At 34.9% G+C, this 141,691-nt stretch overlaps 15 protein-coding genes, 3 non-coding genes and 1 pseudogene across 21 annotated transcripts in view; 12 read left to right on the forward strand and 7 right to left on the reverse strand.

Annotated features, from left to right (window-relative positions):
* Positions 1-41, forward strand: part of LOC143621155 (cytochrome P450 76T24-like) — a 3,075-nt pseudogene extending 3,034 nt beyond the window's left edge. The window contains exon 3 of the transcript XR_013151464.1: positions 1-41. This exon is cut by the window's left edge and continues 656 nt beyond it. The product of XR_013151464.1 is annotated as a cytochrome P450 76T24-like (transcript).
* A 5,131-nt stretch (positions 42-5,172) lies between these two features.
* LOC143621154 (cytochrome P450 76T24-like) lies at positions 5,173-14,496 on the forward strand. Of its 2 annotated transcripts, XM_077092666.1 has the most exons (4): positions 5,177-5,737; positions 6,171-6,599; positions 6,678-7,299; positions 14,428-14,496. In XM_077092666.1, exons 1-3 carry the CDS (start codon positions 5,279-5,281, stop codon positions 7,284-7,286), a joined length of 1,497 nt encoding a protein of 498 aa, XP_076948781.1. In that variant the 5' UTR covers positions 5,177-5,278; the 3' UTR covers positions 7,287-7,299; positions 14,428-14,496. The 2 variants fall into 2 exon arrangements, with proteins under 2 accessions (XP_076948782.1, XP_076948781.1); XM_077092667.1 differs by lacking the exons at positions 6,678-7,299; positions 14,428-14,496 and adding an exon at positions 11,328-12,203 and having other exon boundaries at positions 5,173-5,737.
* Positions 14,497-15,321: 825 nt separating this feature from the next.
* Positions 15,322-18,485, forward strand: LOC143621156 (cytochrome P450 76T24-like). Its single transcript, XM_077092668.1, has 4 exons — positions 15,322-15,913; positions 16,951-17,033; positions 17,440-17,785; positions 17,863-18,485. Exons 1-4 carry the CDS (start codon positions 15,452-15,454, stop codon positions 18,469-18,471), a joined length of 1,500 nt encoding a protein of 499 aa, XP_076948783.1. The 5' UTR covers positions 15,322-15,451; the 3' UTR covers positions 18,472-18,485.
* Positions 18,486-21,030: 2,545 nt separating this feature from the next.
* On the forward strand, positions 21,031-38,417 carry LOC143621157 (BEACH domain-containing protein C2-like). The gene is made up of 31 exons (XM_077092669.1): positions 21,031-21,296; positions 22,972-24,980; positions 25,258-26,042; positions 26,251-26,916; positions 27,254-27,388; positions 27,480-27,584; positions 27,728-27,841; positions 28,499-28,575; positions 28,714-28,795; positions 28,891-29,202; positions 29,905-30,533; positions 30,714-30,798; positions 30,903-31,097; positions 31,612-32,151; positions 32,331-32,474; positions 32,564-33,037; positions 33,596-33,741; positions 33,867-33,936; positions 34,028-34,111; positions 34,215-34,271; positions 34,357-34,425; positions 34,504-34,590; positions 34,684-34,800; positions 34,949-35,098; positions 35,201-35,285; positions 35,395-35,515; positions 35,618-35,714; positions 35,798-35,911; positions 36,057-37,175; positions 37,749-37,871; positions 37,956-38,417. The coding sequence occupies exons 2-31, from the start codon at positions 23,000-23,002 to the stop codon at positions 38,028-38,030; spliced, it is 8,838 nt and encodes a 2,945-aa protein (XP_076948784.1). The 5' UTR covers positions 21,031-21,296; positions 22,972-22,999; the 3' UTR covers positions 38,031-38,417.
* Positions 38,418-40,717: 2,300 nt separating this feature from the next.
* On the forward strand, positions 40,718-48,232 carry LOC143621158 (vacuolar protein sorting-associated protein 53 A-like). Its single transcript, XM_077092670.1, has 23 exons — positions 40,718-40,831; positions 43,203-43,297; positions 43,499-43,555; positions 43,669-43,819; positions 43,937-44,007; positions 44,122-44,246; positions 44,374-44,534; positions 44,609-44,750; positions 44,852-44,915; positions 45,043-45,228; positions 45,304-45,333; positions 45,444-45,548; positions 45,625-45,684; positions 45,777-45,854; positions 45,942-46,049; positions 46,138-46,203; positions 46,275-46,486; positions 46,565-46,658; positions 47,164-47,241; positions 47,314-47,376; positions 47,457-47,525; positions 47,590-47,685; positions 47,780-48,232. Exons 1-23 carry the CDS (start codon positions 40,783-40,785, stop codon positions 48,077-48,079), a joined length of 2,460 nt encoding a protein of 819 aa, XP_076948785.1. The 5' UTR covers positions 40,718-40,782; the 3' UTR covers positions 48,080-48,232.
* Positions 48,233-49,912: 1,680 nt separating this feature from the next.
* On the forward strand, positions 49,913-53,367 carry LOC143621159 (uncharacterized). Its single transcript, XM_077092671.1, has 7 exons — positions 49,913-50,257; positions 51,200-51,663; positions 51,767-51,881; positions 51,962-52,597; positions 52,684-52,761; positions 52,875-52,946; positions 53,081-53,367. The coding sequence occupies exons 1-7, from the start codon at positions 49,913-49,915 to the stop codon at positions 53,306-53,308; spliced, it is 1,938 nt and encodes a 645-aa protein (XP_076948786.1). The 3' UTR covers positions 53,309-53,367.
* Positions 53,368-54,309: 942 nt separating this feature from the next.
* Positions 54,310-54,389, reverse strand: TRNAL-UAG (transfer RNA leucine (anticodon UAG)). Its single transcript has one exon. It is a non-coding gene; the product is annotated as a tRNA-Leu (tRNA).
* Positions 54,390-66,055: 11,666 nt separating this feature from the next.
* Positions 66,056-70,787, forward strand: LOC143621160 (pentatricopeptide repeat-containing protein At1g01970-like). The gene is made up of 3 exons (XM_077092672.1): positions 66,056-66,459; positions 68,902-69,746; positions 70,490-70,787. Exons 1-2 carry the CDS (start codon positions 66,058-66,060, stop codon positions 69,685-69,687), a joined length of 1,188 nt encoding a protein of 395 aa, XP_076948787.1. The 5' UTR covers positions 66,056-66,057; the 3' UTR covers positions 69,688-69,746; positions 70,490-70,787.
* A 265-nt stretch (positions 70,788-71,052) lies between these two features.
* Positions 71,053-74,346, reverse strand: LOC143621161 (LOB domain-containing protein 18-like). The gene is made up of 2 exons (XM_077092673.1): positions 73,800-74,346; positions 71,053-71,476 (listed from the first exon to the last, which is right to left on the reverse strand). The coding sequence occupies exons 1-2, from the start codon at positions 74,124-74,126 to the stop codon at positions 71,081-71,083; spliced, it is 723 nt and encodes a 240-aa protein (XP_076948788.1). The 5' UTR covers positions 74,127-74,346; the 3' UTR covers positions 71,053-71,080.
* A 4,533-nt stretch (positions 74,347-78,879) lies between these two features.
* Positions 78,880-78,959, reverse strand: TRNAL-UAG (transfer RNA leucine (anticodon UAG)). The gene has a single exon. It is a non-coding gene; the product is annotated as a tRNA-Leu (tRNA).
* Positions 78,960-91,867: 12,908 nt separating this feature from the next.
* Positions 91,868-96,921, reverse strand: LOC143621162 (uncharacterized). The gene is made up of 10 exons (XM_077092674.1): positions 96,624-96,921; positions 94,322-94,427; positions 94,093-94,153; positions 93,719-94,002; positions 93,481-93,620; positions 92,972-93,046; positions 92,766-92,856; positions 92,372-92,575; positions 92,236-92,280; positions 91,868-92,151 (listed from the first exon to the last, which is right to left on the reverse strand). Exons 1-10 carry the CDS (start codon positions 96,834-96,836, stop codon positions 92,075-92,077), a joined length of 1,296 nt encoding a protein of 431 aa, XP_076948789.1. The 5' UTR covers positions 96,837-96,921; the 3' UTR covers positions 91,868-92,074.
* Positions 96,922-99,705: 2,784 nt separating this feature from the next.
* LOC143621056 (vestitone reductase-like) lies at positions 99,706-102,977 on the reverse strand. 2 transcript variants are annotated; one of them, XM_077092590.1, is made up of 4 exons: positions 102,693-102,977; positions 101,236-101,700; positions 100,158-100,353; positions 99,706-100,072 (listed from the first exon to the last, which is right to left on the reverse strand). In XM_077092590.1, the coding sequence occupies exons 1-4, from the start codon at positions 102,805-102,807 to the stop codon at positions 99,925-99,927; spliced, it is 924 nt and encodes a 307-aa protein (XP_076948705.1). In that variant the 5' UTR covers positions 102,808-102,977; the 3' UTR covers positions 99,706-99,924. The 2 variants fall into 2 exon arrangements, with proteins under 2 accessions (XP_076948705.1, XP_076948704.1); XM_077092589.1 differs by having other exon boundaries at positions 99,709-100,072; positions 101,176-101,700; positions 102,693-102,975.
* A 929-nt stretch (positions 102,978-103,906) lies between these two features.
* Positions 103,907-106,172, reverse strand: LOC143621058 (vestitone reductase-like). Its single transcript, XM_077092591.1, has 4 exons — positions 106,033-106,172; positions 105,063-105,593; positions 104,298-104,493; positions 103,907-104,207 (listed from the first exon to the last, which is right to left on the reverse strand). The coding sequence occupies exons 1-4, from the start codon at positions 106,145-106,147 to the stop codon at positions 104,066-104,068; spliced, it is 984 nt and encodes a 327-aa protein (XP_076948706.1). The 5' UTR covers positions 106,148-106,172; the 3' UTR covers positions 103,907-104,065.
* Positions 106,173-110,351: 4,179 nt separating this feature from the next.
* LOC143621059 (putative protein S-acyltransferase 14) lies at positions 110,352-114,361 on the forward strand. Its single transcript, XM_077092592.1, has 7 exons — positions 110,352-110,611; positions 112,464-112,686; positions 112,762-112,853; positions 112,950-113,073; positions 113,167-113,252; positions 113,361-113,423; positions 113,987-114,361. Exons 1-7 carry the CDS (start codon positions 110,423-110,425, stop codon positions 114,110-114,112), a joined length of 903 nt encoding a protein of 300 aa, XP_076948707.1. The 5' UTR covers positions 110,352-110,422; the 3' UTR covers positions 114,113-114,361.
* Positions 114,362-115,018: 657 nt separating this feature from the next.
* TRNAL-UAG (transfer RNA leucine (anticodon UAG)) lies at positions 115,019-115,098 on the forward strand. Its single transcript has one exon. It is a non-coding gene; the product is annotated as a tRNA-Leu (tRNA).
* A 7,395-nt stretch (positions 115,099-122,493) lies between these two features.
* On the reverse strand, positions 122,494-125,227 carry LOC143621060 (uncharacterized). The gene is made up of 6 exons (XM_077092594.1): positions 124,936-125,227; positions 123,808-123,902; positions 123,633-123,713; positions 123,065-123,140; positions 122,897-122,989; positions 122,494-122,753 (listed from the first exon to the last, which is right to left on the reverse strand). The coding sequence occupies exons 1-6, from the start codon at positions 125,111-125,113 to the stop codon at positions 122,587-122,589; spliced, it is 690 nt and encodes a 229-aa protein (XP_076948709.1). The 5' UTR covers positions 125,114-125,227; the 3' UTR covers positions 122,494-122,586.
* Positions 125,228-129,980: 4,753 nt separating this feature from the next.
* Positions 129,981-132,836, forward strand: LOC143621061 (small ribosomal subunit protein uS15). Its single transcript, XM_077092595.1, has 5 exons — positions 129,981-130,053; positions 130,147-130,219; positions 131,185-131,323; positions 131,423-131,609; positions 132,691-132,836. Exons 1-5 carry the CDS (start codon positions 130,031-130,033, stop codon positions 132,722-132,724), a joined length of 456 nt encoding a protein of 151 aa, XP_076948710.1. The 5' UTR covers positions 129,981-130,030; the 3' UTR covers positions 132,725-132,836.
* A 1,105-nt stretch (positions 132,837-133,941) lies between these two features.
* On the forward strand, positions 133,942-137,058 carry LOC143621062 (uncharacterized). Its single transcript, XM_077092596.1, has 8 exons — positions 133,942-134,266; positions 135,709-135,813; positions 135,909-136,056; positions 136,158-136,247; positions 136,368-136,422; positions 136,504-136,626; positions 136,716-136,772; positions 136,839-137,058. The coding sequence occupies exons 1-8, from the start codon at positions 134,034-134,036 to the stop codon at positions 136,973-136,975; spliced, it is 948 nt and encodes a 315-aa protein (XP_076948711.1). The 5' UTR covers positions 133,942-134,033; the 3' UTR covers positions 136,976-137,058.
* A 3,269-nt stretch (positions 137,059-140,327) lies between these two features.
* LOC143621164 (uncharacterized) overlaps positions 140,328-141,691 on the forward strand; it is a 1,697-nt gene continuing 333 nt past the window's right edge. The window contains exons 1-6 of the mRNA XM_077092675.1: positions 140,328-140,412; positions 140,497-140,613; positions 140,722-140,927; positions 141,009-141,152; positions 141,233-141,453; positions 141,520-141,691. The exon at positions 141,520-141,691 is cut by the window's right edge and continues 87 nt beyond it. Of these exons, the coding sequence (XP_076948790.1) occupies positions 140,337-140,412; positions 140,497-140,613; positions 140,722-140,927; positions 141,009-141,152; positions 141,233-141,453; positions 141,520-141,691 (936 nt within the window). The 5' untranslated portion in view covers positions 140,328-140,336. The remainder of the gene's footprint in view (positions 140,413-140,496; positions 140,614-140,721; positions 140,928-141,008; positions 141,153-141,232; positions 141,454-141,519) is intronic.

Here is a 141,691-nt window from a genome sequence, read left to right on the forward strand (position 1 = left end):
TTACTACTATAAAGCTTACCTATTATAAGAACTTATGTAGTTGCATAATGTAACTTTATTAGCATTACCTACGATCCCTTATGCAGTAACTTATGTACTTGTTCCCCAAGTTTCACAATATGATTTAATGGCCTTGGCCTATAATGAATAATCCTCTATCTCGTGTTGCTTTAGCCAAATTTTGTCGTGTGATTGGATCGAATGAAGGAGTAAATGTTTTATACACTTAATATGTTGTTGGTCAAGTTTTGGTATACGGAAGTTACATTGCTAGAAATGACATTTGGGGTTGCGGTTACTATAGCATTTACCTCTAGCTTATTGTAAATTATGCTCATCAGAGATCTCAAACTCGACAATTGTTGTCTTTGGTAGTGAAGGACCGAAACTATTACAAGGACTATTTGAAATACACAAATCTCTAAAGATACCTTTATTGTTACAAATTTGCTAGAACTCGTTAATGGTAGATAGTTTGGTCATTGAATATAGTTTTGTGGTGTGATTTGCCATGAAAACTATATTGCAAGTTTGGTCATTGAAAATTTAACGTTTTTACAATTTTTTTCCCTTAAAATTTGTTTATTAATGTTATTTTATTAGCTTCATTATGTGAAAAATGAACTTTTATTTGATATATTTATTTTGATGTTATTATTTATGTTTGTATGCTATAGCTACAAATACAAAATATCTTTTGGGATACATATATCAACATTAAATTCACACATTTTAAACATGTCAAATACTTTACGACGATGATAATGATAATGATAATGATAAACGATGATAATGGTTATTTTTAGCAAACTAATGAATATACCTAATACTAGACAGGTAGTTAGAGATTAGACCGAGATTATCAGCGTCCATCCCACACCCGTTCCATTAAGGCTATGCGTAGTGGAGGGGCTACAAATTGGGCGAATTGTGACACGTGGGCCCAGTCAGCAAATGATAGAAATTTGTTTTTTCGGTGTAATGGTGTTGTAGGCTAATACACACACACACACACATATATATATATACTACACACAAACATATAATATATATATATATATATATATATATAAATAATATATATATAAACGAAAACATAAAAATCCTACGTGTCGCGATGTGGTTGTTCCCCTTTTTTTGGAGTCACCAGATTTGCTTGATTTTTAAATGGAGGCTTCTCATGCATTTGACCTGAATTCATGGGTATGGGTCTTACCAAACCCAGATATTCCTTAAACGGGTTATAACATCCCATTAAATTAAAAATTATTCTCACCAAATTATTGATGTAAAAATCCTATAAAATAGGATATACTAAAAATTAATATCTTATTTATTTTAAAACAGATATATATTTTATTTATATTAAAAAACCATTTTGATAGTAAAAAAAATAAACGGGTCTTGGGTCTCATCAAACCATAAGTGTATTATTAACTTTCATAATATTATTTATAATTAAACAACCAATTTTATAGTAAAAGAAATAAACGGGTCTTGGGTCTCATTAAAACCATATAGCTTTTAAACCGGGTTATAACATCTCATTTATTTGTCAAACAATTTATCATCAAACCGTAAGTATATTATTAACTTTCATACAATAAAAAAATATAAATGTAAAAAATAAATAAATATTAGAACAAATAATATAAAACAACCCCCGTAATACGGGGGATAAAAACTAGTATATATATATATACACACTAAACACTATAGGGGTGTGCATGGGTCGGTTTTGAGCGTTTTTTGGTAAAACCCATAACCATAACCAACATGTCGGTTAATAGAAAACCATAACCATAACCGATCCATTATGGCGGTTTCGATTAATCGGTTTTAAAGATTATAGCAAGTCGGTTATGGGTCGGTTAACCGTGACCAAAACAAATATAATTAGGCCTAAAACTTTTGTACCAAATATTACCAAAAAAAAAAGAAAGACATGACACGATCCGAAAAAATACATAATCCATAATATTAATACCAAATATTCAAACAAAACGCCATGACATAACCCAACAATAAAATTAAAGTTAGATCGATAACAAACAATGAACCAAAAGTCAAGATTATTTCCCGCTATGACACTAATGCCAATTTCCAAACCTCTTTGTCAATTCGTAGTATAAAAAACGGAGCGATTCGGTTATGGCGGGTTTGATTTTATCAATAACCAAAACCAACCCGCATTTGGCGGTTCTAAAAAATCATTAAATCGATCCACCGGTTATAGTGGTTATCCGTTAAAATCGGTTCGGTTATGTTGGTTATGGTTCGGTTAATGGTTAACAACGGTTAATTTGCTCACCCCTACTAAACACAAACACATTTCGCCCGACAAATAATTGCCGCCCCCCCCCCCCCCTATCGCTCCATATTTCGTCCGGGAGGCGGTGTTGTAGCCCCTATCACCCAAAAATCGTCCCAATCCATCGGCCACCACGGTTAGTCTTATAATCCTATGTTTGATGTTAATTATCTTCCTAATAATAAATTAATTTAAATAAACGAGGCAGTCCATTAAACAATCCTTCTAGTAATGTAGTACGTGTTTCATGCAACACCAATAAAATCTTCATTTAGTATTTTTTTTAACTGCCAACAAACAGATAGTTGCTTAGTTATTTCGTACGTGGTGATTCTATGGCAAAAGGCTACCGCCATCTGACCCAGCCTAGTCGTACGGAACCCTTAAACTCCTCTAAGTTATGTCGGAGAAAAGACCCAGTGGTGATAAAAACTAGACGTACAACCTCAGGAACGAACCGAATATCACAAAGATCCTGATCCTCTTCTATTGAGCCACTCATGCTCTTTCCAAATTATTGTATGTGGGAATCAAATATGAGTCTTCAATGAAAAACTCAAACATCCTCCCTACATCATTTAATATAATATACATATATACATACATATATAGAAGATATTATTATTATTATTATTATTATTATTATTATTATTATTATTATTATTATTATTCAGGGGCGAAGCTATGTGGGGACCGGGGGTGGCCCCGGCCACTGCCGTTTTCTCCGTTAGTAGGGTAAATTTCGCGATTTTTCTCGAAAATTTTTATAGGTGCGGTCACCCCGATGTATTTTTCCAAAATGCTACCGGTCACTACTGATTTTTTTTAAATATAATACCCCATCGTTTGCTTTTTTTTATAAAAACCTCGCAATATTTATAAAACAAAAGTTACGAAATAGTAGTCGAATAATAAAAGATTTGTTTTTATAAATATTTTAGGTCTTTGCAATTTTTCTTTTAGGTATTCACCATTAGGGATGAGATCGGCACCGTACAGGTGCTGGTAATGATACCAAAATATTCGGTTCGATACCGGTATTGAAGGTAAAATTTGAGATATACCGGTACCAAAACTCAAAACTTTGGTATCTATTCGGTACCAACGGTACCAAATCTGTACCGATTTCGGTACCGGTATCAATACCGAATTTGCTTATCTCTACTCATCCTTCCTCTTGCATCATCATGAATATTTTAGGTCTTTGTTAGTTAAAAAATTATTTTGTTTTTTTATTATAAGAACAATTGTTTGAATAAATGAAGAAAAATAAGATATATAGATGTCATATTGTTTGATCCGACCCGACCCGACCCGACCCAAATCACCGACATGAATCGAATCGCCGACCCGGAAATTTTTGAATTCGTAACTTCAGTCACCCTGTGATTAAGCCCAAGCTTCGCCACTATTATTATTATTATAGGAAAAATGAACAAAATGATACATTTGATCACACAAAATCTTTGACTAACCCTCCACTAAATAATACAAAAATGGTCCTTTTCTAAACGAAATGATCCACCATAATAGAACTGGCATCCGATGTATCTATGTGACACCCTTTCGTTTTTGAACCCACATCTTGACACATATACAATTAAATTGTAGAGCCCGACCGTTTTTAAAAAACCGAATATTTAGCTTTGGTGCCGACCGTTTATTAAACAGTCGGTCCGACGATTTAATAAACGGTCGGCCAACGGATCTATACCGTCGAGCCATCATATATACTCCATCAACCGACATATCTATTATGGCATCCTTCACATATATTCCGTCGGGGCCAAAACTAAACGGTCGACGCCAAAACTAAACGGTCGGATTTTAATAAACGGTCGGGGCCGGTAGTTTAAGTGTATATGTGTCAAGATGTGATGTGGTTGGTTCAAAAACGAAAGTGTGTTAGATAGATTTGCCGGATGTGATCAAATCTGTTATGGTAGATCATTCCGTTTAGAAAATGGTCATTTTAGGTATTATCCCGAGTCTCATTTAACGAGGGGAGGGAAGGAAGGAAGGGGAATTATGACAGGAAAGAAAGTTAGGGGAAGGAAAATGTGTGATTTTATTTCGTGTTCCTGAGTTTAATGAAAATGAAAGGAACAAAAAAGAAATTAAACATTTTAGGTGTTCCCGAGTTAAGAGGAAAAGAAAAAAAGATACAATTTTCCTATTATACCCTTTAAGAAAACTACTACATTGAGTTAGATATAAGGGTAATTTAGGATTTAATAGAAGTTATAATTAGACACAAATATTTTCTCTCATATATCTCCAATTTGGGAGGATGATAATAGCTGAAATTTTCTAGCATTTTCTCTCATTTCCCCTCCCATTTTCTTAAAAAATCTTTGGAATATGATTTTTTCATATTTTCCTCCCCCCCCCTCGTTAAACGAGACTCAAGAACACAGGGTTAGTCAAGGAATTTATGTGGTCAAATGGGTCATTTTCCCTTATGATTATTGTTACTAGCTTTTGAATCCGTGTATTACATAGAATTTTATCAAATGATAAAAATAAATAAAGTTTATTATTTGAAACAAATTAAAAAAATCAACGGAAAATAAATAAAATGAAATAAATAAGGTCCGTTTTTAAAATGACCCGTACAAACTTTTTGAATGGTGATTATAAAAGTGACATTTATACGCTTTTGAATAATGAAAAAAAATCTACCCAACTATGTTATAACCTAGTGATAAAATGATTTTAATCTATGACTCATGGATAATTAAGATTAATGAGACGATAGATTAGGAATTCGGAGTGAACGTAGTCCTGACACCTAAGCTTCAACATTTTCTTTTATTTATTAATTAGTATAGCATGATAGTAGGATAGGATAGGATAGGATTTGTTTTCTTTTAGATGTTTCGCGTGAGTCGGTGGTCACACATGCATCTACAATAAATTAAGTGTCATCACTCAAAACAATAATCAAAAAACACACTCCACATAGTTATGGACTACATTGATCTCACCATCTCTTTCTTATTTCCTATCCTTTTCATATTCACCTATGCCATCACCACCACCATCTCCCGCCACCGCAACTCGCGCCTTCCACCAGGACCGTACCCTTTACCGCTCATAGGAAACCTTCTACACCTTGGCAACAACCCCCACCACTCTCTTGCCACACTCTCTAAACGTTACGGTCCTTTAATGTCACTAAAGTTAGGAACTATAACAACTATAGTTGTTTCATCACCCGATATAGCCAAAGAATTCTTTCAAACACATGACAATTCGTTCTCTGGCCGAGTAACAATCGATGTCACAAGAGCGTTGGACCATAATAAGTACTCTATGGTGTTTTTGTCGGCTGGAGATCATTGGAGAAGACTAAGAAGAATAAGCAAAGAGTATATGTTCTCAATGCAACGTTTAGATGCTAGTGAAACCCTACGCCAAAAGAAGGTAACAAATATTATATTTGCATGTTTGTTTTATGTAAGACAAAGGTGGGTTGAAGTTGTTTATTTATGGTATAAATCTTGAACTTTAGGTTTTCTTTTTTGGATTTGATAATATTTTGATGATTTTTTTTTGTGAACTCTTGTGTTTGTATACTTTATAAATCATCAACTTCAGATATTTAATTAAAATAACTTAAAAAAGATTAACTCGTTATTTGTGTATTCAACTAAAAGGTCTTCTATGTATTATTTGATTATACTCTATGGTCTTTTTATTTTTTAGGATAGAGGAAATGTTTACTTTTAATTCATCCTAAAAATAGTTAGACTACAAGTAAGCTTTTTATGATTTTTTTTTGTGTTGCATTTTAGTTTGATGAAACATATATAGAGAAGTACGTAATCGTTTAACGTCTTATTGTACGTACATCTAGGTAAAAGAACTTATCGACCATGTTAACCAATGTTGTACAAGTGAAAAGGGCGTGAACATAGGTGGATTGGCGTTTACGACATCACTTAATATTCTCTCAAACTTCATGTTTTCAATTGATTTTGCACCATATGATTCCTTGTCATCACAAGAATTCAAAGATGATGTATGGGCATTATTGGAAGTTGCGGGGAAACCAAACATAGCAGACCTTTTTCCAATTCTTAAATCATTTGATCCCCAAGGACTGTTTCGACGCGCAAATGTTTATGTTAAAAGGATACTAACTATCATTGATAGGGTCATTGATCAACGGGTGCAAACACGGTCAACGTCATCAACAAAAGATGATGTGTTGGATGTGTTTCTCAACCTCAACCAAATGGATGAATCTTCATTCAGTAGAAACGATATGAGACATTTGTTTCTCGTAAGTAAATCTTTTTCTATATATGTCATGGCAGATTTATTTTAGCCCTCTCAGTTTATCGTTTATAATTTACTGTAGGATTTATTTATTGCGGGAACTGATACGACATCGAGCACATTGGAATGGGCCATGGTTGAGCTTATTCGCAACCCAGACAAACTGGAATTGGCTCGATCAGAGGTCACTAAACTTATGAAACACAATGAAAATATACTACAAGAGTCTGACCTATCTCAACTCCCTTACCTGCAAGCTGTTATAAAAGAGACTCTCCGGTTACATCCTTCGGTCCCTTTCCTCATTCCTCACCAATCCATACGTGATGTCGAAATTCAAGGCTTCATAGTACCTAAAAAGGCACAAATTTTTTGTAACGTATGGGCGATGGGGCGAGACCCAAAAGTATGGTCACACCCAGAAAAATTCGTGCCGGAGAGGTTTCTTGATGTCAATATTAACTATAAAGGCCAAGATTTCGAGTTCATTCCATTTGGTGCAGGGAGGAGGATATGTCCAGGATTGAATATGGCACATAGAATATTGCATATAACGTTAGGTTCTTTGATTCAGAAGTTCAACTGGAAGCTCGAAGGAAACATAAAAGCAAAAGATATGGACATGAGCGAGAAGTTTGGACTCACATTGCAAAAGAATGTACCACTTAAAGTCATCCTAATTAGACTTTAATGGGTTCAAATAGGTGAAATATGTGTATTTAGCTTATCCATTATAAAAACTTGTGTAGTTGCACTTCATAATGTTACTTTCGCACTTATTTCGGAAGTTCAACTATAGGATTTAATATTTTAGTGGCTGTTTCGTCCATTTGGCCATGTGCTTGGATCGAATGTAGGAGTAAAGGTATTTATTTATATTTTGATTAGTATATAATGAGAGTCAAATAACACACCCCACACAACTCCAATAAATTGAGGGTACTCAATAATCAAAAACCACACCCTACACACAAAAAACAAACATAGATGGATTACGATTATCTAACTCTCACTCTCATATTTTCTTTCCTATTATTAACATACGCCTATGCTATCGGCGGTCGTCGCAACTCACGCCTTCCGCCAGGGCCTTACCGCTTACCAATAATAGGAAACCTTCTACACCTTGGCAACAACCCACACCACTCCCTTGCAAAACTCTCTAAACGTTACGGTCCTTTAATGTCACTAAAGTTAGGAACTAGAACAACTATAGTTGTTTCATCACCGGATATAGCCAAATAATTCTTTCAAACACATGACCACTCGTTCTCTAGCCGATCAGTACCCGATGCCACAAGAATAGTGAACCATGATAAGTACTCCATAGTGTTTTTACCAGCCGGAGATCAATGGCGAAGACTAAGAAGATTAAGCAAAGAGTATATTTTTTCCAAGCAACGTCTAGATGCTAGTGAACCCCTACGCCAGAAGAAGGTAACAATGTGCATGTGTTTATATTTACATCTCTTTATGTTCATACATATGTTTGTATCTTCCTAATTTAAAAAAATAACAAAAGAAAAACACAAAAGGTATTCGATTTTCGTGTTGCGACAGAAAGTATGTCTAAAAGGATATCAAAACATGTTCGGTTTATTGTTTTCTTTATTATTTAGCTAAAAGGAATTGATAATTTTTCTTTTATTTTATTATTTTTTAAAGTTTAACTAATTAAAATAGTTGAAAAGGATGAAACGAAACAAAAAACAAAATTATAAATATAAATAATATATGACACAAAACCAAACCAATAATGCAATATTAATATAAACAAATAAATATTTTTACAGACGTACAAAATAAATAAATAAAGTCAAATGCAATATTAATATAAAAATTAAATATTTTATACAGACGTGCATAACAAATAAAGTAACTTATTAATTTGCTTCTTTTTTTTTTTTCATTTCGGTCGGTTTCGGTATTTGTTCGGTTTCAATAATTTCGGTTTCGATTTATTGGTTTCTATTCGGACTCGTGGGTTTTGTTTAAAATAAAGTTTGATGGAGCTTATTTTAGTCCATTTTAACCCATAACCGAACGTCACTAGCATTTCCTCAACCCGTCTTGACATTCTTGAAAAATTCTTTTGATCCATCCTAACTCATTCCAATTTTAAAAATTATCTATATTGACCCAAAATAATCCATTTGGGTTTGTTTTGCCATCCGTAGTTATTAGTAGTTGATAAGTAACTAAGTTCAAGTAAGAAAATAATAAAATATATATTTATTTTGTGGTTTAAGCAAAACTTACTCCTTCTTGTCATAGTAATCATTTATTATTATTAAAAAAAAGGCTTTCATAAAAAAAGGTTTCAAACAATTTGCAAGTTTGATTAGTGAGGGTCTCCAGCAAATGTTGCGATTCATACTGCTTCTTTAATGGTGCCTAATTTGTCTGTTAGCTATTCATTAGTTAATTCGGTAAGACTTATTCTCTATTTTATTAAATTGAGTTAGACTTTGTGCTGGATTAGATCATGTAGGTTGATGTTAAAATTCACCTAATGTGTTAAACCCCCAAAAAAATTTTAGTGGTAACTCAGCATTCCCTAGGGTATCAGCAAAGGCCCAAAGGCCCTTTAATTTGGATACCAATATGTTTCATTTGCGTGAGAGGGGGGGGGGGGGGTTGTGGTCGGTATATGTCAGTTCGGTTTGTTAGGGTATCAACACTCACTATAACAATGTAAAGAGAAAACCCAAAAAATAAAGTCATGATATGCCCAAAAGAATATCAACATGTGTTGTACATCCATCGAAAACCATATAAGTAAATATCGATTCCAGTATAATACCAATACCGGTACCGATATTCGTTCGGAATTGGTTCGAGTCATCAAGGTACCAGTATTGTGCCAACAGTTGCTCATTGCTCAATAATATTGATACTGATATCAATGTTGTCCAGTCGAATCGGTTCGGTTCGTCACAGTACAAGTACAACACTGGCACTCGTATGGCTATTCAATTCAAAAAAAAAGATTCCATTCTAAATACAACTTCGTTTTCAAATAAAATTTATGCTGGAATGTTGGGAAAAAATATTACTAGCATAGCCATCGTATTTAGTTTTCTTTAAGGTGAACAACACAAGTTATTTGAGAATAATCAAAAGAAAATGACGAGTAAATAGGTTAAATGTGCATGTTAGTTATAATATAAACTAGGGGTTTGTTTGGTACGGGATAATGGAATTAAGGGGAAATGAAATGAAGTATGGAATGGAATGGAGGAAAAAATGAAATGAATTATTACCATTTCATTGTCATGTTTGGTTACCATGTGGAATTGAAATGAATCATTTCCATGTGTTGTTTGGTATATGGAAACAATGAAAAATTGAAATATTTTGTTAAATGACAAAAATACTCCGTTTCAAAATACTTTTTCTACCAATTTTCACAACATTTTCCAATTGTAATTTATAATAAATTTGTATCATGAAAATAGATATATATTAACTAATAAAATTTTAAATTAATTCAAAGTTTTGAACTAAAATAAATTTAAAATTATTCAAACTTTTGATTTTAATCAATTCCTTGTTTAGATGATAGAAAATCACAACTATTGAAATGGATTGTGTAGTTTAATCGTATACTTTTTTGGTTTTACAAGAAAATTATAATGAACTGAAGATAATTGCTAAAATAGAGGAGTCAAAATGGAGAAATCAAAAATAGATTAACAAGGAATCAAAACGAAAGAAGGGGGTGTGGGAGGAATGAAATAGAAGGAATGACATTCTTTTTGTAATGAATGATTTCTTTCCATTCTTCAATCAAACATGCTAATTTCATTCCCTTTGAATGGACTATTCTATTCTTTATCCTATTACCATATACCAAACACTACCTAGAGGTTACCCACCCGTGCTTCGCCGTGAGCACCGACCGATGTTAAAGCGTACAACCAGTTAATAATACGTTAAAACTTAAAAGACAACCAAATAATAAAACATTAAATACTATATTAATCAAGGTTGAGAAATAAAATAAAAAATAGGGATACAAACTATCACTCACATCATGAATGACTTATTTCTGTCGATGAATAAATGTGGTGGACTGACGGTGAATAAAAGTGGTTACAAATGGCTAAATGAGATAACAACAAAATAGGATTAAATTTAATTATTTTAGTCTGTAAGAATTTAATGACTAATTTCGCGTCTCATTTTAATTTCAGGTAAAAGAACTTATAGATCATTAGTGTTGTGCAAGTGAAAAGGCCGTGAACATTGGAGGACTAGCATTCACAACATCTCTTAATATTCTCTCGAACTTCATGTTTTCAATAGATTGTGCACAATATGATTCCTTGTCATCACAAGAATTCAAAGATAATGTAGGGGCTTTAGTAGAAATTGTAGGAAAACCAAATGTAGCTGACTTCTTTCCAATTCTTAAATCATTTGATCCCCAAGGATTAGTTCGGCGTGGAAATGTTTATGGTAAAAAGATAATGACTATTTTAGATAGGATTATTGATCAACGGTTGCAAACAAGATCAACTTCATCGACAAACAGCGATGTCTTGGACTTGCTCCTCAACCAAATGGATGAATCTTCATTCAATCGAAACGATATAATACATTTGTTTTACGTAAGTCTTTTTTTTAAGTATGTCAACAGGTTTCCCCGTATAATAGCTAAATGAGACATCAAAAAATCGTGGTGGGTATATATTGGCCCTTGCATTTTATCATTTAAACTTCATTGTAGGCTTTATTTATTGCGGGAACTGACGCAACATCAAGCACATTGGAATGGGCCATGGCTGAGCTTATTCACAACCCTAATAAACTAGAAACAGCTCGAGCAGAGGTCATCAAACTTATGAAACACAAGAAAAGTATACTACAAGAATCTGACCTCACCCAAATCCCTTACTTGCAAGCTGTAATAAAAGAAACACTCCGTTTACATCCTCCGGTACCTTTTATGGTACCTCACCTAGCCATACGTGACGTAGAAATCCAAGGCTTCATGGTCCTTAAAAATGCACAAATCCTCTGTAATGTATGGGAGATGAGGCGAGACCCGCAAGTATGGTCACAACCAGAAACCTTCATGCTAGAGAGGTTTCTAGAAGTCAATATTGACTATAAAGGCAAAGATTTTGAGCTCATTCCATTTGGAGCTGGGAGGAGGATGTGTCCGGGATTGAATATGGCACATAGAATGTTACATATAACGTTAGGTTCTTTGATTCAGAAGTTTGACTGGAAGCTCGAAAAAAACATTAAAGCGGAAGATATGGATATGGCCGAAAAGTTTGGGCTCGCATTGCAAAAGAGTGTGCCACTCAAAGCCATTCCACTCCAACTTTAATAGTTAAAAATAGATGTACTTTCATTTTCATTACAACTATAAAGCTTACCTATTATAAAAACTTATGTAGTTGCATAATGTAACTTATGTATCCGTTTCCCTGTATTCACACTATGATTTATTAGCCTTGGCCTATGATCCCTTAAGTAGTAACTTATGTACTTGTTCCCCAAGTTTCACAATATGATTTAATGGTCTTGGCATATAATGAATAATCCTCTATATCGGGTTGCTTTAGCCATATTTTATCATGTGTTTGATCGAATGTAGGAGTAAATGTTTTATACACTTAATTGTGGACATTCATGTTAATAAATGATGTGTTAGACGTGCAATGCGAGTTTTCTCATTCCTCACCAATCCATTCGTGGTGTAGAAATCCAATGCTTCATAGTGCCTAAAAATGCACAAATCTTTTGTAATTTGTGGGAGATGGGGCAAGACCCAGAAGTATGGTCACACCTAGAAACATTCATGCCAGAGAGGTTTCTTGAAGTCAATGTTAACTATAAAGGCCAAGATTTCGAGTTCATTCCATTTGGTGCAGGGAGGAGGATATGTCCGGGATTGAATATGGCACATAAAATATTGCATATAGTGTTAGGTTCTTTGATTCAGAAGTTCAATTGGAAGCTCGAAAGAAACATAAAAGCAAAAGATATGGATATGAGCGAGAAGTTTGGGCTCACATTGCAAAAAAATGTACCACCTGAAGTCATCCCATGATGTGCTTAAAACAGTCAATTAATATTAACTAAATTAACAAGTAATAAAAACTAGACTTAAGACTCAACTACACAAAACACCGGCAAGTGAACCGTTCAATTGTACTAAAGCTAAGTAAGTCCAGAATATCGAACCTACGGGACTCTATAAATTACGTTAATTAACTAATTAGACTCGACTTATGATACGACTATTTATTATTAATGTTTAAAGGGGGATTTTAAACTAAAAATTAAACTAGGAAATTAAATAAACAAGTAAACGAGAAACAAGCAACTAAACACAAGATCGAAACCAATCAGAGAAGGAATCTACCTAGGTAAGAATCCCATGCATCAACAATCATCAAGCAATGGACGAATAACATGATTATGAAAACTGATTTCTAAACGTGTTCATCTAACAAACCCTAAGGACCTTTGACTGAATCAAATGAAATCCCAAAGAACAATTATTAGATTATTAAGCAATCAGTAATATTGATTTCCGCAAAGTCATCAACTAGGGTTAATTAATAGTATTTAAAGCAAGCAATCTTACGAAACACTAAACTCTAGATAACTTGATGAACTCATCATGTCATCATGAACAAAGATCAACAGACTAAGTAAGAATATTGTCACAATCTATCCTAGCATGCAATTGACCAAGACACGAACAACTCCTCACCTTACAGCTATTGGAATTTAGCATGACATTCAAAACCCTAACCAACTGTCAACTAGCTTCTATGATCTAATATGCCTATTCAACCACAATAATCAAAACACAAAGTAATGATTAAACATAAACCCTAAATCTAAAGAACACAATCAAGAGATATAAGATCTATGTGAAGCTAGAATTAACAATCAATCAAGATAATAAACATTCATATGCATCATGAAAGCAAAATCAAGTCTTTACTATTAATATAACGAAACCATAATCAAACAAATTTCCAAAGCAAGAATCATGCATCAAACATGTTCATCAAACCTAGGTAGACATGAAGTCTAGCCTAGAATCATTATTAAAAACAATCCTAAACAAGTCTTAAAAACAAAGAGGAAAGATATCAAGAATAATGAACAAGGAACGAAAGTTAGAGCGATAAAACCCTTTGCGATTGATCCTCGAACACCCGGATGAAAGCTCTCTCGATCCTCCTTAGTTCCTAGCTTCAAATCACCTTCAAAACCTTGAAAACACTCTTGAAATGGGCTGCCAAAAAACTTAGGATCGGCTAGGGAATGAAGATGTTTATATAAGCGAGAATGGGCTTGGGCTTGCAATTTTTGGCTGACCAGAAGGCCTAGGCGCCCGGCCTAGGCATCCTAGGCGCGGCGCGGCACCCTTTTTAGGGAATTTTCGTTTTTTGCTTTTATTTCTTGTTTATTCATGTTAGGTCCCTTTCTTGAACTCCAAGTAACGACGAGAAACTTCTAGAATTTCTTTTCCTTGACTCCAAAGCCACCATCTACATGAAAACAAATCGAAACTCTAAGTGAACTAATCATGTAGTCATTGACGAGTAAAACGAACAAAACGCGAACTTAACCTTCACATGAAATGATAGAAAGAATTAAAGCTTAACACTCAAGATACCAAAAGATATAAAACATAATAAATAGATAAAACTTGACTCAAAACCTTAAATAATAAAAGATTATAAAACTCGAACCTAAACGAACTTAAAACATTAAATAAACATAACTTTATAAGGGATTCGAGATGTATAAATAGACGTATATCATCCTACTTAGACTTTAATGGTTTCAAATAGGTGTACTTGTATTATTTGAATAAAAAACATATTAATATATTTGTATTTAGCTCGTCCTTTATATAAAAAACGTGCATAGTGCAACTTATGCACTTGTTTCCATAATTATGCACATCTATAATAGGATTTAATGGTTGCTTCGCCCAGGATCAGATGTAGGAGGTTGGCCTTTAAGTCCGAGACTCTACTAGGCGAAGCAGTAGATTGTTGCACCATAGATGGCAAAGTCCAGTAACCGAAAGCATCACTAGCTTACGCTGACCCAAGTAGCATGGGCCACATGGAATCCCGTGTGAATCAGCAAGGACCACCTTGCAAGGCTAATACTCCTGAGTGACCGATAACGAAGTAGTACCATGAGGGAAGGGTGAAAAGAACCCCCAATATAAAACCATCTATGAAGTCAGTTATGTTAACGGTTTTTTAGGATAAGACGCAGTATACGGGTTTCTTCCAAAAAAGAAAACAATTAAATGATATTTATAAATGTTATACCATGTAGCTAATAAGAGAAATATATATAAAACACAAATAATTTAAAGAGAAAGATTACGCCTTAGGCATCCATGATGAGGGCGTCAAGCATGCCCATTTTATACCAAAAATGTGTCAAGCATGCCCATTTTATACCAAAAATGTTCGCATCAGGTTTTATCCTAACATAAAGACGATATGCCATACGTTTATACTGATTTCAACGTTTCAGACTAACTCACTCAGGAACACTATGTTATCCTAAATGAGCTCACTACCTCCCATGCTAATCAAGTCAAATTTTAAATTTGAAACCAGAAAATTCTAACTTCTAAGCCTTAACCATCACGTACCCCACATAGTTAGACCAAAATCAAATTTACTAAAGAAAGATAATGTTTAATACAATATAGAAAATCTTGAATTCTTCCAAACTTAGATATTCCGAAAGTGGGTTGCATGCCACACAATATATATCCAATGATTTAAGTATCATCAATTATCATAAAAACACACCCAATGACCACACAAGACAACAATACAAGGATACATGGAGTACGCTTCTCTCACTCTCTCTTTCTTATTTGCTTTCCTTTTAACATGCATCACTGTCACTATCACTATCACCCTCTTCAGCCGTAGCCGCTCACGCCTTCCACCAGGACCATTCCCCTTTCCGGTTATCGGGAACCTTCTACAACTTGGCAACAAACCCCATCACTCTCTTGCAAAACTCTCTAGGCGTTACGGTCCTTTAATGTCACTAAAGTTAGGAACTATAACAACTATAGTTGTTTCATCACCGGATATAGCGAAAGAATTCTTTCAAACACATGACCACTCGTTCTCTGGCCGAGCAGTACCCGATGTGGCAAGAATGGTGGACCACAATAACCATTCCATAGTGTTTTTGCCGGCTGGAGATCATTGGCGAAGGCTAAGAAGAATAAGTAAAGAGTATATGTTTTCATTGCAACGTTTAGATGCTAGTGAAACCCTACGCCAAAAGAAGGTAGCAGATATTATATTTGTATGTTGGTTTTATGTAAGACATAGGTGGGTTAATTAAACTAGTTTATTTTGGTCTAAATCTTCTTTCATATGGTTTTCTTTTATAAGAAATTGCATAGTTTTATTTTGTAGGATTTAATTATTAATAATTTTTTAACTATATATTAAATGATCAATTTTACATATTTAATTACTTAAAAGATTAATTCTAACTTGTTATTTGTGTTTTTTTTTCTATAGTATTTCAATGTGTATTGTATTATTTGATCGATTATACTACTTTATATAATACTAGTTTTTATCCCCGCGTATTACGGGGGTTGTTTTATATTATTTGTTTTTAATATCTATATATTTTTTGAATTTTTATATTTTTTATCGTATGAAAGTTTATAATATATTTATGGTTTGATAATAAATTGTTTCATAAATAAATGAGATGTTATAACCCGGTTTAAAAGCTATATGGGTTTGATAAGACCCAAGACCCGTTTATTTTTTTTTACTATAAAATTAGTTTTGTAATTATAAATAGTATATATATCTTTTTTAAATAAATCATATATTAATTTTTAGTATATCCCTACTTTATAGGATTTTTAAATCAAATATTTGATGAGATTAGTTTTTAATTTAATGAGATTTTATAACCCGTTTAAGAAAATATATGGGTTTGATGAGACTCATACCCGTGAATTCGGGTCAAATGCATGAGAATCCTCCATTTAAAAATCAAGCAAATCTGGTGACTCCAAAAAAAGAGGAGCGACCACATCACGACACGTATGATTTTTATTGTTTCGTTTATATATATTATAGATTTTACGCATCAAGTTTGTTCTTTTTAGAGGGTCTTAGTGAGCGCAACCTTTGTATCTCATGAAATATAGGAAACACTTGTCCTTATTATACATTCCATGGACCAAACAAATAGCTATGTTACAAATGGGGTGTTTTGTATACGCTTGTTTGTTTGTATTTTAGTTGACGAAAATATAGAAAGACACATAATCTATTAATTTCCTATTGTGCTTCTAGGTAAAAGAACTTATCGATCATGTTAATCAGTGTTGTACAAGTGAAAGGGCCGTGAGCATAGGTGGAGTGGCATTTACTACATCTCTTAATATTCTCTCATCGTCGTCATCATCATCATCGTACTAAGTATATCCCACCAATAGCAATGCTATGGTAGGGTCTGAGGAGGGTAAGATGTAGACAGCCTTACCTCTATCCCATAGGGATAGAGAGGCTACTTCCGGTGAGACCCCCGGCTCGATAGTAGTTTTGAATCAAGCCTTGGACATAACACATAACACTCAATCATCGGGACACCGGCTGATTGGTGCATGTGCCCTTGTCTTTCGGCTATCAACGCCACCACATGATGCCTGATTAACCTTCCGCCACTTTTAACGTTATTTTCACGTGATTAGTAAAATAACGTCAAAATTAGTGCAATTTTACTTTTGCCCACCCAAGGGTTCACACATATATACATTATATGTGCGCACCGCAAGCAGGGCGTCTTAATATTCTCTCAAACTTCATATTTTCAATGGATTTTGCACAGTATGATTCCTTGACATCACAAGAATTCAAAGACAATGTATGGGCTATAATGGAACTTGTAGGGAAACCAAACATAGGAGACTTTTTTCCAATTCTCAAATCGCTTGATCCTCAAGGATTACTTCAACATGCAAATGTTTATGCTAAAAAGATCATTACTATCATTGATAGGGTTATTGATCAACGGGTGCAAGCACTGTCATCTTCATCAACAAACAATGATGTGTTAGACGTGCTGCTCAACCTCAACCAAATCGATGAATCTTCAATCAATCGAAATGACATGAGACATTTGTTTTTCGTAAGTAAATATTTTCTAAATATGTCATGACAGGTTTATATTGGCATTCTCAATTTATCATTAATAATTTATTTTAGGCGTTATTTATAGCGGGAACCGATACAACATCAAGCACATTAGAATGGGCCATGGCTGAGCTTATTCACAACCCAGACAAATTGGAAGTGGCTCGATTAGAGATCATAAAACTGGTGGAACACAAGGAAAATATACTACAAGAATCTCATCTACCTCAACTTCCTTATCTGCAAGCTGTTATAAAAGAAACTCTCTGGTTACATCCTCCGGCCCCCTTTCTCGTCCCTCACCAAGCCATACGTGACGTAGAAATTCAAGGCTTCTTGGTGCCTAAAAAGGCACAAATCCTTTGTAATGCATGGGCGATGGGGCGAGACCCAAAAGTGTGGTCACACCCAGAATCGTTCATGCCGGAGAGGTTTCTTGATGTCAATACTAACTATAAAGGCCAAGATTTTGAGTTCATTCCATTTGGTGCAGGGAGGAGGATATGTCCGGGATTGAATATGGCACATAGAATATTGCATATAATGTTAGGTTCTTTGATTCAGAAGTTCAATTGGAAACTCGAAGGAAACATAAAAGCAAAAGATATGGACATGAGCGAGAAGTTTGGACTCACATTGCAAAAGAATGTACCACTTAAAGTCATCCCAGTCCGACTTTAATGGATTCAAATAGGTGAAATAGGTGTACTTGTATTGTTTGAATAATAAAAGATATTAACATATTTGTATTTAGCTTATTCTTTATAAAAACTTGTGTACTTGCATAATGTTTTTACACACTTATTTCCTAAGTTCGACTATAGGATATAATGGTTGCTTCGCCCATTTTGCCCATGTGCTTGGATCGAATGTAGGATTAAAGGTTTTATACACTAACCCTAGATGTACTTTCATTATGGACAACAAGTCAACCACCATAAGGCGGATCACGGATGCATGCATATGGTACGCATGACGTCAAAGATGAACTCTTGACGAACTCTAACACCCACTGATACATAGCTGAAACGCAAAAGTTAAAGATAAGACTTTTGACGAAAATATGATAAATTTATAAATACGTAGATTTCCAAGCGATTCCATTTTTTATTGAAAATAAAAAATATAATATTTGTCTATATAGGTAAAATTAGATTTCAAAGCCTTTTGGTAATGGAGATGCTTGCACTAGTATTTTTTGTTAAACCTTATAGGTTAGAGGCTTTTGGTTCCCATGTTTAGTTACAATTGACATTCATTTCAAGTATACGTTTAAGTTGTCTAATCAACTGATTTGGTATTTAGACATATAGTCACAGTTTTTGTATCCGTGCATTTAAAGATTTAATTTAATAGTTGTTTGATTTGTGAAGAGAGATCCTTGTAAATGAGTCAAAGCCCATCATGTCAACCCAACATAAGTGGGCAAAACATTGTTGAGCCCAAGTAAATGATAAGATACATATACTTTTCTACATATAAGTAGAGCTTTAGAGGTGTTAAAAAAACCCGGTTTGGGACCGGTTTTATGCAAATCAAATCGAACTGGTTTAACATTAAAACTGGTTTCACCCAAATCGTTCCCAAACCGACGGTTCTGGGACCAGTTCCCCTTATGATCTACCAAACCGGTTTTAAACCGAATCGAAGCGAGCCGGACCAGGTCGACCTTTCTTGATCCTAAACCGGTTTCTAAACTGAACCGCTTTGGGTCAAACCAGTTTTAACCAAACCGGTTCGGTTTGGGAAAAACTGGTTTTGTACACCTCTACATGTAAGGAGGTTGTTTTTACTATCTATATATCTATCTATCTACATACACACATGCATGTGATTGTGTAATGTGATATTATACAATATATATAAACTATTCTTAAATGACAATCCAAATGACTTGAGCATTAAATTGCCCTAACGAGTTCCCAAACCCTCTAACGAGTATTTTATGTCTTTGCAATCCAATTTGTAACATGATAAGAAGAAAACGACACAATAAAACCATGATGGATTCAAACGGGAGGCACCTCTCCTTGCGTTGTTACCCGAGATCATAACCCTAACTCATTCGGTATGGTTTTAGGTCTCAACAATATGTAAGTAGAACTAATAATGTTTAAAGATAGATGAAATATCTAATTATTTAAAAGTCGTGTGTTCATTTTTTAATATAAAAATATGAAACTATTTACTTATTGAGTTAATTAGGATTTGGATCAAATATAAATGATTTTAACGTGCTAATTGTGATAATCAAATAGAGTAATTGTATATACAAGCAAAGTAGTTATGTAATTACATAATTACTCTGCTTGTATGTATAATTACTCTACTTGATTATCACAAATAGGACGTTAATTTAATTTGCACGTTAACTTTCCCCGAATTAATTACTTATGTTGTTTAAATAATAAATGCATTTATCTTGTGTTAAGAGAAAACAACTCTCCACATCACTTACATCACTAGCTCCCTTCGTATTTATGTCTTTCGCCCACTTTTTCCTTCCTATTATAGATTACGCGAGCCTCCAACGCACCATCCCCTTTTCATTGACAAATCACAAACATCACACTACACGACATATTGAGTTTAAGGCCTTTTCAATGTGATTTTAGGGTGAGGTTTGTGATTTTAGTTTTGTTATATATAATGATTTAAAGAATATGACACGGATATGGTGTGCATTTACAAGCGAGACGTGGGAGACTTCATAGTCGAAGATAGTGATTGTGGTTCGAGATGGTAGTCAAAGAACTAGTTGGATTTAGCAACCAAAGATAATCTTAGCTTTAGGTAACTTTCGAACTAACAACAATAACGCTTTTGTTATAAAAACTATTGTTATTGTTGCATCATAATTCATAAAAAAACCAAATACAAAGTTTATAGTTTGATCTAAATATTGTTGATATTTATCGATTATCATTTATATTGTCAATAACATTGTTTCCATGCCATGAATTATCTTTTTAATCAAATAATCTGAAATTTAAAATACTCGTTTATGTGTAAACACCGGGCTATTTTTATTTTACTTTTTGTGATTTATGGTTTTAATTGAGTGAAAAAAGGTGGTTTTTCTATGTGTATGAACTTATGATTAGTCTAAATTTTCGACCCCAGGTAAAAGTTCAAGTTCCGCCACTGCTGGTTCGGACCGGTGACGCCCCTTTTTAATAAAATACGGATTAAAGAAAAATAATAATAATAATAATAATAACGCGTGATTTGTTAATGAGAAATGATTATGATTATTATTACAGTATATCGTGACCCTAATTACACAGGCAACCGGGTTGACATTGAGTGAAATGATCTAAACTCAGTCACTCGGATCGTATCAACACATCGCCGGAATCATCATTTCTTCTTCCGGCAAATTAATATAATATCCAGACGACCGTAAAACCCTAAATAATCTACGACTTTTATAGATAGATCTGTAATACACTTGCTATTGCTCAACATTGATCTCGATCTGACTGCTATTCATTTCATCAACTCAGGTACTGGTTTAGCTTTCTACTCGTTTTTATTATTATGATTATTATTATTATTATTTAATGTTCATTTGTGACGGAAACTTACGCGCCTATTGCTACTTGATGATGTGAATGTGAATTGATGATGATTTGATTACGTCACTGTGTTAGTTCGTCTGGCTAGGGTTTTGAGATGAATGTGTGTGAATTAGTGTTAGTATCTGTTTGGATCTAGTGATCACTGCTTGTTTAAGTGAGTACTTAGCTTATGTTATGTTCATTTGTGATGGAAACTTATGCGCCTATTGCTAGTTGATGATGTGAATGTGAATTGATGATGATTTGATTACGTCATTGTGTTAGTTCGTCTGGTTAGGGTTTTGAGACGAATGCGTGTGAATTAGTGGCAGTAGATGTTTGGATCTAGTGATTAGTGCTTGTTTAAGTGAGTACTTAGCTTTTGTATCTCGAATGTGTGTGATCTCTGTAGGTGTATGCGTATGCGGTAATCGCAAGTTGCTGATGCGAATGTGAATTGATGTTTATTTGATGTTGTTATTGTGTTAGTTCCTCTGGTTAGGGTTTTGAGATGAATGTGTGTGAATTAGTGGCGGTATGTATCTGGATCTTGTGATTAGTGCTTGTATAAGCGTGCACTTAGGTTTTGTGTCTCAAATGTGTGTGAACTGTGACCTCTGTAGGTGAATGAATGTATATGTGCTAATCGCGAGTTGCTGAAGTGAATGTAATTTGAGATTAGAAGTAAATTTGATTTTCAAAAATGCGTGTGAATTAGTGTTAGTAGATGTTTGGATCTTGTAATTAGTGCTTTTTTAAGTGAGTACTTAGGTTTTGTATTTCATATGTGTGTGATCTCTCTAGGTGAATGCATATGCGCTAATCGTGAGTTGCTGATGTGAATGCAAATTGAAACTGATTAGTTCATCGGGTTAGGGTTCTGAGATTATAAGTTAATTTGATTTGAAAAATGTGTGTGAATTAGAGTTACCATGTTAGTATCTCGTTGGATCTTGTTTTAGATCGGAGGACTTTAAATTACTGCTTACTATTACTATTATTATTATTATTATTATTATTATTTGTTGTAATTATTATAGTTTTTATTTAAGTGAGTACCTAGCTTTTGCATCCATGCGCCAATAGCTACTTGCTGATGTGAAAGTAAATTGAACATGATATGTGATATCGTCATTGTTGTCTGTTCATCTGGTTAGGGTTCTGAGATTAGAAGTAAATTTGATTTTCAAAATGTGTGTGAATTTAGTGTTAGTATCTGTTTGGATCTTGTTTTAGATTGGAGGAGCACTTGAAATTACTGCTTACTCTTATTATTATTATTATTATTATTATTGTTAGTACCTAGCTTTTGTATCTCAAATGTGCTTGATCTCTGTAGGTGACTTTGATTTACTCTTGATGATGTGAATGTAAATTTAAAATGATTAGCTCATCTAAGTAACTTTGATTTGAAAAATGCTTGTGAATTAGTGTTGGTGTCTGTTTGGATCTTGTTTTAGATCTGAGGAGCACTTGTAAATTCTGCTTGTTATTATTTATTTATTTTTAATTTATATGTTTTTAGTTTATTTATTTATTTTATATAAGTGACTACCTAGCTTTTGTACCTCAAATGTGCCTGATCTCGGTAGGCCGTGACGCTGATTTACTTTTATTTCAGGTGATTGATAACTAATTGCAGTGATATAATGGAAGAAGAGGAAGATAAACAAGAACATGTAGACATTTTAGGCGGTGATTCTAATGTTAAAGTAGGCAGAGCCAGTGGCGTAGATTTAAAAGTTGAAACATCTGATTCAGGGCATATCACTAACACTGCAGATGATGTGAGAAAAGTTGATTCTGAGAGTGAATATGTGGATGATGGCATGTTTGAGCAGGTATCATTAGATATAGAAGAGATTGTTGGGGATATCGATAATCTGAAGATCTCATCTGATGGAAATGAGGAGAAATTAGGGTTTCCAGATAAAGGGAGTCCTGTGGGGTCTGGTTCTTCACCAGTGGTTGTTCAAGTACAACATGATAGTAACGTTTCGAGCCATGGATCAGGGGATCAATCACCTAATCTCTCTGAGCTATCATCTGCTAGAACTAGTAATGATTCTCCTTTGTATGCATATGGGAATGAAGTACACTCCCCGATTAGTTCACCTCTAAAGCCTAAGCCAAAACCCATGCCAAATGTTTCACCTGAGCTTTTGCATTTGGTGGATTCGGTTATCACGGGGAAGCCTGAAAGCATGGAAAAACTGAAGAATATTGTGAGTGGTGTAGAAAGCTTTGGTAATGGAGAAGAGGCAGAGCGCATTGCATTATTGGTGGTTGATTCACTTCTTGCTACAATGGGCGGTGTTGAATGTTTTGAAGAAGATGAGGATAATAATCCACCTAGTGTGATGTTGAACTCAAGGGCTGCTGTAGTATCAGGTGAGCTTATTCCATGGCTTCCTTGGTTGGGAGATGGTGCGGGTTACATGTCCCCTAGGACACGTATGGTACGTGGCTTACTTGCTATTTTGAGAGCTTGTACAAGAAACAGAGCTATGTGCTGTTCAGTCGGGTTGCTAGGGGTTCTTTTGCAGTCAGCTGAGAAGATTTTTCTCAGTGATGCCAATTCAACTCAGCAATGGGATGGAACTCCTTTATGTTATTGCATTGAATACCTAGCTGGACATTCGCTTAGTGTAACGGATTTGAATAAGTGGTTTTTCACGATTACAAGAACAATCAATACTTCATGGGCACCTCATTTAGTGCTTTCTTTAGAGAAGGCTATGGGCAGCAAAGAGTCAAGGGGTCCAATGTCTTCATTTGAGTTTGATGGTGAAAGCTCTGGTTTACTTGGTCCAGGAGAGAGCCGATGGCCCTTTTCTAACGGTTATGCATTTGCAACTTGGATTTATATTGAATCATTTGCAGACACTTTAAACACAGCTACTGCTGCTGCAGCTATTGCGGCTGCAGCCGCAGCAAAATCAGGAAAATCGTCAGCTGTGTCGGCTGCTGCCGCTGCTAGTGCACTCGCAGGTGAAGGCATGGCGCATATGCCTAGACTTTTTAGTTTCTTATCTGCTGATAATCAGGGCATGGAGGCATATTTTCATGCTCAGTTTTTGGTAGTTGAAAGTGGTAGTGGGAAGGGTAGGAAGGCTTCTTTGCATTTTACTCATGCATTTAAGCCACAATGTTGGTATTTTGTTGGTCTTGAGCATACTTCAAAGCAAGGGTTACTTGGTAAAGCAGAGAGTGAGCTGAGATTATACATTGATGGAAGCTTATATGAAAGTCGTCCTTTTGAATTCCCTCGAATATCCAAGCCACTTGCCTTTTGCTGCATTGGGACAAACCCACCACCAACAATGGCAGGTTTGCAGCGACGGCGCCGCCAGTGCCCTTTGTTTGCTGAGATGGGACCCGTATATATCTTTAAAGAACCAATAGGGCCTGAGAGGATGGCTAAACTGGCTTCTAGAGGAGGAGATGCTCTTCCTTCATTTGGTAATGCTGCGGGGTCACCGTGGTTAGCGACATTCGCTCATGTACAAAATTTTTCAGAAGAAAGTGCTCGTTTAGATGCAGAAATTGCAGGATCTCTTCACCTTCTATATCATCCTAGTCTACTAAGTGGTCGTTTATGCCCAGATGCTTCTCCTTCTGGTGCTACAGGTATAAAAGATCTTCTATCTCAAGTATTATTGATTGTGATGAATAATTTTTTGCTCTGGTAGCCAAAGGAAAATCTTGATAGCCAAAAGCTAACTCACTGGTACAGTATTTATCTTTGTGGAGTACTAGGTTTGAAATTTTGAATATTCAATATCCGTAAGTGGACGGAAGTAAGGCAGTATTAATGACTAAGTTTTACATCCTGAATTTTCATATACAAATTGTCTGTACAATTAAGATTTGAATTTGGTGCCTTAAACAATACAACACGTTTCAGGAATGCTCAGACGGCCTGCTGAGGTTCTTGGGCAAGTACATGTGGCAACAAGGATGAGGCCTGCAGAAGCTTTGTGGGCTTTGGCATATGGTGGCCCAATGTCTTTACTTCCATTTGTGGTAAGCAAGGTTGATAATGATAGCTTGGAGCCACAAAAAGGTGATCTTACTTTGTCACTAGCCACAACAGCCCTTGCTGCCCCAATATTTAGGATTATATCACTTGCAATTCAACATCCCGGTAACAATAACGAGCTATGTCGTACTCGTGGGCCTGAGGTTTTATCAATAATATTAACCTACCTTCTACAAACTCTATCTTCACTTGATGTTACCGAGCATGGAGTGGCTCATGAGGAAATTGTTGCAGCCATTGTTTCTTTATGCCAATCTCAGAAGAATAAGTATGCACTTAAAGTGCAACTATTTAGTACACTGCTTCTGGATTTGAAAATTTGGAGCTTATGCAGCTACGGCTTACAAAAGAAGCTTTTATCTTCTTTAGCAGATATGGTTTTCACAGAGTCATCTGTGATGCGTGATGCGAAAGCTATTCAGACTCTTCTTGATGGCTGCAGGAGATGTTATTGGACCATTCGTGAAAAAGATTCAATGAATACATTTTCTTTTAATGGGCCCACTCGCCCAATTGGAGAAGTGAATGCATTAGTTGATGAGCTTCTAGTGGTTATTGAACTTCTTGTGGTGGCAGCTCCTCCTTCAATGGCGGTGGATGATATTCGTTGCTTACTTGGCTTCTTGGTTGATTCTCCACAACCAAATCAGGTATCTATTGAGGCATCATTCTAGTGATTTCTCTTTTAATATTTATAATTATTATCATCCTTGTAACTTTTTAGTTGCGAGTTCCAATCTATTTAGTGACATCAACTGGCATAATCATCAAATAACAATGCCAAATTAATGTTTTTTTGTTTATTATTTTTCTGTTGCCATTTACATTATGATAATTTTGATATCGATATACTTTCAGGTCGCAAGGGCATTGCACCTGCTATATAGGTTGGTGGTACAACCAAATACTTCTAGAGCTCAAACATTTTCAGAGGCATTTATATCATGTGGCGGGATAGAAACACTTCTTGTTCTGTTGCAGCGGGAAGCAAAGGCTGGAGATTATGACATACCAGATCCTTCAGCCGAAAATGATGAAGCTGTAACATACTCAGGATCTAAACCCAACGGTGGTGATCATTTGGAAAATGATAATAGTGAAGATGCTGTATCATTGGATAAAAATGAATTGTCATCTAATGAACCTCAGATTCGTACCGGTGCCAATACCATTGTAAGCAGAACATCAGCTTCTGAGGGTCAATTAAAAAAGATTTTGGGTGGTATGAGTTTTTCTATCAGTGCTGAGAATGCAAGGAACAGTGTATATAATGTTGACAAAAGTGATGGCATCGTAGTTGCAATAATTGGATTATTTGGTGCCTTAGTCAACTCTGGTCACCTCAAGTCTGGATCTCATGCTTCTCAAGATTTGACACGTAATATGCATGGTCTGCTTGAGGGAGGGGATAGTATGTTTGAAGATAAAGTTTCACTTTTGAGGTATGCTTTGCAAAAGGCATTTCAGGCAGCACCAAACAGGCTTATGACTGGCAACACCTACATGGCTTTATTGGCTGCTGCGGTACACTCTTTATTATTATTATTATCATTATTATTTTAATTTTCATATATAATGAAGTTTACTGGTAGCATTATTCCTTTGTTAGAGGGTGTTTGGATGTGACATATGTATAAGCTGTTTACTGCAAACAGTTATTGATATTTGAAGTTGCAATAATCATTTTGAGTGTTTGTGTAAATTGGTAATGATTAGTGTTGATATAATCTTGTCATCGTTGGTGTCAATTATGTCATCATTGGATGTGCAAATAATTTTTTTGTAGATTCATTTTGAAAGGTGAGGTGGATTTATATGAATCTAAACTTGCTAATAAATAATATCATTTTTCTTGTATCAGTTAAATGCATCCCCAACAGACGAGGGGCTGAATTTCTTTGACTCAAAACATCGGTTCGAGCATTCACAGCTTCTGTTGGTTCTTTTGAGTTCACTTCCACATGCGCCAAAAAGCTTTCAGTGTCGAGCACTACAGGTATTAGTGTTTAAATATTATTCCTATCTCTTGTTCGCATTTGTGGATTTTGAATTCTATTGTAGATATTTACTTCTCCTTTTGATTTCAGGATCTTCTGATTTTGGCTTGCAGTCATGCTGAAAATAGAAGCAGGCTCACTAAGATGGAGGAATGGCCTGAATGGATCTTGGAAGTTCTTATATCCAACTACGAGGTGATCTTATTTTTTTATCACCATAATTCTATATTTTCCTTAAAACTGATACGAGTGTAGTAAAATTGGAACTTACTTCTGTCAAATATTAGACACATCCTTTAGTCCTTTCACATGCTTTAAATGCGTGCTTGTTCTTACAGACATGTGGGATCAGTGCTTCAATGTCTTCAAGCTTTAGAAACGTCGAAGACCTTGTACACAATTTTCTCATTATTATGCTAGAGCATTCGATGCGTCAGAAGGATGGATGGAAGGTTGGACCATTTTCTTTCAAGATAATTTTCTCTATTAGTTTTCCATGATTTATGTTTGTTCTGTTCTCTAAGTTTCTGAATTTGGTCAAACTGGACTTGATAAGTGTTCAGGGAATTTGGGATAAAGGCATATTTACCCTAGTTTCAAATATATAGAGTATCCAAAATAAGGCCATCAGTGAACACTTTAATCACCGTTCACTTCAATCGAATGATAAGCTTTAGCAACTGTTCATGGTCTGTAATACTGAAAAGTTTGGTTAGCTTATATTTGTTTTGGTATGAAAATGACCTGTAGGATCTCATATACTCCCTCTATCTTAAGAAAGGCAATGATCCCTTTTTTAGGAAGACCCCTTTCAAATTTTTTTAGGAAGACCCCTTTCAAATGACCTGTAGCTTATATTTGTTATGTTTATCAATTGCCAACTTCCCTTTTTTCATTTCTCTATTTTTTGTCACTGCATTTTTGTTAACTATGTAGCTCCACATGCCACTAAATACATTTATTTTGTTCAATCTCAGAGCTGTTTATTTACAATAAAAGGTTGTTTTTTTGTTTGCTTTTATTGTCAAAAATTTATTGGAGCAAATGTGGTTTAAACTTTCTAGCACTATCTGTTCATTTATGTTGTTGGTTATATTTCTCTTTGACAGGATATTGAAGCTACAATTCATTGTGCAGAATGGCTTTCAATGGTGGGCGGATCAAGCACCGGCGAGCAACGTAAAAGGTATACCATCACTAGAAATGCACGCATGATTAAGTAATCATACACACACATACACTATATATATATATACACACACACACATACACATTGTGTGTGTGTATAGTATAAATAGGAACTCTAATATCTATTTTTATATAGACGGGAGGAATCATTACCCATTTTTAAGAGAAGGCTTTTATGTGGGCTACTGGATTTTGCTGCTAGAGAGCTACAGGTTCAGGTAAAAACTAGATGTCTGATCTTGGATTTCTTGTCATAATATTTTAAACATTTGAGACATGTTCAAACCTACTTCTTTTCATTTTTTTGGTTCAGACTCAAGTTATTGCTGCAGCAGCTGCTGGTGTTGCGGCCTATGGGTTATCACCTGAAAGTTCTAAAGCAGAAGCAGAGAATGCTGCACTACTTTCTGTGGCTTTGGTGGAGAATGCAATCGTGGTGTTAATGCTTGTTGAAGATCATTTGCGCCTGCAAAGCAAAATCTTTAGTTTCTCTCTTGTTCAAGCTGGTTCTGATTCTTCACTTTCATCAGTGGTTCGTGTCGGTAACAGCAAAAATCTACCCAAAATCCCAGAACCACTAGAGGCAGAGTCTTCATCTACTGAATCAAGAAGTCTTCCCCTTGATGTATGTTTGCAATTCCATGATTATCACGTAATAGAAGTGGCCTAGAAATGGGCTAGTTCGGGTTTAATTTAATCTCCGATGAGTTAAATGGGTAAAGTTTAAAAATTGGCCACATTTGAAATGACGCAAACAGGCTGAAAGTTGCCCAAATTGTATACAACGGCCTAGATTCTAAATCAGTCTACTAAAAATGTGGATAACTGTATTAAGGGTCTATATCTGTTTAACTCGTCATACTTTCTCAGTTTTGACACTTCAGTCCCTAGACTTTTTTTCATGGTGGTAATGTTTTTTATTCAAACACATACTTTTAGGGACAAAAGTGAAAAAAGTTGACAAGTATGATAATAACACTGGTAAATACCCATTATATATTTTCAACTTTATCACTTAGGTCCCTAAGCTATCTGTATTTGAATAAGACAATAATATAGGGGTTAACCAGTTCCAAAGAAGTAAGGGTCTTGAGTGATAAAACTGATAAAGGACTACATGCTTGAAAGGGATAAATCCTTAGTTTTAATAACTGTATGTAATCATTTTTTGTTCATGTGTATAATAAAATAAAAATGGACAAAAGAGGTGTTGTCAAGTCAACCATTACTACATTATGCCTCTACTAAGTACCCTGCATGCTAGTGTGCCATTATCTATTAAAAATGATAACCGTTAGTTCTAAAGTCGTGTAAATATTCTCGCAAGGTGCTTGCTTCAATGGCTGACCCTAAGGGGCAGATTTCAGCAGCAGCGATGGAACGGCTTACGGCTGCAGCAGCAGCTGAGCCCTATGACTCGGTTTCTTGTGCTTTTGTATCATATGGAAGCTGCGCTATAGATTTAGCTGAAGGTTGGAAATACAGAAGTCGGTTATGGTATGGCGTTGGTCTTCCTTCAAGAACGTCCGACTTTGGTGGGGGTGGTAGCGGTTGGGCTGCCTGGAATTCTTCTTTGGAGAAGGATTCAAATGGTAACTGGATTGAACTCCCCTTAATAAATAAGTGTGTTGCCATGCTACAAGCTTTATTATTGGATGAGTCCGGACTTGGTGGTGGTCTTGGTATTGGTGGTGGTTCTGGTACAGGAATGGGTGGTATGGCGGCTCTTTACCAGTTGTTAGATAGTGATCAACCGTTTTTATGCATGCTTCGGATGATTCTTGTTTCTATGAGGGAAGAAGATGATGGTGGGAATAGTATGCTTATGAGGAATGCTAGTGGTGTTGATGAGGTGGCGTTTAAAGTATCATTTGGAAATGATGGAAGTGTTCTATCATCTTTAGAAAACAGTCCTCGGTCTTCAATGAGGCAGCCCCGTTCTGCATTATTGTGGAGGTATACCTATATTATCATAATTCATTTAGTTGATGTTCAAACTAATAGTAATTAAACATTTGATTGATTAAACATCACTGGTTCTTATCATTTATGCCACTAATATACAGTCATGCTTATGTTAGACACCATCTTGATTTTTATGTATTTGTGAGCTAATATTTCACTGGTTATGAACAGCGTGCTTTCGCCTCTCTTGAACATGCCAATTTCTGAGTCCAAGAGACAGAGAGTTTTGGTTGCATCAGCCGTTCTATATTCTGAGGTATTTTTAAACAAGCATGAAATATACAAATTCTTACTTTTTCGTAGGACAAAAGGTGCATTAGCTTCTCCTTGTTTTGTAATCTAATGAAAATGCATTTGCAGGTGTGGCATGCGGTTAGCCGTGACAGAACCCCTCTCAGGAAACAGTATCTAGAAGCTATTTTGCCACCGTTTATATCTGTTTTAAGGAGATGGCGGCCTTATTTAGCTGGAATTCATGAGCTTGTTGCCACAGATGGTTTGAATCCTCTAGCTGTAGATGACCCTGCCCTGGCTGGTGATGCACTACCTATAGAGGTTTGTTTTTTCTTTTTCTTATATGGATAACGTGGGGCGAGTTACAGCAAACAAAAATGCAGTTTCATTTCATTTATTGTAAACAAAATCTTGAAAAGTTTAGTGGTTTAGTTACTATTTTTAATAGAGGTGGCGATTTCAATCCGGATACTTATCGGTTAATTTGGGTTGCATTTTATTTTAAATGGTCAAGTGGGTTGAAAGGGTCGAGAGTCGCTCAAAGTCTATTTTCTAATGCATACAATGTGCGAAAGTTTTCTGTTAAAAAATAAAAACTATCATTCCAGTTATCGAATAATATTGTTATTATAAGTAATGTATTAGTTATTTATAAAAAATGGACGCGAGTTTTTTCTGATCAACTCAACCAACCCCGTTGCAGGAGAAATCAGGGTTTTCAGATAAAGGGAGTCCTGTGAAACTATGTTGCTACTTGTTGAACTTTTAATTTAGTTTTTAGTGTACTTGTCACCATATTGCCAAAACGTCTAACTCATTAAAGTTATACAATCAGGGTGCTCTTGCTATGATATCACCTGGTTGGGCTGCTGCTTTTGCATCTCCACCTGCTGCATTGGCATTAGCAATGATTGCTGCAGGTGCTGGTGGTGGGGAAGCCGCTGCTCCTGCAACAGCAGCGCATTTAAAACGCGATTCTTCCTCAATCGATAGAAAACCAAAGCTTCATTCTTTTGCTAGCTTTCGTGAACCAACAGATGCGGTTAACAAATCATCAACTGTAAAAGATAAAGCTTCTGCAAAAGCAGCTGCACTGGCTGCTGCTCGTGATCTTGAGCGTACAGCAAAAGTTGGTTCTGGAAGAGGTCTTAGTGCTGTGGCAATGGCTACAGCTGCACAGAGACGGAATAGAAGTGACATGAGTCGTGTGAAAAGATGGAATGTTTCTGAAGCAATGGGGATCGCTTGGACAGAATGTTTGCCCTCAACTGACAATAAACCGGTTTATAAGAAAGATTTTAATGCTACATCTTATAAATTTATTGCTGTTCTAGTTGGAAGTTTGGCTTTAGCTCGAAATATGCAGCGATCAGAGGTATCTTTGCTTCTGTTTCTCCTGTTTTTCCGTAGGCCACATAACTATGGAAAATACTTTGTCAGACGCTTAAACATATACTTATGGCTGATTATGTGATCAAGATTATTCAGCATCACATAGTTACTTCCAAAATGCACACCAGTTTGAATGGAACTAAATTCCAATCCTCTTTTCAGGTTGATAGGCGCGCACAGGTGGATTGCATTGCTCGACATCGTGCATGCACCGGCATACGTGCCTGGCGCAAACTCATCCGTTACTTGATAGAGACAAAATGTTTATTTGGACCAATCAGAGAAAATCTTTACAATCCTAAACGAGTATGCTTACATCCTTTAAACATGTCTATGATTTCTTTCTATTGTAACATTACATATCTAAAAGACTAAAACATATTTTTCATGCATAGATTTTCTGGAAGCTAGACCATATGGAAAGTTCTACAAGGATGAGGAGATGCTTAAGAAGGAACTTTGAAGGCTCAGATCATTTTGGCGCAGCTGCAAATTATGAATATCCTGTGGACCCCACACATGGCCATGAGAATGTGGCTACCCCTTCTAAGGCTTCTATTTTGCCTAAGGAAGCTATCTCAATGGAATTAGTAAATGAGGATGACGAACAAGATGATATTGTGAACATGGAGAGGAAGTCGGATGATATGGGGCAGATAGATGATGTTCAAACGAGGTTATCTGGGACTGCAGAGCAGTCGGTCCAATCGCCGGAATCTACCAAATCTAATGCTAGGAATTATGAAGATTTTGTAAGTTCATCAGCAGTGGGACCTGGTTTTATTCCCAGTGAAGATGATGAAAGAGTTATTCTTGAGCTTTCTGCATCAATGGTCCGACCATTAAAGGTTTGGCAAGGAACATTTCAGGTAAGCTTTGATTGTCATTTGCAATTTGCTGCAAGAAAATTTATGGTACTTGCTTTTTATCTTTGAAAAGTGCAACACCTACGGTCCTACCTTTTTTCTGGAAAGATACTGAGCCAAAATAACGTATTTTTTCGTATTTATTAACTCGTTGTTAAGAATAAGTTCTCTGATTCCTTATGTTTAGAAGGTATTCTATATATTTAACAGGTAGTCAAACTTTGGTCTAAGAAAATAAACAGGAGTATCCTAAAATGGGAAAAGAGAACAAGAATTCAGTATTGGCAGAAGTAATTCTTCTTTTACTTTTGAAAAAAAATATTCAAAACTTCTTATTGTTTTCAAATTACGTGTGAAATAAGCATAGTTTTATTCATAAAGTAGAACACGCCTTTGCTTTGTCCATTCAACGTTCATTTCATGGGTTCTTTTTATGATACAAAAGATGTATGTATGGGTCCCACTTGTTTTATACCCAGACTACAAAATGAAGATGTATGTATGTGTTATATTTCAAATTATCTGGACTGTTCTTAGCGAAAATGTGATGCTTGTTTCCAGATAACGACAAGAAAAATCAACTTTCTTCTTAGTAAATCTGAAGGCAATACACCGGAGGATGGAGTGGATCATAAAACAGAAAGCAAAGTTGAAGATAAGGACCGGAGTTGGTTAATATCTTCTCTTCATCAAGTATATAGCAGGAGGTCAGATGAATAATTTATTTCATCTTTTTATGATGATTTTGTTTATAATAGAGTGTTGGCCCGTGTGTCATTATTCTATGAAGGAAGATTGTTAAGCCTTGAAATATATCTGTTGGTTGTGACAGATATCTCTTAAGAAGAAGTGCCCTGGAATTGTTTATGGTTGATCGATCAAACTTCTTCTTTGACTTCGGGGTATTTACCATCTCAATATCATCTCCATATGTTACTTGGTCAACAGTCTTGCTGACTTTCAGCTTATAATATGTTTCTTTTCTTGCTGCAGACTACTGAGGGAAGGAAGAGTGTATACCGAGCCATTGTTCAAGCACGGCCTCCTCATTTGAACAATATATACTTGGCAACTCAGGTTATTTTTTTTATAGTAGCAAAATGAGTTTGATACCAGTGACTAGTTGTGGGACCTACTGTGTATGAAGACTTACATCACTGTTCTTTAATCTTTGTCATAGAGACCAGAACAACTGCTCAAAAGGACTCAACTTATGGAACGCTGGGCACGCTGGGAGGTACATAGAAGTTTTTAATTGTGATTTACAGAGAACAACTTTATAATCTATACACACACTCAACATTTTACTTGAAATTTCACAGATCAGCAACTTCGAATATCTAATGCAGCTGAACACACTGGCTGGGCGTAGTTATAATGACATCACCCAGGTGAATATAATCATAACAAACATTTTAAATTTCTAACTGAAATGCGTGAATAGATTAATAACTTCATTTTGCGTGCAGTACCCTGTTTTCCCATGGATTCTTGCAGACTACAAGTCAAAGGATTTGGATCTTTCGAATCCTTCTTCTTACCGTGATCTATCAAAGGTCACACACCATTCTTCTTCTTTTTTTTAAAAAAAAAAGACTTACACATAGCAGACTTAAACTAACATACTGACCCAAACATATATTATGCAGCCTGTTGGAGCACTAAATGCTGAACGATTGCAAAAGTTTCAGGAGAGATATCACAGCTTTAGTGATACCGTCATACCCAAATTTCATTATGGTTCGCATTACTCAAGTGCCGGGACGGTAAGTTTTCCAGTCACTTGTTTGTGGACTTCCAGTTCTATAAATGAGTCATAAAACTAATATCTTTTTAACAAGGGCAAACTGGTTATTTAACCTTTTGCATCTGCAATATGTTGGTGTATAACCAAAATTTGCTTCTCTATCACAGGTATTGTATTATCTCATGCGAGTGGAGCCATTTACTACTCTTTCCATTCAATTACAAGGTGGCAAGTTTGACCATGCAGACAGAATGTTTTCAGATATTCCTGCCACTTGGAATGGTGTTCTGGAGGACATGAGTGATGTGAAAGAACTGGTACAAGTTTCTAAAAAACTGCCATTTTTTTAGCAAATTCTAGAACAAAGAACTTAGATATGTTTGAGCTGTTTCAATGACCTTATTTGACCTTTGTTTTAGGTTCCTGAGCTGTTTTACCTTCCTGAGATATTATCAAACGAGAACTCGATTGATTTTGGTACCACACAACTCGGAGACAAGCTAGGTATGACCCATGCACTTTAATCACTTGATTGTAAGCAGGTTCTTATGTGTCCGTTTGAGGTGGCAGTTTCAATACTCTAGTTTCATTTATATTGATTTTATAATTTCAGATAGTGTTAAACTTCCACCTTGGGCTGAAAACCCGGTTGATTTTGTGCATAAACATCGAATGGCTCTTGAGAGTGAGTATGTCTCTGCACATTTGCATGAATGGGTAGATCTCATATTCGGGTGAGCTCTTATTCATTAAGTTGATTAATGCCAAATTTCTGTTTCTTTTGTTTTTCTTTTAAAATGTAGATATGTTTTTACTAAGATTTTTCTTTTATTAAGGTATAAGCAACGGGGAAAAGAAGCCATATCAGCAAACAATGTGTTTTTTTACATTACTTATGAAGGGACAGTAGATATAGACAAAATCGCGGACCCAGTATGTCTTCTCATTTGTCAATTAATTAAAACTTTCATATGCTTGTTTTATATCTAATGTTTGTTAATAAATATTGTCTATAGGTCCAACAACGTGCTATGCAAGATCAAATTGCTTACTTTGGACAAACCCCGTCACAACTTTTAACTACTCCTCACATAAAGAAGATGCTACTTTCAGATGTTCTTCATATGCAGGTATTTTAATTCATTCACCAGTATCTACTTTATGTATTCAAATTGTTTGATTTTGTATACATTCAATATTTACTATATTTAATCTTTCTCTAGATATAGATATATATAATATTATTCAGGTTCTAACATGTTCTTATCATCTCAGACCATCTTCCGGAACCCGAAAGAAGTGAAACCGTACAGTGTGTCATCACCAGAACGGTGCAATCTACCAGCATCTGCGATCAGGGCATCTTCCGATTCACTTGTGGTGGTTGATATGGAAGCACCAGCGGCACATATAGCACAACACAAATGGCAACCAAACACACCCGATGGTCAAGGAACACCCTTCCTATTTCAACATGCAAAAGCTGCTGCAACCACCACAGGTGGATCCTTCATGCGTTTGTTCAAAGGATCATCAGGCTCATCTGGCGCAGAAGATTGGCATTATCCCCAGGCTCTTGCTTATCCTGCACTCGGTATTAGGAGTTCTTCTATTGTCTCCATCACCTATGACAATGAAATTATTACCGGTGGACATGTGGACAATAGTGTACGGTTAATATCATCAGACGGTGCGAAAACCTTGGAGATAGCCCGAGGCCATTCCGCACCCGTCACATGTATGTCACTCTCACCCGATAGTAATTATCTTGTTACCGGTTCCCGAGACACAATGGTTCTTGTCTGGAGAATACATCAATCAGGTGCACCGCGAAGCAGCGTATCAGAATTCCCCTCCAACTCAGGAACACCAACTTCAGCAAATAGTAATGCTTCTAATAAAAGCAGCTTACCGGATAAAAACCGTAATAGACGTATCGAGGGTCCGGTACAGGTGATTCGAGGGCATTTTGGGGAAGTGATTTGTTGCTGTGTTGATTCAGATCTTGGAGTTGTTGCCTCCTGCTCTGATATATCAGACGTTTTGCTTCACTCGGTGAGTCGGGGTCGGTTGCTCAGAAGGCTTGAGGGTGTAAAGGCACACATGGTTTGTCTTTCGCCAGCTGGCGTTGTGATTACTTGGAATAAGTTGTTAAACACTCTGTCGACTCATACGATTAACGGGGTGATGATTTCTCGAGCATATTTTCCGTTTACGTGTAGTGTTAGTTGCATGGAGGTTTCTTCCGATGGACAGAGTCTTTTAATTGGATTAAACCCATGCTCGGAAAATGATGATGTCAGCAGAACCAAGTCAAATAATGAAGATGTTGGAATCGAAAGATTAGATATTCCATCTCCTTCGGTTTGTTTCCTTGATTTACACTCTCTTAAGGTAAGATTATAATATCATGACATTTGTAATTAGGGGTGCAAACGAGCCGAGCCCGAGCTCGACTAGGCTCGAGCTCGGCTCGTTTAACTTACACAGAGCTCGAGCTCGAGCTCGGCTTGTTTCGAGCTCTATTTTCAAAGCTCGAGCTCGGCACGTGAATGGATTTTGAAGCTCGAGCTCGGCTCGTTTACTATTTATCAATTATTTTTTTATATAATTATAATTATTTTATATATATTTTTCTATTATACTTTTATGTATAAAAGAATATATATTATTTAGTTGTTTTTATTTATTTTTTCATATAATTATATTTATTAATTAATAATTATCAAATATATATTTTAAAAAAATTATATGAACGGCTCGAGCTAGATAAGTAAAGCTCGGGCTCGGGCTTGTTTATTAAACGAGCTTATTTTTAGGCTCGAGCTCGGGCTCGATAAAGCTCGGCTCAATCAAGCTTTTTAACAAGCCGATCTCGAGTAGCTCGCGAGCAGCTCGGCTCATTTGCACTCCTAGTTTTTTTGCTTCGATATCACTTTGCTGACGTGGATGTATACACGCTGACAGGTATTTCATACATTGGAACTGAAAAAAGGGCAAGATATAACAACATTAGCCGTGAACAAAGACAACACGAATCTATTAGTTTCAACAGCCGACAAACAATTGATTGTATTCACCGATCCTGCTGTAAGTAGACAAACAGTGTGAATGTTTCAGACTTTCTTTGACTTACATAGTGCTGACTTTGTCTGACTTGCGTCGTTTTTGTAGTTGAGCTTGAAGGTTGTAGATCAAATGCTAAAGCTTGGTTGGGAAGGTGACGGGCTTAGTCCTTTCATGAAGTAGAGAACCTCAGCTCCACGTTTGTCTTGTTCCACTGTTGTGGGCCCTACCTTCTTGACCACTAGTTAACTAGTCAACCGAGAAAGACAATTTTTCGAATGGAACCTGAAGTTGACGACAGACAGATTCAGTAGATGGTGTTATTGTGGTGTAACATGGTGGTATATTAAGTTAAAAACTATACATGGATTGGAAAGAGTATTAGATGTACTATAGACATTGTTTATGTGAAATTCGACTTTGTCTTGTAAATTGTTGGCACCGTGAAAGTGGCAGTCGCATTTGAGGTTGTGCAATTTTTGTCTCCAAGGTGTGTTTTGCGGCTGATTATGGTAAGAGTATTGTGTTTTGATGTAAACCCGGATATGTTGTGGAACAAAACTAAGTTCGTTCAAGTCTCTGATTCCTGTCAAAAAAATACATAATATTTGATACATAATATTTTAACCGATAGGTTAACATGGTATTGGTGAGGCCGGTGAGTTTTCTAGTAACAAGTTCTTGTGTTTACCAAAAAAAAAAAAAAGAAAACTGAACAATATCTTTTAATCGTTTGTTTTGATAGTATAGAGTTTAATATTTAAAAGTGTGAAACTTGGTATACTTAAATTTTTAGGAGACTCGGTCTCTCGTGTAAAGTTCTCAAAGCAATCAAAGTGCTAACCATGTTCTCAAACCGTATCATTGCACTTATCTTCGGTTTCTTAAATCGTTTGCGACTGGAGTAAGGTTGGCTAAGGTTGCATTGCGTGTAATCGAGATTAGATAAGTCCATGACATAAAGTGTAAATTACAAGCTTAACAAGAACTTGGTGTGAATTTGCTCTTGATCTTTATGCCGTTGTATATCATGTTCTAACAATTCAGACTTTTGTTGATTATTCTTAACTTGAACCTGAATCAAGTACGCTTAACAGATTATGATTTTCATATTTTTGAGTTACATGCGCACTTGAATTAAGCTTGAATATTTCTCATCCCAAGCTCTAGTCTCGACTTTTTAAACTTAAGCTCACCTCAGCATCTTTCCGACCCCCTAAATAAGAAACACGTTTACCAACATATTCTTCAGTTACACAATCGATGCAAAAAATAACACAAAAACAGTTTTTGTGTATTAGAAAGGATCAAACCACCAAGTCTCATCGCCAGCAATTCGCTCTTACCTATTGATGTCAAAGGGCGGGTTCCTTTCTTGTCTTGCCCAAAAACTTTATCCTCATTGAAGAAAGACCGGCTCATCTTGTACAAGTTACAATTTCATCTCCCTAAAGATGCTAACTTATTATTTTAATCTTATGTAATATAACAACTTGACATACAAGCTGATTACTTTGACTATAACAAAATCTACCCAAGATTAAGAACTTTAATATTAGTAAAAATACTAATGGTTGCAGATGACTGATTTCACAGCTAGGGCTATAAATGAACCGGACCGAACTAGACGAAATCTTATTCGTGTTCGTCCGTTAAGTTTTATCGGACTAACAGACGGTTAGCGACATCTCATGTCCGTGTTCGTTCGTTAAGGAACTGAGCTTGTTCGTGTTCATCCGTGTCCATTCGTGAATTATGTAAACAGACACAACGAACGTTACCGAACACCAGAGGATACTAACGAACACATAACACAAACGAATATGATCAGACAATCGAACACAAATAAACACATTACCGAACGTTCACAAACACATTTGAAAACAGACGCGACCTCTGTTCGTGTTTGTTCGCTAAACTTACGGGACGGAACCCAAGTCCAAGGTCTAAATAATCTATAATATATATAAACGAAGACATAAAAATCCTACGTGTCACGATGTGGTCGTTCCCCCTTTTTTTGGAGTCACCAGATTTGCTTGATTTTTAAATGGAGGTTTCTCATGCATTTGACCCGAATTCATGGGTATGGGTCTTACCAAACCCAGATATTCCTTAAACGGGTTATAACATCTCATTAAATTAAAAATTATTCTCACCAAATTATTTATGTAAAAATCCTATAAAATAGGATATAATAAAAAAATAATATCTTATTTATTTTAAAAAAGATATATATATATATATATTATTTAAATTAAAAAACCAATTTTATAGTAAAAAAATAAACGGGTCTTGGGTCTCATCAAACCATAAGTATATTATAAACTTTCATAAATATAATTTATAATTAAAAAACCAATTTCATAGTAAAAAAAAATAAACGAGTCTTGGGTCTTATCAAAACCATATAGCTTTTAAATCGGGTTATAGCATCTCATTTATTTGTGAAACAATTTATCATCAAATCACAAGTATGTTATTAACTTTCATGCAATAAAAAAATATAAATTAAAAAAACAAATAAATATTAAAACAAACAATATAAAACAACCCCATTATACGGAGTATAAAAACTAGTACCGTAATATAACAATTCTTCAAGCCCCATTTCTAAAATAATAATAATAAACACACAATAACAATTAACCAGTGGAGTCCCTTGAATACAGGATTTGACTTGACCCAACAAAGCCAAACAGTCAATATCGCCACCGTAACTCACCGCCGTGATCTCACCGTGACGTCATCACTCACCGGAACACACTCGTAACATTCAATTGCACTTATCTCCATTCAATTCCATGATCTACACGCGTCTAACGCGATTTAGGTAAACCAGATCTGACTGTATGTAATGTTTATTAGCGTAATTGACACGTGGCATGATGTTTAGGTGATTGATTGATATCTGGAGATTAATTAGTGAAGGAGAATGGAGAAATCGAGTACGTTAGATTATATTAACCAGATGTTTCCTACAGGTCAGTTCATTTTATATTCTAATTATTATTATTAGATCAGATTATTATGAGTTTGTGATATAGTAGTGTTTAGTGCATATTGTAAGGATATAGTTGTGTGTGAGATAGCTAGTAGTTTTAGGTAAACGTGTAAACGAATGAACGAGCTGCTCGAGATCAGATCGATGACAATATCGAAATGAGTGGAGTTTTTCAAGGTTGAGACTTGTTTGGGAAGCTTGTTTAGGCTTGTTGAACTTTAATGAGCCTTGTGTTTTATTAAATTTTATTAGATCAGATCATTATGAATTTGTGATATAGTGTATATTGTATACTATAAGGATATAGTTGTGTGTGAGATAACTAGTAGTTTTAGGTAAACGTTTAAATGAGCGAATGAGCTGCTCGAGATCAGATCGATAGAAATATCGAAATGAGTGGAGTTTTTCGAGGTCGGGACTTGTTTGAGAAGCTTGTTTAGGCTCGTTGAACTTTAAGGAGCCTTGTGCTTTATTAAACTTTATTAGATCAGATCATTGTGAATTTGTGATATATTCTAAGGAACTAAGGATATAACTGAGCTAGCATCTGGTGATTAATTGTGTGAGGTAACTAGTAGTTTTAGGTAACGGTGCAAACGAATCGAGCTGCTGAAGATCAGATCGATAAAAGTATCGAAATGAGTGGAGTTTTTGAGGTCGGGACTTGTTTGGGAAGCTTGTTTAGGCTCGTTGAACTTTAGCGAGCCTTGTGTTTTATTAAAATTTATTAGATCAGATCATTGTGAATTTGTGATATAGTGTTTATTGTATACTGGAAGGATGCAACTGTGCTAGCTTCTGGTGATTAGTTGTGTGAGATAACTAGTAGTTTTACGTAACGGTGCAAGCGAATCGAGCTGCTTGAGATCAGATCGATTAAAATATTGAAACGAGTGAAGTTTTTTTGAGCTCGATACTTGTTTGGGAAGCTCGTATAGGCTCGTCGAGCCTTTTACAAGCCTTGTGTATTTACTTGTGTGATTTCGTTATTAGATCAGATCATTGTGATATAGTGTTTATTGCATACTGTAAGGGTATAACTGAAGCATCTAGTCTGAACAGTTGTGTGAGATCACTAGTAGTTTTAGGCTTAAAGCTTCTGGTTAACAATTGTGTGAGATAACCAATAGATTTAGGTAGTGGTGCAAATGGCTCGAGCAGCTCGTGAGCTACTCGAGATCAGATGTTGAAAATATCGAAACTAGCTGTGCTTTTTCGAGCTCGGGACTTGTTTGGAAATAACCTTAACGAGCCTTGTGTTTTTTCTTTTAAACATGTAAAGATACACATGCTGAACAAACATAAGAGGTGCATTTATAAAATCAAATAGAAATTACCGAGTTATTAGATTTTACATTTGGTTTAATCTTATATGCTTTTTTACATGTGTGATTTAGTTATTGGATCAGATCATTGTATTATAGTGTTTATTGCATACTGTAAGGATGTAACTGAAGCATCGGTACTGAACGATTGTGTGAGATAATGAGATATCTAGCAGTTTAGGTTTAGTGGATCTGGTAGATGATGGAATAGAAGTACTTAAATTTGGATAACATTGATTTACAGAGAATTGTGATAGAATATGTGCTTTAAGCCAAGCCTGAACTTTTGTTTCATTAATCATAGGCTAGGGGAAGCTAGGGGTGTTACCAGTTCAGTTTGGTTCGGTTATTAGCCTCAACTGAAACCAAAGTCATCGGTTAATGTAGTTTATTAACCAATTGGTTCGGTTTATTTGGTTAGTTTGTCGCTTTTTGGTTCGGTTAATAATCAAAACCAAACTTGGGCTGAAAATTTTGCTTAGAAATAAATGAACTGAAGGTTTTAATACATGAAACGGAAGTATAAAACATAAAATGAAGGTATAAGTAGCCAAATACATGAAATGGAGGTATAAAAGCTAGAAATATCAGTAAATGGGAATGGTTCGTTTTGGTTAGTCGAGGGTACAAAGAAAACCAATAATCGATTTTTCGTTAATTCAGTTTTCGGTTAATTTCGGTTAACACTTCGGTTATTGCTCACCGCTAGCCGAACGTGTAAAGATAATGACATATGGAGTTCTGAATGTGTAAAGATGCACACGTTGAACAAACATAAGAGGTGCATTTGTAAAATCAAATCACTGAGTTACAACTTCTTTAGGATTTTTGAAGATTAGAAAATTGCAATACTTCATCCTTTGTAAGTCTAGGTTACACCTACAGGCTACAGCTGCACGTGAATGTTTCTGTCATATAATGCTTCTTGTACCCCAATATCTATCTGCATAGTTGTGTTGATCTTTATGACACATCTTCTTCTAGATTAGGTTTCTTGTATTCTAACATGGAATGTTCACTTTCCAGAAGCATCTTTATCGGGTGTAGAGCCACTGATGCAAAAAGTACACAATGAGATACGCATTGTGGATGCTGAAATTCTAACGGCTGTTCGTCAACAGGTGAGTTTGTGTTTTCCAATGGCTTTTCTTGCCTAATCATAAAAAAGTTACATTTGAGACAGAAGTTTTACTTATTATTTGCATTACAGAATCTTTTGTGGTTTCATAGTTCTCGTTATTATTAATATTTTACCTTTAAATGATTCATTTATTTGAGAGCAATCTTGGAACCTTATTCATTGTGGAACTTTTTATGCCCAGAGTAATTCAGGATCAAAAGCAAAAGAGGATCTGGCTGCAGCTACAAGTGCTGTGAAGGTCTGTTGACATTAATTGAAACTCTTTTATACTGGAAGATTCAATTCACTTTTTTTTTTTATTACAAGAATCACACAATTTAGTTTACCTCTGCTGATAATATTCTACTGTAGGAACTCATGTATAAAGTCAGAGAAATTAAAAGCAAAGCCGAACAAAGTGAGGCAATGGTTCAGGAAATATGTCGTGACATTAAAAAGCTGGATTTTGCAAAGAAGCACATAACAACTACTATTACAGCCCTCCATCGTCTTACTATGCTTGGTATGTGCTCAAGCCTCAAATCATGACTTCCTTTAAAAGATATTCTGATACAAAGTCTGATGGTTGATTTTATTGGCCTACAAGCTCTTAGATAACACTTTATTTTAACTATGACAGTATCTGCCATTGAACAACTTCAAGTAATGGCTTCCAAACGTCAATATAAAGAGGCTTCAGCACAGTTGGAGGTACCTGTCTTTTCTGCAATGTTTGTAGATTGGTACCTGTTCAAAAGGAGAATATGTATCCTGCATGAACATCTGTTATTGTTAATATACATGTTTTTTTTTTGTATGTTTCAGGCTGTCAGCCAGTTATGTAGTCATTTTGATGGCTACAGAGATAACCCGAAGATCACCGAGCTAAGAGATAAGTTCAAGAACATTAAACAAATTCTCAAGTCCCATGTCTTTTCTGATTTATCCAGGTGTGTAAATTTGATGTTTTTAACTTTTTTTCGGAATCTGATGTGATTTATTCGACTTAATACATAAGCAAACATCATTATTGTAACGTAATGATTATTATTTTCTTTATTTTTTCTTTCATCCCAGCTTAGGTACGGGGAAAGAGACTGAGGAAAGTAATTTGCTGCAGCATTTATCAGATGCTTGCCTAGTTGTTGATGCACTAGAACCATCAGTAAGAGAAGAGTTGGTTAAGAACTTTTGTGACAAGGAACTTATTTCATATCAGCAGATATTTGAAGGAGCTGGTATGTTTTTGTTTTCCATAACTACATTCTTTTTGTAGCTAAAACTGTTAGTAAAGCATCTTGCATTTTATCAGAGCTAGCAAAGTTAGATAAAACAGAGAGGAGATATGCTTGGGTTAAACGCCGTTTAAGAACAAACGAGGAGATATGGAAAATCTTTCCCACTTCATGGCATGTTGACTATTTGCTCTGTATTCAGTTCTGCAAATTGACCAGGTTTGTTGTTTTATCCCATTTTGAAATGCCATTGGTCATGCTAAATACTATTGTTCATGTTATCTATTCTGGATAATTTAGTTACATATTCTTTATTTCAGGACACAGCTTGAAGATATTTTGGAAAACTTGAAAGAGAAACCAGATGTTGGAACATTACTGATGGTAAATTCTGAATTAGCATTGTTTAGCAGTTATATCTATTGCTTGCACTTTAGTGTCTTTTTAATTATTATTATATTATAATTATTATTTCATGACACTTGATTCTAGACTTTGAAATTATGTGCAGGCGTTACAACGGACAATAGAATTCGAAGAAGAGTTGGCAGATAAATTTGGCGGTAGTGGTAGTAGCAGAACTGTGACTGATAGGTTTGAGGAAACAGATAAAACAGAAAATAATAATCAAGCTGTACTAGACATTCGTAAGAAGTATGAGAAAAAGCTTGCTGCACATCAAGGAAACCAAGATGATGTAAACTGCTTTATTTTATATTCCTATTTTATTTTTGTTTTTTTCAAATATCTGAAATTTTCTGCTTCTTGTCAGGATAAAGATTTTGCTGTGCCTGGAGCTGGGGTAAGTTTTTGACTTTTAAATTGCTATTTGTCTCATACTTACATCAACATTAAATGTTATTAAAAACTTGGTGGTGACTGGTGAGTATTACTTTGTTTTGGTTATGGCAGTTCAATTTCCGAGGAATCATATCATCTTGCTTTGAACCACACTTGACGGTGTATGTAGAATTTGAAGAAAAGACACTTATGGACAACCTGGAGAAGCTTGTTCAGGTTTTATCAGCCTCTCTGTTCATTTTCATTCTTATGTTCTGATATCGTATGCTTATTATATCTTCAAACTTTACAGGAAAAAACATGGGATATGGATGATGGAGGTCAAACTAGTATTTTATCCAGTAGCATGCAAGTAAGTTCAACCCATGTGTTTAATAATTTAATCAGAATTATACTACTTGTGTGCTTCTGAATTGCTAACTTGATACACTTTCTCTATGTCAGGTATTCTTGATTATTAGAAGGAGCTTAAAGCGGTGCTCTGCTTTAACAAAGAGCCAAACTTTGCTAAATCTATTCAAGGTCAGTTTTGGAATAAATTATCTACATTCTGCTGTTACTAATAGTTTACTTATGGTCATGCAACTGTTTTCCATATTTGGCTAATAGGTGTTTCAAAGAGTGCTTAAAGCTTATGCTACAAAGCTTTTTTTGAAGTTGCCAAAAGGTGGCACAGGGATTGTTGCAGCTGCCACGGGGATGGATGGACAAATTAAGGTTTTCTTTAACTCTATAGACCCAACCTTATTTTTAACTAATTTTACTTCCTGATGTTAATGCTAATATTGTGTGACACCGAATGCAGACATCTGATAAAGATGAAAGGATGATATGCTATATCGTGAACACAGCAGAATATTGTCATAAAACGGTCAGCTTTTCACCTGTCAGTTATCATATTATGTATATGGTAGGAGTTATTTGAGTTATTTGCTTTTACAGGCTGAAGAGTTGGCTGAAAACGTCTCCAAAATGATAGATACTCAGTTGGCTGATGCTGTTGACATGTCAGAAGTACAGGACGAGTTCTCAGCAGTTATAACAAAAGCATTGGTAACATTAGTTAATGGATTGGAAACCAAATTTGACATTGAAATGGCTGCAATGACACGTGTACCATGGAGTACACTTGAAAGTGTGGGCGATCAATCAGAGTAAGACACAATTTGTGCATATGAAACGTAAAAGTATTCTGCTAAGAATTTGTTTTCACAAATTTGCTGTGTGTGCAGGTATGTTACAAACATAAAAATGATCCTTAACGGTAGCATCCCTGTACTTGGAAGCCTTCTATCTCCCGTTTATTTCCAGTTCTTTTTAGACAAGGTAATTAGCCTTATTTCATATTAAGTTAATAATTTAATATTCTGTATGTGACATGCATCATCATCATCATCATCATCATCATCATCGTACTCAGTATATCCCACCAATAGCAATGCTATGGTAGGGTCTGAGGAGGGTAAGATGTAGACAGCCTTACCTCTATCCCATAGGGATAGAGAGGCTGCTTCCGGTGAGACCCCCGACTCGATAGTAGTTTTGAATCAAGCCTTGGACATAAGACACATAACACTCAATCATCGGGACACCGGCTGATTGGTGCATGTGCCCTTGTCTTTCGGCTATCAACGCCACCACATGATGCCTGATTAACCTTCCGCCACTTTTAACGTTATTTTCACGTGATTAGTAAAATAACGTCAAAATTAGTGCAATTTTACTTTTGCCCACCCAAGGGTTCACACATATATACATTATATGTGCGCACCGCAAGCAGGGCGTGTATGTGACATGCATATTGATTTATAATCTGGTTTTTATCATGCAGCTTGCATCGTCTCTAGGTCCACGCTTCTATCTCAATATCTTTAAATGCAAGCAGATATCTGAGACCGGAGCTCAACAAGTACTTTTTTATACTTTTATTCTTAGCATTGTTTCTGATGATAGCGGTTATTAATATGTTGTGTTTCTGCAGATGTTGTTGGATACTCAGGCTGTGAAGACAATACTTTTAGATATTCCATCTCTAGGAAAACAGGTAATATTTTATATATGCTTTACAAATATTGCAATTTTTTTTTATTATAGTTTCATTTAGTTAGAAATTGCTATGAACAGACGTCGGGAGCTGCTAGTTACTCAAAGTTTGTGAGTCGTGAGATGAGTAAAGCAGAAGCACTTTTAAAGGTTTGTGTCTCGTTCTCTTTATTTGCGTTTCAAATATTTTTGTTTTCTATGTTATTATGTACAGGTTATTCTGTCCCCGGTTGACTCGGTGGCAGATACATATAGTGCGCTACTACCCGAGGGAACACCTTCCGAGTTTCAACGAATCCTAGAACTCAAGGTTGTTCTGTTACTTTTTTTTCTGTGGTCAGTTTTATGTGAAATGTTTTTCATATATTAATAGATCTTGTGTTATTCATTGTTTGATAATACAGGGGTTGAAAAAGGCAGACCAACAAACAATATTAGAAGATTTCAACAAACGAGCGTCTGGCATCTCTCAAGTACCGATTGCCACGTCAGCAGTCCCAGTGATCACAGCAGTGGCTCCTGCACCTGCTCCCTTGGTTAGCCAGCTTTCCGGTTCAATCATTGCATCGAGGGAGGACGTGCTCACCCGAGCAGCAGCACTTGGTAGAGGTGCTGCTACAACTGGTTTTAAACGGTTCCTTGCTTTGACCGAAGCTGCAAAAGACCGAACCGATGGACCTTTCAGAAAACTGTTCAACGCGTGAGCATGTTGTAATTTGTGTTTTATATAGAAAAAAGACGTAATGAAACGAAAGATTGCTTTATGTTTTGGTTACGGCTCGAAGCTAGATCACAGATCCAAGATTTTCAACCAGAGTATGTATAACACTATTACTATTAACATTTTGTTTGCGGTACATGAGCTAAAATACTAGATGTTTGTTTTTTCAATACAGTTTTTTATGTTACACGTATGAGTCGATAAAGCGTCTTTAGGAGACTGGTTTAAGTTGAGAGCAAGGTTAGTCATATGTTGTGATTTGAAATGTGCCGCTAAACTCAAGTTAACGTGTTTGATCGACTAGAACGGTTGTGTCAATCGATACTCGGTCATCTATTTTGGTATCTAATAAAATGAAAGTATCCTTAACATGTGTATGAGTATAAAAGACAATGAACACACCCTAAGTAAATCTTTAGATAAACCTATCTCCTAACATAGGACCCTTTGAACGGGTAAACTCCAAAGAAACAATGGAAAGAACGAGACATTTTACTTCAGTTTCATTCGTATTAAAATATTAAACAAGTTTGCCTATTTGTAGGCTTAAACAAATAACCGAACTAAATTACGTGACCACTCTTTAACTTAACAACTTCACCCGCTTGCTCTAGTAACTAAAATCCATAAACATGATACAAAAGCAAATGAGGGAAAACATGCAGAGAACAAGAAACCATATTAAGATCATGAATAGGATTGCATAGTATCATGGCAATGTGGATGCGTATCAAAACGGGGTGGAAGAACCAAATGAATACGCCTTCGATGGTTTTGAAGAGATGTTAGGGGAAAGGATCGATTGCAGGTGAGAGTCGAAACCACTTTGAAAGTATACCACACATTACTGTGTTGTAAAACATGATTCAATAGTAGTAAGCTAGTAGTACATTTAGCTACATTGTTTTCTTCTCACAAAGCATATTTACTTTCTAATAAATGACAACGAGAGAGAGGAGAGTACATAACTCAAAACGTGTGTGTGGTGTGGTTGAGAAAAGAGATGAGAATATACGTGTGTGGCTGAGACTGAGAGATTTCATGAATAGTGAATTATTAAGATTAAGATTGATATAAAAATTGTTTTTGATATATACACACACATATAACGGCAAAAAGCACCAAAGATTGTCGGAGAAAGGGGCGGATGCCAAATACCATAAACGAATGTCGGTCATAGACGACAGACAAATGCAGCACGACGACGACAACTGAAGATGAGTTCCAGATTGCATGACTAACAATAACATATGCGAGAGAGAGCAACAAAAAGGAACAAGGAAAAGAAAATAAAAAAGATACATGATAATATGTGTGATAATTTGTAATCTTTTAACTCAGTTTTTTTCATGAATAGTAAATTTACTGAGTGACACAAAATCTATATTTTCTTAATTGTCATATATATAAACAAACAATAAATATGACCAAACAATAACTCAAATGATATTATTATATATCCATAAATACAATTTCCACATGTAATTACATATTTTTAACTCTTACAAACTAATCTAAAAAAATATAACATTTACCAAACTAGAATTCTCATTAGACCAATGAGCACGGTATCGTACAGGTACCGAAAATACTGATCTCGAGAATTACTAATTTTGAGTACCGGTACCGTATTGATCCCGAAACTCATAACTTTGGTACCGATTCAATACCAAATTTGCTTATCCTAACTGAGATCAACAATAACCCAGGCCAACTCGTTAAACAAGTCGGGTCAACCCGACAATCACCGTTGAACCATCCAAATTACACAACTACACACCATAACCGAATAATAATATTCTTACCCTAGCAACCAATGGACAACGTAACCAATCCAACTTCCGGCCGCCGTACAGTCAATTCCGATCAACCTAAAAAGCTACAGCGTTCGATCTTCGAACTTCCGTCGGATTACTTCGATTCATGCCGCCTGTTCGAACACTCTTCAACTGCTGCCTTCGTTCCTGAACTCACAATTATTAATAACGAACATGATGATGTAGTAGAAGAAGAAGATGATAATAATAATAATAATAATAATAATAATAATAGTAATAGCTTTGGTTATAACGAACGATGGACGTGTAATACTTGTAAATCCAGCTTTGAGTCGCTTATTGAGCAACGCTCTCATTTCAAGTCCGATTTTCATCGAATCAATGTGAATATTATTCTCTTAATCTATTTATAACCTGCTTTTCTAGTAGATTAGATTCAGTTATTTATAAGTTAGTTCTCATGAATAATATTTGTATGTAGCATTGTGTATAGTGTGTTATACTATAGCTACACTAGGCCAGAATTGCTCATTTGTTAGGTTAGATTCTAATGATCCATACAGGTAGAGTGTAGACTAGGGCGTATACCTACGGTGTAATCGAGCTTCGATCATTTCGAGCTCTTTCCCAAAGCTTGAGCTTGGCTCGTAAGTCATTTTTTTCATGCTCAAGCTTGGTTCCTGTATTTATGTATTAATTTATATACTTTTTTATATATTTTGAGAAAAACCTTAAAAGGAGCCTCGAGCTTGTGTGCAGTATCTTAAACGAGTTGAGCTATGCTATGTAGTTTGAAATTAATACATAGAAGCCCAGAATATTTAAAACTTAAAAATAAATAAGGCTCGACGAGTTTAAATGATCTTCCTATACAAGGCTCGAGTCGAGCTCGGCTATGTAGTTTGAAATTTATACATAAGGCTCGACAAGCCTAAAGGATCTTCCCATCAAGCTTGGGCTTGATAAGTCAACGAGCTTTATTTGAGGCTCATTGTTGGCCTTGGCTCGATAACTGAACGAGCATTTATGAGTCTCAGTGTTGGCCTTGGCTCGATAACTGAACGAGCATTTATGAGGCTCAGGGTTGGCTTGGGCTTAATAAGGCTCAGCTGTTTCGAGCTTTTTATCGAGCCGATCTCGAGTAGCTCCCAAGTGGCTCGGCTCATTTTGCACCTCTAGCATATACTGACTTTCATGCAGCATAGGCGCTGAATGAAATATAAAATCATTACTTAATTTGGTCACTTTTTTTTTTTTTTGCTTATTCACTGTCAAAACAATAGTGCACATTTGTTATGTTAAAGCTTATTAATTTATGTCATTAGGTAAAACTCACAGTTGCTGGAAAGGATACTGTGAAAGAGGATGATTTTGATGAATGGGCATCTGATTCATTGGTTAAAGATTATGATATATCAAGTATTTCAGGCTCAGAAGATGAAGATGACAGAGAATCTAGCCTGCGCAATGATACGAATAAGGAGTTGTTAGGAAGTAATAAAAGGAAGATCTTTGTGCACTTAGCCAATGGAGATATAGTTTCGTTCTGGAAAAGCTTGTTTCTAGACGACAATGTGAAAATTGTTTTTGAACATGGTAAATCTGGTACTATGTTGGATGATGTTTTGCCATGTGTTACGGAGAAAGAAATAACTGCAAAACTGCGTTATGTGGTTCAAGAACCTAGGGATAATACACGTTTTAGAATTATGTTGCTTGCTAGTGGTGGCCATTTTGCTGGTTGTGTCTTTGATGGTAACTCTGTTGTCGCCCATAAAACATTCCACAGGTCAGCCCATAAAACTATGGTTTTTATGTAAATTAATAGAAACTTGTTGTTTATTTGATAAGATTTTATATTGATACAATATGCATGATCATGTGTCATGTAGATATGTCATAAGAGCAAAGTCTGGTAAAAAACAGTCATCAAAAGATGCCAGTGGTAAAATTGCACATTCTGCGGGAGCTTCAATACGCCGACACAATGAGCAAGCTTTAAAGAAGGTATTTAGCATAATTAATGTCCATCAATATCATGTCCCAATAGTAATAATTTAACATGAGAAGTGTTTTGTCACAATCAGGAAATTCGAGAATTGCTCGCTGCATGGAAGCCTTATTTTGATGCTTCATCTTGTATCTTCATTCACGCTCCATCAGACAACCGTCAACTGCTATTCGAAGGCGAAACTCCATGCTTTAGTTGTCAGAAAGGTTCCATCAGACGCATACCGTTGACTGTTAGAAGACCAACATTCAAGGAAGCTAAGCGACTGTACAACATATTAACACAAGTTTCTACTGAAACAATTGAAGAAACAGTGCATGTTATTAAAGAAAGTAAAGAAGATTCTAAAACTACAAATACACATAGCAAAAAGAATACTAAAGAAGTTGGTGAAGCTAGTATAGTTAATAGTATGGAAGATTTAGCTATATCAAGTAGTAACGAGAGTAAAGCAGTTATTGTATCAACACCTTTACATCTAGCAGCAAAAGATGGGAATGCGGAGAAGGTTCTGGAACTTTTAGAAGAAGGTTTGGATCCTTGTGCTGTCGATGAAAGAGGGAAGACGCCGTATATGCTTGCTACTGAAAAAGAAGTTAGAAACACGTTTAGAAGGTTTATGGCTTTGAATCTCGATAAGTGGGATTGGCTAGCAGCTAAAGTCCCCAGTGCGTTAACAAAAGAAATGGAGGAGTCTCAGAATGCTAAGCAGGTAATTTCAGAACGCTTTCGTTAACGCATATCTCATTAACATGTGTGTATAAACTATAAAGTATATGCTATTTGATTGTTTTTTAGGCGGAGAAAGATGCAAAAAGGAAAGCGAGAGCCAAAGAGCTGAAGAAGGCGAGGAAAGCTAGAGAAAAGAAGGCTGAGGTGTGTATTTATATATCTTACAAAATGCAATGATGTAGAATATAATTAGATTGATTTATTACACGTTAAACTTTTTTGCATACTTTAATGGGAATAAACTTATCGTTATGCAGGCGGAGGCCGCTCAGTCACAGAAAGCTTCATCAACTCAATCACAATCCGTCACGCCACGGTTGACTAAAGAGGTATTCTGTTATTTTTTTAATCACAAAGAGCTCTTTTTTTTTTACTCTTGTAGGCTTAAAAATATGCTATAATTTTTTAATATTTTTATACTCCGTATCTTTTAAAAACAAAATATACTATTTTGTAATTGCAGGAGGAGCTAAAAAGAAAACAAGATGAAGAGAGGGAGAAGAGAGCTGCTGCCGCCGAAAGGAGAATAGCAGCACTTCAATCACAGACAAACACTGCCACGTCATCAGACGGCGTATGTTCATATTGTCAGGTGTCGATGGCAGGTAAAGTTCCATTTCATAGGTACAATTATAAATACTGCTCCACATCGTGTATGCATCTTCACCAAGAGATCCTCGAGGATGAATAACAGAATAGCGCCTTATCCTTTTTTTTACCACCACCGTTTCTCATTTCCATGATTGACTTGTCACAATATATATATATATATATATATATATATATATATATTTATGTTAAATTGTAAATGGAATATGGTTCTTTACTGTTTTAAATGCCTTGTTCGGTAACCTTTAATCATTCAGGCTGAGATTACAACTAACCAACCAAATTAAACGTCATTAAAAAGTGATTATCTTAGTTTATGTTTGACCCTAGTAGTTTGGTTTGGCATTTAAAATATGAAACAAAATTGAGGTGGTGTTTGTTTTGCACTGCAATTATACATTAACTGAAAACAAATGTTTGGTTTTGTTATCATTCCAAAACTGTTGCCTTGTTACACTTAAGCTGATGGCGAAATGAACTAATGTTTTAACTGTTAATAATTGTATATTGGGTTTAGTTGTCAGACCCAAAACTGGTGGTTTAATATTTTTAATCTGATGACAAAATGGGAGTAACAAGTATAATAATAGTGAATATGTGGGATTAAACTTTGAAACTAGGGGTGTGATCGAAATCAAAATAACCGTACACTGAATCTAATAAAAAGGCGATTTTTTGGTTCGCATTATGTTTTGCTATCAACAAAAAAAACGACGTTAAGTAATTGCTAAGAAATTAATAAGTTGTGAGCCTGAAAAAATTTGGATTTAAACATGTAATAGTCAATTAATTTCTAATCAACAAAAAAAAACGCCAAAAGTTTCAAGCTCAAATTCATCAATCTTATTTATATCCATTTATAGTTATTTAACTTGAAACAAATACTCGTCTTCTGGGGCCTTCATTTCTTGCGCCTTCTTCGTCGTTGCGGCCCTCCCTATAATCATCTCCACTCACTTCTTACAAAGCGGATATGGAAACATTAAGAAGAAATAACAAGGGGCTTTGATGCTGCAAGTTACAAGGTCGTTTAGAGGTTAATTTACAGTTAGATATTTGTCAAAAGAAAACTAAAAAATAGAGTGACAGCTGTGGGATTTGAACCCACGCCCTTTCGGACCAGAGCCTAAATCTGGCGCCTTAGACCACTCGGCCAAACTGTCAACATGATATTAATGTTACAATAATTATTTACAATCATGATTTAGATAGTGACATTAACATGATCTTAATCACTTATTCCCTCACATATATTCTTTTTAAATCTTTATATATTTTTAGAAATAAAGTTTTTTAAACCTTTTTTTAAAAGGAAAGCATTTATTTATTTATTTATTTATTTATATTTAAAATGATGGAACATGACAAGTTTTTCCCTTTTTGTTTTGTTTTAACGGCGAATTTCTGCTATCTAAAGACTTGAAGCGCTAAAATGAGTCCTGGAGACTGAACATAGTGATGAGTCAATATGTCACTAACTCCATTGGAGAGATCAGTGTAGGGGGGATTTCAATGATGACGACGACGATGATGATGATGACGACGACGATATGGATGTTTGGGAATTCGGCCGATACCAGTTTGATTCGTACAGATTCTAATGAGTTTGTTCGAAAAACTTATGTAAAAGGGCATGGTTTAACAAACTAATTAGGAAACATACACCCTTGAGGCCTTAACATAGCTAGCAAAATCAAAATTTTACTATTGATGCATGTTAACTAATCACACACAATGAGCCATACAAGAACTAGTGTTATTACTCACTTGTGGCACATCAAAGGTTAGCTAAAACAAAAATAAAGATTACAAGCCAGTTATATATAAAGTATTCTAAAAACTCATTTGTGGATCAACACAATAATATAGTTAGCTTAAAAAGGGGTGAAATCATAAGTAGGTAACAAGCCAAAAGTTACTCATACACAAAGTATTCTAATAACTCATTCGTAGATCACACAATAAGATAGTTAGCCAAACGGGGTGAAGTTAAAAGTAGTTATGCAGAAAGAGTTGTAGGCTCCAATGGTTGGATTATATTCAATATATTACAATTATAAACTTTTGATTTATTTTTTAAACTTTGTTAGTGTAAAATAAATGAGTAGCTGATATTGGTTCTTAAAACTACATGTTAACTTTGGTGTAAAAATATATCGAGTTCACTTGTTGGGTTCCCTTGCACACTAGTGAACTCAAAAAAAGATTGTTAGAACTTGCATTAGTTCATTTGCAGGCGTAGCGAACTCCTTAGAAGCATGGGAACTTTCAAAAGACGTCTATAAGTACTTGAGATGAATCATGTTAAAACATCTGAGTTAGAGAGAGAGAGAGACGTCTTAGGTAAGTCCCACAAACGACAAGCATCCCCTAAGAAACTTAGGAAACTATACCATCTTAGTGAAAACATAAGATCTAATTTTTTCTCATAAAACCGTCATAGGTACTAGAACCATGCTTAAAAACTAGGCCACACGCATCAAACACACGTCTTCCTTGGAAGCAGCCTCTAAACGATGGTAATCAATGCCAAAGCAGGAACACAGTTTACAATAGAATGATATATCCACCGGGCGCATTTTCCAAAATGAAGGCGTCTTCCGTGAGTGAATAATACTCATAACACCAACCATCTCTGCTGGCGAGAGTTTGACATACGGATCAATCCCCAACACCACAACCCGGTTTTCGATAGGGTGAAATTGTCCATACGATATCTAGGCGTGCTCGTTGCGTCATAGCCAGCAATAAGAGAGTTGGGATTGTTCCGGTCGCTGAAACATGAAAAGATAAAAAATTAATAATAATTATTATTATAATAATAAAAAACTTTTTATAGAGAAAAAAAGGCTTTACTAGCGCCAGCCAATTGGTAGATGATGGTGCAAGTAAGTGCAAAAAAAAATAAACTTTTGCCTCAACCCTTGTCAAAGCTATCCGGCATTTAGTGGTGTTCATGATATCAACTGTTTCCTTAACCAACATATACAAATGATACGGAATACGATCAGGTGAATGGCCCCATACTCAGTTTTTTCAGACTAACGGTGAACCTACCTCTTTGGTCATAGTAGCAAAATTGCGAACGGGCCACGAAAAAGCTCTAGGGACATCAAATTGATCCGATTCTTTTGTAGGGTCATAAAATATTCGATGGAAGTCTTCAGGACCGAAAATATAGTCAGATTCAGTGAATGGCCCCATACTCAGTTTTTTCGGGCAGACGGTAAACCTACCCCTTTGGCCATAGTAGCAAAATTTTGAACGAGCCACGAGAAAGCTCTAAGGGCATTAAATTGATCCGATTCATTCGTAGGGTCATAAAATATTCGATAAAAGTCTCCAGGACCGAAAATATAGTCAGATTCGGTGAATGGCCCCATACTCAGTTTTTTCGGGCTGACGGAGTGACGGTGAACCTACCCCTTTGGCCGTAGTAGCAAAATTTCGAACGGGTCACGGGAAAACTCTAAGGACATCAAATTGATCCGATTCTTTCGTAGGGTCATAAAATATTAGATGGAAGTCTCCAGGACCGAAAATATGGTCAGATTCGGTGAATGGCCCCATACTCAGTTTTTCCCGGGTTGACGGTAAACATACCCTTTGGCCGTAGTAGCAAAATTTCGAACGGGCCATGGGAAAGCTTTAAGGACATCAAATTGATCTGATTCTTTCGTAGAGTTATGAAATATTCGATGGAAGTCTGCTGTACCGAATATATGCTCAGATTCGGTGAATGTCCACATACTCAGTTTTTTCGGGCTGACGGTGAACATACCCCATTGGCCGTAGTAGCAAAATTTCGAACGGGCCACGAAAGAGCTTTAGGGACATCCGATTTTTTCGTAGGGTCATAAAATATTCGATGGAAGTCTCCAGGACCGAAAATATGGTCAGACTCGGTGAATAGCCCCATACTCAGTTTTTTCGGGCTGACAGTGAACATACCCCTTTGGCCGTAGTAGCAAAATTTCGAACGGGCCACGGGAAAGCTCTAGGGACGTCAAATTGATCCGTTTCTTTCGTAGGGCCATAAAATATTCTATGGAAGTCTCTAGGACCGAAAATATGGTCAGATTCGGTGAATGGCCTTATACTCTGTTTTTTCGGGCTGACGGGGATACGCATTGTCTTAATAAAAGTTTTTGTTTCTAGAACTTGAGTACCATGTAATTTATAACTCCATTGATCCAATATATATGCATATGCCAGTATGCTTGTGCACAATAAAATCATATATGTCCATCACTCTACCCTTTTTACAATTCGTTGACCGATAACTTAGTGGTTTTAAATTGAGCATTTATTTATCTGTCGATTAAATTTCAACTCTAACTATTTATTAATTAAAACACATTCAAACCTTTATGTTGACTGAAATTCACAAAAACCGATACATACCTATTTTATTAACAAATATTTCACAAAACACGATGTATCCAATGTATATGGATATGATAATATTTTAGTGCGCAACCCCTCCAAAAAAAATACACCAAACCATATGCACACGTGGCAGCTCGCTTGCACTGATAACCTATTACACACAACACGAAACACTACAAACCAATACGAGAAGATAACTTGCGTGAACCCGTAGCAACGTGCGGGCACTTTTGCTAGTTTTATAAAATAAGCTAGTAGACGACAACGTTAGATTTGTTTAAAAAACAACCTAAACACAAATGTGTCGAAACACACGAACGTGTCAAAATACAACATTAAAGTAACTTGATTGAAAGATGACGAAATATTTTGAAGATAGTAACAAACACATTTGACACTTCTAATGTACATATGCCATCTTTATCTTAAAATAAATTTATGTTATAACTAATTATTATTATTATATATGTTAATTTTCAACTTTCTTAAGCATAAAGGGTTGTACCCCTAGCGTAAGGGGTTGTATCCATTTTCTTAAGCTCAAATAGTTGTAACCCTAGCTTAAGGGGTTGTATCTTTACTTCACATATACAAAACACAAATATTTTACTTTTTTTATATATTATTTACGTTTCAATTTAATATTTTTATGTAAACACACTGCAATTGATGTGCGTGATTGAACGTTTTACCTCTAATTTTTGTTAGGTTTAACAATGTTGATGCAAAGCGCGGGTTCTCCCCTTCAACAAACAACTTGAATAAAACGTTTTAACATTACTTTTTTTTTACAATTTTACGCCCCCGCCACAACGTGAGGAGGCTTAATACTAGTATAATTTAATCTTCAAAGCTTGAAACAGTTTTGACTGTTGGAATTACAATATACACTTAGTAATTTAATTAAATTTTATGTTAAAAAAATTAAGAGTAGTTTAAGTAGTAGAAAAATGTATTGAGTTTGTTTAAATAGATACGTTTAGCCCCATCTATGCCCACTTTAAGTCTTCAGACAACTGTAGCACGTAACAAAAGAGTAAAGTAATAGTTGCCCTCGTACAGTCACATGTGAAAGGGCCGGATGTGTCAACGAAACGTCTTCACCTTGATGGGATATGCTAGAAATCAAGTGCGGTGTTGTAGCTCCAAACACTTGAAATTTCGCAGTATGCCTCAAGTGTGAGTTATAGTAGGATGGCATAGACTATTGATTTCAAATTGGGATTAATTTTAGAATTACCGAATAGAGTTAAAGTCAAATTTTACTGTGTATTATCGGGACAACTTGATGAACCCTTTCATCTCTCAGGACACTTAGTTTTAAATAACCTATTAAAACTAAGTTTGTCACGATATGACTAACCAATTTTAAGTTAATAGAAAAACTATTAAGTTAATAGCTTTTGGAAATTAAATAGCCTTTAATTTGCAAAAATATAATTGGTTAATTAAAATATTTATTTTAAAGATATTTGGTATTAGGTTGGTGATATTATAACCTATTATAAACAACCAAGCAACCACAATAGCAAATAAAAATATGTAAATCCCGAATGGCCAATAGAGGTGATCGGTCTTGCTAGAGCCAATTAGCAAGACCGCTCGGGTCAATAGAGGTGATCGGTCTTGTGAAGAATAATATAAATAATGAATTTTTCATTTTGAATGATGAGCCGCCTTAGTAAAATGATCTGGACAGGGTTCGATCCTTGGTCAGTTAAACAATATACTTGTATATCACTCTACCAAGTTGGATCAAGCATACTAGAGTTGCTTGTTTGTTAACAAATTGTCGTTTTTTAATTCAAAATTATTGTTTTTTTATCCTTGGCTTGATCCATGGTGAGTCAAAACTATACATATTTTTCTTTCATGCCATATTAAATACCACATGGCACCTTTATGATGTTATCAATCCTTTTATTAGAGTCATATCAGTATACTCCACCATTTGATCCCACAACATATGGTCCAACCTGATATAGTGGTTTCTTGACAGAGTATCCGCTGGTTATAGAGAGGGATTCAAGTGCAGTATTGCTCGCATATTTCCAGACGTGTGGGATCAGGAAGATTCTCCCCTATATGAGGTGTTTCGGCAGCACACATGCTGACGATTTTGTATCGTCAAAGTCACTCAAAATAAAAGGATTGTCTTCTCACCCCAGCATTTAGAAAATGTGCATTGTCAAACAACATGCAATGTATGAGAAAGTTTGAATCATGATGGGATTTACGAACTTCGACATCAACAATTCTTAAGGGTATGTATCCAATCAAGACTACATGGAAAAAGGTACCGCATTGCCAGCTTTCTTGGGTGTTTCGGGAATAACAATATTGACAGAGCTCTGCTAGAAAACTTTACTAGGAAATGAGCGGCCGATATATGGTATTTGCAACATGTATGATTTCACATGGGAGGAATCGCTAACTGCAACAAAAAAGAGCCCGTTTTTTCATAAATCTGAACTGGAGAAGAGCCAGGATCCCAAAAAGCACGCCGTGCTCATCACCGGGATTTATATTGTGTCAGTTAATCCTCTTAAACTACTTCTCCAAATTAAGAACTCTTATGGAGTAGATTGGGGAATTAGAGGATTTGCATGGGTCGTGAGTGACTTATTCACATACATTGGTATACCCGGCCAGATCATCGATGACATCGATGATGGTATGGACGCACCTGATTTTAATAATGAAGCCGCTCTTATCTCATTCGTTGTTCCAGAAGCTTCCAGTGCCTCCAAATTAAGTAAATTAATGAGTTAATACTATTTATGAAGTTAGTATAAGTAACAACTAACAAGTGCGATGCTTAGCGGGAAATAACCTATTGCGGCTGTTGTGAAGGCCGATCCTACAAAGACAACTGCTGGCAAGAAAGCAGTTAGACCAAGTCAAACCAAAAATGTTGAAGATGTTGAGGTGAGTTACTTGTGCAAGCACACACGTGTATATACATTTTGATCAAGTATCATATCTTGTTTGTTCTTGCAGCCGGCTGAAACGGGCCTTGAAGAAACAGAAAGCAGAATAGGGTCTCTTATTCAAGAGGATACCATTCTTTTGTTGATAAGTGATGCATCGAAAGAAAGACTTGAAGGTAGAGATTAATACTAGTGATAAAGTTGATTTAAAGATATTTTGTTTTCCATATTAACCAATCCATGACGTTGACCATTATGTTGTCCACAATTGTGTTTTTCCTGCAGCAATTACCTCATTCAAAGCACAAGTTGAAGCACTTCAAGCACTTGACAAGTTGGTTGAGGTTTTAATCCGTCTGCTATGTGCGGTTCCTGGTTGGACAGAGAAAAATGTGCAGGTCCAGCAACATGTTATTAAGTCTCCAGACAGCTGTAGCACGTAACAAAAGAGTAAAGTAATAGTCGCCATGGTACAGTCACATGTGAAAGGGCCGGATGTGTCAAAGAAACGCTTTCATCTTGATGGGATAGGCTAGAAATCAAGTGCGGAACGACGGTTTAACGAACAAAGCCTAAAAGGAAAGAAGTCTCAAATTTAGAAAGGTTGTCTTGAAAGTCTTTAAATAAAAATAAATGTTGAGAAATGTAAACAATTAAAGTTTCAAGGTTTAAAATGTAACTATTTACAATTTATAATAATAACCCTTTAAAATGTAAGTTTGCTCGAAACCGGGTTAAAGTATCTAACCTTAATATTTACTCAACCTATGTTAAGTAATAAGGTGGGTAAAATGCAAGAATGCAAATCCCTTAGGAATAAAGATAATAAAACGGGTTTTTAACGAGTGTTCGGGTTGTTGGTTCGGGTCTTGATAATTGGTCAAACCCAAAGTCAACTTTCTGAAATATTAAATGTTATGAGGTAACTCATAAAATCCAATAATACTTAACCAAGTATGTAGATCTATTGTTTTAGAACTAACAACGTACGTTAAGCGAGTATTCGGTTTTGTCGGTCCAAACTTTGTTATGAGATCAAGTTGGATCCAACATTTCCAAGTACTTAAGAAAATAATTAAAATCAGTTTGTAAACTATTTTTAAAGAAAATATACAAGTCTTGATTGCTAAAAACACACTTGTGTGTCTTAAGCGAGTAAAAATCGGATTGGTTCAATTTCCATCTCACAATATGTTCATAGATGGTTTCCACATGCCCAAATACCCAAGAACTTGTATAATAATGTACAAATGAAAATACGTAAGTTTTACAACCAAAAAGTTAACAATAAGTCTTTAAACAATAGTTTGGTTTACGGTTCAGATCTAGTTTCGGGTCAAGACCGAGTTTAGAATCCACAACCCATAACCATAGAACACATAAAAATGATTTTATAAACTGAGATCTAACATTAAAACATGTTTAAACATGTATTTAACAAAAACTAGTAAACAAAGTTCGGTTTACGGTTTAGAGCTATTTACGGTTAAACCGAAGCATAAACTCTTAAAACCCATAACCATGGAACTTGTAAATAAACTAAAATGAGCAGAAGTTAAGCATGAATAATATGTATAAACAAGTTATATAAGTGTGTGTGTATATATATATATCAAGAACACGAAGTCCTCCATGAAGCCTTGCCTTACGAGGTCCGAAACCTCACCGACCGGAATCGGAGAAGTAACTACCAAAGGTAACAAGGGGTATATATAATATATATGTTGTACCACAAGCTTAAGTAACAAAACAAAAATTAAAGAATGATTCTTGATTGATTATTAAGAAACCTTGAAGAGATGAAGTTGTGTTCTTTGTTTGGGAGAGAAAAGATGAGAGGTGAACAAGGTGGAAATGAAAGAGATGAGCTTGTTTATATAGGAAAAGAGTGAATGGTTGGGTATAAAGATTCTTTTATGGTTTGCATGAAAATGGGTATGTTTAAATGGTCAAACATTGCATAATAAAACAAATATAAAAATCCAATATTTTATATATTATATATATTTTAAATGACAAAATCCAATATTTTATATATTTCAAATGTTCGGGTTACAAAAGGGTTGGGTTTACAAAACAAAAGTGACCCGAAATTGACGAATGCCATAGTGCTGTAGCTCCAAACACTTGAAATTTCGCTGTATGCCTCAAGTGTGACTTATAGTAGGATGACATAGACTACTGATTTCAAATTGGGATTAATTTTAGAATTACCGAATAGAGGAAAAGTCAAATTTTACTGTATATTGTCGAGACAACTTGATGAACCCTTTCATCTCTCAGGACACTTAGTTTTAAATAACTTATTAAAACTAAGTTTGTCGCGATATGACTAACCAATTTTAAGTTAATAGAAAAACTATTAAGTTATTAGCTTTTGGAAATTAAATAGCCTTTAATTTGCAAAAACATAATTGGTAATTTTTTTTTCAATTTTTTTTTGTTGGATTAATTTATATATAACACAAACCGAGCTACATCTGGATAATGGGTAAGCAAGCAACAAGCTGTGCCGCTATCCCCCTTTGAATCGCAAAGCCTATTCTACTAAATATAAATCTTTGGTTCCTCGGGCTCTGCGAGTCACTGTGGATTTTAAAGATATTTGGTATTAGGTTTGTAATAATATAACCTATTATAAACAACCAAGCAACCACAATAGCAAATAAAAAAATGTAACTCCCGAACGGCCAATAGAGGTGATCGGTCTTGCTAGAGCCAATTAGCATGACCGATCGGGTCAAGGGGTCACAACACAAAACAACCACAAGGATGGACTCTTGGTGCATCCCATCATCTTGTCCAAACTACCATTAACTCCAACGATCCCGTGAGCTTGTCCTCGGTTATCTTCGGGTCTTCTTTATTACAAAATATAATATACTAACATATTTCCTATTACAATTTTGAACCATCCATATAGCCAAAAGAAAATCATAAAAATATAACCGAATATAAATACAACTTTGAACCATCCATATGGCCAAAAACCAAGCTCAAACAACCAAACACACAAAGGTCGGGGCCGGATTTACATATTCGAAACGATAAGATCGGGTAAAGTTTTGGTCAAATAAAATAAATAAAACTTTGACCAAATCAAGATTACCCAAAATAATATCTAGATCAAAAACTTTAACTAATTAAAGTTTATGATGTAGATCCGGTAAAAAGACCGTAATCGACTCGTACGTTGTAACCACGGCTCTGATACCACTGTTGGGTTTCAACGGTGGTCAAAGAACGGTTTAACGGTTTAAATCCGATTTTAATATTCGTTTCATATTTATTAATCATATTAACAAATAAACGAGCACAGCGGAAGAACGAGTAACCACCATAACGAAACCAAAACAAGGATTCAGTTACAATCAATACGAGTACGAGATCTAAACAACCAAACAACCATAAACGTAAATAACTGTATTTAAGTTTACCTTGGTTACGAATAACCGGTTGAGACACCGAGGAGTAACAAACGGAGCTAGGAGACAACAAGATGAACCGAGAAATTCCGGCGGCGGCACAGCGGCACACGACAGCAGCGGTCGCAGCGGCTGGTCGGGTGAGCGGCGGCGGCGGCGGCGGCGATGGTCCGGCGGTGGTGGTGACGGCTAGGGTTTAGGTGAGGAGCTTGTGTGTTAAGGGATAAGATATTATGAGATAATATTAAGTATATATAGGCACAAACTAGGTTTAGGTGTTAATTAAACCTAATGGACTTTGAGCCCAATCACCACACTAAAAGCCTTATCCACCATTTAATCTTGTTTAATTGTGTCTGGCCTAGTTAACTAATTAAGTGGGCTTGAAGTTCGTTATCCTCGGTGTAATTCTCACGGGTCATAACCGGGTCGACTCGCGTTGACTTGACCCGAACCGCTCCACATATCCAACAGAGAGTTCTGATTGGAAGGTGATGCTGCATTTATTACTATATTGTTAAATAATAAAACATGGAAGATCATTCTGGCAATTCTTTTTAATTTTGTTCAGATGCGTTTGGAATCTATTGAAGCAGTAAATAAAATTGTGGAAGAAGCTAACAAATGTGTTAAGCCTACTGGAACATGTAAATATTTGACTTTAGTTGTTTTTGCAGTATTAATATGCACCAGATGGACCTCTATTTTTTATTGACGCCTGCTTATGTCAATATCAGTGGACTTGTTTGGGGACTATTTTTTATTGACACTTTACTACTTTACTCTAGTCCAGATTTTCTAGAATATATTTGTTATAGATGTTCTTGTTATGAAAGTATGAGTTGATATTATTTAGTAGTTAGTAATTTATTACCCAAGTAGTGAGTTATATAGTAAGGGACAGTTATTAGTATTTCACCTTTTAAGTATTAATTCTAGTAGTGGCTTTTTATTTCTGTACAACTTGTTACTTAAAAGCGACTAGTCATCGTCCTTAAAGCAAATGTCGATACGAACATTGTGCTTAGGTTATTAGTGAATTGCATCTCAAAAAATAAAAATAAATAAATATTTTGTGGAAACTTTTACATTAGAATCGGTTATTGAATATTTTATTTTAAAAAGTTATAAAAGAGTAACTAGAAAGATTATATCAAAATAATCTTCTATAATTCAACAGTGTTTCCTCAAGAGTAACTAGAAAGATTGATGGACATATTTAAAATGTTTGTAACATATTAAAATTAGAATATACCAATTTTGATAAAATTTGTCTCAGTGTATCTTAATATACTATATGTTAAAAGTGCAATTTCATACGTTTGTATATTTCACCATTATCATTAGTAGTTTTACCTTAAGACATGCGTAGCAGGACATTTGTTTACTTATGTGGCACCCCACAAACGATTCAACAAAGTGAGTGGTCTCCACTTCTTTTCAGCCAATGTTACAAAACAAACAAGTTAATGGAGTGGTTGAACGTAATGTAGTTAATCAGGAACGAAGGTTTCATATTCCTACCCTTCTGGTGTTGTTTGGTATGGTTTTGGGCTAAAACCAAACCGAACCAAAACTTTGCTTTTGAATTTTTGAAATCGGTTTTGGTTTTTGAAGTTTTTATTGTTCGACTTTCATTTTGGTTTCGGGTTTTGTCATTTGAGCTTGAGAAAGTTATGCCGAAAGAAAGTTAGCTGAAAACAATGAATTTAGATATAAATAATTTTGTTAATTATTAACTAACAGACTATTATACATTTGGCCAAAACTATTTTAGTAGTAGTATATTTGTAAAATTCTTTATAAATTACTTAAAATAAAAGTTTAAAAATTCGATTATGTTCGGTTTTTATTACATGCAGAACCAAAACGAACGTCTGTTTTTATTTCGGAACGTTATTTTTGGTTTTAAGTTTTTTGTTAGATTGTTAAATAAAAGTTAAGATAATACCGAAGGAATACCTTCTCGTAACCCAAATTCCCAAACACCCTTCTTCATCTTCTACTCCACTTCCCCTGCAACCAACATTTTGACCTCAAAACTCAATCCCTTAATAAAATTATCCTCCAATTTCATATTAATAATCATGTTATCTTTCTCAACACCCAACTCAACCCTAATCCACAAACCTCAACCCTTTAATCCAATCCATCCAAAACTCAAATCACTCCAATTAATATGTTCCATTAACAACGAATTAAACCAAACCCATGAACAAATTGAACACCCAATACCCAAATTCAAGTGGGTTCAAATTGATATTAACGAAATGAACGACGCTCAACGGAATCACATAGCTCGGTTGCCCAAGAAGCTAACAAACCGGTGCAGAGCTTTATTGAAACAATTGATTTGTTTTGAGACAAGTAGTAGTATTAGTATAGAAATGGTGTTGTGTTCTTGGGTTAGGAGTATGAAGCCTAGTAAAGCTGATTGGCTTGTTGTTTTGAAAGAATTGGAGATTGTGAATCACCCGGTGCGGTTCGAGGTATTATCCGGTTTTCGAGTAATGTGGGTACTTGATGCATTATGTTTTTGTGAAACAGAACTTACTGATGGTTTTGCGGGTAATAAAAACCGAGCTGAACTGAATTTGTAAAGTTTCAATTTTTATATTAGGTGATTTATAAGAATTTAATAAATATGTAACTGAATTATAATATTTTAGTTCAGTTAGTTATTAATTAGCAAAATAATTTAGGCACAAAGTCATTATTTTGAGCAAACATTTTTTAGCCCAAAATTTTGAGGCTCGGATGGCAAAATCGGGAAAAACCGAACCCTAAACGAACCTAAACCGAAACCAAACGGTTTTCAAATATTTAAAAACCGAAGTTTTGGTTTTTGGTTCGGTTTTAGCCAAAAACTGACCCAAACCAAACCATGCACACCCCTCCATTTTGGCAGTGTTGTACAAGTTGATAGGCGCTAGTCGGGTGGACTAGCGATTAATAGGGATTAATAGGGTTTTTGGTTTTCGTGTAATGAAAACTGAGTTGAACTGAATTTGTAAAGTTTCAATTTTTATGTTAGGTAATTTATAAGAATTTAATAAATATGTAACTGAATTATATTTTAGCTCAATTAGTTATTAATTAGCGAAATAATTTAGGCGCAAACACCTTTTTTAGCCCAAGCGGTTTTCAAATATTTAAAAACCGAAGTTTTGGTTTTTGGTTCGGTTTTAGTCCAAACCCGAGTCACCTGACCCAAACTAAACTGTGCACACCCGTACGTTTTGGCAGTGTTTTAGGACTCGATAGATGCTAGTTGGGCTGTGGGTACCGACTAGTTGATGCATTTTGGGAAGTGATGCAGAACTTGTTATATAAGAATTTGTAAACTCAATAGGTTTATGTTTTTGTGAAAACGAACTTACTGATGGTTTTGCGTGTAATGAAAACTGAGCTGAACTGAATTTGTAAAGTTTCGATTTTTATGTTAGGTAATTTATAAGAATTTAATAAATATGTAACTCTTTTAAATTTTAGTTTAAATGTGTGATAATAAGTTAGTTAGTAACCAATATAAAGTAATTTAGGCCCAAATATTACATTCTTTTTGGGTCGAAAATTTTCAAGCTAAGATGGCAAAACGAAAAAACCGAAACCTAAACCAAACACCGAAACCAAACGGTGTTCAAATATCCAATTACCAAAGTTTTGGTTTTTGTTTCGGTTTTAGCCCAAAACGACCCAAACCAAACCGTTTGTGAATTTGAAATTATGATTTTTGGTTTTGCGTGTAATGAAAACTGAGCTGAAATTAATTTGTAAAGTTTCGATTTTTATGTTAGGTGATTTGTAAGAATTTAATAAATATGTAACCGAATTATAAAATTTTAGTTCAATTAGTTATTAATTAGCAAAATAATTTAGGCACAGAGTCATTATTTTGAGCAAACATTTTTTTAGCCCAAAATTGGAGAATGTGAATATCCGTTGCGGTTCGAGGTATTATCCATTTTTCGAGTAATGTAGTTAATTTGACCCGTTTAGGAAACGAGCGAGCAAACACCGAACCATAACCGAAAACCCGAACTGAAAAAGTTGATCGAACGGTTATGGTTAACTAATATGATTAACCATTATGGTTATTTTTATTTGTTAATGTGGGGCTTTAACCGAAACCGTACTAAACCTTTATGTTTGTGTTTTTAATAATTTTATATCATACCTCGATTTTCAGCTTTTATCCCTCTGTTTCTAGCTCCGAACATTTAAATTTATGCTGCAACTATTCATAACATAGCTTGGAGCAAAATAAGGCATATTTTAGCTACGAGACTTCATAATTGAGCTTGGAACACAATAACCGAACCATATTTTAGCTACGAGACTTCATAATCTTTTTTTCCAGTTAACCGAACTTAACCTAAATCAATGGTTAACCGCCCATATGGGTATGGTTAAGCAATCTTTCATAAACTACGCTCGGTTATGTTTAAGCCCTCGTAAACGACTAGCAATTAATAGGGAATTAGGGATTGATACGGTTGGAATTTTATATATAATTTTCCAAAATTCTAGATGTATATACAAAATTTTATTTATAATTTTTTAAATAAGTATAAATTTACAAATACTTCAAAGATTTTGACCAAAATTTGAAATTATTTGACCAATTTGACCCAATTTTGACCGACTACCGATTATTGCCACGGATTAGCTGAAATTCATATATAATTTTTCAAAATAAATATAAATTTAATTGTTAAAACTATTTTAAAGATTTTGATCGACTTTGATTGACATTCGACCAATTTTCATTGGCTTACATTGATTTTGACTGACTTTGACCGACTACCGATTAGCTGAAACTTTATCAGTAAATCATGGATTAGGGACTAATGCCGATTTTTACAACACTGCATTTTGGGGAGAATTTATTTGATTTCTGTTGCAAGTTTTATATATAACTTTGTTTGTAGGTGGCTGAATTTGCACTACTTGAAGAATCATTTGAACCTAATATCCGCGATTACACAAAGATAATTCACGGTTATGCGAAACAAAGTCGATTACAAGAAGCTGAAAACACACTACAAGCAATGAAGAACAGAGGATTCGAATGTGATCAAGTGACTTTAACAGCTTTGATCCACATGTACAGTAAAGCCGGTAACTTTAATCTTGCAAAAGACACGTTCGAAGAAATGAAGCTTCTCGGACTTCCGTTAGATAACCGAGCTTACGGGTCAATGGTCATGGCGTACATACGAGCTGGAATGTTGATCGAAGCAGAAACGTTACTTAGAGAAATGGAATCCCAGCAAGTTTATGCGAAAAGTGAAGTTTATAAAGCGATGTTACGTGCGTATTCGATGCGCGGTGATAGTTTAGGGGCTCAAAGAATATTTGATGCGATTCAGATCGCGGGTATTATTCCTGATGTTAAAATATGCGCGGTTCTTATTAACGCGTATGTAACTGCGGGTCAAAGTCAAGAAGCGTGTGTTGCGTTTGAGAATATGATGAAAGCTGGGATTTTGCCTAATGATAAGTGTGTAGGTTTGATGTTGGATGTTTATGAGAAGGATAATAAGCTTAAGGAAGTGTTGGATTTTTTGATGGATTTGGAGAGAGACGGGATAATGATCGGGAAAGAAGGTTCGGAGAAGTTGGCTCGTTGGTTTAAAGAGTTGGGAGTTATTGAAGAAGTTGAGCGCGTTTTGAGAGATTATGGCTCAACGGAAGCGGTACCGAGTGGCAAATGATTTTTGAAGCTTATGATAACTTCGCAAGTACTTGGAGGCGGACGAAATCGAGCATCCTTGTATGTAAAATCCCCTCGCACTCGCTTATTAATTATTATTATTATTATTGCTCCCTCGTGTCTAGTAATGACTATGGGTGTTCTTCGAGTTGCACTTTCGGGTTTTAGTTTCTCGGGTTGGGTTCCTTGAGTTTGAGAAATTTAACTCTAGAACGAAACCCGACCCTGATCTCTCCCTGGTTTTTCGGGTTGGGTTACTCGGCTTTTGAGTATTTGACTTAGAAAACTAGAAAGATATAAAATGATAAAATTAAAGCAACATTATCATCTTCACTTGTAACGTAAATAAACATATAATAAACCGGCATAATCCAAAAACACAATCCGTTTAACTAAAGTAACATAATCTTCACCTATAGGATCAATCGAACACCACTGGCAGAAATCACCGAACTTGATATCTATTCGTAGAATTAGTAACCACTAACCAGTACCTGAAGTCCTGAACCCCCTAAACGAGTAACCAGTAACCGAACCGAATTAGAACGGTTCGGGATTGGTGAATTCGGTTCGGGTTCCATGGATACAAATACTTTCGTGTTCGGGTTAACAGTTTCTCGGGTCGGGTGGTTGTGGATAAAAGTGACATGCCTAGTCATGACATGATATTGATTAACACTATAGGTCGGGCGGGTTGGGTAAAAGGTCAAAATGGGTATGGCTTGAAACTCGAAAAGGTTTTATTATTATTATTATTATTATTATTATTATTATTATTATTATTATTATTTTTCGCAATTTAGGATCCTGATTGGAAGTCACTCAAGAAATAAGTAGCTGCAATGGTGGCTTGAAGCCGTTAGCACAGCATCGCACAGTCACCAAATGCCGCACAGAAGGTGTTGTTTCCTTGAGGAAGAAACACTAAACAAAGTTTATTTTGTCCCAAACTTGTCAATTTGGAGAAATTGTTGGTATTAATTTCATTATTATTGCTATTATTATCGTTAATATTATCATCCTCGTCGTCCTTGTCCTCGCAGCAGTTCAAAGTGTTGCATGCATCAAGTGATAAGTTTTGAAATTGTCATATGAAAACTGTGTTTGATAGTTTGATGTATATACAATAATTAAACATTTATAATAATAATTGCTTATTATATAACAAAATGCAACACAAACATAATCACACATTCACACCTTCATATATTATTTCTTTAAATATATAAATAATTAATAAGTTAACAAGAAATTTAAAAAAAAATCAGTAATCATTAATCAAGACAACTTGAGAAATAAAATCCAGAAATTAAATGGATAAAGAGATTCAAAGGTCAAACTCCTGAATCATTTATTAGCTGATAAAGTCAACATATATGGTCAAATTCATCATCTTATATACTATCATGTGGTGGTAAAGTTGTAACATCTGAAGACCCTGGGTTCTGCCTTTGCAAAAGCTCCCTAGCTAGCTCATGGAGATCACTAGAGCTACCACGGCCACCGTCGTGTTGAGGTGGAGTTGAAGTGTCGCTACCGTGGCATTGAATGGGAGCCATTTGTTGTACCGATGATTGCATGGACCGTGCAGAAGATTGCATCATTGGATCAAAAAGTACTGATAAATCGTAGTTAGCCGGTAAAGATGAGGTGATCGGGAGGTTGGTGATGGAAACTACGGATGATGGAGTTGGTGGTTGATGTTGTTGAGGTGGCGGAGGAGGCGTTGGAACCTCTAGGCTTGCTAGATGGCCTTGAAGATAAGCGAGCTCTGCTTGTAAATTCACGACCTGTTTAAATTAATAAAATTACCACAAACTTGTAATTAACAAATAGTTGGATGTAGCTTTATTAAGGTAAAGAAAAGGGTTTAAGTATGATTGATGAATTTTTCCTTTCAAGTACTTTTGTGGTTTTGTTGTGGCTTCTAGCGTCTTGCTAGTTTTATATTTTAATAAAAGTTGACGTTCGAAAATATACATAAATAAAATAGAGGTTGGATTAAATAGAAACAAGTTTTATCGTGCAAAACATATGAACGCGATGTTATTTCCGTAATTAATCTTTATAGAGCAATTACGCTACAGAAGAATTAATGAAGTAGAGTAAGGATAATTACGCTACGTGTATTCTTGTTATAGTGCAGTAATTACGAAGACGTCAAAATGCAATTTTATTTTGTATTGTTTGTACAAAACAAAAACAACCATGCATTGTAAAATTCTCACAAATAACAAAGTTTTTAACAGAGTTTGAAGTTATTATTTGTATAATAAAATTATGTTTATACACACTAAAAGAACTTTATTGATAAAATAATAGGTTAAAGTGTTTGCTAATTTATAAAGTCCTTAAAGAGTTTAAATAGAGGAAAGTTGTTCCTTGGAAGCAATAGAAAACTAGACTAAAAGCAACACATTTGAAATTCTCAATATGTTGATTGTACTCTTCACTCAATCAAATTCCATTTCATTCCCATCGAAGTTTCTCAAAACATTTATGCATGGGGGTTGATTTTATACATGTTTCATGATAATTTTTTCTTTAAAATACATAAACTGTAAAAACAATATACGATTAAGAGAGAACAGAATCGCCCAAACATATATAGTTTTGCTAAAGATATAAAATAATCAAGACAGTCTCAAGCTCAATCCGATAGCTCGATGAGATTTTATGAGGCATGCTTGAGCTCAGCTCAAGGAAGATTCAAATTTGATTCGAACAACTCGAGTATTCATATAAAAAAATTTTGTTAACCAAATGTATGTAAACCTTATGTTAAAATTATCGTGTAAGTCTAGAAATATTTAATGATAACATCAAATGTAAGTAATATATGTATATATAAATTATAAACACGCTATGGATATATGTGTTTGTATGTGTCGACTGCCAAGTTTAATTCTTTAATTTTAGACCCAGTAAAATTAACTTGATAAAAATCAGTTTAAACTAACTCGAGTTTAAAAAAACTTGTCTCTTAATCCTAGCTTATTTTTAGAAACTTCATTACTTCACAACTATAAAGATAAATATGACTTTCATAAGTCACTCATTAAATTTTTTAAATAATAGTTATCAACTAAATATTCTACATCAATTTTCTCTTATTTTATTTACCAATAAAAAGTGAATAAAAATTTATTAAGAAATACACTATTAGCACCAATAAATGAACTATATGTGCATGTGTAGATAAAGCTAAAATAATAATATTAAAAGGAAAATAAAATAATATGAAATAATAATATTTAAAAGAGTATTGACTTTAAAAGACAATACATGAGTTGCAAAAAGACCGACCATTTCCTGAGAACCAAAAACAGAACAAGCTTCAATGTAACAAAGGAACTAAACAACAACCAATTTATTAATCAAAAAAACTAACCCCCTTTTAAAAAACTAAAGATGTTTTACAAGTAATTTTAACACTAAAATAATCAACCTTTTTCATGAATTTTGGCAACATCACCCTTTACACTTGTTCATGTTTGCCCCATTGCATCTCTCACTTTCTTGAATAAATATATATACATACATACACACACATATATATACACACACACACAACTAATTTATTATTTTTTTTATATATTATTTGTTTTAATGCATATTAGCTTAATTGAATGAATAATTAATATGCTTAGCTACTAGCCATTGTTTTAAAATCATTGTGACATTGTAGATGAAATGACAAGTAAAGCCTTAAACCCTTGGAATGAAAAAACTGTGCGTATCAAGAATGTTAACTTTTTTTATGAAACATTTAATCGATATTTATCTAAAAAAAACACTTACATTCCAAACTTTTTTGAAAATAAGTCTATAAATAGTTAAATACAAAATTCAGATATAAATAACTTTGAATTACTAGTTTTTAGTTAATGATGTCAATAATCTCTACACATCACATTTTGCAACTATACCAAATCGTTAAATTAAACTAAAGCCAAACCGTTAATAACAGACTGATTTGATTCGACTTTTATTTCATCAGTTTGCATGCTTTTGGTTTACGACGATAAAAAGATGTTACTAACTGATTAACCTAAAACCGTGAAAACTAAATAAAAAGTATAAGTAGCATGTAACGTAACGAATCAAACGGACCTGTTGTTGCAAGGCAAAGAGATGCGCAACGCAACCATGGACAGGGTCTCGAACCCTAGCTTGAGCTTCATAACAAATGGTCACCACCGCATCAAGCCGCTTGTGAACCGGGATACTTAACAAGAGTTTCGACACATTACTTGCTCCGAACACCTTATGCACCGTCGCAAAATGCACCGCCCCTTGTTCCGAATCAAAATATGGCGCGAATATGCAACCTGCCACACACTTTCTTCTCAAGAACTTGCATGCTCCACATGGCCCACCCCCACCACTACCGCCACCACCACCGCCACACCCGGTGATGCTACTTCCGGCACCACTCATTGTTTTGAAATATGAATGACACGTGTGGTTATTAATAATTAGGGTTTGATTTATATAGGTGTGTTTTAATAATATAGGAAGTTTAAGACTTTAAAGGCACGATAATTTGAAGAAGCAAACATCCAAATAAGATTGTTTGCGTGAAGCAAACATATGATATGTATATATTGCCACCTGCTTCAATTCTTTCTTTATATCCTAAACGAAACTCTCACTCTCACACATATAGATATACATGCACTCATGTCTATATATATGTGTATGAAGGTGTATATGTATTTGTGTGTGTGTATATATATATGTGTGTGTGTGTGTGACTACACTAGAGTTTCTCAATGGTCTCTCTCTATATATATGATTATGTGTAATGTATATGTATTTCTTTGCCTTGAGGAAAAGCTGGAAATAAGTATGTATATATATGCATGTATTTTTTTTTAAAGTTTATGTGTAATGTGTACGTATATTATGTTTTTTCGACTGACTCCAGCGATTTTTTAACGCTAACCTTGAGAATTTGATGTAGGTTACTTACAAACGATCAACCTATACACATGTTAAAATTGAAAAAAAGATTTGAATATTGGGTTCCATACTGATCTATATGGTATTTTAATTTTTAATTTAGTTTTAGCGGTAGTTAATAAGTATTGGATTCGAACCGAAAATTCGGGCGTCAAATTAAGAGAGATTCGAACATTGAAAAAGCCGACCCAATGATGAAGCTCATGGGTTCTTTACTATCAATGGTGAAGCTTGGACTAAGACATTGAGAACTGGACTCAAAATGTATACAAAATATCACATACGAGGGTGGTCGGCCTCAAATTTTCAACCAAAAACGGCTGAATTTAAACTAAGTACGTATAAAAAATTACTGCCGAAAACGAATAAATTTACGCTACTGCTCAAAAAAACAGGGGGCGGGTGAGTGTTTTGACTATATGTAACAAAAATCTCGACTGAAAACGGCTAACTTTACACCATATATAACAAAATCACCCTAAAACTATATAAAACATATAAAAATTAAAATAATTATGTATTAGGAGGTTATAAAATTTTTAAATTATAGTGATCCAAAATTTATTATATATCTTATGTACATGCTTGGACCTTAGAATACTTTGTAAGTAAATAGAATAAAGAATGAAAGATCCAGGTGAAGGTTTGACTATATGTCACTATTTCGATCAACATGCTTTTGATATGATATATATTCTGTGTGCTAAAAGTCTTGGGACTATTTAGTTAGTTTATGTATTTATATTATTACTAATAATAATAATAATATGAAGTTGTAATTCAAACGCAATCTACTTAGCTTACTTTCGTGATTTAGTTTTAACTATTAATTAAATCATATATTAATTGTCTAAATTCGATGTGTTTGCTTATCACTTTAACCGACAAAAGTGTTGGAAGCCAACGATTCGGTGGTCATCAGGTTCCTAGAAACATTTCTAAACTTTAGAGGTGTTTGGGTGTACACTCTAGAACAAAAAATGGTTTGACAAAAACCGGAACCGGTTTTAACCCGAATTGTAGGGTTGAAATCGGGTTAGGAACCTCTCCTTTGAAACTAGTTTTAAACTGGTTAAAACTAAGCGAACCAACAAAAACCCGGAACCAAACAAATCATTTTTCACGTGAAAACCGGCTTCAAACTAGAAATGGTTTGGAACGGAACAAGTTTGAGGAAAAACCCCGGCTTTTTACACCTAGTACATGATTTTTTTTTATTTTTTTTTGTTAATTTTTCTCTCATGGTAATCATATAAGAGTGTAGTTAAATGCTATTAGAAAATAATCAGCTTTCGGGTTGTCATTTATATCTCATTTAATATACAAGTCGTGTTCATGTAAACATATTTCACTAGTTTATTTAAATGGATTGTGTTTCGGTTGTTATGTTAACCAATTTAATTAGGCTGGTTGTGTTTAGTATGACCAACCTTCACCCTTAATCTAATATTTTTATCAATGATGGTGAGTTTGATGCCTTTCTATCTAAACTTAGGTATTCGGTCTTAACCATAGGGTATGACCTTTTATTATATTCGTTGTTGGTTAACGCATCTTATCATTCCAAATTTGTCGCTTAGTTATGGAGGAGAGATGCTATTTACTGACTCGTACTTTTGTCATTCGGTTGTTCACTTCGCATGGAGGGAAACCTTGCCCCATCATCAACCAGAAATTCGAGACCAAAATGATAGCCTAAGGTTGCGACTTGCGAGAACCTCCATTGCTTTTAGTGAGATTAATCTTTCGCAAACCTTCATTGCTTTTAGTGAGATTAATCTTTCGCACAAAATAAAAAATAAATATGTTGGAATTTTTTATTATTTTTACCCTTGACATAAATAGGGGTGTTCATCGGATGGGTTTTTGACTTGCTTGGTTTCAAACCGAATAACTAACACCTCTAAAAATACCCCTAATAAGTTAAAGGACAACATCAAACTTTTGACTATATAACAATAATAATATACAAGAATAAGAATATTTCCTCTAATTCAAGGACCATTGAAAAATCATAGTTATTTGGATGAATTAAACACATATGTGGATAATATTCTACATAAACACATGTAGTAGATGTTTTTTTATTAAAAGAAATACATATTTACCAGAAATTTTTACTTTTTACAATTTATTATTTAAAAATTAAAAGGATACACGTATTTGAAATACTTACGAAAGTACGAGTTGATATTATCCCAAGAGGGTAAAGTTAAAATACAAAGGACAACAAAAATGAGAAGGGTGAGAAGGAATCTAATCCATTGATCTTAGATTTGAATGGTGAAGATTAATTCAAGAAATGAAAATTGAATAAAAATAGATGAGAAGGGCATGAATGTAATAACCCACTTATGAAGAAATTCTCTCTCCACATGCAAGACACATGTCAATTCTTTCATCATTTTAAAACGTCTATAACTTTTTCATACGACATTTTTTAGAAATTTTTTTTACCATAATAACAAACGTTTTTTATATTGTGTTATTTGGTTGTTCATTGTGTTTTTAATTGAGTTTTCTATGTATTGTGTTATATATTTCGGTCATTGTATTTTTCAATTGATACTCATATGAAAGATAAAAATTAACACAAAGATTACGTCATTGTGTCTTTTGTGCGTCATTGTGTCTTTGTGCTCAGCATTTGTCTTTATACTTATCTTTGTGTTTTAGTCACTGTGATCAATTTTCACTTAATTTGAGTAAAATAGTATTATGTTGTTTGTGTATTACGTTCAAGGCATTGTGTAATATATAGATTCCATTGTGTTTTATGTTTCAGGTCATTGTGTTATACGTATTTACCATTGTGTCTTACGTTTCATGCCATTATGTTATACGTATTTACCATTGTGTCTTACGTTTCAGGTCATTGCGTTATACGTATTTACCATTGTCTTACATTTCATGCCATTGTGTTATACGCATTTACCATTGTGTCTTACGTTTCATGCCATTGTGTTATACGCATTTACCATTGTGTCTTACGTTTCAGGCCATTGTGTTATACGCATTTACCATTGTGTCTTACGTTTCAGACCATTGTGTTATACGCATTTACCATTGTTTCAGGCCATTGTGTTATACGCATTTACCATTGTGTCTTAAGTTTCAGGCCATTGTGTTATACGCATTTACCATTGTGTCTTACGTTTCAGGCCATTGTGTTGTACGGATTTACCATTGTGTCTTACGTTTCAGGCCATTGTGTTATACGCATTTACCATTGTGTCTTACGTTTCAGGCCATTGTGTTATACGGATTTACCATTGTGTCTGACGTTTCAGGCCATAGTGTTATACGGATTTACCATTGTGTCTTACGTTTCAGGCCATCGTGTTATACGGATTTACCATTGTGTCTTACGTTTCAGGCCATCGTGTTATACGGATTTACCATTGTGTCTTACGTTTCAGGCCATCGTGTTATACGGATTTACCATTGTGTCTTACGTTTCAGGCCATCGTGTTATACGGATTTACCATTGTGTCTTACGTTTCAGGCCATCGTGTTATACGGATTTACCATTGTGTCTTACGTTTCAGGCCATCGTGTTATACGGATTTACCATTGTGTCTTACGTTTCAGGCCATTGTGTTATATGCATTTACCATTGTGTCTTACGTTTCAGACCATTGTGTTGTTATATGTATTCATTATTGTGTTTTACGTTTCAGGTTATTGTGTAATATGCATTCATCGTTGTGTTTTACGTATTAGATAATTTGTTAGTATTTTTCATTATATATATACTATTGCACAACGGTGTTATTAGTATTTTAAAAAAACACAATGATCAGATGGAAGACACAATGGCGAAAAAACACAGTAACAAACAGAAAAACACAATGACAAAAAAAGACACAATGGTAAGCAAAAAGACACAATGACGTAAATTATTTTTTATTCTTATATAACGAAATTATACTCGTATTAAAGGTAAAAAAATGCTTGTTATTATGGTGAATTTTATTTTTAAAAAAAATATCATATGAAAAAATTATAGACGTTTATAAATAATGAGGGAATTAACATGTGACTTGCATATAAAGAGAAAAAATATGTAATATTACTTTTATATCCTTTTTCCTTTAGTCCATGACACATGTGAACTAATTATGACTTCTCATCCTTACAATTTTTGTTTCCCTGGTAACTTGACCCTATCCCAAGATGCCAAGATTGAATCTTCTTGATGTATTTGTCTAAAAAAATAGAAAATGAATGACAGCTGTGGGATTTGAACCCACGCCCTTTCGGACCAGAGCCTAAATCTGGCGCCTTAGACCACTCGGCCAAACTGTCTAAATATACTTAATCTTTGACTAATTACTTATACTGATGAGTTAGATAATGATTAACATTGTCCTAATTATCTATTCACTCATATGACTTGTTATAGAAACATAATCTTATGTTCAATTTGTCTCTCTTAATGGTTAAAGATAAAACTTACCTTTGTTGATGATGGAGAAGTGAACTTGTAACAAAGAAGCCTTTTTTCTTTTATACCAAAACTTAAATATATTATTAACACTAACCAATTAATAAAACTTTGTAACTTTTTTAAATGTAGCATTTCTCTAACATATATAAACACTAAATGTATAGACAGACAAAACTACAACCGCAAGCAAAAACAACACAAAGCTGCATATGCATAACCGATTAACGGGTGGCGATTCTTCAAAACATTACTAGTTACTACTTATTACATATAACTTCGTTAACCGCAACCGAAAAAAACTATGCCTCTTACGATTATACTACTACTTCTACTATAGTTAAAACACCTATACGTTTTCTTTCCTTTTTTTTGTTTTCATTATACTCGGTTTAGAACTCTTGGGTGTTGAAATCCGGTCTTGACGGATAGTACTCCAGGCCATGAAGACCGGGCATTTTTTGGCAAATTTTCATCACTATAAGCTGGAAGAAGCCAATATCTTGGTACTGTGACTACTGTCCCAAACACTTGAAATTTTCACCAAATTTTTAGCTAAAGCAAACAAAATGAATAAAACTAACAAAACATTGAAAAGAAATGTTTTGACTATTGACCAAATATGTGAGAAATAAGATTCAATAATGTCATATTAACCTGTTCAAAGTTCCTCTTCCTCATTAATACATTGATTATGATTTTTCACCAGACTAAATCCGTTGATCGCTTGCCACCCAAGTGAATTTGCTGCAACGCTAGTGAATTGTCTAGAAATTTCCTTGAACTAAAGTGGATCCTCGAGTATTATCCGAAAATGTATCTCTGCCTTCAGAAACTGAAATATTACATAAGGTGTAACACTTATTCTCTTAATTAGGTACCAAGTAAACTTATGATCATTTCAATTTATTCACCTATATATGCCTGGTAGACTTCAATTCTTTTGTATCATTGTATATATAAGTATAATATAACACTCGTTAATTTTATCTTGACAACCACTTAACAGATGGATTACATAGACTGGTTATCAGATCAGTAATACTAAAAAATTGGCCCTTATATATAGAAAAACCATTTATCAACGATAATTGCGATAACAATACACAAAACAAAGTTATCGTAGTATTAAACAAATACAAAACTTATTAGAACCATTTTTGAAATTTCACACATTTTTTATCAGGATTCAGTAAGTATTTCTATGTGTTTTCTTAAGGTCATGTACTTCTAGGCTAGGGAGTTTACTACCAATGCAAGGTAACTCGACAAGTTTGCTTGAGTGGCAAGCGAATTTGGCAAGTTCGTCTCCATAGAGTTTGGTGAAAAACTATAAACTACGGGTTAGCTTTGGTATAAAAATATAGAGTTCGCTTGTCGTCCAAGTGAACTTGTCGGGTTGCCTCGCACAGTAGCACACTAGTGAACTCCAAAAAAGACCCTCAAAATTTGCATGAGGTCATTTGCAGGCCGTAGCAAACTCCTTAGAAGCACGGGAACTTTCAAAAGATCGTCTATACGTACTTGAGATGAATCATGAACCACCTAATAATAAAGAAAACTCTCATTTAACATGAAAAGCTAATGCATTAATGCGTGTCATCTGTACCCTTTAATAACATGCAATGCGTGTCATTAAAGGCGTTTTTTCTAATAATGATTGTCTTCAAGGTATATATATATATATAGTCTCGTCACCCCTATTATCTGTTGATAAGATTAACCGGTTATTTGACGACCATAAGTAGTAACATAAGCGTTACACATACAACTGAACAGAACACCGGCCCAGAAACAAAATATATATCACAATCAGCATCTAAGCTTAATAACAATCAGAAACCAACACAGAAAAGTAACCGTACCATCTTAAATATTAAGAACACAAGATACAGTTTTTCATAATACTTAGAAACTAGCTAGCTAGGCCACACGCATCAAACACACATCTTCCTCAGAAGCAGCCTCCAAACGATGGTAATCAATGCCAAAGCAAGAACACGGTTTACAATAGAATGATATCTCCTCCGGACACATTTTCCAAAATGAAGGCGTCTTCCGTGAGTAAATTATAGTCATAACACTAGCCATCGCTTCTGGCCAGAAATGGATATCCATATCAATCCAAAAGAGCGGAAGCCGGTCTCCAATAGGGGCGTACCCGTTCATACAATATCTAGGCTTCCTCGTGGGGTCATAGCCGGCAATGAGAGAGCTGGCATTTGTCCACATGCTGAAAAATAAAATAATAATAATAATAATAATAATAATAATAATATAAAACTTTTTATAGAGAAAAAAGAGCTTACTAGTTACAACCATCTGGCAGATGATAGTGCAAGTAAGTGCAAAAAAACCTAATTTTTTGCTGAACCCTTGACAAAGCTGACAGAGAATCAGTGGTGTTCATGATATCAACAGCTTCCTTAAGCAACAGATACAAATGATACGGAACACGATCAGGTTTTGTCTCCGGATAATAAGAACCAAAATTGAATGGCCCACGAATACAGCCAGAGTAGACCACGGGCATGTCAAGTAATGTCTAAACAAATCAGACCACAAAAATTAGAATTCGTTTAGCTTCGATCAGAAAACAAAGTCTGTAAATGCTGACTACTAGCTGAATCAAATATCATAAGACCAAAAGGTATCAAAGACATAGTTTTCTATTGATTCTTTTTAAATAAATATATATACCACAATATACCAGTTTGAAATACTCCTCTACTGACATCTTTTCTGAAGAGGGTGTGTACGTGCCACGCCACGCCACGCCACACCATCTCTGTTGTTGAGGGTTGAGCACACACCACCATATCATGTGTTTCCTGGCAAACAAATTCAGAATCTGTTAGCTAGGTTTGATCATGAGACAACAACAATTATTATTTACTAGTAACATGCAGAGTAGAGAGTACCTGTTTCTTATCATCATCATCATTATGATGATCCGCCGCCGCCTCTAGATTCTGATAATCAAGACCAAAGCTGCAGGTACACATTTTAAGATAGAATGATATGACATTCTCAGTCCAGTGCATATACGTCTCACGAGCAGGCGTCTTTCGTGAGTGGATGATATTTATAATTTTTTTAACCGTATCCGTTGAAAGAGAAAAGCCCTCATCATTAGTAGTAAGTTTCGTCATGTCCTTTAACTCACCATTGAACTTGATGATCACCTAGCACAATGGCATAATAATAGTAATAACTCATTTATGAAGAAAGCATAATAATATTTGTTTTAAATAACAAATTATTAGCAAATAATAATAATGATGCTTACAACACTGATCAGTAATTAATACATATATAACATAAGTTAGCAAATCACAAATATTATAAGTTATATGAAATTAATCAATTGCATGCAGTTGAATATATATGAAATAAGTAGTTAATAATAATTACCTTTTCTTCTTGTTGTGATCACCCATGGATTGCTGATCGAACATCAAACCCTAAACCTTGATAAAACCCTACACTATATATATATTCATCTTGTTTCTTTTATTTATTTATTTATTTCTATTGTTATTCTATAACCGGGCCCACTAGTTTTAATTTTCTCTATCTGGTCAAACATGCTAGCCAGCCCAATTAACTAGGTAGCAAAACCGGTCGCGTTGTTTAAGATTGTTCACGAGCTGAACCGAACCAAACTGAGTAAGGGTTTGCTCATGCTTGGCTTTTGGTTTCTAGGCTACCGGGTTTTTAGCAAAAAAAAAAACCCTAACCTATGTAAGCAGTTTTGGATATGTAGAACACTAGAACCGTATAATATTTGAACAACTAATTAAGAGTTATAGGTTATATGAGAAAAGATGGAATACAATAATACCTTAACGTACAACAGGTACACGAATACCTTATATTCACGAAATCAATCGATGAAATCACATTCCAACATCTCGGAATCGTCAATACATATCCAATTAATCACTGCTTCACCCAAAAAACAGTTTTGGATCGTTAATCGATCAAGTCTTTACTTTTTTTTCATGAAAACCGTTTTGAGTGTTTTAGAATTTTTTGCCTTTGAGCGGTTTTGTTTTTGCCTTTGAGCGTCTTGCGTACTTAGGGCATGTTTGGGATTGAGTTTGAAAAATGATTATTGGCTTATTGGCATTTTCAAAAAGCCAATAAGTTTAAATGTGTTTGGCAATCATAAAAAAACTTTCTTATTTTAGTTTTTTGGAAAAGCTAAAAAGCAGTTTTTCAAAAGTCCTAAATCCTAGTTTTTCAAAATGGTTTTTTGAATAACCATAAGCATTTTTCAAACCCAATCCCAAACATGCTCTTATCGTACGTTAAGCAATTATTGTACAGTAGCATCACCCTAGGTTATATAATGTGGACTTAAGATCATGGGTTTGAGTTTGAGGACCAATGGCTTTTTAAAAAACCAATAAGCATAATAATTGAGAAACGATGTTTACATAGGGTTTCATTTTCTTTCTTATCTTGCTTTGCTTCTTTCGTAAGCGATCATGGGGAAGAAGAAGACTTGTGCGATCGCCATGGAGAAGAAGAAGAAGAAGAAGAAGAAGAAGAAGAAGAAGAAGAAGAAGAAGAAGAAGAAGAAGAAGAAGAAGAAGAAGAAGAAGAAGAAGAAGAAGAGACTACGAAGGTCTCGTGTCGTATGGTTCGCCGGCACGAAGATACGGTAATAATTAACTACTACTTATTATTATTATTATTTCATATATTCAAATATGCATGCATGCTTGCGATTAACTGATTGTGATTTGCTAATTAATTTGTGTTATATATTAATAATGTTGATCCATCAGTAAGAGTAAGAAGAACACATCTTCTGATTCAACATCTAATAGAAGGCAGATTGTAAGAATACTATATATACACATTAAATGTCATTGTTTTAATTTTTAATTATCTATTATTATTATTATAACTAATTGATTTTATTTTACTTGAAGCCGGTGTTCGTTGGTGAGATAAAGGACATGAAGAAACTTAGTAGCAACAATGAGGTTTTTTATCTTACATGGGACAAGATCATGGATGTTGTAAATATCATCCGCTCACGACAGACGCCTACTCTCGAGATATATTGGTGTTGGGATGAGTATGTCGTATCGTTCTATCTTAAAATGTGTACCTGCTTCGGTGTCGATTATCAGCATCTAGAGGCCGCACCCACTCCTTTTCCGCAACAGGTACCTACTCATTCACTCACTCTAGTATACTGCAAATGAAGACATTGTTACTTGACCCTAACCGGATTCTAATTTATTTGATTATTGTTTAGGAAAAGCCGCCTACTCAACCCTCTATGTCAGACGAAGAGTCTTTAAAACAGGTGCTGTTGTTTTTCACTAATCACATAATAATAAATGATTTGATTTTGTTAAAAGGAAACAAAGAAATTATGTTTTTGATAAAACCTTTAGGTGCCTAATAGGCTTATTATAGATTGCTAGCTTGTATTGTGTTGTATGAATCTTAATTTCACATGAAGCATACAGTCTTTTGATATTTGAATCAGGTTTTGTATTTAGTTAGTGACTAAAGGGCTGTTTGGTTCATTCAGATCTGTATAAGCCTAAGCCTCTGTTCCATTCAGCAACATGTCTGAGTCTGAATGATTCAGACCCAATTTTAACTATTCAGATGATCAACTGTCTGGAACCAAACAGTCTAAAGTCTAAATGAAGCAGATGTTTCCATGTGAATGGTTCCATTCAGATGTAAACAAACAACCCCTAGTTTGACTGATCAAAGCTATATATAACTGATTCTAATTCATCTGATTGTATAGGAAAAGCATACACAGTCTACTCAACCTCCTACAAAACAGATGTCAGATGAGGAGCTTTATCTAAAGGTAAGGGACTACTTTTTCGCAACCATACACTGCATATATACTGGACGTGGTTTAATATTCTGATATATCTGCTCCCATTGTTTAGGAAATAAACGAGCCCATTAGTAGCTACAGGTGGCTCGTTATCGGGCCATTCGAATTCAGTTATTACTCTTTTGGGACTAGACCTGATCGTATTCCATATCATTTGTATATGTTAGTTAAGGAAGCAGTTGATATCATGAACACCACTAATGATCTGATAGATTTGGAAATTGTTGAGAGCAAAATTTGTTTCTTCTGTCACTACTTGCACTCTCATCTGCCAACTGACTGGAAATAGTAAGCCTTTTCTTTTTTCTTTTTTCTGAAAAATTATTATTATTATTATTTTATTTTACTTTTTGCAGTTGCCGGGACAATGCCAGCTCCCTTATTGCCGACGGCTATGAGTCCACACAATTCTCTAAGGACTTATATGTTCCTATCAAAGACCTGGATGAGGCGGATGCGCTTGATGAAGTAAATGGTCTGCTCATGCTACGAGATATGGCTAATATTATGAGTATTATTCACTCACGGAAGACGCCTACATTTTGGAATATCTGTTGGTTTGAGATAATGTTCTATTGTAAGCTATGTTCCTGCATTGGCATTGATTACCATCGTTTAGAAGCCGCTTCTGAGGATGACGTGTGTTTGATGAATGTGGGGTACTAAAACTTGTCAGTTTTATGAAAAAGCAAGCTAGTATTCTGTGTTGTTTTTTGAGGATTGTTAAGCTCAAATTGCTGATTGTGATACATTATGATGTTCCTGGATTCTGCTAAGGCTGTATGTGGAATGTGAATGATCTAATATTACTTATGAATGCTCTTATTAGATAGTGTAATGTGAATGATATAATACACATACATCTAAAATAAAAAAGTGTTTATTCGTTTTGTTTTAAAACGCAAGATCACGTGCCACTACCCGAGAGCCACGTGTGCATTCTATACTGAATGGTGTTGATCTCGAGTGGTTAGAACTATACAAGTGGGTGAGCCCGTGCTTTGCGGTGGGTACAATGAAACTAATACCAAAATAATTAACGAAATAAACTAAAGTTCAAGTTTATGGCTTTATACATACAAGATTAAAAAAATTATGAACCAATGTTAATACTAGGTGTATAACTTTAAATAGTTCACAATTTTTTTAATTTACAAGAGCTTACAAATTATAACAATAACAAAAAAAGGTGGAAAAGGTTTAAAACTTGAAGTAACCCATACATTCTCTCGTCCGTGTGCATTCGTCCAAACAAACACAACTATAAAACAAGCCAAAAGGGATCCGTGTAATGTAGCATTTGTCGCAAATAGATCGCATGTGCAATATCAAGTTTTAAGTTTTGAACAATTTGTAAGGCCCGTATCGGAAACTAATTTAAATTGAAAAAGGTATTCTTTTGACAAAGTGGATAACACAATAAATTTGAATTACATGAAAGACAATATCTCAACAAAAAATTGACACGTAACTATCCGATAAGAGCTGCTTGAGGCTCAAATTTGTAATGGCTTCATAAACCAATTGCTAGTCTGCGGGCTTTCTTTGAAAACTTTCAACCGGGTGTAAAGAGACAATATCCAAGCCCAAGCTTGTACAGTTTTACTACACTAGCATGTCTAACACAAGTGAAATAATTTCAATTTTGCCATCAAATGACAGCATGTGTTGGTAAAAGAATATGGCTTAACAAAATATACAGTAAATAAACATCCTAGCTTAATGTAGTTATCATAAATCGTCCATCAAGATTTTACAAGGACTACCTAATATATAGTAATTAATCACAAGTAGTGAGTCATACTCATATATATTGAGTATTGTTATTACTCACTCATGGATTAGCTAGCACAACAATATAGATTAGCTAACATGAATAAAGATTTTGCACGAGATAGATAGCAAGTTATCTAAATCATGTTTGTTGCATAACATAACACCATAAGATAGTTAACTGATAGGGTAAACAAGCTAAAATTCCAAAGGGTACAATGGTAACTATCCCACAAAGTAGCAAGTCATACATAATTGATTAACAAAATGCTTCCAGGACAAAAATTCCGAAGTTTTTGTAACATAGCAACAAACTATGAACTTGGTTTATATTTCCTATGTCGTGATTCTGCAATGATCAAACTTCTTTTCGGCTACTTTGTTAATTTTGTCTTTGTTTCTATCATCCAAAATTCCGAAGTTTTTGTAACAGAGCAACAAGCTATGAACTTGGGTTTATATTTCCTTTGCCGTGATTCTGCAATGATCAAACTTCTTTTCGGCTACTTTGTTAATTTTGTCTTTGTTTCTATCATCCAAAATTCCAAAGTTTTTGTAACATAACAACAAGCTATAAACTGGGGTTTATACTCCCTTTGTCGTGATTCTGCAATGATCAAACTTCTTTTCGACTACTTTGTTAATTTTGTCTTTGTTTCTATCATCCAAGAATGTTACTCGAGCATTCCTACGATAGAAAGTTAATGATACCAAGTGGACAAAACAAGATTGAAATAAAAAAATTTAAAAAATAATAATGATATATTGACCTGTTATAACGTTGACTTTTTCCATAGATTATACGGATTTCTGTGTATTGTAATTTATCAAAGGCTTTCTCTAGACTCTTGTAGGCTTGTGTATAACCAACATTCAACAATTTAAAAAAAACATATAGATATAGAATTTTAAACGATAAAAGTGGCTTTTTATAAACTTGCTTCTTCTGCCAGCAAGGCATTGACATCTTTGTCATTGGGCACGTGTGTAAAAACCCTTGGAAATCTACTATGTATCGTCTTTCCACGAATTTATCTATATGCTTAGACATCCTGTTAAAAAGTGGTTATCACTATCACTAGGTCTTGTATATCAAAATAACCATTATCAACCAACATATTTAATTTATAAATAATTAGCTTACGTACCCAGGGTATTTCTCAGTTTCGATACGGTTTCCATCAATATAATGTTTAGCTTTCTTTTTAATCTAAGTAAGGGATAAATAACATTGACATCAGATAAAACACGAGTTGATCAAATAAGAGCATTCAAAACAGGCCAGGAAGCGAGCGGACCTTTTTAACCGATTCTTGCGTGTTCATTTTCACTAGTGCACTCGTATAAATACCATCTGTTTTATGTATGAAATTTACTTGTTCAACATCACCAAACTCACTAAAATACGTTTTCCTGTAAGAAGAAGATTCAAAAAGCCATGAAGGTAAGGCAACACTTTTATAAATATGAAACAAACACGAACAGTTAACAAGTTAACGGCGCTTAGAAAACTTACAATGAATCATTGGTTGAAAAGTATTCAATATTGTTGACAATTGCAGAATATTTCCACTGCAACAACACATAGACTTACAACGTAACCATGACAGACCCATATATTCGAAAAATGGTTCTAAAGGTTGGCTAGGATCCCGAACCCTATGTCGTACTTATAACTAGCATTTATATTGTAGATGTCAACCCATTGAAAATGCATGTTCATTTAAGAACTCGTATGGAAAACGTTAGGGAATTCAGGAATTTGTGTGGGCCAACAGTGATTTCTTTACGTCCATTGATATACCGAGCATAAGCTCACATAATCTCGAGGGTCCAGAAGCAGAATGTCACATCCATCTTAACTTCTAGGTAACCAATGGATGCCTCTTTTTAAAAGATGATCAAAGCTCATAATATTATATGGTAATATGGGATAATCATTTTTAAAATCTAGTTCGTTGCTAAAGAATCTTGGTAGTTGGAAGGTATAAAAACCCAATTGGCTGAAATCATGTCTTGCGTGCGAATGAGATTCACGCGAATGAGATTGATCCAAAGGTTTTTTTTTATTTAGGTTTATATACAAAGCTATCATGTTTAATCTTCACGAATTAAAGGGTTTAACGATAGGATTGATTCATTTACCCCTACTGTACTTATTGAGTTGTTTTCCTTTATTTGCCATTTTGACCACTCATATTCCGATACTAGCCACCATTTCTCAAAAATACCCAAAATGACCATCCAAAAACCGTCGCCCGAACGTTTTATACCTGCCATCTACTAGATTAGTAATCCATTATCAAGCAGCATGTCCATAGGCCTGGCCATTCTACAGAAAAATCGACAGGTTAAAACACGAAGTTAAACCATTGTTTTGCCACATGAATAAAAAGAACAGCCAGTCGACGTGTTAGTTATGACACCTGGCTGTTTTTATCGCCCAATAAAACCATGCCATGTCGTAGGGATGACAATGGGTTGGGTTTGGGGCGGTTTAGGTAATCCCAAACCCACACCCGATTATAAAACCTTGTCCCAAACCCGTCCTAATACCCACCGAGTTTCTATCAGGTAATTACCCGTAGGGTATCGGGTAAACCTGTGGGTTTCAGGTATACCCATTAATTTATTAAAAATACCTGTCCGGCATACTGGCTCAAAACCCATCAAGTATCTATAAGATTTTGACAAGATATAATTGATTAATCACTTTGGGTAACTACTAATCAATTAGACTACAAATGATTGTCGTTAAAACAAAAATTACAACAAATAATTAAAAAGTAAATAATGCCTAAGCAAAATTGATGACAATACGGGTCAACAAACAACATTCAGTTTCAAAATTTCTTTATACATAATTTACTCCTCATTTTTATAAGTCTCATCTTTATGGTTTTTTATAGGTTATGAATAACTATGTATATGAAGAGTACTCTCACAAAAAGATATTATAATACATTTATTGTTTCAAAAAACGTGTTGTTCTGGACACGCAAACCGGCGCATGCTAGACTGTCGATAATACATTTAATAAAATGAGTACATTGTTTGTGTTATAAGCTGGAGAAAAAATATATATTTTTTCACAACTCGACCAAAAATCATTTACTATCTAGTTAAACACCAAAAGTTAATACTTTGAATTGATATGAAGTGTCGAAACACGAGATGAATCTGACCTGATCCATGACGATGTTTCCACGGATTTCGAGATGAACGAACCACGTCTTGATCTTCTTCTCCGGCTGGTTGGGATCTGCAATGACTTTTTGAGGGTGTGGAGGTGACCGCTAAGAAATCTCCAGGATCTCTTGTTCACAGACACAAAAATATGGTGGTGGCTCTTATTGAGAATGACCAACCCCTAATAAGGAGGTGGAGACCTCCTTATATAGGGAGCCTCATGGCCACCATCATGGTACCCTAATGGGCCTAGCCCAATTAGGGTTACCTCCACAAAACCCCCTCAGCCCAATAACATTGTATTAGTCCATATAATAAAATAAGCCAAACATAATAAATTTAGGGTCGTAAAACCGGGTTTAGTACCATACCCCTACACCGCCCATTTTCAAACGAAAACCAGCCGATCCGACCATTTATAATAAAATCCGACTGTTTTTTTAAAAAAAAAAATAACAGAACAAAACGACCAAATTAATTAAAGAAGGAAGATTTAGTTGTATACTTGTATATAAAGATTTGAAAGGTATGAAGGCTACCTGCAACGTGAAGTGATGATTTTTGCTGGAAAATATGAACTAAAAAACTAATAAGATATGTAGAGGATGGTACAAGTTAAAGGTTTGAAGCATGGTTAAATATATGCTTTATGGTTGTTGAGGTTTGAAAGCGATGGAGCATTGAGCAAGTGAAGACTTTATGGTAATTGGTATTTGTCGTTGAGGCTTGTATTTATATTGAACAAAAGATTTAATTAAAATAAAGAGGTATATAACAAGTTCTGTTGTCACCTGTCACCTCTTTTTGGAAAACAAAGTTTTGGTTATTTAGCGTCGATAAGTTATTGTGTACGACTCTGCTGAACACTATCAGAAACATAATGGTTTTGGGGGCAAGAGACTCAAATGTATCAAAGGCAAAAGTAATAAAGACATGATGATTCTCCTCATTCTCGACACATGTTTTCTCATACTTAACGACTTTTTCTGATTCCACTTTTAACACAGCTTGTCTAACAACAAACCTTGTGTCCCTGAATCCGATATACTCACTAAAGTCTATACAACCGTATTCCCCCCGACTAATCAAAATCCTATTTTCAAAAGCTGAGAATAGGAGTGGCAATCTCGTAATATAACTGATATATAAGGGTAGTGAGTGAAGATAATGACAGACAAAAATATGGTCAAAGGAGTTTGAAAACAAACAGAGAAAATTTTCTGCCTCACTCCACTTTTATCTTTTTCTGTACTATCTCTGTTTCTTAAAAAAGGTTCCTTTTTGAGTGCTTCTTTTATATTTCATGGAAACATCAAACGATTTATAATGAAGTGGCAGGTAAGCGGACAACAAGCTGCGCCGCAACCACCTTTTGGATAGAAAACCCAATCCGACTAAAAAATATATGCATTTTAACTGCGTTTGAACCCCCCATATTCGAGTGAATTTTTTTGAGACGGAAGGTAAAGTGTTATATATATGGTTGCTTGGCTTATTTTGTAGTTTACTTAGTGTTTTACTAGGCATACAAACACCACAAATTATTTATAAAAGTTGCTTGAAAATCAACCACCTGTCTCATTAATATTTATACAAAATTATATGATTTTTATAACTATATTTAATATATTTATTAAGTATTAAAATAAACTTAAACAAACAAGTAAAACTTTTTAAAAGTCACCTTAAACTTATACCACTTTTAACTTGTGCTTGCCACTTATTACTTACCAGTTTGATACAAAGCTATTTTAACAAAGAGAAAGAAAGACAAATAAGGTTCAAAATGTTAACTGATTACTATTTTAATTTTTAACCAAGTCTATGACACCGGTTTTAAGATGGAGCGAAATGTCTCATGATAACAGTAAAAGTCATAGTACCGATAAGAGAAGGCCGAGTTTCTCTATTTTTTCGTTTTTAACAAACTCACCCACCTAAATTACGCATGTTCCATGCGGGAGTTACAACTCCCGACCACTAACAGCTCATGTTGAAACACATGTGGTTTTTAGTGCAGGATCCTTTAATCTTCCGAAACCCGAAAACAGGAAACATGACTTTATAAATAAGCTTTCATGGTTGTCGGTCAGTAAAAGGATTGTGCCTTTGCAGAGTGCTTCCGGGTCATCAGAGTGTGGGACTCGCCCACAGTTTCACTTTCTTGTCAACACTTGACGAAGCTAATATAGTCACACGTTTGTCACCTGTGAGAATATATAGAACTCGGTTAGAACACATGGCGGTTATTTTCAAAACAAAGCCAAAGGTTATAAACTTATAATACTAACCTACAGGTATAGGCTTAGGTGCCCACGCGATGTCTGTGATATCGCCTGCAACCATGTACACATAACATTCAAACGAAAGTTAGTCAACGCCAAAAGAAGTAACTAAATATAATAATTAGAAGGGAACTGAAAATACCGTCATGTGCTTTATCAGCTGTATCTAATACTTCCCCGGTTTCAACAGATAGCCATTGTAGTAACGGGCCATGGGTTACAGCCAAAATCTTTCCATCGGGTGATACACTGAGGCGATCATAGTGCAATGTAGTGCCATTTGAATCATGAAGGGGAATGGGAAACACCTTCAAAGTCTTTGGGTCCTCATCAAGATGATACCGAACTTCAATAATAACAATTCAGACATGTTAGAAGAGAAGTTGCACAATAATAACAATTTTGACATATTACTAAAAACTCGGTCATTATAAAAAGCTAAATCATGTTGTAATCTGATCTAAAATAAACAGAGGTAACGGTTATTTAAAAACATAAATACTCTTAGAAAAATTTATGAGATAATATACACATACCATTAATGTTCCACATTCTTATCGAGCCATCCTTTGAAGCAGTAATGATCCTTTCCGAGTTGGGTGTAAACGACAGCCATGTAACAGCACTCTGCACATTTCCCAAATCAAAAAAATCAAGGCCAGCAAAGAAACTACAGCACATGAAAAACCTTCCAAATAAACTTGTGTGTGTGTGAGTGAGAGAGAGAGAGAGACTGGATGACCTTATGGCCTTTCAGCTGCATAACTTTCGTAACCTCTTTAACTGAACTATCCTTCGAATACACTATCTCCCAGACCTGTTTAGAAAAGGTAATCAATACAATATTAGACATGTCATTAACAATGCACACACTAAGATGCAGTCTTGTATTAAGTTAAGGTCCAATAAACACTTCAAAAATATGCACAAAAACTAAAAAAGAAATATCTAGATGGAAAACCGAAAATATATATAGACCAAAATTATACTTTCCAAATAAAGACTTTTTAAGTCAAGAATCTTAAGTAAAAGAAATACAAATCAAATTACAAAAATGCGACAGTTTATATGCATGGCATGATGGCAAAGGAAGGTACATGTTTCAGAATGATTTGAAAAAGATGCACATTAGAAATCAGAATCTTAAGACTAAAAGTAAAGCCTTTCCAAGAGGAAACTATATGCATAATTCCACAAGCAAACTTATAACACATTATCTAAAAAATAAATTAAGTCATTCAAACATGTCACCTTGACATCAGCAGTGAAAGCGGCTGCAGCAATAAACCGACCATTTGGAGATACGGTAGCCATATTGTTCTTGAGCTGATTTGTGTCAACAAATTCCAACATCTTTCCAGACTTTCCATGCCACAACTTAATATCAGTTCCTATGAGGAATTACAAATAAAGAGTTCAATAACAGATGTTACTGTTTCACTTGAGGGAAAATAACATGACAACTAAGGTTAAAAAGGAGAGAATATACCCTCTGAACTTGATGCAATTATGGTACTTCCATCAGCAGCACCATAGGTAGCTTTAGTTCCAGATAAAGTGAGAATATACTTTTTCTCATGAACATTATGTTGCTCCCACTTAAGTTCAGGCTTAAAATGCTGCCTGCTCTCACCACCTTTTGGATTATCTTCTCCATACATGTATAGATTAGCTCCGGTGAGACTTTGAGAAGCCACAACAACTGAAGACGCATCATCAACAAAGGCAACTGCAGTTGGATGACCTCCAGCTGGCAGGTTGATTCTCATAAACCTACATCAAGACAGCATAGTTATATGAACTTACATAATAAGTGAAAACTTATATAAGATGCGTGGAATGAAAAGGAGTATGAACTCTTACTTGAAGCTTTTGCTTGAAGCGTCATCCAGCTTGAATACCCTAACTACACCATCATCACAAGCTGCAAACGCAAGCAACAAGAGGTCAACTCTACCATATATCATATAGTTTCTTCTATAACATACTAAACAGGTAACTTAGAACATTTAATGCATTGACTAAGGTGAAAATTTTGTCATGATTCTTGGGAGCTAAACTATAAAATTCTAATAATAATAACTACACTTACCAGTAGCCAAACTATGTCCATCGGATGAGAAGCATAGGCCATTGACGGAGTCCCCGTGACCTTTTAGAGTATTTAAGTCTAATGGGTGATGGCGCTTGTTCAAATCCTACAACCACAGCCAGTAGCGATATTAGCTGGCAAATAGGAAATAAACAAATAATCTTGCAAAGTTGTCTAGACATGCATAAATATACAACAAACAACATTATTAACAGCATCTGTGATTTGGATGTGCTTGCTAGCAAAAAGATAGATAGAAACATCACACATGAACCATAAACGTATGGTTGACAATGTAACTCAGCATTATAACCTTATCTCAGCAGGTTACCTTCTATGAAATATCAAAGTAGTACATATAATATAACTCAACATCTGGTCAACTTACCCTTCTACACAAATACATTAACTTATTTCAGAACTCTATATCCTTGTATATTTTCTCAAATCTATTTACATGTAAGTCTATTGAGAAACGGTACAGCATGCAACTCTAGCATTAGGTCTTAGCAAAACAAGGTTGTTGCCAATTGCAGTTTATAACAAATTTGTAGAAATTAAACAGTTACAATTTCAGAAACCAATAGAAAATCAATCGGTTTTGTAGCTTGTTGGGAAAGCTATAAATGATTTCCGTTTGCATCAGTTATTAAAAGAATTTCTATAAACCCCACTACCCCAGAAATGTATCCGCATTAATTGCACCGTAATAGCAAACGTGTGGATTTTTTACCATAAAGCTTAAAGTTGATAAAATATTCAATTACAATGTATGCATATGCTGGCTCCTTCAAATCGCCTATCATAGTTTACAATACGTGATATCAAACTAACATTTAGATCAGTAGTTTAATATTTCAACAGATGTTTGCAAAAAAAAGATTTGGTTTCACTAAAAGCATCAGCAGCACACTGGACAAACCGGGCGGCCACCTAAGCAACAGCGGCGGCCTCTCCCTCCTTTTCTCTCTCCTTCCTCTCCTCATAGCCTCGTCCGCCTCACGTCCGTTCTACTGGACTTCCTTCACTCTATCTCTTCTCTCTCGCTCACCAGTCACCTCCCTCCTCCCCCTGGCGACCACCTCATCCTGATTGACAATTCAACCCTAGCGTTGCGGATGCTCTAATGATTCTTTCGAGAATGAATAGAATCATCCTTCTCTATTATAAAGTATTATGCTCTCTTACAATATGTGTACAAATTACAAAACCTTAGCCGAGAACAGAAGTTGTACACTTTTGACTTTGAGATCAGATTTATATTTCATAAATTCAGTACAATATGAGCTAGCGTCTACCACCATGAACAACCTACAACTCTCCTACTCATCTTTCTAGTAAATTCAACTAAAAACAGATCTAGGTATCTACTGAAAAGAAAATAACAAACCCTACCAATGTATCAGATCAAGCAATAAAAATAAATTGCATTCCCTCTCTTCTATCTTAACTTTTACAATTGCATGTCTGTATAATTGAACAAAAAATCTCACGTAACAAAAAATCGTGCATGAACACTAGAAATTAAACTTGAATCGACTATATACTCATCCCTTATTCAGCCTGAACATTCCCTTTACGATCATATTTCTCAGATTAGGTCAGATTTGATGAATTAATTAATATTCAACTTCAAATAACATGATTCATTCATCTAAAATACATTAATCAGTTAAATATCCATCCATTACAATATTTTCAGTATACACATTCAGTTTATAATCATATTTCTCAAATTATATCAAACTTGAACAATTTCATATTCCACTTCAAATAACATGATTCGTTCATCTCACACTCATAAACGGACTATATACTCATCCATCACGATAAATCTGACATGCACATTCAGCTTATAATCATATTTCTCAAATTAGGTCCAATTTGATGAATATTTTCAAATTAATTCAACTTCAAATAACATGATTCATTCATCTCAAATTCAAATAAAACAATAAACACAGCTGCATGTATGTATAATTGAACAAAAAATTGTCTGTAAATCATTCAATTTATGATCATATATCTCAAATTGGGTCAGATTTCAACAAATAATTTCGAAATCAACTTCAAATAACACGATTCATTCATATATCAAATTCATAAATCGATTATACATTCATACATCACAATAAATTCAGCATGCACATTCAGCTAATGATCATACATCTCAAATTAGGTCAGATTTCAACAAATAATTTCAAATTCACCTTCAAATAACACAATTCAATCATCTCATATTCACATAACCTAACAAACACGCATCCAAAGGTTAATTAAATCATTATTATTATTATTATACCTTATCAGCATGTGAATGATGATGATGAGTTTTAGCCTGAGACTTCTTCGTCTGCTGATTAGTCTTCAAACTCTTCTGATTCGACGGATTTGCGACTGCGACCGAAACGACTTCCGATTTGCGTTTGCGAAAGTAACCGCCAAACGCGATAAAAGCGATCAGAGCTCCGATTATGATAGATGCAGCTACGGCGATTGATATAATCGGTTCCATTTGGATTTGAATTGTGTTTTAAGATCAAGTGATGTGAAGAGTTTGAAGCTTAATTTAATTAGGGCTGAAAGATGAATATGAAGATTATGATGTGTGCTGCTGGTTACTGTTAGAACGGAAGTGAGTCCGAGTACGGTTTGGTTTGGTTTGGTTTGGTTTGGGTTGGCAACAATATTAATGGGGATTGTAACCGTTATCCGACTCGCGGATATGACCTGGTAGTATTGGGTTTCTATCTAGAACCGGAACTGGATTCATCTTTACCTGATCAAAACCGAACTGACCTTACCTGAAATATGAAAAAAAAAACGGTTAAATGTCTAACTATACCCCGACACAGGTTTCTGCCCGACCCGGTTATGACTTTTGTAGACCATACCCGAAACCGGTTCCTGGAAATACCAAGTTTGTGCACCTCTATGGTGACCGGGACGAAAAAACGTAACTTAAAACAAAACGGATCGGTTGGTGTTATGCCTTTGTAAGGTTTTGCGCGTTAAGAAACGAAAAAATGGAAGCAAACTGAGTTTATGTATATATTTTTAAGTAATTTATAAAAGTTAATAAATGTGTAACCCAACTGTTATATAGCTCAAATGTAAATAATCAATTAGTTTGATATCATGATATGTGATTTAGGCCAAAATTCTCGTTATTTTGAGCCAAGATTCTTTTTCGGCACAATATTTTGAAGTTCTGATGGTAAAACCGAAAAAACGGTCTTCAAAGTTTCAAAACCAAAGTTTTGGTTTTTGGTTTGAATTTAGCATAAACCAATTCAAACCGAACCACGTACTCTCCTACCCTTCAAAAATATTAAAATGTTTGATATATTAATTATTTTCTATAAACACAACACTAAATTAAAGTTTTGATGATAATAAATATGCACTTGATGTGTATTCAACTATTCATGAATTACAAAGCACATGTTTGCTTTCACGTATGATGTTTTGGTTAATTTTGTTGAAGTGTTAAGGTAGCAGAAAAACTTTAACTTAATGAAAATATTTGAAACATAAAATATATAAGAATGGTATTCCCGTATGAAAGGGTATGTAATATATGTAACTATGAAGATTGATAGTGTCGGGTCCATTAGAATCAAGAGATATGAAGATCTTGTAACGTAGTTTGGTGTAGACGAAGAACAAACGAACTATTATGACCGACGACTGGAAGTTTTAGGAAATGAATTGAGCTTTTAAGTTCTAAACCCTTTTAAAGTACAATAAAAATGTTTGATATCAAATAATATAAAAATTATTGGCTATAAATATTAAATTGAAGTTTAAGTGATAATAAATATGCACTTGATGTGTATTCATGAGTTATGAAAATGGGTTGGCTTTTACGCATGATGTTTTGATTAGTTTTGTTAAGCGAAGCTTTAAAGTTAACTTAAACTAAGTGACGCAACGCTCAGATTGGTGTGAAGGTTGCAGACGAAAATAAAGAAACTTTGTGGTAACCGGTATATCTATATGAGTATAGGTATGGATCGGATCTCTTAAAACTTAAGAACGGGAAGAGATATGAACCAAATAAAATCTTCTTATTGATTATGATAAACCATAACATTAAATAGGAAGAGTGACTAATACGGTTTCAACCAAGATTAAAAAGAATGTAATCAAATTTAAGTATTAAACGTGTCACATAAGATACTAGATAAGGCTTGCACCCTGAAGAGGTAGGTCCCAGCAGAGCCCAGTTGGACCCGTAAGACTCACCTTGAAGATGGACGTTTGCGCAAGGACCAACTGGTTCCGCAGGACCCACCATGCTCAGAGATGAAGACCTTACGCGCAGTACGCCAGCTGTTCACGCAGGGAAAGCCTCCCAATGGTGAAGTACCCCGCCTGTCCCCGCAGCTGCGGATACAAGCCATCAGGGAAGGCTACCCGCACTAATAGCAAGGCTACACGCACAAGGCACTAAATAATTCAGTGTCACCTGAAGGAATGAGCAAGGCGGGAATACTCCCGCCCAAATGAGTCAGTCCGTATGCTTCTGGAAGATCTTTTGTACTATACCTGCCAAGGTATGGACAAAATAGACAAGATCTGACCAAAGCAGCCCATGAACCAATCACAGGGTGACAGCTCACCGACAAACAGTACGAGGAGCATGCCCTAGTACTGTTTGTCACTATTAGCCGCTGCCTACTCACCAACCCTTATCGTGGCACGCACATAGCCTGCAGTTGGTGGAAAAGGAATAGTACACAGCTGGCCTGGTCACTATCAGCCGCTGCCTACCCACCAACCAGCATGGCACGTGCGTAGCCCGTAGTTGGTAGAACAGGAATATTATACAGCTGGCTGTACCTGCTTGGAAACCTACCTTCGGCTATAAATACTCCAACACCTTGGAACGGTAGGATCATCTGGTATTTTACCTTCACTAGCTATTTCTCTCAATATACACATATTCAGAGCAATCTAGTCTGATTCTCACGCCGGAGGGTGGTCACAAGGAGGAACCCCCCCCCCCTTCTCAGTGACGAGCTCACGGTGTCTGTTTTGTAGGTCATCTGAAGAACATCTTGCCGGACCTAACCCTCGTGGGAAACATTACTTAACCCCCAGATTATCCGTAATCTGCCCGGGGTCGATTAGTGTTTCTTCACACCCCGCTACAAGATTTGAATTAATCCTTATAACGAAGAGGCTTATGTATCACCCTCTTGCTATTCGATGGTCCAGGATTAGTGTGTTGTGCACTAGATGTGCGGAAGTATTAAGGCGATACCTATCCCTATCGGTAGAAACCATATACCTCTTACTCAGAACCATTAATACGAAAACCTTTTTTTGCTATTATATACATTTATTATTTTACTTAAATACTACATCTAAAATTTGAAAGACAACTCACACAATCTATAAATCAACTTCCAAACCACATATAAAATGCTTTGAAATAAAAAAGATGTCATGTAACAAACAAAAAGTAAGACGGTAAACAATTACTACAACTCATCATCTTGTAATACAATGTAAAAACTACATGTAATAAAATTACAAACTTAAAAACATGTTGTGTCACTTTAACCGTTTTAGATCGAGATACAAGCTTGCAAAATCTATAATATGTTGTTTCGTTTACAACAATCAATCGCATCATCATACATTTCTTCAATCCCATACTTGAATTGGAATCCAATGTCTGCGAGTTTTTGTGACGACACTCTAGGGAATGTCATTTTTTCAGTATCCTCCGGCTTCAAAAAACTATAAAAAAAACTTGGTTAGCGAAATTTTTATTTGTTTAAGGACAGTTTTTAAGAAATCACAAATTCACAATACTCAAACTTACTCAATATTTGGTATTTCATATTCCGGATATTTGGTTGATAGTAGTTTGTATAATTCCTCAATTGGTACTTCAGTTTTCGAACAAATGTATCTCCCTTTCGCATTCGGATGCTCGAAAAGATGAGTGTGTGCGCTAGCTACATCGTCGACATGCACAAAAGGTGCTCTCGCTAGCATCGCATACAAGTGAGTATCACCTGAAGTTCATTTTAAATCTTATTATATAGTGAGTAGTGACTTTAGAATTGTTGTGTGTATATATAAGCATAGAATACCTCTAAAATATATTGAATGCCTTCTAAATAGTTTAAACAGATAATATACTAAGAGTTGTTACGTATATGAATATAAAACCAGTGGCGAAGCTTGGACATACACGTCAAGGGGTCGGACTCAATATGTATAAAAAAAATTCATAGACTAGAGGGGGGCGGGCTCAAAATTTCGGTCGGAAACGGGTGAATTTATACCATGTGTGAAATTTTTCGGCTGAAAAAGGATAAATTTACACTACCGAGCGAAAAAAAGGAGGCCGGGCTCAAAATTTCGATCGGAAACGGGTAAATTTTTACTATGTATAAAAATTTTCGGGCAATAAGTGGATAAATTTACACTACCGAGCAAAAAACCGAGGGGGCCGGGCTCAAAATTTCAGTCGAAAACGGGTAAATTTATACTGTGTATAAAAAATTTCGGATGAAAAATGATAACTTTACACTATCGAGCGAAAAAACGGAGGGGGCCGGGGCCACCCCTGGCCCCAACTAAAGCTACGCCCCTGTATAAAACCGTCAATGCTAGAATCCGAATAATCATACAAGTTCAATATATTAGTTAAGTTTATATGATTGTTTATCTTTGCAAATCTAGTCAAGATTAATATTAACTTCGAGCTCGGGCTTGTTTACTAAACGAGTTCAACTTAAGGCTCTAGTTCAGCCTAAGCACGTTTAATTATATGCGATTTTTTCAAAAACTTTTAAGAAATGAAAGTAACAACATTAATACCAATAACTCACCAAAGATCATAGCCATTACGTTGCGTACAGATTTTGGGCATTGAGGGCCCAGAAACGGACCATGAACAAACGTTGGATTGATCGTCACGACATCTAATCCTTCTTTCTCACCAAACTCAAGGACCGCTTTCTCCGTCAGTGTCTTTGAAATATGATACCAAGCTCCAAGTTCCATATGAGAGTTGATATAATCAATGTCGCTCCAAGATTCCTCACCTACAACTTCAGTATGTTTTTTCCCGTTAAACATAACTGCGGATATACTAGACGTGTACACAACTTTCTTCACTGTCTTTGAATCAACACATGCTTGTAAAATAGCCAAAGCACCCTTTACCGATTTTTCAGTGAACATTTCCACCGTTTCGTTGCTCTCTATTGTAGGATGGGCAACATGAAAGACACCGATGCAACCTTTGATTGATGCCTCAAAGGTTTCCGGTTTGTTCATATCGGCTTCAAAAAAGTTAAGATTGTCTGTTGCTCGAGGCAAATTTGTGAGATAGCTTACATCTTTCTTTGAGCCTAACAATCAAATCATCAGGTTCACATGTTCCATTGTACTTGTTAGAATATGAAAAAGAATGAACTCATGTTACAAAGACATTATATTAGCATAACTTTCTAGTAAGGTATATTTAAGGTTATGACTATGGGACAAACTCATGTTAAAAAAAAAAAGAAGGTAGATTAGTTTTTATTAATTCCAACTATCGTCTTTTGGTCGCTCTCGGTCCCAACTAACGAATTGGTTGCTGATGGTCCCAACTTTTAAAGTTTTTGTTCCCAACGGTCCTCGACTAACAAAATTCTAACGTCGTTAGTTGCAGGTCGCCAGGAAACGTTTTTTTCCCGTAAACTCAACATTTTTTGTTTGGAACATCTTTGTAACTTTGTATAGGACCTTTAGGAACCTTTTTCTAGTAAAAGCCTCAATTATTGAGGTCGCCGGAACCCTAGAACCATCTTCGGAAACAGTTGGTGGTGCTCAAGTGGTGTTGGTTAGTTGGTGGTGAGTCAATTGGTGGTGGTGGCGGTGTTCAGATGGTGTTTTTTGGAAAAAAAATATGACTTTTCTGACCTAAATGTTTTTCCGGCAACCTGCAACTAACGGTGTGAAGATTCCGTTAGTCGCGAATCGTTGGGAACAAATATGGTAAAAGTTGGGACCGTCAGCAGCCAATTCGTTAGTTGGGACCGACATTGACTAAAAGAATATGGTTGGGACTAATAAAAACCAATATACCAAAAAAACTCAAATTTTATATATAAAAATCCAACAAATTCTGATGACCAAGGGCCAGCGGACCGTATTAACCAGCAACAATTAAACAATTATCATGGGACATATTACATTATTGTTGTTTCATCAATTGACTCAAATAAGTTAATTTGTAAATCAACACATTAATCCCAACTAGAATGATCATAATTCATAACATACCATTCTTTGTACAAAAATTAAAATATCCATAGAACCAAATAGACAACTTTGCTAACTAGATAAACACATGTACCTGGATGAGATCTAACAGTAGTATTCACATAATATCCATCTTCAAGCAACCTTTTGATCAACCATGATGCTACAAACCCGGTGCCTCCGGTTACACAAACTGGTCCTTTCTCCATCTCTTCTCGGTTATTTCGGTTTTGCTTTCAAAGATGAAAATATATCTTTAGAAATGATGAGTTGGTCAGGAGTTAGGACTATGTGTGAAGCTAGTGATTCAAGATTTGGTTACATATAATGCCATTTATGAGGCTAGGCAACAAACACAAGTTTGACAAGTTATTCAAAGTAGATTTAAGGGAGAAAAGTCAACTTCAATTTTTGTATTCAATAGTGGCGGTAATATAATATTATTTAATAGAGTGAATTGCGGTTTTCGTCCCGGTGTTTTGTTTAAATATGCGGTTTTAGTCCAATAGTTTCAAATTTGCGATTTCGTCCATGTGGTTTCATTTTACTTGCAATTAAACCCGAATTTATTAACCCCGTTAAGTCTGGTTGTTAAAACCATCAGCGTACCCCTCACGTGAGGGGCATTTTGTCCTTTTTCTTCTCAAATAAACCTCAGTCGTAATTCGCAAGCCTCCCTCACGTGAGGGGCATAGGTGTATTGGAGGGGGGTTGGACAAAACTGCCCCTCACGTGAAGGGTATGCTGATGGGTTTAACGATCAGACTTAACAGGGTTAATGAATTCGGGTTTAATTGCAAGTGACATGAAACCACAATGACGAAAATCACAAATTTTAAACACTAAAACTGTAGATTTGGACAAATCACATAAACGAAAACCGTATTTTACTCTATTTAATAATTTGAAACAGTGATAAGTGATGCATATTTTTATCTTTTAAAAATGGATATTTTGTAACCGATTTGATATTTTTCTTTAAATAATCCATATGTTAAAAAATATACATGGATATTGCTTGATTTAATTCAAATATTTTAAGTTCTACTTATGAATCTTATAAAACTAATGTTAAAGCATATATATAAGTTCAATACGTATAATCAAAATGCTTCGATTTAGTTGTATGATTTTGTTCTAATTCTTTACTCTTGTGTCGTTAACGAAAGTCGATTAATTGACAAATAGGCTTAGAGTTGGTATAAACATTAATTAAAAAAAAGATATAGTATCATACAATCTTTATGATACGAATCTGTTTGTTAATCAAATGGTCCAAGAAAATAAGAAAAAACCCAGACTAAAAATCATAGATTTTTTAAAAAGACTTTGATTATTCAAATCATCATTTTTTACACGTGGAGGGGATCATAGATCCACTGCTCCTTTATTCTAGGAACACTTATATCAAATTAACAAAACATTAAAATTAAAATTAATAATTAAACATATGCAGGCTTTACTCTTCTACAATATATTGTTACGTTTGCAACAATTAATTGCGTCATCGAACATTTCTTCAAGCCCGTAGTTGAATTGGAATCCGGTGCTCAATAGTTTTTTCGAAGAAACTCCAGGAAACTTCTTATTCTTGTCATCTTTAAACGAGCTTTAAAAACAACAAGCCCAACATATGGTGTCAACAAATATGAAATAAACATGATTAACATAAACGACAGTATTAAAATTTAAAGCTTACTCGATATTTGGCATTTTGTACTCCGGATATCTTGATGATAACAAGTTGTATAATTCAATTAGTGTGACTCCTGCTTTTGTGCAAATATACCTTCCTTCAGCATATGGGTACTCAAGAAGATGAATGTGTGCCCTTGCCACATCATCAACATGCACAAAATCTACTTTTATAAGCATATCATACTTGGTAGTGTCACCTACAATTTTCATGCATATTAAAAACCATAATATTCAATATACGGAAAAACTCCTTTTGACATTTTGACTTATCAAATAAACCTTTTGTCCGTTTGAACGGGATTTTCCCAAAATGTCCACCCCAAATCCAGTCACAGCGTACTTAATAATCATCACCTGACGAGATTTTCAACCAATAAGATGTTGTCGCGCGTCAAAATAATCTAAGCGGAAGCCCAACAAATCTTGGTGGATGTAAAAAAAAACCTACCATTGGAAGATGAAGAGAATCATGACAGGGCGCCTAAAAATCCCATCGGCTCAACGGTTTTTTTTTTTCAAAAAACAGGCGTCGCAACAAGATATTGATATGTAATGTGACTTGGTTGGTTGAAGAATCTATTTGGGTGATTATTAAGTAGGCGTGTCGACTTGATATGGGTGGACATATTGGAAAAAAAAACCCTATTCAAATGGACAAAATTGTTATTTTGACAAGTCAAATGGACATTTTAGTCATTTTCCCATCAAAATATTATAAAAACCCTTTTGTATAACTTTAAAACGAAAAGATATACTAGTAACTCACCAAAGATCATAGCCATTGAAACATAAACAGAGCCCGGGCAACGTGGTCCGAGAAACGGACCATTGATAAAGGTTGGAAGGACAGTCACAACATCCAGTCCATTATTCTCACCAAAATTTAGAATCGCTTTCTCAGTCAATGTTTTTGAAACAAAATACGGGGCCCCAAATTCCTTTAAATAAGTATGGATATAATCAATGTCGCTCCAAGACTCTTCGTCTAAAACCTCGGTGTATTTTTTCCCGTTAAATATAACTGTTGATCCGCTAGATGTATACACAACTTTCTTTACCGTGTTTGAATCAACACATGCTTGTAAAATACCCAGACTACCTTTGATTGCCCTTTCGGTTTGCACTTCTTCCGGCTCTTTGCCCTCAAAATCAATCGGATGTGCAACATGAAAGACGCCAATGCATCCTTTGATTGGTGCATCAAAGGATTTGGGTTTGCTTAAATCCGCTTCGAAAATCTTAAGCCTCTCATGTGCTCCCGGTAGGTTGGTGAGATAGCTTACATCTTTCTTTAAGCCTGCCATTCATATTTTTAAATATATATATATATATATATATATATTTTTAAAACTTCTGAAATGATCTGATACCTATATATATATATATATATATATACTCAACTTATGCATTTTAGTTGCGCCCATCCTATTCATGGCGTAGTCGGCTTTTGGGGAACATGTTCAGCTAGATATTTTGACGTTGAACCCCCAGAATGGTTTACACTAAACCCTTAGAAACCGTGATAACGAAATTAACCCACGTTTCAATTAAAAATAATTTAACTTTTCTTATTTTTATTATGTGACTTTGATAACAACCACTTAACCATACTAGACAGAAAAACACGAATGTTAGTAATGGACAATTAGTTGTCTGGCCCTCCAAAATTTCCGAACCCATAGGAAAAAATATATTGGCTACAAATTAAAAATTTTTAAGGGAAAATAAATAAAAACCTGAATTAGATCTGATAGTAGTATTAACATAGTATCCTTCTTCAAGCAACCTCTTAATCATCCATGACGCTAAAAACCCCGTTCCTCCGGTTACACAAACACTTCCTTTCTCCATCTCTGCGTGCTTTGCTCGGTTTGGTTTGGTTTGGTTTGATTCGGTTATTAAAAAACTTTATATGAATGATGAGATGGTGATGTAGCAGCTATAATGTAAAACACGTTTCACTAACTTTCTTGATCATGTGATCAAAAGCGGTACACGTAGTGGCTATGTCGTTTTTTTATTTGGTTATATGTATATTTTCACTTAATATTGAGGGAACAAAAAAAAGTAATTGATAGCTATAGTGTCACTTAATATTTGAGGCAGGGCCGGCCCTGATAATTCACATACCCCAGCCCTTTAAGCCTTAAAGAACTAAATAATGTATACTATTTTTTTAAAAGACGATTAAAGTTATAGTAGTAAACATAACAATTAGCAAAATAGTGAGCTTATAAAAGTTTCGGTATTTTAAATACATATAATATCAGTATTTTTTTAAAAATTTCGTGCCCCAGAAAAACGTGTACCCTGTCCAGGCACCCACATTGCCCACCCTCAAGGCCTCCCCTGATTGGGGGGTCAAAATAAAGTAATTGATAGCCACAAGCTCAGGAGTATTTATGCTTGTCTAACATGTTTGAACATTTTTGGATAGTATAATTGTTTAATGCATTTTATAGGTTTTCAATTCATGCCATTTGAAATGTTTTTGTTTTCTTTTACCTTTTCTTATCACTTAACCGGATATCAAAATTAAATTACTCAGTTTTGTCACGTCTAATCTTGTTAAACATTTGTAACATACGTATTCCTTCGTATAAAAAATTTATGGTGGCTTACAACAAAAGATTATAGCGTTAACTTGATGCATTGCAACATGAGACTCGATAGAACAATGCTGCTTATTGTTATTCGTATTGAAAAATGGTGGCGTACAACAAAATAAAATTTTCGAGTTAGTAGTGTCAACATTATTATATTGCGAGATTTAAGCAAGGGTATCTGAATATAACACTAACAAAATATGGGGGGGGGGGGGGAGTTCACATCTCATACAGTCATTCATTGGTGTTATCCAATTTTCACCTTAGACTACATGTACAGACATCAAAGGAGACGCTATTTGTGATGAATCAGATGAGGCGCTATTTGTGATGATGTGACACTAAATGGGGCGTTAGACACCATTCCCCACAAATGAAATGGGGCACCAAATTCATGCACCGCCAAGCCCCACGAGCGCCAGTGGCTCAAGCTCTTAAATGTAAACAAATATTTATTAAAAATGGTCCTAGTTATATGATATATTAAAGGACAATGTCAGCGGAACTGTAGCAATCTACAGTACCATCTAGGGGCGTTTTGGGAATTTCACAGAAAGGTTATTCTGGTAATTTCATTAACACTTTCTACAGTACCATCGCTCGCTTTTACTCATTTACATTGCTCGGTCACATTCTCTCCATGTTTGTTTCTTTTGGTGTGTTATATTCCATTTGTAACATCTTCCCATTGTATCATTCCTTTGCAATTTGATAAATATATAAATCACTTATTGAAACACTATTGTCTCAACCATTCTCATGCCATCACCCATCTAATATAGTTACTGCATAATATTAGAACCACCTGTTATAACTACATGTTATATCAAATGTATACATTTTTTCTTTTCATTTACTAACAATGTCGGTGCCTACTATAGCAATCTACAGTACCAAGGGGCGTTTTCGGAATTCCACTGCAAGGTTGTTTTGGGAATTTCAGTAACACTTTCTCCCACATCCATTAACCATCGTCGCTAAGCATCTTGCCAGATCCAGATCCACCAGACCGCGCCACCGCCATATTAATCCAAACTATCGTGGAACACATTGACAAATCGATCGCTAACAATCCGTAGGATGCCGCCTTGCATATCCTTAAAGCCTTAGCTTTCAATTTTCAAGGATTCACATCGTCGGCACTGGCGCTATACATTGTACATTTTTTTTCTTTCTCAACCAACAGTTAGTTAAAAACTTAAAACCACTACACTTGATTTAATCGGGGCTTTAGTGAATTTATGTTTGCTTGCATGGCGCCTAAGTGTCATTTTAACTAAATAATTAGTTAAAAATTCTATACATAGTCTTAGAACATCACATTCTTATCATTCCCAATGTAACTAAAATTTTATTATATATTACTCAACTCGTCAATGATTCCATTTTACTCTTATAGCCACTTAAACTGATTCAATTATGTATTTGTAACTTCATTTTGTATTTTTATTTTATTTTATGTGTATACACACACACAAAAGCTTTCACTTTTAGAAAAAAAAAATGTGTTGATAACTACGAGAACTATATAATATAATATTCGCTAGTTTTACAAAACAAAAGATCAAATATCAACCAGACTGATCAAGATTTCATTTGTCGATCGTGCTCCTAAGCTCCTCTTTCCAACGCTTTTCACACTTGGCGTATTCAAGAGCCCATCCAGACACCTTTCTAATCATAGTACCTCCCTACACGTATAACTAGTTAACATAATTGCTGATGTTGCTGATGTAGTGTAGTAGTTGGAAGATCTTTAGACGGGTGATTTCTTTTCCTTTTCAGTTGAGCTTTTCTACCTATTATCAGTTAACATAATTGCAATCACTCGTCTAACAAAACCACTTAACGATCAGTTTAACATCCGCTTACCATTTAGCTGAACTAGTTTTCATAATTTCAAAACAAAGTAAGGTTGCAATCGAGTCAAGTCAAGCTAGACAGCTAGTGCAAGCTCAAACTTAAACTAGCTAGCTTGAACTCAACTCGTTTACTTTATCGAGCTGAAATATCAAGCTCGACCCAAGCTTGTTAATTTTTTATATAATTATATTATATTTTATTGACAGAAATACAAATTTTGTCCTTTATGCATAACGTTTATTTGATTTTCGTCCTTTTACTAACCACCATCAAAAAATAAAATCATCGTTAAGTCATGGCATAACTTAACCAAAAACCGGGGAAAAACCTCTCAAACCCGAACCAAAACAAATCGTTATTTGATAAAAAACTGATTTCAACCCGAATCAAAACCGATCATAAACCAATTTTAACTCTTGTTAACCAACCCAAACAACTTCAACCCAAACCGGTTTTAAAATTTTAAACTGGTTTATGCACCTCTACCCGTAAAGGCATAAACCGCAAAACCACCCGTGTAATGAATTATTATTATTATTATTATTAAATTAAATCTATATTTAACCGCTAAAAAAATATAATAAAAAAAACCTCACGTCATAAAATTCGCATATTATTATTACTAGCCTAGTGCCCGCGCGATGTAGCGATGAACGCGCAAACGCAACCGGTCTTAGTACAGGTGTTAGTACATTTGTATCCTCACAACGATATGTATGTAACTCGACGGTGGTATGCATTTAACATGGCATGGAACGCGTAACTGGTACCAGTAAGCATGCCACACAATGCCTAGACGTGAGCGAATCGATATGTATAAACATTGTCATATGTGTAACTGATGCTTGAGTAATTGGTGGCAACAATCAAGAAGCAAAGATGAAATGTAAAGTAATTTCAAATAAACTACTTTTTAACCCAATCCATTTTAGCGGACTTGTTCTAACCCAAAAATGTTTTAACCCAAAACCTGTTTGACATGGCCCCTTTCAATCTAAACATATCCCGACAAGAATTAAATTAACCTTTATTTTGTATTAAACTTGTTCCAACCTTAACCCATTCCGACACCATTAGCCGAACTTGACCAACCCGTTGTCAGTAATAACTGGTAATCACGTAACATGTTAGTTTTTTTAAAAATCAATAAATTATAGCAATATCATATACTCAAATTAAAGAGAATAAAATTTTCTTTTTTAAGGTATACTTTTTAAAAAAGAAAATTATTAATGTGTGAAAAAATTATGACCGTTTAAAAATCGTGTGAGTAGTTGGTTTATAAAGAGGGGAAAATGTGTCACTATTTAATAAATTAACTAAAATTGATTTAAGTTGAAGGACCATATTGTAAATTATTTTTGAACGAGCAAAGACTATATTACCCCTACATTTTTTAAAATTCTATACATAATTACTTGTAGAATATACAACAAAAATGATACATCTTAAAATTTAAGATTTAACTTCTATATTATATACAGTAAAGATGATTATTATTATTATTATTAACCAAAAAAAACCCACGTCACAATATTCACATATTATCAATGCACAGAATCCAAAACCTTAAACTCACCAAAACCTTAAAACCTTTACTGTGGGTTTAATTTGTTGACTAAATTAATAAACTTTTGTGTACAGATCTGGAGCTGTAATGGCATGGAATGTATTCAAATTATGTACGGCTTTAAAAGGCCTAGGCTTGATCATCATCTTCTTGGTTCTCGGTGTTATCGGTGTCACTTATTACGCCGTCGTGTTCTGCAATTACGGCCCTGATTTGGCCGCCGGCGGGTTTAATTCACTCCTCGGAATTATAGTTTTAATCATATTTCATGTCCTGGTAATAATAATATTAATTTTGTGAATTACTGTTACACAAGTTTTGGGTTTTGGGTTTCGGTTTGAGAATTTTAAATTTTGAACCAAAACCCGGCTCTAATCTCTCCCGGGCTTTATCGGGTTTCAAGTATTTGGGCTCGGGTTTTACCGAAATTTGCTCTATAGCCGGTTAAAGTTAAAACTTTTTGCTGGTTATAGAGTCAGCTTTGGTAATTTAAGGCAAGTTTCATGGGTTTTTTGGGTTCGGGTTTTATTGAGTTGGGTTAATGGGGTTTTGAGTATATGGGCTCGGGTTTTATCAAAACTTGCTCTATAGATGGTAAAGTTAAAACTTTTAGCTGGTTACAGAGTAAGTTTTGGTAATTTAAGGAAAGTTTCAGCTCACGGATTTTTTGGGTTCGGGTTTTATCGGGTTGGGGTAATGGGGTTTTGAGTATTTGAGCTCGGGTTTTACCATAATTTGCTCTATAGTCAGTTAAAGTTAAAATTTTAGCTGGTTACAGAGTAAGTTTTGGTAATTTAAGGAAAGTTTCAGCTCACAGGTTTTTTGGGTTCGGTAGGGGTGAGCAAAAAACGGTTCGGAACCGTCAGAACCAAGGAACCGGAACCGAACCGGTGCCTCAGAACCGCTAATGTGTGTACCGGTTCGGTTCTCTATTCTCAGAATTTGCATTAAATGGTTCCCGGTTTGGTTCAGGGTAAAACCGGCGGTTCCAGACTTGGAACCGAAGAACCGGAATATTCAAAACGTATTAAAAAATTTACCAATCCCCATTTTTTTATAGAGTAACTTATTAACCGACATCCATTCAATCATTTTTTAATTTAAATCTTCTTTCTTTACGTTCAAGAACTAGCAACCATGATCAATTTTGATTTAAGCTATCAAGGTAATTTAATATAAAATGATATGATCTTCCATTAATCTATCGTTGCTAATGATTTATTTAACTTAAACACATAGGTTTTAATAAAAAATATAACGGATGTTCATGCTGTAAACTAAATTAGTTTTACCGTGAAAGAAGACATACAATTGTATAAACTTGTTTTGCAATTTGCAAAGTCTGCATAACTCATTTAATAAATAAATGATCGAACCGGTTCTAGCCAGAACCGATTAGCGAGAACCGGCTTTAGCGGTTCTAGAACCGAACCGGTTTACTATAATAGGTTCCGGTTCCGGTTCTACTTTTCACAAATTTTCGGTTCCGGTTCGGTTCTCGCAGTTCTGAACCGTTGCACAGCCCTAGGGTTCGGGTTTTATCGGGTTGGGGTTGGGTTAATGGGGTTTTGAGTATTTGGGCTTGGGTTTTTACCAAAATTTGCTCTATAGTCAGTAAAAGTTAAAATTTTTAGCTGGTTATAGAGCAGGTTTCGGTAATTTTAAGGAAAGTTTCAGCTCACGGGTTCTTTGGGTTCGGGTTTTATCGGGTTGGGGTAATGGGGTTTTGAGTATTTGGCTCGGGTTTTACCAAAATTTGCTCTATAGATGGTTAAAGTTCAAATTTTTAGCTACCTATAGAGCAAGTTTTGGTAATTTATGGAAAGTTTTAGCTCCTGGGTTTTTTGAGTTCGGGTTTTACCGGGTTGGGATACTCGGTGACAAATAACCGAACTTAACCAAAACCAACCCATAACTGATGGTTAACTGGCCATTCGGTTATGGTTATGGTTATGGTCATGCAAATACACAATATTCGGTTATGGTTAAGTTCACATAACCAAACCTAACCGATTTTGCAGACCCCTAGTTTACACAAATCTGATTATTTGAACCGTAAGTAGTTGTAAAATAACCGTAATCACTATGTGTACTTATTGATTCTAAACAACATTGTTTGTTGATCTAGCTGGTAATGCTATTATGGAGTTATTATGTTGTTGTGCTCACGGACCCGGGTGCAGTGCCACCTAATTATAGACCACTAGTGGATCAAGAAAGAGGAGAAACCGAACCAGTTGAAGCACCTGAGTTCGGCCTGTTGTCTACACCGGATTCAACCAATACAAGAGTCCGTTATTGTCGCAAGTGTAACAGTTATAAACCGCCCCGATGCCACCATTGTTCTGTTTGTAAGTTCGGTCGCTTACTTTAGTTAAACTTGTCTTTTTGAATATTAATAATTTATGTTTTGTTGCATATAATAGGCGGGAGGTGCGTGTTGAAAATGGATCATCATTGCGTGTGGGTTGTTAATTGTGTCGGGGCGCAAAACTACAAGCACTTTCTTCTCTTCTTGGTATGTTTATAGATTTCGGTTCGTGTCAGTGAAATGACTAAAATACCCTTCAATGTAAAATCTTTTTGTAATGTTTTTTTTTGTTGATTAATGCAGTTCTACACATTTCTCACGACAAGTTTTGTAACCGTAGCCTTGTTTCCCCGTCTCGTGGTATTCCTTGATGACGGAAAGATTCCCGGGTCAGCTAGCAGTCTAGCAACAACCTTTTTTGCGTTCGGTAATATTTAACAAACACATTTTTTTTTACTTTTACTTTCGTTTTAGCTTTTTAGTTTTTGTTACCGTTATGTAACTTTCTTTGTTTTTACAGTCTTGAATTTGGCTTTTGCGTTAAGTGTTTTCGGGTTTCTAGTTATGCACATATCGTTGGTAGCTGAAAATATTACAACGATTGAGGTATTGTTTTCTTGTTTATTTAAGTTTAAGCGTTTCAGTTTGTTGACTTATAGTCAAACGTTTCGTTAAGTCAAACGTGAGATTATTGATATATGTGGTTTTCATAAGGCCTATGAGAAGACTACCACAAGATGGCGTTACGATCTTGGTCGCAAGAGGAACTTTGAACAGGTTAATTCGACACTATTGAACCTTTTTTTCACATATATGTTATATTAAAACGAGAATAAACAATGGTTTTCGTCCCTGTGGTTTGTCCAAATCTACGGTTTTAGTCCAGTAGTTTCATTTTTGCGATTTCCGTCCCTGTGGTTTGATTTCACTTGCAATTAAACCCAACGCCACTAACGCCGTTATGTCTGGTCGTTAAACTCGTCAGTGTGCCTCTCACGTGGGGTGGCAGTTTTGTCCTTTTTTTTCCAAATACACCCGAGCCTTTCACATGAGGAGGGCTTGTGAATTAGGGTTGGGGTTTATTTGGGGAGAAAAAGGACAAAACTGTCCCTCACGTGAGGGGCACGCTGATGGGTTTAACAACCAAACTTAACGGGGTTAGTGGAGTCAGGTTTAATTGCAAGTGAAATGCAACCACAAGGACGAAAATCACAAATTTGAAATTGGACTAAAACCGCATATTTGGACAAACCACAAGGACGAAAACCGCAGTTTACTGTTCAAACTATTTATCGAAGGTTTAAAAAAGATATTTAATATTATGATGGTTTTAATTTCAGGTGTTTGGGACAGTACCAAAGTATTGGCTTCTTCCAGCTTATAGTGATGAAGATCTGCAAAAAATGCCCGCGTTTCATGGCCTGGAGTATCCATCGCGAACGGATTTCAACACCCAAGAGTTCTAAACCGAGCATAGTGAAAACAAAAAGAAAGGAAAGAAAACATATAGATTTTTTTAGCTATGGTAGAAGTATTAGTGTAACCGTAACAGGCATAGTTTTTTTTCGGTTGGGGTTAATGAAGTTATATGTAGTAATGTTTTGAAGAACCACCCACCGGTTGATCGGTTATGCATTTGCGGCTTTGTGTTGTTTTTGCTTGCAGTTGCGGTTCTGTCTGTCTATACATAAAGTTCTTTCAGGGGCGTCTCGGTCTAATTCGGGACCTAACACGAATTTAAAACTTGTAACTTCTTTTATAAAAGAAATTTAACTAACATCTTGGTTTCTTTATTCGTGTCGTACTGGAGGTGCACAAAAAAAAACTGGGTCCGACCCGCGGATACAGACTGGGTTTTGGGTTTCTCCCCAGAACCGGTTCCCCAGTACCCGGTCATATCCTGACCTACCCTACCCGAAAGCCAATAAAAACCCGGAAAACCTGATCAAATATCGGATATACTCGGACCCGGTTCCTACCGGACACGGTTCTTGACTTTTGTTGAGTCTGGAACCGGATCCTACCCGGTTTTGGTTCTTGAAAATAACCAGTTTGTGCACCTCTAGTAGGACAACAATGATAAAAAGTAATGAAGGCTATATATCATATAATTTAGTGTTTATATATGTTAGAGAAATGCTACATTTAAAAGAGTTACAAGGTTTTATTTGTTAGTGTTATAATTTTATATTTAAGTTTTGGTATAAAAGAAAAAAGGCTTCTTTGTTACAAGTTCACTTCTCCACCATCAACAAAAGGTGAGTTTTATCTTTAATCATTAAGAGAGACATATGAGTGAATAGATTTAGGACAATGTTAATCATTATCTAACTCATCGTTATAAGCAATTAGTCAAACACTAAGTACATCAAGCCAGTTTGGCCGAGTGGTCTAAGGCGCCAGATTTAGGCTCTGGCCCGAAAGGGCGTGGGTTCAAATCCCACAGTTGTCACTCAATTTTTTAGTTTGTCTTTTGACAAATTACATATATAACATACAACATCCCTCTTAAATATGTTTATTTAAAGAGAAAATTCTCAAAAACTGAGCCGACACTTTGGTATTATAACCAGCGAGACTTTACAACCAATTAAAACTTGACACTTGGAAAGTTTCTGACATTTCCGACGAGATTTTTAAAAATCTTGAGGTTTTCCGTCCATATTTATAAATTAAATCATTTAGTAAAAAACAGTCTCTTCAGACGGTTTTTTTATGTTTCTTATCTAGCCCGTTCAAATTATATTTTTCTTGAGAAAAGAACTTTATGAATTTCGTCTTCCAAGACGCATTTTGAATGAATTTGTTCCAAGGAGTTCATATTCTCATGTTTTGTTCTTATAAGTTTTAAAAGTTTAATATCGTCTCGATCGATAGGATTTTTGGTATTCCGTCTCGACCGACAAAAGTCTTTGAATATTCCGTCTACTCCGACTATATTTTTAATTAGGTTTCAGGTAGACCTCACTTTCTTAAATTAAACTATCAATTAAATATAATATTAATTATCTTCATCTTCTTCCATTTTCATCTTCAACTTCCAAGTTTCAATTATATTTCTTGTTAGGTTTCATGGAATTTGATAATATTGTAGTTTGTTATGGTGGTAAATGGCAAAATGAAAGAAGACGAAGATGAAAATGGAAGTTGAAGATGAAAATGGAAGAAGATGAAGATAATTAATATTATATTTAATTGATAGTTTAATTTAAGAAAGTGGGGTCTACCTTAAACCTAATTAAAGATATAGTTGGAGTAGACGGAATATTCAAATACTTTGTCGGTCGAGACGGAATACCAAAAACCCTATCGGTCGAGACGATATTAAACTTTTAAAACTTATAAGAACAAAACAAGAGAATATGAACTCCTTGAAACAAATTTATTTAAAATGCGTCTTGAAAGACGGAATTTATAAAGCTCTTTTCTCAAGAAAATATAATTTGAACGGACCAGATAAGAAACATAAAAAACCGTCTGGAGAGACTGTTTTTTGCAAAATGATTTAAATTATAAATATGGACGAAAACCCCAAGATTTTTAAAAATCTCGTCGAAAATGTCAGAAACTTTCCAAGTGTCAGGTTTTAATTGGTTGTGAAATCCCGTCGGTTTTAATACCAAAGTGTCGGCTGTACAAATTTGATGAGTTATTTTAGGAATATGGTTTCTTGTTGAATCATTTTTTTTTCTCTCTCCTCTTTTTGATCATTTTGGAAATTTTCACTTATTTAAAGATATAGATTATTACTGTAGTGATTGTTTTGTCGAAATCATATATTTGTTTTCATGTCAATTCACTTTTACCTCTTTTAACTTGTACTAAAAGGACCTATTTTGAACCGTAACATATTACCTTACCTTGTCTTTTTTGCCATGTCTACTTGAGTTGGTTGGTTTAGTGGTTATGAACAAGAATTGAAAGGTAAAATTGTTCAACTTATCCAAATTAATTGTTTAAAATTGGCTTAAATAATCCAAATTATTTGTTGCGATGTGATAATTTCACGAGGCGATCAAAATTAAATTGTATCTATTCTCCTAGAAAAATCACCATAAAGTTGGTGCGCCTGTGTGGTTGTGGTTGTGGTTGATGCTTTGTTCTTCTTTAGGTGTTTGATCATTTTTTTTTCAGAACCAATGATGTATTTTCAACATTGGTTTATAACTCTATACTTGTAAGTCTAACGTCTTGCTGGTATTATGTATATTTCTTAATAATATTACCTTGCCGTTAGTATAAAAAACCTTTTTTTTTCATACATTCGGTTTTCTCTTTCTCTTATACTACCAGACTACCGGTATACACTTGATATTATTTGTATTTCTTGTTGTAAAGGATGTTATGGTCTGTTGAGCCGGTATCATCAGAAGTAACCTTAGATACTAATAGATAGTTAAGTATGTGTTCTTAAAAGTTAAGTTGGTTAATTATGTGTTACCTATATGGTAATTTAATTTTTATATTTCACCTTACAGTCAAGGAGTGATTAAAGGTTATATACAACATATGTTATAGTGGTTCACTTAAGATACATCAACAAGCAACTTAGATTATTTTGAGCAGTCATGTATTTTATCAAATGTTAAGTAAAGATTAACTCAATACTATTTTCTTATAAATTTATAAATACAAACTTTGTAGGATAACTCATTGAAGCGGCGTTGCTATGTTTGGTGACCGTGGATAGATACTTGGGGTGTAGCGAGTAAGCATGGGGCAATTTGGGAGGTCGCTGATGTGGAAAATGCCGTTTAAGAGCCTAATGTGGCTTGCGTTGATTCGAGGGCGGCTAAAGCTTATGTCAGTTTTGTTATTTTGTAAATCTATGTTATTACTTATTAGTGCTTAGTTATATAATAATAATAATAATAATAATAATAATAATAATGTACTAATTTTTTTTATGTTCCAATCTCAGAGAAGATAAAATGAATTCGTTATAGAGAATCATGGAGAGGGCGCTAGCTTACACGAAAAAATTTATATGAAAATATGGTCAAGCACCGATGGTCCACATCCGTCGTGGAGAAGCAATGAGGTTTGTATAATCTTTTAGTAAATTTTCTTTTACAATTTTTATGTGATAGTATAGTGGGTTATTCAACTCATCAGTTACCGGTTCGGCGACGTATGCAAAGAGGTCAACGGAGACCCATGTGTGACCGGCATATCCCCACTGAAGTCCCCAAGTATCCCTAATCTCAATGCTATACTGATATGGCCCCGAATTATCAGTGCGGGCTTAAAGGCCCGTTATCACAACAACATGATATGTATGTCTTTCTGAGATGGAAAGAGACTCGTATGCTTCCAAAATGTTGTTGTCAAGCCAACGATAGGGTTCTTCTTTTGGACAACTGGCAGCAGCATTGCGATTTTGCAAATAACGGGTGGTCTAGCAAAACCCCAACGTGGGGTAGGAGTTGCCGTTGGGACCAAAATTTAATTTAAGCGCTGCTATTATCGTGGGAGCATCAAGATGTTGCTCATATCACGGATTCAATATTTATTCTCGCTTGTGTATTGAAAATTGGGGGTAACCTGATCTGTGTAGGGTGTGCCATCACTCATCTCAAGCCCTCTAGTCGGGTCAAATATAATCCTACGGGCCTCAGTTAAATTACGAACTCTTGGAGACAATAATGGTCTTGGGGACAACTCGATAGCGGGGACATTGTTTCTAATCCTACATATTATAGTCATCATTTGTGTCGCTGCTAAGGCCATACAAGTTTTTCCACGTTGCTCCCATTCGGTAAGGAAAAATATTCCTGATAGATTGAAAGAAACCTTCTGATCCGGACGTCTGAAAAAAGAAATAGGGATGGTCATTGATAATCTTGAACAATTATTAACACCAACTCAACAGATTTATTTATTTAAAATTTGTGACTTGTAACTAGAGGTAATACAATTACACATGATCATAAAGTAAAAAAAAACTATGTATGGAATATATTTTTTAAGTTATAATATATATATATATATATCATATATTAGGATATTTTACATTATAGTGTAAAAAATCAAGTAGGGATTTAGGGAATATACTTTTCAAGTTAATATCTATAATATATATATAAACGAAAACATAAAAATCCTATGTGTCGTGATGTGGTCGCTCCCATTTTTTTTTTTGAAGTCATCAGATTTGCTTGATTTTTAAATGGAGGTTTTTCATGCGTTTGACCCAAATTCACGGGTATGGGTCTTATCAAACCCAGATATTTCTTAAACGAGTTATAACATCTCATTAAATTAAAAACTAATCTCACCAAATATTTGGGATATACTTAAAATTAATATATGATTTATTTAAAAAATATATATATTATTTATAATTAAAAAACCAATTTTATAGTAAAAAAATAAACGGGTCTTGGGTCTCTTCAAACCCATATAACTTTTAAACTGAATTATAACAACTTATTTATTTGTGAAATAATTTATCATCAAAGCATAAGTATATTATTAACTTTTTATACAATAAAAAAATAAAAATTCAAAAAATAAATAAGTATCGAAAACAAATAATATAAAACAACCCCGTAATACGGGGGATAAAAACTAGTATATTATAAATTACGATTTGTAAGTGGTAACCGTAATATTACACGTAAACCAAGCCAACTCTTGTTGCATATAATACAAGTAACAATGCATATAATTTTAAATATGCATGGGTAAAATAGTATTTGATTATTCCAAAATAATATACAATAATGGTCCTTCAACTTCAATCAAGTTTTGTTAATATATTAAATAGTTACACATTTCCGCTCTAATTATAAACCACCTACCCCATGACTTTTTAGTAGGCGTAACTTTTTCACACGCTAATAATTTTTCTAAAAAGTTACACCATAAAAACGAGCATTTTATTCTCTTTAATTTGAGTGTAGTTTTGCTATACTTATTAATTTTTAAAAAACTAACATGTTACGTGATTAGTTATTACCGACAAGGGGCCGGGCAGGTTCGACTAAAGGTGTTGGAACGGGGTAGGTTTGGAACAGGTTGATACAAAAAGAGTTAATTTAGTTCATGTCGGGATGAGTTTAGATTGAAAGGGTTCATGTCAAAACGGGCTTCGGGTTAAAACGTTTTCGGGTCGGAACAGGTCCGTCAAAACGGACTGGGTTTTGAAATTACTGTACATGCTATATTTGCTTCTTGCTTGTTGTCACCACTTACGCGCGTTCAAGCACTAGTTACCTGAATGCCATTGTTTATACATATCGAGTTGCTCGCGTATAGGCATTATGTGACGCGCTTACTAGCACTGGTTACACATGTATTCATGCATGTTAGTGTAGTTGAAAGATGGAGAAATAAATTATAATTATAGAAGAATGGCTAAAAACGATTAAAACACGATATACTAAGCTTACGAGTTACGACTTGGTTTTGGAGAAATGTAAAAGTATTTGTGATTTTGGGCAAGAATTAGATATAGTTGAAAATGTGTAAATGTTGGATATTAAAATATACTGTTAAAAGTCAAACTTTAAAAATGTGATGAAGCGTATACATATATTTGGCTTTATCACAAAAATAAATATATTTTTAAAGGCGAAATATTTTAAATAAATAATTCTAAGCTTTATAAAATATTATATTAAAAATATGGTTATATATTTTATAAAGCTTAAAAAAAGATTTTTAAATAAAACAATAAGTTTTATGTTTATAAAACGACAAATAAAAGTATTATTTGTAATAATGACACTTTGTGTCAAACCAATGATTTTTACATAAATATATATGTTTGAAGAAATATATACATGTTGGACGTGAAAATAACAATTTTTACGAGTTATGTGACCGAAGCGGTATATAAAGTCAGTTCAGAGTTTATAAACAAACATACAAATATATTATGTTTTACAATCATAGCTTAAAGAAATATTACTTTGAGATAAATATATAGTTCTAATATATATTTATCACTTAATTAAACGAATCTGTTATATCTAATGACACCAACATTAACAAAAATTATATTCTTAATGTTCAGTCAAACCTGGAAACTCTTAAAAAGTTTTTTTTTTCAATTGATATTATTTATATGGATATATCATCAAGCAAGATGAAGAAGAAGTTGCATACCTTTTCATTTATTCCTCTCGAGATTGTATGTGTTGCATCACCAACAGTCATATTCTTCTCGGGATTGTGCGTGTAAATATTGCATTTAAGATCACATAATATTTATATTCCAATGAAAAAAGATTCATCAAAATACAAGATTTACACAAACACATACCCCATCACTACCGGTTCTTTGACTGATAGAAGAACTGTAGTAAACTCCCTTGATACCATCATATGCCACTCTTCTGAAGCTAAAACCATTCGAAACTAATATAATACAAGCTCGATTATACTATCAACGTCCATCAAGGGCTCTAACCTTTCAAGAAAAAGCTTTAAGGTATTCGAGAATATCTACAAGATACTTCGCAGCAGCTGGGAAAAAAACAAAGTTAAAAAGTTGTGTTATAACTTATTAGTATATTTAATTAGTACCCGTATTTAGTATATTTAATTAGTACCCGTATTTATGTCTGTATGCACTTGAGGGCAGTAAACCTTTGAATATATCCCAGATACGTTAGCTGGACCAATGTTATATTTGTTGTGGTTGCTCAGACGATTTTTCATTGGTTATTCTGAATACGGTTGTTTGTATTGTCTTCATTTTTGCTTCTTTCTCTTGTTGCACTTTCATTTTTAGCAATAACTCTTTGTTTCATGTCAGAAAATTGTTTCCCAACTCATCCGGGACATTTGTTGTGCATTCATACTCGTCTTCTTACTCTATGAGTCCCCCCCACCCCCCACCCCTTTTTTTTTCTCTCCTTGCTTACTAGCTTTTAAAACTCTTAAACGGGGAAAAAACTGGATTCAAACACCGAATGACCCCAGTGTTAAATCAAATATTATTGGTCTAGATTGACCAATCAATGCCTACTCTATCCGAAAATATAGTGATATGTCGAAGATGATTGAGAGAGTAAGATTAGAGAGCAGTAGATATAATAATGATGTATATTTCTAAATTATATATGGTTTGTTACACAAGTTCAATGTATATTTACATGAGAATCACATTTACAATCATATAAATGTGAAAAGAAGTTGTAAATCAATATGGCATGAAAAGAAGTTGTTCTTCATCGTTTCACATTTTTTTTAATAGAAAGCATATTACATATTATTAATTTATTATCTATATATAATAAAAAGAGAATTTTGACGTCACAAAGTTGATTTTTGATTATTTTGTTTTACAATATATAATTGATACTTGCGAAATACTAGCATAAAGTTACTTGTAGCTGGGCAGTAGTTATGTGGTTGTGGTTTGAGTGGGGTGTCTTCTCGGGTTCAATTCTAGGCTATGAAAAGAAATATTTTCTTCTTTTTTTATCTGTTCAAAAAACGATATCCTTATAGTAAATATCTAATTTCATTATAAGTAGATCCACATTAGTTTGTAAACCAAGTTTTGCAACTTATTTACATGTGGATAATTGAGATTAAACAAAATATAATTATGACACTTGTTTGAAAGGCGAATTACAATTCATAACCTTGATAACTATTTGTCATTTTAAATTTCGATTTAGGTCCCGAATTAGACCAACACGCCCGCCTCATGCATAGATAACTAATTATCTTTTGCGAATCAACTTATTTACATGTAGCTATTTTATAACGGGTGGGTGATTCTTCAAAACATTACCATTTCTTACGGGAAAAAGGTACTTAACGGTGACATCGATTTTTAGAACACTTGTCACATAACAACAAACACTTGTACTAAGGTACTTAATGTCCCATACTTAAACCATACAACATAAAAAACACAATACTTGCACTACTATTTGACTATGTTGCCTACCACATAAACCAACCATTATCATACAGTCAACTACATGATATCAACCGGGGTAACCTTTTTGACCCTTGTTGTGGACGAGCCAGAAGACGGTTCACCACCAGCCGGCACCATTGCTCCATCGGTTCCCCACATATCCATCCAAGGCAGTGCCCACCCGTCCCACCCTTCGTCAGCGTTCCATCCCAACTGACCATACCCTATAAACACAACAAATCATTATGGTTATAACTTATAACTTACAAAGACAATCTTTAGCATTGACCCAAAAAGTCAAAACCATAGTGGCATATTCATGAAAGTTGTACTTAAAAACATGTTTTAAATTGGAACGACTGATTACCTGCGTTCTCAAGGGAACTGAACCCATCGCTCCAACCGGGCATGTACTTGTCCGCGTTGACTTTCCAGTTTTCTTCAAACCCATCTAGTTCATCTAATAATTCACACAAAATAATGTCATGGTCAACTCATCAAAGAAAAAAGTCAAACTTTTCAAAAGGAAACATACCTTCGTTAAGATTATGTAGAATTTGCAAGGAATCCTCTTTACCACTCGGGTCTCGTCTTTTCGTTAGTGTATGACCCTTTACAAACATAAATGAAAATATTAACAAAAAAGATATATTTTTTCAAGAAAAGAAATGGTCTTAAAAGCTACAAATTTAAGCATAAATGAAAATATTACAAAATCATTACATAATCATTATATTTTCAAGAAACAAGAAATGGTCTTAAGAGAATAAAAGCTACAAAAGTTATTTCGTATATGAAAAACTAAGAAAAATTATATCTATTTTGAAGAAACAAGAAATGGTCTTTAAAAAGCTACAAAATTTGAGCACAACTGAAATTAGCAAATTCATATATATTATCAAGAAACTATCAAGAAACAAGAAATGATCAACAACTACAACATTTATATCATGAATGAACATTTAACAAAATCATATATATTTTCAAGAAACAAGAAATGGTCATTAAAGCTACAAAACTTAGATCATACATTTACTTTAGAAATTACAAAAATATATTTATATGGATATATGATCAAGCAAGATGAAGAAGAAGTTGCATACCTTTTCATTTATTCCTCTCGAGATTGTATGTGTTGCTTCACCAACAGTCTTATCTTCTTCTTTGATTTCCAGAAGAACCATCTGTACACGCGTAAATATTGCATTTAAGATCACATAATATTTATATTCCAATAAAAAAGATTAATCAAAATACAAGATTTATGCAAACACATACCCCATCACTACCGGTTCTATGACCGATAGAAGAACTGTAGTAAACTCCATTGATACCACCATATGCCACTCTTCTGAAGCTAAAACCACTGGAATCTGTAGATAGTTTTTATTATAGACTATGTTAGTTGTCTCATGAGTATTAAAACTAATGGACTATATTAGTTATCTCATGACATTGTTATATAGATGAGGGTAGTCTAGTGTTAATATGGTAATTATATATTATATATACGTGCCCTGTTTGCGGTGCACGGATATAATGTTATATGTGCGCCCTCGGGTGGACAAAAGTGAAATAGCACTAATTTTGACATTATTTTACTAATCTCGTGAAAATAACGTTAAAAGTGGCGGAAGGTTAATTAGGTATCATGTGGTGGCGTTGATAGCCGCAAGACAAGGGTACATGCTCCGATAGGCGGTGTCCCGATGGTTGAGTGTTATGTGCCTTATGTCCAAGGCTTGATGCAAAACTACTATCGAGCCCGGGGTCTCACCAGAAGAAGCCTCTCTATTCCTAGGGGGTAGAGGTAAGGTTGTTTACATCTTACCCTCCTCAGACCCTACCATAGCTTTGTTATTGGTGGGATATACTTGAGTATGATGATGATGATGATATATTATATATACTTTATACTTTATGTTAACATAAGATATGTGTGTAATTACAATATTAACACTTGAGTTCCCTCGCCTATGCATAATGTCATGAGTATGGGTGCAAACGAGCCAAGCTGAGCTTGACTAGGCTAGAGCTCGGCTCGTTTCGAGCTCTATTTTCAAAGCTTGAGCTTGGCTCGTGAGTAGATTTTCAAGCTCCAGCTCGATCGTTTACTGTTAATTAAATAATTAATTAATTATATATTTATAATTATATTTATATACTTTTTATTCAATTATAATTTTATGTTTAATATAATATATATTATTTAGTTTTTTTTCATGACAATATATATATTAATTAAGAATTACTAAATATATATTAAAATTTATAAAATGTATGGCTCGTTTAGGCTCGTGGGCCAGCTCGGGCTTCTTAAACGAGCTTACTTGCGAGTAGCTCGCCTCGTTTGCACCCCTAAATATCATATTGAAATGAAATTCAAATGCTTGAAGAAATACGTACCATGAGGTTTATGAGCTGGTGTTTTGCTGACTGCTACTTCTTTGCCAGTAGCCGAATCATGGTCATCGTTGTCTAATTCCTCAATCGTTATCTCCTTCCTCGACCCGAAATGGCTATCGAATGGTTCGGTGAAGAAGGGGTCATCAAATGGATCCTTTCCACCAAATAATTTAGACATTTTGCTCCAATCAATTCAGGAATTCTACAAATAAGAACAGTGAAAATATTTGATTAACCGATTTTTGTATGATAATATATAATCCGGAACTAAGGGTGCAAACGAGCCAAACTCTGCTTTAGCTCGGATTGATAAAAAGCTCGAAATAAGATCGTCTATTTATCAAACCTGAGCTCTGTATGCGAAGCTCGTTTAAGCTCGTTGAGTCTTAACAAAGTTTGAGCAATTTTGGACTTCTATGTAACACTTCACACCGAGCTCGAGCGGAGCTCTGGCTCGTTTAAGATACCAAACGAGTTCCAGCCGAGCTTAGACAGTTAGACTAATTTAATGTTTTCTCTAAATATATACAAATAATAAAAAAAATTGTATATATTAAGTAACTATTAATTAATAAGTAATAAACAATCCGAGCCCGAGCTTGAGTTAATTAATAAGTAATAAACAATCCGAGCCCGAGCTTGAGAAAACAACTGGGCTCGACTCGTTTACACCCCTAGATACATATTTCATAAACACATGCCATTAGTTTCAAACTTTACAAAGATGGAAAACCAAAAAAATATAACATTAGATAGTTATTTTAAAACATAAACACAGTGCAAACAAATTTTAAATAAACAACTTGCCTTGAAACTTCTAAGCACAAAAGCAGAGTTTGGTTATGTGAGAACAGAGGACAAAGATGATCAAATAATAATAATATAACAACCAATGAAGCTTCCAGAAAACAGAAGATAAGAATTTGGAAGTGTGAGTGAGATTTAGACCCACTGACCAATCAAATAATAAGCTAAATAACTTTATCTATCAAGTATAAAGTTATTTTTTTTTCTTTTTTTAACAATCAATGAATCAAAGTGCCTATTTAAAAAGAAATTTAATAAAAGTGTACGAAACATGCATTAGTTTTTTTTTATGTTATTCATTCAAGTTTGTACCAATATAATATTCATTTTAATATAACTTTTATTTATTTTACTTTTTCATAGTTTACAAATATGTCATAAAATATATTTTTTCAATTTCAACTTTGGTGTCTTATACTTTTCATTTTTTACATGTTTTTGTTTAATATTTACGTTTGAATTTAATGAGTTAACGCGCTGCAACGCATGTGCGTCGTTGAATGTTATGTCTATTTTCCCATTTAACAGACTCATCGCAACACGTAGATGTTAAGTTGACTTAGTTATTTTTTTCAATATTTTATGTTTCAGTCTAATTTTTGTGTGTTTAACACGATGCAATGAGCGTGTGTGGTTCAACTTTTTTACGTCTACTTTACGTTGAATTTTCTTAATGGTTAATGTGAGTTACTGACTACGAGTAAAGTGGATATGTAAATATATTTTCATGGCAGTTTGCATTCTTAATGCTTGTCATTATGTTATTGTTGATATAAATTAGTTTTTTTCTTTTTTATATAAGGAGTTCGACTTGACTCTTTTATAACACCGACCAGGGTATTGGCCCAATAAGGTACAACTATTCCATACTTCGAGTAAACAGTCTAATTCCATGTCTTATGGGAACGTAGTGTCATAGTTAGTTTCGAAAAGACTAGAATATCCAGCTACTCGTGCAACAAAGACTACAGCCACACCTGCCACCTCTCTCCCGATGACTGACTCTCCTGAAAAAGCTGTGGACACAGCAACAGACTCTTTCTCATCAACTGACTCGGTGGGGGATTCATTCTCTTACTCATTGCCAACCAGTTCTTCCTCTGCCTTGGCATAAACAGAGCTAACTTTCCTTGAGACTACTTCTGGAACATCCCTATCCTTCGATCGAGACTGCCGACATTACTCGTTATGAGGCGAGGATAGGCATCAGATGACTTCACTTGAGACCACTTCTTCTTAGTTAAGTAAAGAACGCTACCGGCCCTGCCATCTTGCTTTACAGACCGACCGCTGGAACTTTTTTTCTTATGTTATATTGCCGGGTCGGCTACCGCATCTCTCTTCTCACGGAATCTTCTTATACGTTGATACACGAGTTGGACAGAGAGAGGTAGGCAAAGGGAGAAGCGGCCACGCCCTGGGTAGTCAACCATATCAGGTTCTAATTTCCCGTACTTATCTTCCTTTCCTTCCTTGTCTTGTAACGTATGAAGCACCAGACTCAGTCCACAGGAACCGGCTTTACGGGTTGCTTTCGATTTGGCATTCTCCTCCCCTTCCTGCTTTATTGGCATTAGAGATCTTGTGAAAAAGTCCGATCCTTTTTTTTCCAATTAGCTTTTTGTGACCATGTAATAGAGTCGGTATCTATATATTCATCTAAGGATATATCTTTCATTACAATAGTTACATGGCAGGTCGGTTTTTGTATCGCAAAACTACGCCCGCGAGCTCGATGTTTTAATCTCTTCATGATCGTACCTTTATTTACTTCGGCTTTACTAATCACTAAATTGGCTTCACTTGAACCCATATTGGAACTAGCATTTGCTGCTGCCGAATAAACTAATTTAAAAATGGGATAACATGCTCGATAAGGCATGAGTTCTAATATCATAAGTGTTTCTTCGTAGGAACGCCCCCGAATTTGATCAATTACTCTTCGCGCTTTGTGAACAGACATAGATATATGTTGACCTAAAGCGTATACTTCTGTTGTTCTCTTATTTAACATAAAGTTCGTCTCCTACTAATCAATGATAGATATCTATATATATTATTATACATAAACAAACGTTTTTTAACGACGAGATCTATTATCGCTTTTTGCATGTCCTCGGAAATTTAAAGTAGGCGCAAATTCTCCTAATTTGTGTCCTACCATACGATCTGTTATATAAATAGGTAAATGTTCCTTTCCATTATGGATAGCAACAGTATGGCCCACCATTATGGGTATAATGGTAGATGCTCGGGACCAGGTTATTATTATTTCTTTTTCTTCTTTTGTGTTAAGCTTATTTATTTTTTTTAATAAATTATTGGCTACAAAAGGATTTTTTTAGTGAACGTGTCACATAAGAGCCAGCAAAGCTACTCATGCACCTGGAGCGAGCCACCTGGCGATTGAGGGGCAATCATATGCTTCTGTGAAAAAATGATCCTCTCATCGGTGTTCTACCGAACTGAACTAATAATAGTTTATCATTTAGAAAGAATGGCGAAAGAGGCCTCCTTGCATTGCCCAACTAGAGCGAAAAGCCTTATTGCGTTGCGGCCCTAAGTAGCTATGGGGTGTTGATGTACTTGGAACCTAGACCGGTTACCTAAGTATGGCGGTTCGGTAGCCGTTCAATGATAGCATGAGATCCTCGCTTCGGTAAGTTACAAGGATGAATGCAAATAGCAAGGCGGCTTTATAAAGCTCTAAAAAGGGTTGGTTAAGAACTATTGACTGTAAACGATAGCAGTTACAGTCACTCAATGGATATGCTCGCCTTTGGAATGAAGATGGATGAACAGGCACTTGAGCCTGGAACTGATGAAATTCGGGTAAAACAAGGAACCGGTCACTAAACCGGGGGGCCTCTAAGCTTGTGGGTGAAAGAATCATGCACTCATACCCCCAAGAGTTTATACTTATTATCTGCTATAAAGAACCAAAGAAAGGATTGACTCACTCCTAAGGTACTATTACCCCTACCAGCCATATGGACACAAAGAAGAAGCGCTCTAGCGCGGATGACATCTACCAATTGCCCAAAGCGTTCAAACCAACCCAATAGGAGAAATTAATAAGATAGTTAAACTTTTATAAAAGTTTATATAAATCATTTTTAAAATAAAAAAGATAATAAGATAAAATAATTAGTAGTTAAGATTATAAATTAAAGAACAAGAAAGAAATAATGAAAAAGGAATATAGAGATAGAAATGAAGAATGAGTTGTGAGAGGTTTTGGAAAATAATGGATAAAATTAAGAAATTATGTTTTTTAATTAAATTTTAAAGATGAAGATGGAGAATGGAATGGAAATGCTCTAATAAGTCGATTTTAACCGTTTACTTTGTAACAGTTCTATTAAGCCCAATTAGAGGTGCACAAAATACCCGGTTCCGGACCCGACCCGGTGTACCCAACTTGTAACCGGTTCCTACCCGTACCCGACTCGCAGGTAGGACTAGGTATAGGATTTCTCCTCGAAGCCGTTCTCGGAACCGGTGGAACCAACACTGGAGATAGCCGATCAAAACCCGACCATACCATACCCGAAAAAACCCAGTGGAACCGGTCAAATACCCGACTATACCCGGAACCGGTTCCTACCCGGACCCGGTCTTGACTTTTGTTGTTCATACCCGGTTCCAGGTTCCTTTTCAATACCCGGTTCGGGTATGACTGGGTAATGGAAATCCCGTGTCGGGTTCGGGTCCATGCATCGTCTCTAAAAACCATACCCTATGTATCGAGGTCGGGTCGGGTATAGAACCAAGTACTCTAAAACCGGGTATTTGAATACCCTATTTTTGGGTATTGAAAAACCATATTTTCGGGTGTTTCTGGCTTTTTTCGGATATATATTGAATTTTTTAAGGGGTTGCACATTCTAGTATTATTTTTATGGTATTTTTCGAGTAATATCGGGTATTTGAAAAACCCGGTTCCTGATATTTGTAAAAACAGGTTCGGGTATGGAACCGGTTCAGGTTTTCGGCTATTACCGGGTACAAATCGGGTCGCTTCCAGGTAAGGTCGGGTACGGTATTAAACACAAAAAAAAAACAGTTCTAAGTTTTTTTGTCGGGTTTGGTTCCGGGTTCGGTTTTTTTCATCTCTACCTCGAAGCCCAAATGAGAGCATTTCACAAGTTTGGGCAAACTTAAAGGGCCGATAATAATAAAACAAAAGAAAAATAAAAAATATAAATCGAACACACCTAGCAGCCCACTTATTCCTCTTCGTTGCCATTTTGCATTAGGGTTTCAGCCGCTAACTTCCTTTGTCGCCATGGGTCGTATGCACAGCAAAGGGTATGTTAATGTTATATATGCTTAATTACATTCATATATATATATATACATATATGTTCTGATATCGCATTGTGATTTGTTTGTTGATTTTAGTAAGGGTATATCGGCTTCAGCTAAGCCGTACAAGAGGAGTCCACCGAGCTGGTTGAAGATCTCATCTCAAGATGTAACAATATTATTACTAATATTATTTTACACTTGTATAATAATTGTTTTGTTTTGTTAATGTGTTTAGATTGATATATAGACATTGCAAAAGTGTGATATTAATATAACTTTAATTGTTAAGGTTTAGGATTTAAACAAAATTAAAATTAGTGTTTAGTTTAAACTTTGATTTAAAGGTGTATGATTTGAGAGAATGTGTGCCTTTTATATTTGAGATTGAGCACTGTGTAAGTAGGGGCGCAAACGAGCCAAGCCGCTTGAGCTTGAATCGATAAAAAGTTCGATACAAGCCGGGCTTTTTTGAGCTCGAGCTTTGTATGGGAAGCTTGTATAGGCTGATCTAGCCTTAACGAGCTTTTTTGTTTTTTTAATTATACTTGTTTTGGATTTTTATGCTTTAATTTCACAATTTACACTGCACGGCAGAGTTAGAGTCGAGCGTTGGCTTGTTTAAGGTACTACACCAGCTCGAGGCGAGCTTAGGCTTGTTTAAGGTTTTTTTCAAAATTTTTATGTGTATTTAAAAACATATATATGTTAACTAATAAATAGTAGACGAGCTGAGCCGGATCCTTTTAAAAACAATCCACGAGTTTAAGTTATAGAAAAAAGTCCAAAACGAGCTCTTGGAAGTCAAATCGAGCCAAGCTCGGGCTCGGCTTGTTTACACACCTAAATATAAGTTACACAATTATATTTGAGTTTTTATAATCGGGTAGACACATAGGAACCAAAATTTTAATTTAGTGGCTGTTATAGTTTATCTCTCTTTTTTGTTAGTAGAATGTTATATGCTTTTGCAATGATATGATTGTAGTTTTGATAATGCTACTGTATTGCACATGCTACTGTATCGTACAGTTTGATGATTTCGTTACTGCTTAACTTTTTTTAAGCACACAAATCAAAAGTATCGACTTTAGTTGGCAATTGATAGCTAATTTAAACTGCCTTATTAATCAGGTTGCGGATAACATCTGCAAGTTTGCCAAGAAGGGTCTAACACCGTCCCAAATTGGTGTTATTCTTCGTGATTCTCACGGGATTGCTCAGGTGAACAGTGTAACCGGAAGCAAGATTCTTCGTATATTGAAGGCACATGGTATGCGTTTCTCTTATTATTTGTCACATTATAAATAATGTAGCCTGTGTTTTCGAACGTATTTGTTATTGGTTATAATATCTTATTATATGATAACAGGGCTTGCTCCTGAAATCCCTGAGGATCTGTATCACCTAATTAAGAAAGCGGTTGCTATCCGGAAGCACTTGGAGAGGAACAGGAAGGACAAGGATTCCAAATTCAGGCTAATTCTTGTTGAGAGCAGGATTCATCGTCTTGCTCGTTACTACAAGAAGACAAAGAAGCTGCCACCTGTCTGGAAATAGTACGTCTACTGCTTTTAAAATCTTTACTTGCTTTCATTGCTATCTTTATTTTTTTTAGTTTTATTGATTTAATTGAATGGTTTGGTCATTATTTCATGTGCACGGGGTTGAAATGTGCAACTTTTTCTAGTTTTGTTATAACTAAGTAGCAACGTTATTTCTTTGATAATCAAATCATTTTGGATTAGGAGGGGTTGTTTGTTCTGTTTGCATAGATATCGCTGATATATCGATCACCAATATATCGGTTATATATTGGTAATCGGTCCATTGTCGATATATAAATCAGAATATCGATACCGATAATATCGACGATATTGACCGATATTTGAACGATATATCACTGATATTATCATTGTTTTAAGTCTTATTTATCAACTTTTAGTTTTTAATGTTAGTGTTTTAAGTGTTAATCAATTCTTACTTGCTACGATTGTTTGTGTTTTGCAATTTGCAAAAGGTAATTTGTTGATGGTAGGAGACTATATTGAATTATTAGTGTTAATTTGCTATATATATATATTTTATAGAAACATAGATATTATATCAACATAGCAGGTAGGCGGGCAACAAGCTGCGCCGCCACCCCTTTCTATATATATGAATTTTACATGATATTAAATTTACCGATATCTCACTGCGATAACCGATATCTTAGATATCAGTCCATGACCGATAGCCGATATTTTTCCGCAATAACTGCTTAGCTGTTCGGTACACTTGACATGTTAATTTGATACTTTTTATCGTTTGCTTTAAAAGGTTTGCTTCTATCGTTTTTAGGAGGTTTAGTCTGTTCTGTCAGCATACATGTTCTGATGTTCTTTATAATCATACTCTTGAATCTACACTGTCCTCGTTTAAAACTGGTTTTTAGGAGTTTTAGTGTTTTGTTTGATTCATATGACATTGGCTCTTATCATTTTTTGGTGTGTGTTAAGCATCTTAGGACAAGTTATTGGTTGTTTGAATATTTCTAAATTGTAGTTTTGTTAAGCTACCAATTAAAGCAAGATTCATTCTTTGATTGGAATAAAGTTAATACTTTTTTACTCACACAACATTACCTTATTTTTGCAGTGAGTCGACTACCGCCAGTACTCTCGTGGCCTAGATTCTTTTACAAGCTGGAACAAGAGTTTTTTATTTTTCAAGAGGACATCTTTATTTTTTAGCATGGATTTTTCATCTGTATGAATTTTTCAACATAAGTCATTTACAAAGTATGTTTTTTGGATCATTGTAGTTACTAAGCCGGGTAAAGATAGATATATCGAGCTCTCGTTAAACTTACCTGCTCTAAATCGTCTTTTAAATTGGCTAACCAAGAAAGATGATAAAACATTTGGCTTACCAAAAGCCGAGGATATTTGACTGCCAAAGAAATCTTTATCAGGCCATCATCCAATAGTTTGTCCAAAATCTAGTATCTTGACCAGTCCTGATATGTGTTTTGAATGTCGAAAAAGACATCACATTCCGCTCATCTAATTTAGCGAACAACTTACACATAGCCGGCCACACCTTCCCACCTTAGATGATAGCGGTCTGGTAAAAGTAATACTTACATGTTTGTCATTCCTAATTGTCAATCTACAACATATGTATAAAATATAATACTAGCTTGGGTCAAAAACTCTATTAAAGTCATGTAAAATAATTGTTTCACTTTGACCGTAATTTGCTCAAATTAAAATCATATAAAGTCAAAAGACTAAAAAGCCACTGACTTCTTTTCTTTTTATTAGCTTAACCTGTATTCGCCTTTCGGACTCTATATTAGACCAAGTGTAATGAGCGTCAACCACCTTTATATTACCGGGGCGGGGCGTCACATTCCATTACACTCCAAACAAGTTGGCCGCCACCCCCTCATCGCCACTCCAAACAAAAGCCAACCACCGCCTTTTTTTTTTGTTTCTTGGTTCGGGTACGGAAACTAACTGATCGTTCTTTTGTTTCTTGGTTCTCTTTGTTCGGGTACGGAAACCAACCGATATCCCGTAGACTCACCGACTCTACGCTCGAGTTTTACCGACCGACACCACCACATTGGCCCACCTCAAATTTTATAACTTGTTTTGTTTTATATTTGGTTTTAATTTTTGATACAATGACGCACGTCACCGAAACCAACCGAATTCGTGTCGACTTACCGACTCAACACTTGAGTTTTATCACCATTTGAGCTTTACCAACCTGTCTGACGCAACACGCCAGGTAAAAAACTAGTTTGTTCAAAAAAAACCCGAATCCGTTTTATCCGAAATTTCAGATTCGGAGTGATTTTGAGAATTTATGGATATTTGATGCTTTGTTAGATTTTAGACCACCGTCAGTCACTGCATCATAAACCACCGTCGGCCACTGTGGTTATCTATCCACAGCAAGCAAGCGGCGGAGTGAGTCCGTACAAAAAACCGATGCTGGCAAGCCTAGCTGGCGGCACCTTACGCTACTTACGTGTTTCTTCACCTTCACTTCCATTTATTATTATATCCTCCACTTCTTCTTCTTCTTCTTATTATTATTATTATCCAGTCCCCAAATTATATGCACTAACCCTAACCTCTACCATCATGGATTCAATTAACAACGGCGTCAATACTCACAGAACCTCTTCGTTCTCTACGGCTTCCGATCGATCTTCTAGAAGGTAATTAGTTAACTAACTCTTTACGCCGTCAATTTCCTACATTATTACTTATTATTATTAGCATCAGTGTCAATAGAATTAGGTCAAATTTCTATATCATTTTACTATTTTAGGCTTTGTGCAGTGTGTTCAACGAATCGGATTTCGGATATTTGAGTTCGAATTCGGTTTCAGTAAACAAAAAATAATCTGTTTTAATGTGAAGTACATTTACAACAACATCCAAAACATCATAAATATTCAAAGTGTTAACGTCCACTTACATGTTCATATATCAACTGATAAAACTGTTATAAATTAATTCAGTTTTTAGTCTTTAGAACTTAATAGACTTCTGTATATATATATATATATATATATATTTTATTATAAATGTGTGTGTGTGTATTTAATAGAAATAACATGTATAAGTTGAATTCGAATTTCGAATTGAATATGAAATCATAGATTTGTATTCGGTTACTAAACACCACTAGCGTATAACTAAGTTGAATAGTTTGATTTGAGTGATATACGATTGCCATAAAAGGTTTTGCACAGCTTTTCTGATATAGGTTTTACTGCTTTGCCATGGATTTTGTAAACAATTCAGTTTGTTTCGTCAAATTTTTATAGTTTGGTTGAGTTGAGTTTGAATTATGTCAAGATTGAAGAGTTTTGGTATGTTTTATTTATTTTAAATTAGGGGTGCAAACGAACCGAGCGGAGCTCAGGTCGTTTTAACTTACACAGAGCTCGAGCTCGGCTCATTTTGATCTCTATTTCTAAAGCTTGAGCCCGGCCCGTGAGTAGTATTTTAAGCTCGATCTCGGCTTGTTTACTGTTTATTAATTAATTAATTTTTATACATTTATAAGTGTGTGTGTGTATTTCAATTATAATTTTTTATATAATATATATAGCTATTTTTTATAACATTATATATATTATTTAATATTTATTTAACACACACACATGTATATTATGTAAAAAAGATTATAAGTAATAGGCTTGTTTAGGTTCACGAGCCAGCTTGAGGTCGATTACGAAGTTCGGGCTCTGTCTTGTTAAGCTCAGATCAATCGAGCTTTTTTACGAGGCGATCTCGAGTAACTCGCTAGCGGCTCAGCTCAAGCTGAAAATTTTAATTTCATTAAAGTTTTTGATCGGAAACAAAAGTGAAAGAAATTTGTAGTGGAGACGTGTCATACGCATTGCCATTTGTAGTGGAGATGAGTTCTTACTCATCGTTTCGTCTGACAAAAACCTTACATTCTCTTACAATCCCATAGATTATAAAATCCACCACCATTTGCATTGCCGGTTACCCCTATTGTATTAGAAAAAAACTCAGCCCCCTTGTGATTTAAGATCCATATTTAGCACCATTCTTGCAAAACATCCACAACCACATCTTCACTATTCCCGTTTATAACCGTTACAAGTTGATTTATTGGTTGCAGTGGCGGAGGAAGAGAATCAGCAATGAAAGCAGGTCGTGGCAGGTCAAGAGGGCGAGGCGGAGGTGGTAGTGGACAAGATAGAATTGATGCTCTTGGAAGACTCTTGTAATTATTATGCATTTTGTTACAGTTTCATTTTTTGCACTTAACATGATACAAACATGGCAAATGATATAAACTCATTTTGGCAACATTTTCAGGACCCGTGTCTTGAGACACATGGCTCCTCAACTGAATTTAAATATGAGGAGTGATGGGTTTGTCAAGGTTCAAGATCTTTTGAATCTAAACATGAAAACATTTGCCAATGTTCCAATAAGCTCTCATACAGTTGATGATGTTAAGGAGGTTCGCTTGTTATTAGCTATTTTTATTCGTACAAGCGTTCTAGTTCTAAAGACAAGTAACCTAAATTCTTTTGATACTATTTTGGTTTTAATATATTTCAGGCTGTCAGAAGGGATAATAAGCAACGGTTTAGCTTGCTTGAAGAAAATGGGGAGCTTTTGATTCGTGCAAACCAAGGTCATACAGTAATGGTAATCAATCTTTTGATTCAATTCGCTTTTGAATGTTTATATATAATTCTTTTTACGACTTTCAAAATTAGGATCTTTTTTGTGTAATTTGTTGTAAGAATTATTGTGTTTGGTTGGCAGTTGGTTGAAACAGAAAGTTTACTTAAACCGATCCTTTCAGCCGAAGAATTCCCTGGTAATAAAACATTAATTAACACATTACAGCTTCTCGGAGTCTTGTATCTTGTGTTGATCTTTTGTGTTTTTTAATGTTCAGTTTGCGTTCACGGAACCTACAAAAAGAACTTAAAATCCATCTTGGAGAGCGGTCTCAAACGCATGCAAAGGCTACACATCCATTTTGCTTGCGGGCTCCCAACTGATGGTGAAGTAATTAGTGGTAATTTTCACTTCTCTCGTACATATATATGACCCGTAAACTAGAATAATGTTTGGTTATAAAAATTTTGAAACTTTTTATTGCTGCAGGTATGAGGAGAGATGTCAATATCTTGATCTTTCTTGATGTTAAAAAAGCGCTTGAAGGTAAAATTACCAATATACCCCTGTCGTCTACAAGGATTCATGGGCATTCATATGGTTGTTTTGTAGGGGGGATGAAGCTTTATATATCAGACAACAAGGTGATATTAACAGAAGGTTTTGATGGTGTTGTTCCTGTTGAGTATTTTGAGAGGATAGAATCTTGGCCTGATAGGAAACTTATAGCTTTGGATCAAAACCTTTAGTCACAAAAGATGAAAATGAGACATGTAATTTCTATTTTAAAAGGCACATCTTTTTAGTGCAAGTGAAATCTTTATATTGTAACAACAAAGTGATTTTGTTTTTGTCCCCTTATTCACTAGTTCATGAATTTATTAAGAAATTGCGGTTATAAAAAGATGCCCAACAAAAACCCGGTTCCGGACCTGACCTGTCGTAATGATTAATGTTTCGTGACTCCTCAACCCAAAATCTAAGATATTATAAAATTCTTTAACCCGTAATCTAAAAGTTTTTTTTTGTGTAATCACCGATCCTAGCCTTTTATACCGACTCGTATTTATGTTCATGACCCGGTGAGTTAACGTGTAATCTCGGGTTAGTTTTGATATTCATTTATGTGCCTTTTCATGTAAGTCTTAAATAATATGTTATCGACAATCACAAGTTATATGAAGGTAAGGAATAACATCTTTTCACCTATTATCGGTACCATACCGAGCACAACTGGTATTTTCAATAATACTAAACCGGAAAATATATGGTTTTACTTGTTTTGGTGTTGGAAATTCGGTCCGTATTGATCTCATCTCTGTATTCCGCCAGTACTTATGAAAGTCTTAACTACAAGCCTCAAATCTTCAACTCACAAGTTTTATACAAGCCTGCTAACTCGTTTTAAACAAACTCAAATTGATTTAATCCAATCAATTTTTTAGTGAGAATCCCAAAAGAGTTGTTTGCTTAAAAAAAATTGACGGAGCCCCTGTGTTTTGCTTAATAGTGTAAATTTACCGTTTGCGCCCAAAAATTTGATCCCATCCCCTCTTGTTTATGAATATTTTTATACATATTGACTACCCCTCTCGACGTTTTCGTCCAAGTCTCGCCACTATCCATCGACCAACATAACAAATCCCGAATACAAGTAGAAAGCTTTAGGGAGTGAACATGATTGAAACTTGAAGGACAAAACATGAAGAACATAATACTAGGTTCCGATGGAACATACATACAATGATACATATACATACATCAATTTTCACAAGAAACCATTCAGTTGTGTTCTAGTCGGTGATTAGATTAATTAACCAAACCAACTTCAAAACATTACCTAAATCAATCCGAAAACCTTCAACAACTGTCATCGTACACAATTGCCCTAGATCTGTGGTGAATCCCAACATTATTCTTTCGCATAATCAAGGTAATATAATATTGATTTCTTTCAGATCTTGTTTTGCTTTATGAATTTATATATATACTGATCATGTATGTGTATTGGGTATGTATCACAAATCCATAATGCTAATTATAATTATAATTATAATTAGAGGTTATGTTAGTTAACTCAATTAAGCTACAAAATATATTTGTATTTCAAACTCCATTGTTTCAATCATGTTTTTTTTTAGAGAAATTGGTTTTAGAATAGTTGAATACTCATTCTATTGGATAGTAAGCTTTCACTTTCTTCATGGTCTAGTTGTATATATTTTTCATAATTTTTATATACCACTGTAAGTTAGACATAAGACTTTGGGGGTGTTTGGCCTAGCTTTTTTATCCTTTTTTTTACAATATAAGCTTAACTTAGTGTTTGGTTTAAGTTTTTTAAGCTTATGCTTATGAGCTTATATAAGCTAATTTGAAGATGGTTTTTTAGCTTATTTGTGTTACTCATTTGCCCTCAAATAGTGATGGATTAGTAATTACTGAAGCAAAATTAAAGAATGGTGGATTTAACAACTTATTAAGACACATAATCAACTTGTAGAATATAAGCTAATCCAAACACTTAAAAATAGCTTATCAAATAATAGAAAATAAGCTATAAGCTACTTTAAAATATAAGCATAAGCAAAAAAAAAAAAAAAACCAGGCCAAATACCCCCTTTAAATAGGCTTATTTTTTCAAAGATTGAAATAGGTTTTATGTTATGCAACCGGTATAATTTCGCTAATTTTGGGGGTGGGTGTTTCAGGTGTAAGTCATGTTTCATAGTATCTCAAGTATCGAGTCTTGGGTCGGTTATGAATCTGTCTTTTTTAATTTAAATATGCCATGTAAATGACTCTGTTAATTTCTTTAAACGTAGCCAAAGGGTGGACGAGGTTCGATAAATGATAGATGTTAGTAAAATTGGTATAAAGTTTGCTTCTTTCGGTTTTGAAAACAGTTCTTGGGAGTTGGATAGATTTTTTTAACAATTTCTGATTACTTTCCTTGTTTTTTTTATTGTTTTTTTTGCCGGCCCATTTTCACCTCCATTATTAAGCCCAAATTATGAATCTTGGAGTTTGAAGATGTTGAAATCTCGTAGGTTGACTCAGGGCTTGAGATTGAAATCACTTAAGTTAGCCTTGCTGCTCATTCTGTATAACCAACTTCTTGTTTTAAACATAGTACGATATGTAATGCTTTCATAGTTAGGATTTGATTTGATCTGAGCTGACCTGTTGTTAGCATAAGCTATTTTTATTAATTTGTTCCTGCGTGTTGTATTATGACTTTAACAAGCTTCTGGTTTTAATTGCTTATCCTTAGCTTAGGGTTGTAAACAAACCAAACAGACCGTGAACTTGTGTTCGTTTATTTAATAGATGAACGGACATAAAGAAGGAATTTCTTTTGATTAACTAAATGAACGAACACGAACAGAGGCCATGTTCGTTCAGTTGTCTTCATGAACGTTTGATAAGGTGTTCAGTTACGTTCGTATATGTCCATTTATGTTCGTTAATGTTTTTTTTTAGTTAACGGTGTTCTATAATTTTTAATGACTTTTCTAATCTTACCATATTTAACCAAGATTATTAACTGTAAAACACAAATATACATGAGTGTCATGTGATTAACTTATTTGTAAATTAACATATGAATATGAATGTTATAAAAAAAACACCAACACAAACTTGGTAGCAGGACTGAACCGTTGACATTGACCATTATCGATTAGACAAATCAACCGTTTAAGAACAAGTTCATTTCCTTAACGGACGAAGATAAACAAGAAATTTTGTTCGGTTAGGTGTTCATGAACCGCCCACTTGTCTGATAAAAGCTTAACAGACGAACATGAACAAGGCCTAATAGATGTTAGTAAAATTGGTATAAAGTTTGCATCTTTGGGTTTTGATAACAATTCTTGGAAGTTAAATAGATTTTTTTAACAATTTCTGATTACTTATTATCTAACACGACCCGTTTTCACCTGAACCAAATTGTACATTTTTTTTAATTTGACGCGTTCTGTCCTGAACCATCTGCCCGTTTTGCCATGCTAAAACTAACTGTCCAATATAAGTCACATTTATTTTTACCTTTCCGGATAATAATATGACATTTTTACCCTTTATTTCTACAGACAAGGATCTTCAGGGATGAGAGTGTGTTTTGGATGGCGACAGTTTCTTTTGTTCGTGATGCTCGTCTTCTTTTTATCCCATCTTCTCTCAGGTAACTAATATTTTTTTTATTTTTATTTCATATGCTCTTGCATATAATATGTTGATAAATAACATAACCGACTTGTTATCTCAGTTTTGGAGTTGCATCACGACTCGGCTAGTTCACACAAAACCAAATCCAAGAAATTTAATCATCTCGTTTTTGGACCCGCTGCTGGTGAAGGGTTGCCAAATCGTTTACAATGCGAAGGTATTAATTCCATTTATCCGTCACCAAGGGCATTTTAGTAATTTTACACAACTCACTTATATTTGTATCTTATAGACTTATAGACTTATATGTTACCATTTGTTGCAGGTAATAAGGCTATTAACAAGGCCCGCGTATCAGCTACCTCCAATATTTCAAACGGTGGTGACGGTGTTAGTTTTGTAACCGTTTTCACGGTTTACAACTCAACTGTCGGTGGAACATCAAGTGAGTCAACTATTGTGGGGAAAGTATCGTACAACAAGGTTGACCGGTCAGTGGCCATCTTGAACACATTCATAAATTTTATACAGGTACATTTTAACACACATATTTTAAAGCTATAAAAATTATGTTTTTATATCATTATATGAATTTTAAGTTATATTTTGCAGTTAATGATGCCTCAAAGTGATACGATTATCCTCACCGATCCGGCATCCAGACTTCCGTTAAAGAGAAACGGGGTGACGGTATTTCCCGTTCAAGGTGAATATTCACGAGACAAGTTGATGCTTCAAAGAATCAGGTCTTACATTGTAAGAGCACACTGCATTATCCCAAGTAATTTCATAAAAGACCAAAATACCCTCAACGAAGTTTTTGATAATTTTTGCAGGCTTTTTTAGAGTTAAAGCTTAAAGAGCAGTTACGAAAACCAGGAAAGAGAATTAATAATATTATCTTCACCGACTCTGACATCGCGGTAGTTGGTGACGTGGGCGAAATATTTAGCAAATATGGAGATTTTGACGTGGCGCTCACTTTTCGTAACAATAAACAGCAGCCGTTAAATTCAGGGTTTATTGCGGTCAGGGGTACCCCTGATGGGATTTTAAGGTATGTTTGACTTTGACCAATGTTTGACTTTGACCGACGATGATCTTCATTCTTTAACATTGGCAGAGGAAAGATTTTCTTGGAGGAAGTGTTGAAGGTTTATAGTTCAAAATACATGGAAGCTTCACGAATGCTCGGCGATCAACTTGCAATTGCTTCGGTTGTAAAGTTATATACTTCACTTGACGCAAAAGCATTTGGCGCACGCCAACCGTTTCTTGAAGATATTAATGGTGCA

This window comes from Bidens hawaiensis, unplaced genomic scaffold (assembly GCF_021521415.1).
Source record: "Bidens hawaiensis isolate Kalapana, Puna unplaced genomic scaffold, B.hawaiensis_p1.1 tig00002772_1, whole genome shotgun sequence".
Classification (NCBI taxonomy): domain Eukaryota; kingdom Viridiplantae; phylum Streptophyta; class Magnoliopsida; order Asterales; family Asteraceae; genus Bidens; species Bidens hawaiensis.

Bases quoted from the DNA above. Each gene is read 5' to 3' on its own strand.
- LOC143621158 (XM_077092670.1), top strand. From the start codon at position 40,783: ATGGAGAAATCGAGTACGTTAGATTATATTAACCAGATGTTTCCTACA. The intron at 43,556-43,668 runs GTCTGTTGACAT...ATTCTACTGTAG, and splicing joins CAGCTACAAGTGCTGTGAAG to GAACTCATGTATAAAGTCAG. The intron at 43,820-43,936 runs GTATGTGCTCAA...TAACTATGACAG, and splicing joins CCATCGTCTTACTATGCTTG to TATCTGCCATTGAACAACTT.
- LOC143621062 (XM_077092596.1), top strand. From the start codon at position 134,034: ATGCTGGCAAGCCTAGCTGGCGGCACCTTACGCTACTTACGTGTTTCT. The intron at 136,248-136,367 runs GTAATCAATCTT...TTTGGTTGGCAG, and splicing joins ACCAAGGTCATACAGTAATG to TTGGTTGAAACAGAAAGTTT. The intron at 136,773-136,838 runs GTAAAATTACCA...GTTGTTTTGTAG, and splicing joins TGTTAAAAAAGCGCTTGAAG to GGGGGATGAAGCTTTATATA.
- LOC143621061 (XM_077092595.1), top strand. From the start codon at position 130,031: ATGGGTCGTATGCACAGCAAAGG. The intron at 130,220-131,184 runs GTAACAATATTA...CTTATTAATCAG, and splicing joins TGAAGATCTCATCTCAAGAT to GTTGCGGATAACATCTGCAA. The intron at 131,610-132,690 runs GTACGTCTACTG...TTATTTTTGCAG, and splicing joins CTGCCACCTGTCTGGAAATA to TGAGTCGACTACCGCCAGTA.
- LOC143621162 (XM_077092674.1), bottom strand. From the start codon at position 96,836: ATGGAACCGATTATATCAATCGCCGTAGCTGCATCTATCATAATCGGA. The intron at 94,003-94,092 runs GTAAGAGTTCAT...GTCTTGATGTAG, and splicing joins GCTTCAAGCAAAAGCTTCAA to GTTTATGAGAATCAACCTGC. The intron at 92,857-92,971 runs GTCATCCAGTCT...GGAAATGTGCAG, and splicing joins TGCAGCTGAAAGGCCATAAG to AGTGCTGTTACATGGCTGTC.
- LOC143621157 (XM_077092669.1), top strand. From the start codon at position 23,000: ATGGAAGAAGAGGAAGATAAACAAGAACATGTAGACATTTTAGGCGGT. The intron at 27,389-27,479 runs GTATTAGTGTTT...TTTTGATTTCAG, and splicing joins TTCAGTGTCGAGCACTACAG to GATCTTCTGATTTTGGCTTG. The intron at 30,799-30,902 runs GTATTTTTAAAC...ATGCATTTGCAG, and splicing joins CAGCCGTTCTATATTCTGAG to GTGTGGCATGCGGTTAGCCG.
- LOC143621160 (XM_077092672.1), top strand. From the start codon at position 66,058: ATGTTATCTTTCTCAACACCCAACTCAACCCTAATCCACAAACCTCAA. The intron at 66,460-68,901 runs GTATTATCCGGT...CTTTGTTTGTAG, and splicing joins ATCACCCGGTGCGGTTCGAG to GTGGCTGAATTTGCACTACT.
- LOC143621056 (XM_077092589.1), bottom strand. From the start codon at position 102,807: ATGGAGAAAGGACCAGTTTGTGTAACCGGAGGCACCGGGTTTGTAGCA. The intron at 101,701-102,692 runs GTACATGTGTTT...TTTGATTGTTAG, and splicing joins TACTGTTAGATCTCATCCAG to GCTCAAAGAAAGATGTAAGC. The intron at 100,073-100,157 runs GTAAGTTTGAGT...TTTTTTTTATAG, and splicing joins TATGAAATACCAAATATTGA to TTTTTTGAAGCCGGAGGATA.
- LOC143621159 (XM_077092671.1), top strand. From the start codon at position 49,913: ATGGACAACGTAACCAATCCAACTTCCGGCCGCCGTACAGTCAATTCC. The intron at 52,598-52,683 runs GTAATTTCAGAA...ATTGTTTTTTAG, and splicing joins AGTCTCAGAATGCTAAGCAG to GCGGAGAAAGATGCAAAAAG. The intron at 52,947-53,080 runs GTATTCTGTTAT...TTGTAATTGCAG, and splicing joins CGCCACGGTTGACTAAAGAG to GAGGAGCTAAAAAGAAAACA.
- LOC143621161 (XM_077092673.1), bottom strand. From the start codon at position 74,126: ATGAGTGGTGCCGGAAGTAGCATCACCGGGTGTGGCGGTGGTGGTGGC. The intron at 71,477-73,799 runs GTCCGTTTGATT...TAATTTAAACAG, and splicing joins TCTTTGCCTTGCAACAACAG to GTCGTGAATTTACAAGCAGA.
- LOC143621059 (XM_077092592.1), top strand. From the start codon at position 110,423: ATGGCATGGAATGTATTCAAATTATGTACGGCTTTAAAAGGCCTAGGC. The intron at 112,687-112,761 runs GTAAGTTCGGTC...TGCATATAATAG, and splicing joins ATGCCACCATTGTTCTGTTT to GCGGGAGGTGCGTGTTGAAA. The intron at 113,074-113,166 runs GTAATATTTAAC...TTGTTTTTACAG, and splicing joins AACAACCTTTTTTGCGTTCG to TCTTGAATTTGGCTTTTGCG.
- LOC143621156 (XM_077092668.1), top strand. From the start codon at position 15,452: ATGGAGTACGCTTCTCTCACTCTCTCTTTCTTATTTGCTTTCCTTTTA. The intron at 17,034-17,439 runs TCTTAATATTCT...GCAAGCAGGGCG, and splicing joins GGAGTGGCATTTACTACATC to TCTTAATATTCTCTCAAACT. The intron at 17,786-17,862 runs GTAAGTAAATAT...AATTTATTTTAG, and splicing joins ACATGAGACATTTGTTTTTC to GCGTTATTTATAGCGGGAAC.
- LOC143621060 (XM_077092594.1), bottom strand. From the start codon at position 125,113: ATGTCTAAATTATTTGGTGGAAAGGATCCATTTGATGACCCCTTCTTC. The intron at 123,903-124,935 runs GTACGTATTTCT...AACTATCTACAG, and splicing joins ACCAGCTCATAAACCTCATG to ATTCCAGTGGTTTTAGCTTC. The intron at 122,754-122,896 runs GTAATCAGTCGT...TTGTGTTTATAG, and splicing joins CAGTTCCCTTGAGAACGCAG to GGTATGGTCAGTTGGGATGG.
- LOC143621058 (XM_077092591.1), bottom strand. From the start codon at position 106,147: ATGGAGAAAGGAAGTGTTTGTGTAACCGGAGGAACGGGGTTTTTAGCG. The intron at 104,494-105,062 runs GTGAGTTACTAG...TGAAAATTGTAG, and splicing joins TTCAATGGCTATGATCTTTG to GTGACACTACCAAGTATGAT. The intron at 104,208-104,297 runs GTAAGCTTTAAA...TTGTTTTTAAAG, and splicing joins TACAAAATGCCAAATATCGA to CTCGTTTAAAGATGACAAGA.
- LOC143621154 (XM_077092667.1), top strand. From the start codon at position 5,279: ATGGACTACATTGATCTCACCATCTCTTTCTTATTTCCTATCCTTTTC. The intron at 5,738-6,170 runs GTAACAAATATT...ACGTACATCTAG, and splicing joins AAACCCTACGCCAAAAGAAG to GTAAAAGAACTTATCGACCA. The intron at 6,600-11,327 runs GTAAGTAAATCT...ACTTCATTGTAG, and splicing joins ATATGAGACATTTGTTTCTC to GCTTTATTTATTGCGGGAAC.